This window comes from Xenopus tropicalis, chromosome 8 (genome assembly GCF_000004195.4).
Source record: "Xenopus tropicalis strain Nigerian chromosome 8, UCB_Xtro_10.0, whole genome shotgun sequence".
Lineage (NCBI taxonomy): Eukaryota > Metazoa > Chordata > Amphibia > Anura > Pipidae > Xenopus > Xenopus tropicalis.
In genome coordinates, this window is record NC_030684.2 from 117,964,152 (window position 1) to 118,094,091 (window position 129,940).

General features: G+C 41.3%; 1 protein-coding gene, 7 non-coding genes and 5 pseudogenes across 8 annotated transcripts; 1 reads left to right on the forward strand and 12 right to left on the reverse strand.

Annotated features, from left to right (window-relative positions):
- Positions 1-20,618: 20,618 nt before the first annotated feature.
- Positions 20,619-20,810, reverse strand: LOC116407349. Its single transcript, XR_004220289.1, has one exon. It is a non-coding gene; the product is annotated as a U2 spliceosomal RNA (small nuclear RNA).
- An 8,058-nt stretch (positions 20,811-28,868) lies between these two features.
- Positions 28,869-29,064, reverse strand: LOC116407347. The gene has a single exon (XR_004220288.1). It is a non-coding gene; the product is annotated as a U2 spliceosomal RNA (small nuclear RNA).
- Positions 29,065-37,870: 8,806 nt separating this feature from the next.
- Positions 37,871-38,059, reverse strand: LOC116407337. Its single transcript, XR_004220284.1, has one exon. It is a non-coding gene; the product is annotated as a U2 spliceosomal RNA (small nuclear RNA).
- Positions 38,060-46,597: 8,538 nt separating this feature from the next.
- Positions 46,598-46,789, reverse strand: LOC116407333. Its single transcript, XR_004220283.1, has one exon. It is a non-coding gene; the product is annotated as a U2 spliceosomal RNA (small nuclear RNA).
- A 2,536-nt stretch (positions 46,790-49,325) lies between these two features.
- On the forward strand, positions 49,326-63,656 carry LOC101731765. The gene is made up of 10 exons (XM_031891605.1): positions 49,326-49,361; positions 58,052-58,238; positions 58,734-58,845; positions 59,199-59,377; positions 59,702-59,809; positions 59,940-60,080; positions 60,178-60,395; positions 61,403-61,562; positions 63,006-63,145; positions 63,473-63,656. Exons 2-10 carry the CDS (start codon positions 58,052-58,054, stop codon positions 63,488-63,490), a joined length of 1,263 nt encoding a protein of 420 aa, XP_031747465.1. The 5' UTR covers positions 49,326-49,361; the 3' UTR covers positions 63,491-63,656.
- Positions 63,657-70,179: 6,523 nt separating this feature from the next.
- LOC116407331 lies at positions 70,180-70,369 on the reverse strand. Its single transcript, XR_004220282.1, has one exon. It is a non-coding gene; the product is annotated as a U2 spliceosomal RNA (small nuclear RNA).
- Positions 70,370-79,825: 9,456 nt separating this feature from the next.
- Positions 79,826-80,008, reverse strand: LOC116407341. Its single transcript, XR_004220285.1, has one exon. It is a non-coding gene; the product is annotated as a U2 spliceosomal RNA (small nuclear RNA).
- An 11,210-nt stretch (positions 80,009-91,218) lies between these two features.
- Positions 91,219-91,405, reverse strand: LOC116407329. Its single transcript, XR_004220281.1, has one exon. It is a non-coding gene; the product is annotated as a U2 spliceosomal RNA (small nuclear RNA).
- Positions 91,406-102,321: 10,916 nt separating this feature from the next.
- On the reverse strand, positions 102,322-102,501 carry LOC116407346 (annotated as a pseudogene).
- Positions 102,502-103,687: 1,186 nt separating this feature from the next.
- LOC116407386 lies at positions 103,688-103,864 on the reverse strand (annotated as a pseudogene).
- A 476-nt stretch (positions 103,865-104,340) lies between these two features.
- Positions 104,341-104,489, reverse strand: LOC116407384 (annotated as a pseudogene).
- Positions 104,490-111,367: 6,878 nt separating this feature from the next.
- LOC116407335 lies at positions 111,368-111,580 on the reverse strand (annotated as a pseudogene).
- A 9,601-nt stretch (positions 111,581-121,181) lies between these two features.
- LOC116407326 lies at positions 121,182-121,361 on the reverse strand (annotated as a pseudogene).
- Positions 121,362-129,940: the final 8,579 nt, after the last annotated feature.

A 129,940-nucleotide genomic window follows, 5' to 3' on the forward strand; every position in this document is an offset into this window, starting at 1 on the left:
TCTTTGAACCTGAACCTGAAAACTATAGGCCTGTTAGTGTGACATCAGTAGTAGGAAAACTTTTGGAAGGGGTAATAAGGGATAGGGTACTTGAATACATTGCAGTTCACAATACTATTAGTTTGTGCCAGCATGGTTTTATGCGTAACAGATCTTGCCAGACTAATTTAGTCGCCTTTTATGAGGAGGTGAGTAGGAACCTCGATGCTGGAATGGCAGTTGATGTCATCTGCTTGCACTTTGTTTAATGATCAAATTAAGGAATATTGGCCTAGAACATAATATTTGTAATTGGATAGAGAACTGGCTGAAGGATAGATTGCAAAGAGTGGTGGTAAATGGAACATTTTCTAATTGGACCAGTGTGGTTAGTGGAGTACCGCAGGGGTCAGTCCTTGGGCCTTTGCTTTTTAACTTGTTTATTAATGACCTGGAGGTGGGCATAGACAGTACTGTTTCTATTTTTGCTGATGACACAAAATTGTGCAAAACTATAAGTTCCATGCAGGATGCTGCCGCTTTGCAGAGCGATTTGACAAAATTAGAAAACTGGGCAGCAAACTGGAAAATGAGGTTCAATGTTGATAAGTGCAAAGTTATGCATTTTGGTAGAAATAATATAAACGCGAACTATCTACTGAATGGTAGTGTGTTTGGGGTATCCTTAATGGAGAAGGATCTAGGGTTTTTTGTTGATAACAAGTTGTTTATAAACTATAAATACAACCACTAATACTAACTGTAGATATTAGTATCACAATAGCCTTGGATATTCTGATTGTTCAAGAACTCATCCAGGCCCCTCTTAAAGGCATTAACAGAATCTGCCATTACAGCATCACTACGAAGGGCATTCCCCAACCTCACTGCCCTCACCGTGAAAAACCACCTACGCTGCTTCAAATGGAAGCTCTGTTCCTCTAATCTAAAGGGGTGACCTCTGGTGCGTTGATTGTTTTTATGGGAAAAAAGAACATCCCCCATCTGCATATAACCCCCTCTAATGTACTTGTACAGAGTAATCATGTCCCCTCGCAAGCGCCTCTTTTCCAGAGAAAACAACCTCAACCTCGACAGTCTCACCTCATCGTTTAAATCTTCCATCCCTTTAACCAGTTTAGTTGCAGTCTCTGCACTCTCTCCAGCTCATTAATATCCTTCTTAAGGACTGGAGCCCAAAACTGCACCGCATACTCAAGGTGAGGCCTTACCAGGGACCTATAAAGGGGCAAAATTATTATCGTGGCACACACACACAATATAGATGTTAGAGAAAAAGCACTTTGATGTTATAAGTGCTTCCCAGATGGTATTGGGGAGGGCACCACGAGATATTATTCTGGTGCCCCTCAGTGAGGAAAATTCGGCTTTGGTTGAGGAAGATTGAGAACAATGGGACTACTTGTTTGGTGCTTAGTCCTGTCAGCTCATGTAGCGGATCGTGTAGGACTCTTCGAGTCCTGAAGAGATGCATAAAAAAGTTCATGGCCAGAGTGCAATTTGGTGTAGAGGTCTGGCTCCAAAAGGCTGCAAGGCGAAAGTAAGGACTCAGATCGGAGACCTACTTGCGCTTTTTGCTAGGCCCACAGGCAGGGTCAGACCCTCTTCTGCGGCCTCTCCCACGCCCCCTTGCCCTAGGCTCAGGACTTGGAGGTGGTGGTTGAGGTGCAAAAGAGGGCCCAGGCAGTGACCCTTCAGCAGACCCGGCAGAGGCAGGCGCATGCAGTACATGCCCCAGAACTGCCAGCAGAGCATTCCGGGACAGCTCTTCACTACTTAGCCGCTCCTCGTGATGTGCTGCCTGCTTTTGGCGGAGGGTCTGTAGCTCAACCCTCACCGCAGCCACTTCTCGCCTCAAGGCGGCATGCGAGCCAACAGCCACCTTTGGGAAAGTAAGTGGCTGCGTTGGTTGCCAAGAGCAGGCCCGAGGGCGGCTACCATGACCCGGGACGACCGTCGATTCCTCACTGAACCTTCCACAGATCGACGTTGCAGTCCTTGTCCTCATTCCTGGCCACTCCCCCCGGCAGCAGCAACATTTGCAGCAGCATCTAGGATAAGAGTATAAATAAATAAGTAAATCATGTATTTGAATTTAAAAAAACTGTTTATTCAGAGAAGAGCATTTTCAATAACATAGTGCAGATTGATAAAAATGTGAGTTTAGAACTTAATACAGAAAAAAACATCCATATTCTGTTAATTCTAAACATATTTTTAAAAAAAGTTAGCCTGTCTGTAAAAGGGGTGGCTCACCTTTAAGTGAAATTTTAGCATGTTGCAGAATGGACAATTATCACCAATATTTCAATTGGTCATATTTATTTGTTAGACTTTATTTTCCTGCTTTTACAAACTCTTTGCAGTTTTTAAATGGGGGTCACTGACCCCACCAGTAAAAAATTACCCCCCCCCCCCGGTGCAGGTTAATAGAGCCACACTCCAGGTAGAGGAAAAGAAAGCACTAAGCCAGTTTAGTTTTGCGGCACAACTGGCTGCTCATTATGCGCGTGTGTGTGCCACAATTGGCTGCTCATTATGAGCATGTGTGCGAGATTTTGGAGGCTGATTTACATTCACCGCACTAACGTCAGCTGCATAGTAAGTGAGTAAGGAGTTACCTTACTATGCACATGTGTGGCCAGCAGCAAGGCCACCCACACCAGGATGGTAGGACAGTGTTGGCGGTTGGATTTTTAGGTTCAAATTCTTTTTGGGACACAACCACACTGTGGGCTCTATTAGCTCTATTGACCCACACCTTCAGTGGGGGAAACAATATAGGGGTGGTAAACACCTTTAATATAGAAGAATCACAAACTGGAGGCAACACAAGGCAGGGCCCTGGCCTTGTCAAAACCATAACACCCCATTACCACCTCTGCTAATGCAACTCTTCACTTAATCAGCTATGTCTATGAAGCCCTCACAGCTGGCACTGCTAGCCCTGGCACTAAGCACTCAGCTTTTCGTAATATTTTGCCTACACCAGAGGGTGCAAGTGCAAGAGAGGTTACTTACGCCTGGGGGGTGACACAGGTGGCGGGGACAAGGACTGGCGGGAAGGTCCAGCTTGGTGTTCTGAAAAATATAAATAGTGCATAGACATAAGAATACATTGCAGAAAATGCTAAATTGCCAGTTTTGTAAAACTACTAGGCAAATAATATTTACCCGGCGTCCCAGGGTCCCGTTCATCTGCTCCACTGACATCCTGGGGCTGGTCAACAAAAATTGGTATGGTAGGATGGAGCACGCCAGGACTACTGTGATAATAAAAATATTTATCCTTTATTTGTCGCTTCCATTAAAAACACATTACATGATTGAAGAACTGTTACTCCCCTGCTTGACGCGTTTCGTGGCTCACGGCCACTTCATCAGAAGCAATAAACGGAGTCCCCCACCCCCCTGTTTAAATACCCTTCAGTAGTGCACACCCAACACCTCTTTAACCCCGTGTATGCCACATACTCATCCTCAGGTTAGACACACCCAACACATCCTTAACCCTAAGAGTACCATGTAAACCCATTGCATCCACTTTTGTTAAATGTACCCCATGTGATAAGGATATCATTCAAACATATCCCTATGAATAACGAAATATAAGAAGTCGTGCTGAGATATTACCCCCACACAATAAGAGAATAAAAACATATAAATATATATGTATCTATAAATCGGTGCATGTAAACCCACAAAAACCCGTGAACTAAACACGTGGAAATTGTTGATAGTCTTTGTGATGATATTATTAATAGCAGACAAACATCATCCATGCTATCTATACCTGTGACACTCACGTAAATAACAAATCTCTAAAATGTTATAAAGGGTTAGCCCCACCATCCACACACCATGAAGCCCAAATATAAGAATTTAGGTGATTTCAATACAGTAACCATAAAAATCATTAAAAACATATAACATTAATCCATACGGATACAGAACGAAATCTCGTAACACTTCAAACCGGAAATTTCAGTCTACAGTAGATAGTAACCAGTAATATCATTATCATGCAATCATTATTTAAATACATGTTTCATAGATTTTTAGTTTAGAAAGCCATAATATATGTCACATAGGGAGACATAAAATATATAACATTGATGAACTAACAATAGCAGGAAACCTCCCATTCCCTATTCAAGCCACCGTAACATTCTATCGTTTTCAGATGATAAATCCAATACACCTCTCTTTCTAAAAGTTTCTTATCCAATTCTCCTTTTCTAATGTTCCATTTAGGCTTATCTATAATTTGAAAGGTGATGTTGCACTGCTTGCCATGTACCTCTACGGCATGTTTGGCTATAGCTGACCCTAGGTCATTTCTCCCAATGGCTGATATGTGTTCAAGGAACCTAGTACCCGCACCACGTATAGTTTTGCCCACATATTGGGCTCCGCAAACACATGTGGCCAAATAAATCACACCTTTCGACAAACAGTTAAAGTACTGGGGAATATTGTAGGAGCATCCTGTGTTGGTACTAACAAATGCTTTAGACACCTTCATTAAGCTGCAAGCTTTACATCTACTTCTGCCACATTTATAGGTGCCTTATAACGTAGCCAAGTCGCATTCTGTTTATTGGCTTCAGTAGAATAAAGACTTTTAGAAACCCAGGAGGCAATGTTTCTAGCCTTTCTGTAGACAAATTGTGGTTTTTTATCCAGGACCTTCGATAAGTCTGGGTCCTGTAATAAAACGTCCCAGTGTCGATAGACACTCCTTTGGATAGCAGGGACTCCTTTACCATATGTCATACAAAACCTTGGAGTGGAAATGGATTTATGTTTCGGGCCCTCTTTGTGGTCTCGCTGCCGCTGCTGTGTACCATGTAATAAATCAGACCTGTTAGTGGCTACTGCTCTCTCATAAGCCATCTTAATAGTTTGGGTATCATAGCCCCTCTGTACAAACCGATCCCACAATAACATGGCCTGATTATGGAAGGAATCCCAGGAGGAACATATGCGTCTCAACCGTAAAAATTGTCCCACTGGGATGCCTCTCTTACAGCTCACAGGGTGTCCACTATCCGAATGTAAGAGTGTATTTTGCATAATTGGTTTACGGTATAGATCTGTCATTATTCGCTCATCCTGTGTATAGAAAACTACGTCTAGGAAAGGGATCCTACTCTCACTGGTTTCATAGGTGAATTCAATGCCTTCCAAGGTTGTATTACAATAGTCGACAAACAGTTGTAAAGAGGACTCATCTCCTTCCCACACCCCAATGCAATCATCTATGTAACGGTAAAAACAAACAATATGGTTGCGAAAAGGGTTCTTATCCCCAAAGATGTGGAGCCTCTCCCACCAACCCATAAAGAGGTTGGCGTATGTGGGAGCAAAGGAAGCACCCATGGCGGCTCCACGTCTTTGGAGATAATACCGACCATTAAACAAAAAATAATTGGTATGTAATAACCAATAAATGGCCTGTACAATAAACTCTTTTTGGTCGGTGTGGAAAAAATCCCCCTGTTGAAGCCAAAACAGAACTGATTGTAATCCTACCTTATGATCTATAGAAGAATATAACGCTTTAACATCCATTGTGAACCAACGGTATGTCGGTTTCCATTCTAAACTAAAAATTTTTTCCTGGGGCTGGTCCTCTGCCTCTGGCGGCGTCTGCTGCCGGGTCTCTTGCCTCTCCTGCTCTGTGGGCCTTTGGCGCTGCGCTTGACCTACAAGTTCACAGAAAGCGGAAAAAAAAATGCTCAACAAGTTTGGAACCTAAACTACAAAGCCACACAAAAAACTACAGATAAATCACTTATCATTAAAATGAGGCCTAACAGCTGCAATTCATGGAATCTATTTGAGGGGCATGTGGGGGAACTGGGGTACTATTAAGACTTTCATGTGGAACCCACGCTGCAAATGAACAAATATTTGGTAAACAGGAAATAAAGGGCTTCTTGAAAAAAATCCTCACTCAGGTTATACTGGGGTCCGGTTTGGTATTTTTTTTTGCCAAAACCAGGCAGTTCTAAAACCAGCCAAAAACTAGGCTAAAGCCACTTTGAAAGTAGCACAAAAATAGGCCAATATGCACAATGAAAAAAAAACATATAGATAGATCTATAGATAGATAGATAGATATATCGATATATGGGAAAGCATGTCTTTTTAAAGCGTATAATCAGTAGCAATGTCCTGCGCCGCCCCTCTCCAAGTAACTGGGATGGCTGATAATTACCTGCCCTCTGTGCCCAGTCCAGCTAGGAAGTCACTACACAAATAGATTCACAATGTTGCATTAACCCCAGACATGATATATATATGGGTGTGTTGAACTACAACTCTCAACAGCCCCAATATATCCTGAGTTATAGCCTAAAGATCAACTGAAGAACTACCCCCACATCCCAGTAGAAAGTAACAGTACAATCACATACCCTATAGAGCAGGGTGTAGAACAGACAAGTTGAGGCTGAAAGATACAAACTACATTACCCAGCATGCAGCGTGACAGGCACACTAGGCAAAGCTCTAAAAACTAGACCAAAACTGTACCTTAGCAGCTTTGTACTTTGGAAAACCCCAAGGGCTTTAAATTAGTAGCCCAGTTTGGAGGACAAACTGCCAACCCTGAACATAATATTACAGCTCTGTATTACAGACTCTAGCAATGTTAAAGGGTCAGTGACCCCCATTTAAAAGCTGCATAGTTAGAAGGCGGCAATTTTTTTTTGTAGTTTGTGAATTACAACTGTGGTTTACCTTTAAGTTAATTTTTATTATGTTATAGAATGGCTAATTCTAAGCAACTTTTCAATTGGTCGTCATTATTTATTGTAGTTTTTGAATGACGGCCAATTGAAAAGTTGCTTAGAATTAGCCATTCTATAACATAATAAAAGTTAGCTTCAAGGTGAACCACCCCTTTAAATAGGGGCCTTCAGCGTGAAATAAGTGCTTTAAAATAAAATTTTTTTTAAAAAAACACTTACGTCTCCTATCTGAGTCCATGTATTCGCCACGCAGCCCTCTGAAGACCTCTACACCAGCTATATCCAGAAGGCGGCGTTCGTAGGGCTTGAACTGGATGTTGCTAGCAGCCCCTAAACCCGCCTTCTGGGCCCGTGCTCTCTCGGCCACAAACCTCTTCTTTATGCACCTCTTCAGGTCGCTGAAACATTTATACACCATATTGTGATCACGGTTTATTCCGCTTACAGCGCTCACGTGATCCGCTACGTGCTGCCACAGGTCTCTTCTTCTGGCAGCAGTGAGCTGACAGGATTGCGCACCAAAAATACTGTCCCATTGTCTCACGACTTCCTCCACCATAGCCGAATTTTCCTCACTGGAGAATCTGGGGGCTTTAGAGCTGGGCCCCGCCTCCTCCTGCTGCTGCTCCTCCTCCTCCACCACAACCACTGGCTGGCTCCTCCTCCTTTCCACAGGGGGTTGCTGCTGTCCCCCCTCCTCCATAGCCACCTCCCTGCCCTGGCCAGCCCTAACTAAACCTCTACCTGCCCCCCCAGCCCCCCTCTACCTGCCCCCCCAGCCCCCCTCTACCTGCCCCCCCTCTCTGCCCAGGCCTCTTGGGCCTCCTCCCCCTCCCAAGGGTCTTGTGCCCTTTCCCTTACCCCCCATCTACTTTCCTCCCCATGGGGCTCAGGACTTGCCTGAGTTTCAGCCACCTCCTCCACCTCCTCTTGGCCCAACTCAGGCAAGTCCTGGGCTCCCCCACCCCAATACTCCTCCTCCCAAGTCTCCCCCTCACCTCCCCCACCAACTGTCTCCCCACCAGGACCCATCCAGTCCCCCAAGTCCCACTCCTCCTCCCTACCCCTGCTGTGGTCATGGCAGCAGCAGCAGCAAAAGATTATCAGCAACAAATCTGCAGAATAAGCAGCAATATGCCTCCTCTCCCTTTGCTTTCCAATAATGCAGTGAAGGAAAAAAAGGGCGCCAATGCCTTTAAAATGGCCACTGGAGCACTTCCTGTTAACCCAAAAGAGAAATTGGTGCCAAATGCTTGTATAATGGTAGCTGGAGAATTTCCTGTTTCATTTTAAACAAAACCGCCATTGATAGAAATGGCTAGCCATTTAAATTTGCCAGCAATTTGCAGCAATTTGTAAAATATCGTGACTTTCAGACAGCTGTTTCCGCTGTGCTTGATTGTCCGATACGAATATTTCGTGATTTTCGGACTGTCAATACGAAATTAGCGTGACTTTCGGAGGCTGTTTCCGCCGTGTACGATCGTCCGAATATTTCGTGATTTTCGGATCGTCTATACAATATTATCGTGACCAATACGATTTTTTCGTATTCATTTTCGTGATATTTGCGATCTTCCAAAATTTTCGTTTCCAATACGAGTTTTTCCCATTCGTGATTCGGATTCGTGGATTAGTAAATTTGCCCCTAAGGGTTGATTCCTCACATTCTGGTACAATATAGCATCTCTTATTAAGTGTTCCCATATTTCCCTACCGGGGACACCAAAAATCTGCTCAGGATGTATTACCTTGGAAATCACATTTTTCATTTGATTAGCAATTATTTTGGCCATGATTTTATAGTCAACGTCAAGAAGAGTGATAGGACGCCAGTTTTCCAGATTTGACCTATCACCCTTTTTAAAAAGTAAAGTTTTGATACCCTGACGTCATGACAAAGGTAAATAATAACCTCATCAAGCTCAAACTCGGTAAGGGCTTTTTTTTAAAAAATACTTGATCTTCATTGCTTAAAAAGGAATCTAAAACATCAAGACATTCAGTCAGGGAGGACTGTTCAATTTGTTTTTAACTAAAAAGATCACTATAAAAGGAAAACACTTTATCTAAAATCCCACTCTGTCCGCCCATTTCAAGAATTAAACCTTTTTCCTTTCTGCTATTTTTTTTTTTGTATATTCTTTATATATGGACATAGACAATTTTTCAGTTTTATATCACATAATAAAAGGGGGGGTAGAGAAAGAAAACATGTGTGACATAATGCATCCATTCAGGCCCCAGATAGTCCTCTCTAGATGCCTGTTATGTTATTGGTAGCACGACCATAGACTGTAAGTCCCTGTTAGAAGCTGTCTCCTTCCCATCGCTGTGAAAAGTAGTTCTGATGACTGCATGGGGAAACCAATTTAGTCATGTAGAGTCAGCTTTGTTGGGATTTTCAATATAGTATGCTACCTTTCTGGAACAGTTACTATTGGTCTTCTGTTATGTCCTCACATGTAGTTGGGGTGAGGAGACAATAACATTCAATAGGAAAATTAAGTCATATTAATAATTAAAGAAGTGAAAGAAAGAAGAACATAAACCTGGTCTCACAGCCGTTCCGCTCCCATTGATTTATTCTAACTTAATTTTAATTGTTACATATGTTTTTGCCCCTAGTTCACTGTATAGCTTTTCCCTTAGTAGGATTCCAGGAATACAACCCACGCTGCCCACGTTTGTACAAATACTTCTTGCTTCCCTTGCGCGCTAGTCAGGAGTTCCTCCATGCGCATAATATACCCCATTTCTACCATCCACTCATTTATGTTAGGTACATCAGTTGTTTTCCAATGTCTGGGAATGACCGCTCTGGCTGCCCCAAGACAAAAACCTGTTAGTGATCTCTTATATTTGGGGGCTGATCCAGGGAGCATGGATAATAACCCTATCTTCGGGTCTAGTGGGAGGTTTATTCCCGCAAGTTTGTTGATGGCCTTAAAAATTTCCTGCCAAAAAGGACTAAAGTCTGCATGACCACCATATATGTAGGAGAGAGCCCACTTCTGAGTTGCATCTCCAGCATATATTGGAGGCAGTTGGATAGATTTTATGCAAAATTTCTGGGCATCTGTACCATCTAGAGATTATCTTGTAGTTGGTCTCTTGGGTTTTACACGCAGTGGAAAACTTGTGTCAAATAGAAGCATGTTTGCCATTGTTCCTCCGAGAATTTAGTTTGGAGGGATTCCTCCCATTTACCTGCGTATTTGGGTGGGGTAAATTTCCCTTTGGGGTCAGATAGTTTGTACAGTCTGGAGATCAAATGCCTAATGGATGTAGTTTGCATACATAATTCCTCAAATGTTGTGGGTGGGGTTTCCCATATTAGCTTATTAGTTGGTTCTGAGATCCAGTGTTTTAGTTGTGCGTATTTTAATTGGTTCAGAAAAGAGTTTGGCTCTTCAGGCAATCTGCTATTTTTTTGAAGAAGAATCTCAAAAACTTTTCTCCCTCTTCAAGGTTTCTAACACGGGCATTAAATATAACCTCTTTTCCTTTATAATCCAATACCTTTTTTATCTCAGTTTTTAACTCAGAGATGCCTTCTTCCATATTACCAACACCTGCTTTCTGTAATTTAATAAGAGTTTGTAATTTTATATTTAAATTTTTAAAAATTTCCCTTCTGTTTTTAGCATTACTTTTACCAACTTTTATAAAAAAAAATGTAATCTTTACCTTCACATTTTGCCACCAAGATAACAGATTGCTTTGGGTTTTTTAGAAGTTTTAAATTATTATAAAAACGAATAAAATCATTTTTAACTTGAGCATCTTCTAATAAATTAACATTTAGTTTCCATATACCTTTATCCATCTTGGTTTCACCTAAACATTCCAAATTAGTAAAAACCATTTTGTGATCTGAGAAAATATTATCAAGCAGGCCCACAGATTTTAATTTAAAACTACAAGAAGGAAAAATAAAATCTATACGTGAAGCTATCAACCCACTTGACCAAGTGAAACCAGGGTTAACAGGGTTACACTTTCTCCATGCATCAATCAAATTAAAATCAGATAAACTGTGAAGAGGTTTTATCAATACGGGACACAAGACTTCCCCCTTATCTTTTTTCACCTTCCATAATACAATTAAATCTCCCATAACAAGAGGATCTGGTCCAGGAATAAAAAGATGTACATCATTAAAAAGGGCGGAACGTTCATGTTTTTCCGGTGATGCATAAATTATTTAAAAAACGCATAGTAATACCTTTACAATTTATATTAATAGAAAGTGCCCTACCAGGAACAATTTCTGTAACTTAATAAACATTTACAAATTTTCCTTTAAATAAAATTCCCACTCATGCAGATTTATTTTCATTTGACCCTGACCAAACCGAGGGTCCTGCAGTCCAGTCCTTCTTCAAGTGGTTATAAGATAAACCATGTTCAATTCCCCATTCTTGCAAGAAAAACACATCAGAGTTCAGAGTTAGTAACCAAGTAACTAAAGCAGCCCTTCTGACCGAGCTCTTTAAACCCCTCACATATAGAGAGGCAATTTTAATATCAGTACCTGCTATTATTTACGCATAGAATGAACCATACTTTCACTAACATCTGATTCATTACCGGTTCCAGTTCCGACATCAAATATAGACAAATTTTCTTCCAAAGAAACATCAAATTCAGACTCATCAGGTTGCAATGGTGAAAAGATATTTACATCCCCAAAAATAGAGGAAATTGTCTCCACTCTAGCAGTGGACAACAACACCATCTTCTCTGTCACGCTTTGTGCTCAGACTTACATCCATAGATTCCACTCGACACCCACCGGACCCTTTAGTGGATTTCACTCCCTTAGGATCACCTAAGGTGTCAGAAGAACCAAACAAAGATTCCGAAGCAAGCCTCTGGATCACACAGGAGCTTGAAGACTCCTCAGCTCACCCATTGGACTTCTTTCTCTGCTTCTTGAAGGACAATTCAGTCTTTGACAGCGCTTGGACCACCAACCTCTGTTTATCAGCCGCAGTAGTAATGGGAGACACAGATGTCGGAATAGAAGTGAGAGAAAGTATAGAATAGAGAGGAAAGATAACAGGAATACAGATGATAAAGAAGGAAGATGTAAAAGAGGTCACACAAACCAACAAATGTTAGAGGACAGATAGGAAGTTTAGTAAGTACAAAGAAGGAGATAATACTGAGTAAATCCATACTAACCTTAAGTATGTATAAAAGGAGAGAGAAAATAGAAAGAACTAGAGAGAGAGAAACAAGGAAGACAAGAATCAAAGAGTAGTACATCCTGGCTTGTTTGTAGCAATGCTGCTACTGGTGTGCCGACTCACACATCCACTAGGGGTTCAGGGTGAAGACCAAATGTATCCCAAGGTTCGACAATAACGATCCAAGCAGGGCTTGCTCACGATAGTTTATTCTGTGATGTATACAGGGCAACAGCAAGGTGAATAATTGTAAAACTGTTGGGCTAGCCAGCACTATTATACACAAGGATCGTATTCATCACTAATTCAATTTCCCCCTCCTGTTTGGTTAATTCACTGCATCTTTGATGTGTATGTTTACCTATTAATCAATTTCCCTCTATCCTGTGTGGTGCCCCTTTGATGTGTAAGTTTTGTTGTATTTCCCCATGTATTGTGAATCAATTTCCCTCTATACAGTATGTTGTTGGACATTATAGATATTTGTACTTCAAAAATTGGAACAATGCATTTTAGATTCTCCATGCTTTGTTGATAGTCCTGATCAACATCATCAGTCTCTTTGGTTGCATGTCCATGGATACATAAAAGAAGAATAAATGCAATCTTCCAGGTTCTGTGTATTGCCCATTTCATGATTATATCATAAAAATGAGTTCAGGATTTTGGTGAAATGTTCTAAATCAAAAAAAAAATATTTGCAAGCTTCTCTCTAAAAGAAAACAAAAAAAACAAATGCAGCATCAGTCCTTATAGTTTAATGTTTGTTCCTTAATATTACTAAACTTTGCTATCTTTGTTATCATACAGTATATGACAAAAAGACAACTAAAATCAATTTCCTTAAATGCTACCCTAACCCCCCATATTATCTTTAACTTCCTGTTAAAAACAACAGACAAATAAAAACAAAATTCAATTTCCTTAATGCATGTTTCCTAAATGATATCCCCTACTTTGCCTTTATAAGCTTTCAACTGCATTGCATGCTTATGCTCATTATTTCCATCTGATTTTTGAATTAGGTATACAGATGGTCCAAGCTTGTCTGTTACTAAATATGGGCCATCCCAACTGTTCTTAGGAAATTTCTTTTGATGACCTTTGCCTTGTTTTAACACTAACACATATTCCCCTACTTGATACTGTCTCAGATCAGCTTTGCTATCAAAATCTTGTTTGCTCTTAGCCCCTGTCATTGCCTCTGTTCTTGCCACCTGTCCTTGAACTGTAGCTAACCAGTTTTGTAACTCCTGAATCCATTCCTCAGATGCCAGTGTTAAACATGTGTTCAAAGGGAGTAATAGATTTTCCCAAGATGGCACGATTCTTCCAAACAGTACTTTATAAGGGGTTAAACCAGTGTGTCTGTTCACCCTTGATCGCAATCTACATAGAACAAAAGGTAGTAAATCATCCCAATTTGTACCATTAGCATTGCAAATCTTGCTCAATTCCTTTTTAATCTGGCCATTCATCCTTTCAACCAAGCCTCCAGCCTGAGGGTGATATGGAATATGTAAATTCCATGGAATATCTAACCAATCTGATATTTCCTTTATAATATCATTTACAAATTCTCCCCCATTGTCTGAATCAATCCTAGAAGGTAACCAAAATCTGCTGAATACTTCTTTTACCAAGACTTTTGCAGTTCTGCTTGCAGATTTGTCAGGAGTCGGAAATGCCTCAATCCATCTAGAAAATACATCCACCACTACTAACAAGAATTTATTTTTATGTTTAGTTGTAGGAAGTATTCCAACGTAATCAATTTGCAACCTGTCCCATGGACCTGTTGGAGCATCTCTCATCAAAGCCCCTCTTGTGATCTGCCTAGCTGAGTCCTGTTTAGCACAAACTAAACATCTCTGGATGTGATTTTCCACATACTTCCTAATGGTTAACCACCGCCAAGCTTGCTAATTCTGTCTAGAGACTCTTGTAATTTTGGATGCCCCCCTACTTCCGACCCATGAATCCAACTGAGTAGTAATTTTCTCAAGTATTTTGGGACTACCCATACTATATTGTCAGCATCTCCATGCACCAATATTCTTTCAACTACTCTGAGGTTTTCCTTTCCTAAACATGGATTTGTCTGATTTAATAATTTCTGTAATTCATCATCATACATCTGATGCTCTCTTAAATTATCCATGTTTTTGGAACCTTTTATCTGGGCTCTTATCATATTCAGAGGTATTAACATATCTTCCTCCTTCCATGGGGGACCTGTTTCAGCTGCTTTTTTGGCTTCTATATCTGCCATATTACCATATGCCAAAACCCCTCTTTGCATGTGAGCCTTTGCCTTAATGATTTTTATTTCTTCCTGATGACCATTTACAATATAGTCAATCCTTTCCCACAATTTCTTGTGCAAAATGGGGGTACCATCAGTTGACCTCCACTGATTTCTTTACCAAAACTGTAAAAATACTATCGCTGCATGAATCATTCCTAGTGCAATGTTGTGTCTGCTGAGAAGCAGCAAAGGATTATGATGTGATCTCAAAATTATCTATTGTCCAGCCAACAAATATTTCATCCGTTGTATCGTCCAATAGGATGCAAGTGCAACCTTTTCACACATTCCAAATTTTAATTCAGGTTTCTCTAACTTCCTGCTCACGTATGCTATTGGTTGTAATTTGCCCCCTATTTCTTGTGCTATGAAAGATGCAATGGCTGTATCTGTTACACAAGGATAAACTATAAAGGGTTTTTCTTCACTTGGTGTTCCTAATACTGGTGCACTAGCCAGTGCTTCTTTTAACTTTTGAAATGCCTGGGTTTGTGTGTCTGTCCATTCAAACTGTCTTAACTTTAATAGATCATACCATACAGGGGTTCTGTTAAGTGTGCATAATTAGGAATACATTCACGACAAAACCCTGTTAGTCCCAAAAACTTTTGCAGTGATTTCACATCTACAGGCCTGGGAACAGTAAGTATGTGCCTTACTCTGTCCTCCGTGATTGACTTTCCTTCTGGGCCTAGGCTTAAGCCCAAATACTCCACTCTTTGTTGGACCAACTGACACTTGTCAGGATTCAGTTTTAGTCCTTGTGTTTTTAAAACATCAAGCACCTGTTTTAGTATTGTGATGTTTTCCTCTCTGATTGAAGTTGCAATTAATGTGTCAGCTACATAAAAAATTACCTTATGTTGTAACCCCTCATTTTTAAAAATGTCTGCCATCATTTTATTAAATATTGCAGGACTGTCACAATAGCCTTGTGGTAAAATAGTCCAACAATATTGATGACCCCCAAATGAAAATGCAATTCTGTATTGACATTTTGGATCAAGCTGAATACTCCAATAACCATTTGCAGCATCTAAAACAGAATACCATTTCATCTCAGGGGTTAATTTTGCCATCAGTTCTGGGAATGATACCACTAATGGGGCTGTCCTAAAAGCAGATTCATTTAACGTCTGATAATCTATTGATAACCAAAATGTCCCATCTTTTTTGAGCACTGGCCATACTGGTGCAGAACCTGCAGTTTGACATTCTCCAATCAATCCCTGGTCATTTAATTTCTGAATTACATTTAAATCCCTTTCTGCCTCCTTTGGTATGGGGTATTGTTTAACATAAGGATAATCAGCCCCATCTATTGTTACAATTAAGTTTGTTTTTCCTGTGTCTAAACTGTCTTTTGCCCAAATTGGCTTTGTTTGTTCCCACCAATCCTCTGTCCCTGGAGGGGCAAAAGGCATGTTTTTATTTTTGATACCCTTAATTGTACCTCTATCTGTGGTATCCTTTATCACTTCTGCACATTGTCACTTTATGTACTTCTGCACATTGTGTAGTTGACCATAACATTTTGTTAATGAGGTCCACTGTGTACCCTAATCTCATTATGTCAGGCGCACCCAATAGAGCTATGGCATCAGGTTTTAAATGTACTTTTGTGCAAATTTCTCTGTTCCCTACTCTAATATTCCTTTGTTCTACCACTACATCTGTTGGTGAACCTGTCACACCCACAGTCTTAAAGTGTTAATTTTCTCTCCATCTACCCATACACTACATGTAGGTCTCCCCCATTGATCCAACTGCAGGGGTACATTTGAATCAACAGTGGCAAAAGAGAAAACACACCCCCTAATCAACATTTTTCTAAAGCATTTTATCATCCTTTCTTTCAGAAACTTCAGCACATGGAGTTAATTTTGCCTCTTCCACACATCCACTGCCTCTTTTAACCTGGTTTTATCCTGCATTATTTGTCTAAAAGGAATCCATTCACCATACCTACCCACACCTCTTCCTCTGCTATGCATTCTGTTTTGCTGAAAATTATTACCTTCTACCCACCATGTGTTACTTCTGCTACTTCTCTGCCTATCTCCATTCCATATTCTATGTTCATTGTCACGCATTTCATACACTGGTGCCACTTTCCTTACTTTATCATATTCCAACTGCATCCATTTATCATATTCCATATTATCATTTGCCACTACACCCATATATTGTGCAACTTGCACTGGAACCAATGACAAAATCAATTCCCTGCATTCTTTGGACTCCTCCAAATTCAAAATTGCCTTATCCCTCTTGTCTGCATCCACTGCATGTTTCTCAGATGCTGCTAAAAAATTTAAAATTCTCCTTGCCCCACTTGTAATGGACTCATGCATCATTAACGACATTACCCTTTGGGCCTGTACATTACTTTGAATGTTAAATATCTTTTCCTTGCATCTTTGTATAAAAATTGGAAAAGTTTGTGTAAAACCTTCTACATCTATTCTCCTATCACCCAAACCTTTTAGAGCAACATTCATCAATTCCTGATCACTAATATTTGTGGTTTTTCCCCACTGTAGGATGCTGTCAATCCAACCCATGAATTTTATTTTAATCAGACATAGGTGCTGGCCCTATATCAGATAACATCATTTTAGTATCAGTGATCCTTAATGATGAAGTATTTTTATTCTGCTTTAATTGATCATAATCTCTCTGCCAAGAATCCTTCTCTTTAACTGTCTGGGAATATTCCTTTTTAGCATGTCTCACCCACCTCTCCATTCCATCTAAATATTCCTATATCTGTACCCATACTCTCTAACTGCAGTGGTTTTGAGGGAGGGTCTTGTAATGGACACAAAGGAGTTACATTATAGGGAGGTTGATTATAAGGTGGAGGTACATATGGGTATAAGCTGTACTGACCTTAAGGACGAGCCCCCAAAATGTCGGAATAGAAGTGAGAGTGTCTGAAGCTGGTCTGGGTAATAGATGAGTCCAGGGGAGCTGCCGAGAGAGAGACTCTGGGGGAGGTGTTTGAACCGGTCCAGAAGCCGTTGGAGTTCATGATCTGGACGGGGTCCTTGATGACACTGCAGAACCTGCTCAGGAAGCACTGGGGTGTGTGGGGGTTTTGCATTGCAACCGTCACGCGCCTTTCCTCCCTTTGAATAGGGCTGTTTTCCACAAAGCGAGTGAAAGGGGATTCGGGCCCCACAGCTTTAACCCTTTCCCAGTACCTCCTGTAGATGGCCATGGAGGCGATGTAAAACAGGCCTCCGATGAAGCTCTGGATACTCACCGTTTTCGCCTTGGAGCAGGGTTTCTCCATCACCAACTTTTTCCCAAACACATCTGTCATGTCCGGGACCTTTCCCTCCACCTCTCTCAGCTTCAGCACAACTGTTTGTCTCATTCATGGCTCCAAATTTGGTGACTGGTTAGCCTTGGGAGGCAGAGCAGAGGCCTGGGTTGGGGGGGAAGTTTTGGTTCTTGTTTTGGGTGGTGCGGTCCTGGAACTTGTGGAGATCTTCACCTTGTTCTTCCTGGAGTTCTTTCCTCTGCTGGCAGCTGTTGTAGGGGCCATCTTTTCCTGTTCCAAGGATCTGGAAAGGAAAAAGAAGAGGAGAGAAAGGGGTAGAAAAAGGGGGAGAAAGTCTGAAAAAAGAGGGAGAGGGAGAGTGGGCAGGGTTTATGCAAATGCCTGTCTGCCTGCCTATCTCATCTATGTGCTTCCTATATGGCTCCGTTATGAAAATGACCCAAGGGTCGTCCTTTAGAGCAGTGCAATGGCCCCAAAGAGAAAAAAAGAGAGAGAGAGAGGGCAAGAGATGGGAGGAGAGAGTGAGTAGGAGAGAGAGGGATGAAACCCCCTAAGTGTTATAGCTCTGAGCGGAGTTAGAACTCCGTGTTGTTTCTTTGCCGCTCAGTCGGGGACTTCTTTCCTGAAGGTCAGAATCCCAGTTGATCGCTTCAAGATGATGTTGCTTCTGTCGCAACCTGAAGTCGAAGTTGGTCTCTGAAGCTGGTCCTTCCGAAGTTTTCTCCGTCGGTCGATCCGATCCGATGTTTCTCTTTCTCAGCTTCAGATCTTCAGACTTCAGCCTGCTTCAGTGAACTTATAAGAACAGATTTTTTTTTTGTGCTTGATATTGTTTGTTTATTGACAGATCAGTAAAGTATTGGCTGCAATGACTCTGAGCAACACCACATCCCCCCCCGAGTCCAATGCCCCATTTCCATATATTAGGGGCCAGACACTGTTAAATTAATTATTTATTTATAAACACACAGGACACACATCTCTGGTGATTTAGGGCTTAGCTCACACGATGTGGATATAAGGGATAACATCGCACAGAGTATTGCAGTATAATTACCACGGCACAACTTTCTTTTCACTCACAAACTCCCTGTGGGGAGAATCTGCATTGTTGGGCAGGAGAGCTAAATACACAGGCATCACTGCACCTTCATCTGGGGATTTGGGGGCTTTGGGCCCAGTCATGTCTGTCCTCACCCACCCCGGGCAGCAGGCGTTGAGCAGAATCCCATCATCTTTCTTCTTCTCATTCAGCTCCCTGGCTTGGATTCAGGACAGTACAGTCACCCTGATTTTTGGACACTCCATAAGCCGTGTTTGGCCACCCTTTCTTCTGATGGGCTCCCTACTTGGCATCTTCTTCAAACAAGAATCAAACTGCTCATACCAATTTTCTTTTTTTCAAAATAAAATTAACAAATTTTATTCAAAACATAACAAACACAATAATTCACCTTAAGGATCTCATGAATTCCAATACTTATCTCTTATTTCTTCAGGTTTTAGTTTCTTTTTCCCAAAACCAAGATACTCATTCAAAGCCTCAAATTCTCCTTCATCCGACCATTCCGAAATGAATTCTTGTATTTCTTTATCCAATCTGTCCTTCCAGGCTCTGTACATTTGTTCCCCCCTGGTAAGTGGTACTAAAATATCCAAACCACTGAGTGAACTCACCTCACTCTCAATATCTTCAGCAGACAAGTTTTTCTCTTTCTTTTTCTCCTTCTCTTGTTTCCTCCATTTCACAGTAGGTTTTTCCTGCAAAACGATACTTGATACAGGGTCAGCAAAAGCCTCTAAGTTAGGGGAACCACTGAGGTTATCAAGAGAGGCTCCAGAACCTCTCGTTGACTCTCAGCTATCCTCCTCTGCAGGCAACCTGAATACAAATGTCCTGTCCAGAAACACAAATTACATCTCTTTGGATGCGCACAATTTTTTGTCTCATGAGAAGTCTCGCCACAATTGGCGCATATAAATTTCAACTCTTTGCCAAATGACCATATGATCGACATTTTTTTACAAAATACTGGCATGTCAGGAAAAAAACAGTCTAAATTTACACTTCCCAACCAAAACCGAGCAGACGGGTACATACCTTTCTTGAACTTCACCTTCATTCATTCATCACCTTCGTTCATAGAGAATTTTCCCAACAAATTCCACCTTCTCAGAGAACCTATTAAGGACAGCTTCCATTTATTTCTGGATTACAAAAGGTGAATAAGATTTCACCACCAAAAGAATCTCCTCTTGGGAAAAATGTGGAATGATCTTGTATCCCTGAAGACGAACATCCTCTCGATTCTCGAAAAAGATTTTCCAAAAACTGGAAAAAACACCATCTCCATCAAAAGTCACATCATAGAACTCAACGTTTAGGGTAATCCTGAATGGCCAAGATTTCGCCTTTCCTCACATGACCGTATTCCCCCAAGATGGTGTTCACCACATAAAGCAGCTTGCTCTCCTCTGATGCAGCATCCTCTGCGATGACACGAACCAAATTCACGGCTCAAGAACACTCACAGTTTCCCCCTCAGATTAGGGATCACGCCGAAGTGAAGGGTGATCGCCGCTTGTTGCCTGGAAAAGGTGAACCCCCTATAGCCGCATTGGGCTTAAGACCGTAAACTGCCGATGCCCAAAGGCTGAGGGCCACGTTTCCAGGCACCTAGTGATACTCACACGCTGAAAGGGGATCTGACCAAACAATGGTGACAGCTACCTGTCTCATGCTACTGCTGCTGCACAACAAACACCACTGACTTGCTCCTGCTTCCCTGTCTGTCCTGCTTTCTTCTCCTTATCTGTCTCTCTCCTTCTTTCCTTCCTTGCATCCAGCCCGCTTGTGTTGCTGTCACACAGTACAGCTCGGCTTGCCCCTGCCTTGCCTTTTCTTGCCTCGTTTCACTTCACACTGCTCCTCTGTGCTCGCCCGACAAACTTTGCAAAGTGCTGCAAAGTTCTTTTTTTGCATTGCTTGGGCTGTTGCTGCTGTTTCTTTGAAAAATCAGAACAAGCGCAAATCCGCAGCAGCAGCACAACAAGTGCAAACTGAATAAGAGAGGTGCACCGGTCCTGGAGGTACTGCAATACCCGGTCGATGCGTGGAGTGGCCAGAGCAAGCTCTTCTTCCATCTCCCTGTTCCAAAAATCCATTTAATATATGGTCCCCAGATAGGGGACGTATCAGATGTTAAACTGATAAGAATAGATTTTTTTTTTTTTTAGAACTACTCAGGTAAAATAAATATTCTCAAACCATTCTGGAAAGACTCCAAATCTGAGTAATATTTAGTTACTAGTTTAGTTTACATATTCGCCATCATTGTAGTTTCAAATTTCAAAACTTATTCCAACATTCTGGTTTCCACACCATACATGCCATATCACTATCATTTTTCTTATCAACTAAAAAATATACATAAAGAATACCCAAAAATAAAGAAAAGCATTCTTCAACAGAAAAACTAACATGCTTGAAAACTAAAAGATTCTGACATTTCCACAACGCTTCTTTAACTGAATTAATAATTTGCCAACATTTAATAAACAATCCTTCTTTACATTCCATTTTATACCCGAAAAAAATAACCTCATACTCTACACGCTATGGCCGAGTAAGATACTTTAGCATCGGTCTGACCCTCCGCCATACTTTGTTTGAGAATTCGCAATTCCAGAATAAATGCATTACAGATTCACTCCCACCACATCTGAAATTCTTTAACAGGAATAGCTTTATGTACTATCAACCAAGATAAATCCTTCTGACTATTGGATAGGTTTTTGTTCATTACCAAATTCCACACATTCCTACTGATATTCATTGTATAAAACTCCACCCTCTCCATTATTTCTCCCTTTTTTAATTTTCCCAGCAATGTTTGAAAATTTGTAAAATCAACCACATTATACTTAATAATAATTATATATATTATATTATATAATTTTTTCCAAACTGACCTAAAACTTAGATGAATTAAAAGCATATGGTTTATTTTTATCTAATTCCACCCAGTTATACTTCTTAAAAATCCACACACAGCCAAATCTGACCTAAAAAGAAGCATAACTATCTGCAAAAAACATTTTAAAATTATAGGTAAAATATTTGATAGATAAAAAAAGTTTTAAAATTAGGCACATTCCTCCCACCATTTATCTTTTCTTTAAACATAACTTCTCTCTTTACTTTCTCCATTCTAGAGCCCCATAGAAAAGTAAAAACTTCTTTTGATAATTTCCGCATATATAAATCACTGGGCAAAAAAACTAAGGAAACATATAAAACAATGGGTAAAATCACAGGTTTTACGATTAACATTTTTCCCCTCCATTGTTAGTTTCCTTAATCTCCAAAAAGCCATTTTTTCCCTAACCTTATTTAACATATTAATCCAATTTATTTCGAATAAATAAATCAAAATTCCACTTACCAAAGTCACAACATTCAGTTTTATTTAAATTTAAAAACAACCCCGAAGCTTGTCCATAAAGGTCTGCTAACAAGATCACTCTTAATTGAAGGCGAATCTGCGCATAAAACCACCACATTGTCCATATAAGCTAAAGTCTTAATATTTTTTCCACCGCTCCCAAGGATAGTTATACCTCTTACCACTTTATCACACTTAATCATTTGCAAAAACGGTTCCAGAACACAAATGAAAAGCAATGGAGACATGGGACATCCCTGCCGCACTCCCGATCTTATCTTAATTTTCTCCGTTAAAAACCCATTAACCTGTATCTATCTGCGAAGTCACATCTCAATAAAGAACTCTCACCATATTTACAAAATTTAAAGGCATATTCATTGATTTAAGAACGAGGAACATAAAATTATGGTTAATACTATCAAACGCCTTCATAAAGTCAAGAGATAAAAGAGCCGCTTTTTGTTCTCTATCTAAAATATCCCATAAAAGATCTCTAACTAAAACAAGATTTTCCCAAATGGATCTCTTAGGAACACCACACACTTGACCCCCTTCTATTACTTTATCAATTACTTTTTTCAGCCTATTAATTAAAACTTTAACCATTATTTTATAGTCCATATTTAATAGTGTAATTGGCCTATAATTTTTAATATCACTTCTACAATCCTTCTTAAAAACAAGAGTAACTACACCTTATTTTTGCAATTCATTCATTTCTCTATAAAAACATTCAATTATCATCCTACAGAAGACAGGTTTTATCAATTCCCAATATTCCAAATAAAACTCCGCTGTAAGACCATCCAACCCCGGCAATTTATTTTTAACAAAACTCTTAATAACCTCATCCAATTCAGACAATTCTACATCACCACTTAAATAAACCCCTTTTTTATTCATAAAATCTCAAGAATCCATATCACAATCCACATTATTAAATAAATTACTATAAAATTCATATACCACTTTAAGCATATCTTTTCCTTTTAAACCATTAAGTTCTTTAATAATTTCTTTTCTCCTCACATTTTTAAAAAAAATATCTAGAGCACTTTCACCCTCTTCAAAATCCAAAATCCTTGAGTTAAAAATTATTTCCTTCCCTCTTTTCTTTTTATTTTTCAAAGTGTTTTCATGGGGGAAGGGATACAGAAAGAAAAAGGTGGGTAAAGGGGAGGGGAACATTACAGTTACAAAGGTTCTCCAGATAACATAATATTGTTTATTAGAAAAAAAACAACAAAAAAACATTTAGCAAGTCATATCTAGTATTCATCTCGCCATAAAGTAACCTTGTGAAACATGTTTACCTATAGAGAGGTGAGCCTGAATGGCAGGATTTGAATATGGGATTATAACTTTTTTATATAGTTGAGCCAAGGTGTCCAAATATTCCAATAGCATGCATTTTTATTATGGATCATATACGTAATTTCCTCTAGTTGTCTAATTTCGTTTGTGTTTAACCATTCCATAAAAGTGGGGATATCTGTGGTTTTCCATTTTCTAGGAATGAGGGATTTAGCTGATTGTAATAGATGAAGTGTAAGGGGATCTGAGATAATAGTATTTTTTCCCGGGTATATATTCAACAGGATTGGGACAGGTTCATCAATAGAAAACTTATAGTCTGTGATTTGGTAAATAGCTTGTAGGACTTCCGTCCAGTATTGTTGGAGTCCTGGGCATTTTAACCAGATGTGGGTATGGGTGCCCTTGTGACAGTTACACCTCCAGCAAAGGTCAGAAGTGTTAGGGAACATTTTTTGCAATTTAACTGGGGTGTAATGCCACCTTGTAACCAATTTGAATGTGGCTTTGTTTGTCCTAGAAGCTCTGGAGGTTTTGTGAATTGTGCTATGGATTCTGTTCCAGGCTTCGTCAGGTAAGTTAATATTGAGCTCTTTTTCTCATGCCTGACAGTATGGTCTAGGCGGTAAAGGGGTTGCATTGATCAGAGCTCTATATAATTTAGATAAAGGTTTTTCCGGGGGTCTTGGCTCTGTTAATATCAGTTCCCATGGGGTTAGGGGTCTGTTCCAATTTCTAGATTTATTAGCTTGGATATAGTGGTGCAACTGATTGTAATTCCAGGTATCTCTGGGATGGGAGCCCCATCTTTTCTGTATATCTGCCAAAGTTATCATTCTACTTCCCTTGATAAAATCACTGATTCTGGTCTGCCTATTATTACAGGTTGACAAAAAATAATTGAACCTCCCTTTTAAACCACTCCTACCACATCCCAATAGAAGAGAATTTATCTAGCAAGCTCTGCCAATATCTGAACTTAACTTCAAATGAACCTCTAACATCCTCCTCCTCCTCCTCCAGCAATAGGCTATTTAATTTCCATAGACCTCTACCAATTTGCAAATCATTCTCAAATTATCAAATTGTTTTGGCTTGGGCTGGAGGTGTTGGTTTTGCCTGAGCCACAGACGCATATTGTAAGGCCTGGCCTCTGGCAAGAGGCCAGCAGGTAGGAGCCTATATGTAATAACCCCCAGAACTCCCTTTAAGGGCCAGACAGCCAAGTATGATAATCAAGGAAGTGTAATAAAGACCAAACAGAACAAAAGTAAAGTACAAGCCTGAGATGAAGCAAATACAGAGTCCGGCAATAGGCAAATCCGTAGGCAGGCAGTCAGTCCAGGCAGAGTTCAAGCACATCCGTTATCAGGCACAGGTCAGTCCAGGCAGGGTTCCAGCAAGTCAGGAAGAAGTCAAACCAGGGAAGTCTACAAAAGGGACCAGGCAGGGCACAAGCAGGGAACACGGAATCAGAAGGTACCAGGAATCAGAGGTGGCAAGACCAGGCTAAGCGGGAGCGATGATCAAGCACTGGGTGTAGTCTGGAGAGGGTTTATATAGTCCGGTAATTACTAAAGCAGCCACACATGTGATGACCAATAACGATAGGGAAACTGGTAAAAAGGCAGAAGGGACACAAGGGCAACCGATCCCATATAGCTCCAAAGAGCCCCCTGTGGCTCAGCAAGCATGTGCACCTAGAGTTCCGCATGCAGTCCAGGGTTCGAATCCCTATAGTTCCTGACACATATGTTCTTGCTCCCTGTGGGCAGTCTTTGTAGATGTGTGTAGCCAATCCACATAAGTTGCAGGCTTTGGAGCGGGGGCAGTTCTTGGCCTCATGGCCCAGCACCTTGCAGATCCTGCAGGTTTTTGCCTGGTGTCCCAGCTGTCCACATTTTCTGCATGTCTGCAGCTGGTCTGGGTAGTAGATGAGTCCGGGGGAGCTGCCGAGAGAGAAACTCTGGGGGAGGTGTTTGAGCCCATCAGCTGAACTCTTTTCTCGCTGGAGCTTGACCATGACCGAATACTTACCAGTCCAGAAGCTGTTGGAGTCCGTGATCTGGATGGGGTCTTTGATGACACTGCAGAACCTGCTCAGGAAGGTTATGATGTCCTTCACTTGGGTGTGGGGGTTTTGCATTGCAACCACTACCCGCCTTTCCTGTTGCCCACAAAGTGAGTGAAAGGGGATTCAGGCCCCGCCGCTTTAACCCTTTCCCAGTACCTCCTGCAGATTGCCATGGAGGCAAAGGTGATGTAAAACATGCCTCCTATGAAGGTCTGGATACTCACCATCTCCGCCTTGGAAAATCCTTGCTCCATCACCATTTTTTCCCCGAACACATTTGTAGTCATGTCCGGGACTTTCCCATCCACCTCTCTCAGCTTGAGCACAACTGTCTGTCTCATCCATGGCTCCAGATTAGGGGACTGGTTAGGCTTGGGAGGCAGAGCAGAGGCCTGGGTTTGGTTTTGGTTCCAGTTTTGGGTGGTGCGTCCCTTGAACCTGTGGAGACCTTTTCCTTATTCTTCCCAGAGCTCTTTTCTCTGCTGGCAGCTGTTGCAGGGGCCATCTTTTCCTGTTTCAAAGGGCCTGGAAAGGAAAAGAGAGGAGAGAAAGGGGTAGAAAAAGGGGAGAGAGTTTGAAAGAAAAGAGGAGAGTAGGTGGGGTTATGCAAATTACCCCAAGGGTCGTCCTTCAGAGTAATGGCCCCAAGGAGGAAGAGAGAGAGAGCAAGAGAGGGGTTAAACCCCAAAGTGTTTACAGCTCGAAGCGGAGTAAGAACTCCGAGTTTCTTCTTTGCCGGTCGCAGTCGGGGACTTCTTTCCTGAAGGTCAGAATCCCTGTAGATCGCTTCAAGATGAAGTGCTTCTGTCGCAGTCTGAAGTTGAAGTCTCTCTAAAGCTGGTTCTTCCGAAGTTTCTCCGTTGGTCCTTCGATCAGATGTTTCTCTTCCTCAGCTTCAGCCTGCTTCAGTAGATCTGAACTGATAAGAACAGATTTTTTTTTTCTCTTAAAAACTTTATTTGCACAAAAAACAATATGATTTTCAAGGCATAAGACAATTCCAAGACTTAAAACCTCACAATTTCTGCTTTCACTTTCCCACAATACTTTACATCTCTTAAAAAATACAAATACATTTTTGCCACACATAGCTCAATACATTTTTCTGGAGTTATACAATAAAATGTTACGAACTTTCCATAATGCTTCTTTAACACAATTTGCAATAAGCCAACACCGCAACTTTTTCCCTTTATCAGTACACACAAAAGATCCATAAAAAACATCTTGCATATTAATCAAATAAACATCAAAAACTTTACTTAAGAAGACAGACATTTTCCTCCACACACATTTTGCATAATAACATACCCAAAATACATGCCGAGTTGTTTCCTCATTAATACAATTGTTTCTAGGACAAACTTTATTAGCCACTAATCCCCTGGAATGTTGAAAGGATCTTGTTAGTACACAATTGTGTACAATTGACCGTGCTAAATCCTTCTGATGATTGTCCATCTTTGGCTCAGACACATTCATCCAGATCTTTTTGCTTTGGACTTCAGAGGCATTACCCACAATAATAATCTCCTCCTTAGATTGGATCCACTTAGATAACTTTCTGTGATCTGTTAAAAAGTCCATAGGTGCATCTTGCAATAAATACATATTAAAAAATGTTTCCAATAAAAGGTACTGACTAGAAACATTCAGAAGTACAGGAATTGTTAAAGGGAAATGATACAAATTATGCTTCCGAAAAAAGCTCCAACACAATAAGAAATAAAACATGATAAAAATCCAAATTTTTTAAGATTACAATAAATAAAGCAGAAAAATTTAACATATAAAAACCTCTCAATATCTGGAAAATTCTTTCCACCCTTCTCCTTCAACCTCATAACCTTAACACGACTTCATTTTTCCATTTTAGAATTCCATAAAAAAAAACCATAATCTGATCAACCTTTTCATATTTAGCACAGAAGGAAGAAAGATAATAGCCACATATAACATCATTGGCAACAATATAGTTTTAATAATTAAGATTTTACCCTCCATAGATAACCATCTCAAGGTCTAATATTGTAGTTTTTGTTGGATCTTTTGAAGTAAAATCTCCCAATTTGGCTGCCTATCATTTTTGACGTCAAAAATAACTCCCAATATTTTTATACTTTGATTTTGGACTTGCACTTCACATTTGACAGCTTCCCAATTACCAACACCAAAACAATCACATTTTCCCAAATTTAACTTAAAACCAGAACCTTGACAATAAAATTTAGTAATTAAAAGAGCTCTTTGAATAGCGGCTGGAGTTTCACAGAAAATGGTCACATCATCCATATATGACAGGGTTTTTATTTGAGTTCCTCCACCACCTGGCACCCCCTTCACCATTTTATCCTTTCTGAGAGCACAAAGCAAAGGTTCCAGAGCACATATAAACAATATTGGGGACACCAATCATATACCCCGGCTTTTGGAAAGTCTTGGATACACAGAATTTCCTCCTTCTTAAGACCGCAAAGCCCAAAGAGGATTCTCTCTCCGATGAAACGTAAGCCTTTCTCTGCCCGGAACCACTCCTCCACGGTGAACTTAACGAAATCCTTCATCCGCACCTCAACTGAGGCCGGAGCTCCATGAACATCGGCATTACCTGCCATGGCGATTGCAAAATGGCTTTCAGTTCAGTTCCCCCCCTATAGCAGCATGTGGCTTTACTCCGTGAAGAGGATGCCACAAGGCAGAGGGTTAAACATCCCTTACTAACCAACCTCCTGACATAGACAATATATGATCTAAGCCAAAAGGCCGAGAAGCGATAACCCGAATTGCAAACGCACCGACGGGCCCAGATCCTCACTTGGTCTACCTCCATGGGGAGAGGGGCAATAACACCTCCTGCACCTTCACTACCCAGCCCCCACCTGACACACACGCCCCACATTACAGCATCTCTACAGCTGCCCTTCTACAGCCCTTCTCTGGCTCTGGCCTCTTTGGGCCTCTAGCATCACTTTTGCAGACTGCAGCGGACGACCACTCAGCACCGCAACAGCAACTTCAACATTCTCCCAGAAACCAACATTTGCATAGCCCCGCCTCTTTCTGGTGCACGCAATAAAGCACACAACGAGCTCCTGCAACGAGTCCCAGCTGAAAGGGGTCCGGACCAAGACAGCAACCTGTCTCCTGATACTGCTGCTGCTGCACAACAAACACCACTGACTACTTGCTCCTGCTTCCCTGTCCTGCTTTCTTCTCCTCCTTATCCATCTCTTTCACTCTCTCCTTCTCCCTTCCTTGCATACAACCCGCTTGTGCTGCTCTCTCACAGTACAGTACAGCTCGGTTTGCCCCTGCCTTGCCTCATTTCACTTCACACTGCTCCTCCGTGCTCACCGGACAAACTTTGCAAAGTGTTGCAAAGTTCTTTTTTTTCCTTCCTTGGGCTGCTGTTGCAGCTGTTTCTTTGCACTTGTTTGTGCTGCTGCGGATATGCACTTGTTCTGATTTTTCAAACTGAATAAGAGAGGTGCACCGGTCCTGGAGGTACTGCAATACCAGGTTGATGCGTGGAGTGGACAGAGCAAGCTCTTCTTCCATCTCCCTGTTCCAAAAATCCATTTAATATATGGTCCCCAGATAGGGGACGTATCAAATATTAAACTGATAAGAACAGATTTATTTATTTATTTTCACTCAGATCAGAAAATCTTAAAATATTTGATCTTAGAAAATCTTTCCATCATTGTGAAAATATTTTTTTATTCCATCCATCTGCTCTCCAAATTTTTCCAGCTTCTAAAAACCCTTTACAATTCACTTCTTTCCAGAAATAAATAACTTAAACCAAGCTTTATACGTTCAACCGAAGACACACTCTCTTTTAATTAACAAAATATTTCTCACTTTCCTCATTGCATATTTCATACAATTTATAAATAACCAACTATTTTTAAAATTTTCTAAGGGGATATTTATACCATATAAAACAACTTCATAATTTAAAGATTGTAGCCCACTAAACTATTTTAAAAAAAGGAGCCACTCTTCTCCAAATTAATTGGGCATATCTACAATTCCAAAAACATGTAGGGGAGTCTCGTCTACAATACAGTATTTCCTAGGACAAACCGCTCTTCTTACTTAACCCCCTTCTATGGTTAAATTGCCTAGTTGCCAAACAGTCATGCACAATACACCACGCCAAATCCCTATGTTCATTTAGCATACAATATGACACGTTTTTTCCAATTAGACACAACATCTCTCTAATTCCCTATTAAAACCACTTCTTCCTTGTACTTCAAAAATTTACAAATTTTCCTATGGTTCATTAAAATATCGGTGGGCAGCTTCTGTAAGTCATATTCAACTAAAATCTTCTCTAATATAATATATTATTGTTTTGGTAAAACTCCCGCATAAGGTCTAGAATGATCTAACATTATCCCAATTTTTTTAATAAAAAGGCTAATTGATAAATCATAAACACTTAAAATCGTATCTGATGATAAAACCATTTTAAGAGAAAAGGCTAAAATTTTAGTATATAAATATATTCTTTATATAACATCACTCTTTTTAATCGTTCCATTTTAGACCCCCACATAAATATAAAAAAAACTCTCTAATAAATCTTTTAAGCCAAATAAAAGGAGGGCTAAAAACCATTGAAACATATAAAATAATGGGTAAAATTACTTGTTTTAATACTAAAACTTTCCCCTCATAAGTTAATTCCCTTAAACGCCAAAAGTTTAGTTTCTTTTTAACCCTTTCCAGCAAAGACTCAGTTTTTTATATTTCCACCATTGTCCGAAAACCAAACCCCTAACATCTTAATCTCTCTAGAAAATTTTAAACTTACATCAAAATCAATAACCCATTCTCCAATCATTAGACTGCTTGATTTCAGAAGCCAGATACCCCACTAAACCACTCCACATATCTCAAAGTTCTTCTCAGACTAATTGTATCTTTTAAAATTACCGAGACATCATCCATACAGGCATAACTTTTACTTGAGCACCATTACTCCCTGGAATAAAAAAAACCCTAATCACTTTATCTTGGCATATGCTTCTTAATAATGGTTCGATTGCACAAATGAACAATATTGGCGATAGTGGACACCCTTGTTTCACTCAAACCATTGACAGATACTTTACTAAAACTAATATTGTATAAACTTTTAATCTGTTCAATAAAGTACTAGGGAACCCCAATCTAGTTAAAACTTTAAAAAGGAAACTATGGAATACTCTGTCACATGCTTTTTCAAAATCGAAAGATGTAATTAATAATTTCTGATTTCTCTCCCCTGTATCGTAAATTATATCCCTTATTAAAGACAACGCTTCAGTAATAGATCTTTGGGATTGCACAATATTGATTAATCTCAATAACATTACTAATAACTTCTTTTAGTCTAGATGCCAAAATGTTTGCAGCGTGATTGGTCTCCAATTTTTGATCAAATCTTTTTCACCCTTTTTAAAAATTAAAACCACCACACCTTCTAGCCAAGATTCAGGAAGCACATAATTTTTAAAAACTTCTGTAGGGAGGTAGTGCTGGGTCCCTGCACTTACCCCCCTCCTGCTGCTGTTCCCTGTAGGGGAGCAGGCACTGAGACTGTTTCTGTGTGTGGTGAGCTGCTGCCTAGCAACAAGCTGAACAGTAAGCTGAGGGCTGTAGGAAGTTGCAAAGCAGCCTGGGAGCCACCAAAAGGAAAAGGAAAAGCTGGAAAGCCTGGCAGAGGAAGTCAGGAGGAGGAGAGAGAAAGCTCCAGAAGCTGCACGTGGGCTCAGAGGAGCAGCACAAGAAGAAACTGTGCTATGCAGTGGGCTATTTCTCAAGAGTACTTACTCCAGTAGAGATGGGTTTTGATGACTCTGTTAGGAATTTGCTAGCAGTTCACTGGGCGATCCTAACTACATAACACGTTGTGGGGTTTTCAAAAATAATTCTGCAGACACCCCATACTCCCATTAAAATGCTCCTTGAGCGTACCGTTAGTGGAGTCTCATCCCAAAGGGTTGCAAGGTGGCTAGCTGATTTAACACACAGAAACATTACCATTTTACATAATGCCACCTACCTCTTACCCCAGTTATTACAGTATAAAGGTGACCAACATGACTGTGGTGAGACCCATAGAGCTAAATCACAGGAGATTTTCAGACTAAATGCAAAACAGGATGATTTAGAAATATGGGTAGATGGCTCAAGGTACTGGAAAATTGTCATTTCCATACAGGTTATGCCCTGTGGTGCCCACAGACAAATGAACAAATTTTAATAAAATGTCCGAGAAGCTTTTCTGCACAAAGGGCAGAACTAGAGGCGGTAAGAGAAGCTATCATACACTTCAGTTCTGGCCCCATTCCAATATTTTCTGATGTGCTTATGTGACCCGGTCCCTGACAGAATACATGCCATTGTGGCACACAAGGGGATTTACTGATGCATTAGGGAAAACCCTTGTACATAGTGCAGTCTTAAAAGACATGGGATAGAGCAGACACAGAGCCTCAAAGAATTGTAATATTAAAAGTAAAAGCACATCAAAAAGGTGATGACGAAATCACAATTGGAAACAAAGTTGATTTGTTGGCTAAAGAAGCAGCTGTCATAGGTGTCAAGTGGATGCCTTATGATGCTGAAGGGGAGCAGGCATGGGAAGAACATAGGTATGATGAGGAACAAGACCATGAGGATATAAATTTTATACAGGCCCAATGCCTTCCAATAATAAAAACAGCAGAACCTTGTTTAGCAGATGAACAAGCTAAGGATGATGCTTTGCGTGAAATAAAAAATGAAATAGAAAAGGGCAACACAGAGAAGGCAAATAACTATGTGTTACAAGATAAAATTTTATTAAGAAATACATCAGAAGGTCTTAGATTTGTTGTACCCAGTCAACATCAAAAAGATGTAACAAAGGAGAACCACAGATTGACAGGACAATATGGGCATAGAGGGTACTCTAAAATATATTCAATCCAAGTACTGGTGTGAAAAGTTGAAAGACACTGTTACCCAGACAGTACAGGAATGCCTTATATGTGCCCAAATTAACCCTAGGCCAAAAGGTCAAAGACCTGTCCAGAGTGCCTGTGGCTGATGGACCATGGGAAAACCTACCAATTGATTTTGTAGGACATCTACCTAGTACCCCAGGGGGTTATAGATACTTACTAGTCATTATAGATATATTTTTGAAATGGCTAGAGGCTTTACCTTTAAAGAATGATTCTGCTTCCGCAACAGCCAAAGCTTTGTGGAAGGAGGTTTTCTCAAGATGGGGGTTCCCAAAAATTATTGAATCAGACAGGGGAACACACTTCACAGGGAAAATCATGACTACTGTTTGTGACATGCTAGGTGTACAACAGAAATTCCATGTCCCTTATCATCCTCAGTCATCCGGCTCGGTTGAAAGAATGAACAGAACCATCAAAGAAAGACTTAAAAAGATGGTGTTACAGTCAGGACAAAATTGGCTAACGCATTTACCTGCGGTATTAATGGCCATAAGGGGATCACCAGCAAAAAGGACTTTACTCACTCCATATCAGCTAATGACTGGCAGAGTTATGAATCTAAGTCATCCAGCTGATCCCAAAATTAGCACCCCTGTTAGAAAAGCTGCAGAAAGGGACAATTTCCTCGAACAGGTACAGAAATATTTACATTTTGCAGCCTGTAATATGACACCGAAAGAAAAACAACAGGAGGGTAAACCGCCACTATCTCTAAGTGGCACATTTACTAACCCACGAATCCGAATTGGAAAAATTCAGATTGGAAAACGAACATTTTGCGACATTTTGCGACTTTATTTACAGGATCCATTATGGAGTGAGAACCAGCATACAATCAACCTTGGATCCTGCATAAGAAATTTCAATTCTTCTTTTTCTTGCTACACTGATAAGTAGGGCTCCAACCTACAGCTATCAATACTCAATACCAAACAATACCACATGTGTAAATAACAGAATCCCATGAATCTAAAAGCACTGAACTTAGGAATGGGGAAAAAAATTCATGACTGGTTGGTAAAATTTGACAGCGATGAATTCCTGTTAAAGGAACTGCAACAACATGAGGCTAAAGCCACAATTGTCATCCACCATGATCAAAGTGAATTAAAGAAAATTTCTACTCTCTTGGGAAAGGATTCAAAGGGTCATTGGTGGGAGACATTGTTTGGGCACTCAGCCGAAGCCAATACAGTTATAAATTTATCTCATACATCCCGTTATACTCTTGCTAATGTTATCCTCCTTGCTGACTCTGCTACAAGTTTATATGTGCTGTGTAACTCGGTTTCAGCATAAGAAAATCACTGTGCTCTCTATGAAAGTGGAGGCACAAAGTAGGGTGAAAACTGCTTCCTCTAAAGTAGAGACCTTACTACCAAGGAAAATCAACTACAAGTCACCTGAAACTTGCAGCAATTGTCAAAAGGATGGACATGTAAAGGAGTAATGTATCATTCACAAGCGAAACATCACTGCTTCTCAAATTTGAAATGAGTTTCATGTCAGTTTTCAAAATATTGTTTTATAATTTTGTATGTTTTAATTTTAGATATTGTTTAATCTACTTGTTGTTACTTTGTGTTAGAATTTAATTAGACAAGATTGTGTGTGTGTGTGTGTGTGTGTGTGTGTGTGTGTAGTGTAAATCACCTCTGGCACAAGGATGTTACACTGATATAGCCACAAGTCTGAAGAGGATTTCCTTTTATCTTTGGGGTGTGTCCTTCAGACACAAATGGGGGGAATGTAATATTCAATATCAGAGTTGCTCCTGGACTTATGAGCCATGTAAGGGATTAACAGTGATTCCGGGCTCAGGAAGGAGTGTAACAGCCACAGAGAGTGCTATCCTTTCATAAAATGCATCTTCTTTCAAGTCTATCTCCTGAATGGGGTATGAAAATCAGCCACACCTGTCATGGACAAAAGAGGAGACCCACAGGCCGGCACCAAAACAGCAATAAACAAAGGTGGTGTCCAGGAAGGAAAAGCATGGGAGAGAACAACAAATGGATGCCCAGCAGGAACAAAAGGCAAACTAAAGGCAATAAACAACCATTTGTTTATACCCCTGAGGTGGTAGAACAGGTTTCAGACCCTGGGAATGAGGGTCAGGCATGGAAATCACTACCTATACAACACTGCCACCTACAGGACACTTCTACTACAGACCAGTAGGAGGGACCATGGGTCCACTGACACATGAGGTGTTTGTATGACCTGGAGAAAGGAAAGGCACATTCTTGCAACATGTACACATTACAATTCTGGCTGTCAAGAAATGCAAAGATGGTCTGTCGTCTCATCAGGTCCTTAATACTCCTAACATTAATGGTGAATAAGTTAAAAGACCCCATTAGTTAAGAAATAAAAAGAAAACCTTTAGCGTTAGTCAGTTATACATTACCACTCCGGTCGGGCGGGGGGTGACTCTCCTCCGGAGATTCCAACATCTTCCAGCTTGACTGGGATCTGCCCTAGCTCTTCTAAGAGCAGTTCCATGTCCTCTGTGGCCTGAATATTTACCTGTCCAGAAGCCGTTGGAGTCTGTGATATGGATGGGGTCCTTGATGACGGTGCAGAATCTGGTCAGGAAGGTGATGATGTCCTTCACAGGTGTGTGGGGGTTTCGCATTGCGACCATCGCCCGCCTTTCCTCTCTTTGAATAGGGCTGTTGCCCACAAAGCGAGTAAAAGGGGATTCGGGCCTTTCCCAGTACCTCCTGCAGATTGCCATGGAGGCGAAGGTTATGTAGAACAGACCCCCGATGAAGGTCTGTATACTTACCGTCTCTACCTTGGAGAAGCCCTGTTCCACGACCATTTTCTTCCCGAACACATCTGTACTCATGTCCGGGACCTTTCCTTCCACTTCCCTCAGCTTCAGTACTACCGTCTGCCTCATCCATGGCTCCAGATTAGGTGACTGGGTAGCCTTGGGAGGCAGAGCGGAGGCCTGGGCTGGGGTTTCGGTTCTGGGTGGTGTGCTCCTGGAACCTGTGGAGACTTTTTCCTTATTCTTCCCTGAGCTCTTCCCTCTGCTGGCAGCTGTAGCCGGAGCCATCTCTTCCTGTTCCAAGGGTCTGGAAAGGAAAAGAGAGGGGGAAAAAAAGGGGGAAAAGTCTGAAAAAGAAGAGTGAGAGAGAGAGTGGGCGGGGTTATGCAAATGACCCAGAGGGTCGTCCTTCAGAGCAGTGCAATGGCCCCAGGGAGGGAAAAGAGAGTGAGTAAGGGAGGGAAGGGAGAGGAGTTTTTAGAAAAACTCCTAAGTGTGTACAGCTCTTTAGCAGAGTAAGAACTCCGAGTTTCTTCTTTATCCTCTTGTCGTTTCAGTCGGAGACTTCTTTCCCGAAGGTCTGAATCTCAGTCGATCGCTTCCAGATGAAGTGCTTCCTGAAGTGCAGCCTGAAGCTGAAGTCGGTCTCTGAAGCCGGTCCTTCCGATGATTCTCCGTCGGTCGGTCGATCAGGTGTTTCTCTTCCTCAGCTTCAGATCTTCAGACTTCAGCCTGCTTCAGTAGATCTGAACTGATAAGAACAGATAAGGTTTTACTCAGAAATAAAGTGACCAGCAGGAATAAACCCTACAGTATGACTTTACCTCATCATATTTAAAACCGCATAATAATTTTTATTTTTATTAAAACAGCGCTATTTCAAATTTCTGATATATGTCAGCACTTTATATCTCGCATTTTTTTCGGAGACACTTTCTTTAATACACATATTAACCTCTCTGATTTCATCCTCATCTGACCATGTTTGAAGAAATTCCTGTAACTCCTGATCTGACTTCCTTTTTCCAAAATTGATAGTTTTTCACCTCTAGTATCATATTCTTTTCCGTCACTTACATCGAAGAACTGTGATGTTTCAGGAACTTTTTTTATCTCCCTTTTTAACACCGGCATAACTTCACTTGCCTGACTAGACACATCTGAAAGACTGTCACTGAAAATGACAAAATTCGGAGAGGCACTCAAGTCCCCCAAATCTGGAGAAGCCGCAGAATACTCCACATTAACTACCATCTCTTTCTCTTGATTCTCTTGTTTTTCCCTCATCGGACAGCTCGCATGTAAATGGCCAAACTGAAAACAGAGAAACTTTTTAGCTTGCAGACAATCTTTCACCGCATAGGATAACTCACCACAGTTTGCGTATGAATTACAGTCCTCCATTGAGTGGCCATATGCACAACACTTTCGACAAAAAATAGGCATCCCGTTGAAGTGACAATCTAGGTTGACGTTTCCTAGACGAAACCTCGCCAGAGGGTAGACTCCCTTTTTGAACTTAGCCTTATACTTGTACTTAGATGTCCAAATGCCCAATTCGTTGAGAATTTTACCTGCAAAAGTCAATTTGTCACAATATTTACTTAGTTCTGCAAAGGGAAATTGATCTGGTCCTAAGGGAGAATAAGACTTAACCACTAGAATTATCTCTTCCAGGACATGTGGGAAAATCCTGTAGCCAGACAGTCTTGGGTCCTTCTTGTTGTCAGCCAAAATCTGCAAAAAAACTAGAAGAAATACCTTCTCCAGTGAAGATCACGTCAAACACCCCACGCTTGGGGTAATCTTGGATAGCGAGGATTTCCTCTTTTTGTACTCGTCCAAATTCACCCAGGATCACATTAACCAGGAACGACAACTTCTTATCGCCAGTCGAAATGTCCTCTGCGATGATTCGGACCGAGTTCTTAATGCGTGCAAACGCCGGAACGACATCCTCTCCAGTATCCATGTCGCACTCCTAGTTTACACCCTCAGTGTAGGGTTTCCACTAGAGTGGTTGATTGCCTCTCGTTGCTCTCAGAATGACCCTCCCCCTATAGCAGCAACCGGCTTAAGATGGTAGTACCACCGATGCCTGAAGGCCGAGGGAAGGTGTCCTCAAGCACCCAATGACTCAGACACTAGATCTTAGCCAAAAGGCCGAGAAGCGATAACCCGAATTGCGCACGCACCGACGGGCCCAGATCCTCACTTGCTCTACCTCCATGGGGAGAGAGAGGGGCCATAACGCTTCCTCCTGCACCTACACTATCCTCCCCCCAAAACCCCAACCCCCACCCCACCTCAGACACAAGCCCCCCACATTACAGCATCTCTAATATCTTCTACAGACCTTCTCTGGCTCTGGCCTCTTTGGGCCTCTAGCATTGCTTTTGCGGACACTCAGCACCGCAACAGCAACTTCACCACTCTCCCAGAAGCCAACATTTACATAGCCCTGCCTCTTTCTGGCGCACACAATCAAGCACACAACGAGCTCCTGCAACGAGTCCCAGCTAAAAGGGCATCACACCAAAAAACGGGTGGATGACGACATTAACAGCAAACTGTCTCCTGCAAAGTGTTGCAAAGTTCTTTTTTTTCCTTCCTTGGGCTGCTTGTTGCTGCTATTTCTTTGCACTTGTTGTGCTGCTGCTGCAGATTCGTTCTTTTTCTGATTTTTCAAACTGAATAAGAGAGGTGCACCGGTCCTGGAGGTACTGCAATACCAGGTCGATGCGTGGAGTGGACAGAGCAAGCTCTTCTTCCATCTCCCTGTTCCAAAAATCCATTTAATATATGGTCCCCAGATAGGGGACGTATCAGATATTAAACTGATAAGGACAGATTTTTTTTTTAAATTAGCTGTACCTAACAAAGAGGTACGCTATTTTTATTAATCATAGAAAAATATAACAGGGACATAGCCATAAAATACAAATTACAAAAGATTTACATAAAAAAAGACCAATCACATAAAAACCATTTTTTTGCTAGTAAAACATTTTGTTTTTTGTCAAGCAGGGGTAATACAAATACATTTCACTAAAAGCCAAACTTAAAATGTTTTTAACAGATAAAACATCATTTTTAAAAAGTAATATGTTTCTTGCCTTCCATAATACTTCTTTGCAACAATTAATTTTCCATGCAATAATTTTACAAACAGAAGAGAGACATTCCAATGGACCATATAAAATCATAAAATAATCCACATGCTTAAAATTTAAAATCTTCAGTAAAAGAGGAGTGATTTTAGTCCATAGATCTTTAGCAAAATTGCAAGTCCATAAAACTTTAAGACGGATTCCTCTTCGCTGCAGCAGTCACGTGGACATTTTGATGTATTGGCCATGCCTCTCCTGTATTGGAAGGCATTGATGAATACACATCCAAGAAAAATCTTTGTGAGAATTAAAACAATGTGTAAAATTCACCATATTCCAAATCATTTTACTTTTAGCTTTATTAAAATTACCCACCAAAGATATTACAGATTCCAGTTTTAAAGATTTTAACAATGTTTTAACATTCAATAAAACTTTCAGCTCTTTCCCATTAAAATTATATAAAATCACAATTTTTTCTAAAATATCATAATTCTTAGACAAAGTAAGAGTATGGAAACTTTGTTATTAAAACGAATAAAATAAGACCAATAGTGATTTTTAAAAAGAGCATTTAAACATAAAACAAAGAAAATCTAATAAGGATAAAAGCCTTTAAAATCTGGAAAATCTTTTCCCCCTTTTTCTTGGACTTCATAACAATTTCTCTCTTTAGTTTTTCAGCTTTTGAACTCCATAAAAATTTGAAGCAAGCTTTTGTGATTTTCTTTAAAAGATAATCAGGAGGAGAAAAGACCAAACTTATATACAATAAAATAGGTAAAATCACCATTTTGATCATTAAGATTTTCCCTTCCATTGTCAATTTCCTCAGACCCCACATGCAGATTTTCTGGTTTATTTTATTTGCAACCATGTCCCAACTTTCTGAACTGTTATTAAAATGATTAAAAATAACACCCAAAACCGTAATTTTATCTGATACTGGCACAGGGACGTCCCTTAAATCCTGATTTCCAAGGTTTAAAATTATACTCTTAAGTTAATTTTAAAACCGGAAGCACAACAATAAAACTGGATTTGCCTAAAATTTTTTTGCAATGAAAGACCACATTGTCCATATAATCAGAAACTTTAGCCTCGAGTCCACCACCACCTGGTAAAAAAACACCCCGGATTTGCTTATCTTTACGAATTGCACATAAGAGGTTCTAAAGCACATATAAAAAGTAAAGGGGAAAGCGGGCACCCCTGCTTTACCCCAGGTTTTAAAAAAACCTCCCTCGTCATAAAAACATTGACTAAAATCCTATTAGAACAATTTTGTATAAAAAGATTTTAAACACAATAAGAGAGTCTGGAACACCCATTGTACACTAAAAAGATAAGAGTGAGATACCCGATCAAAATTGACCGATAAAATTGCAAATCACACCACCTAACCTTAGCATCCTCAATGATGTCCTTTACCAAATTAAGATTTTCCCATACACTTCGACCTGGGACACCACATACTTGGTTTAGATGAATAAGTTTCTCAATAACCTGTTTCAGTATATTAGCACAAATTTTTGCTAAGATTTTATAATCACAATTCAACAAAGTTATTGGCCTCCAATTTTTTAAATCACACTTTTTACCTTTTTTATGTAGCAAAGTAACCACACCTTTTTTCCAAGAATTTGGTAAAACTTTAGAATTAAAAACCTCAGTAAAAAGAGCAAATAAATCATCTTTAAGAACATCATAAAAGATTACATAAAATTCAATTGGTATACCGTCGTCTCTTAACTCTTAACTGATTCTAAAACCTCTTGTTCATTTCAAGACCTGGCTAAAAAATTCTTGGACACCTCATCAAGTTTGTTTTCAACCTCATTCAGAGAATCTTTCACAAAGTTCTCATCAATAACTTTTTCATTAAAAAGCTCAGAATAAAAACCATGGACCTTGTTTAAAATACCTTGTAAATCAGATACCCCCTCAATTTTTTCACGATTTTCAACCTTTTTCTTAAAAAAATACCTAGAGCATTTCATTTTCTTCAATGAGTTTGACTCTTGAATTAAAAAATTACCTCTTTCCCTTTTTGCTCTAGGCATTTAGTAATTTCTTTTTTACACTCAATAATATAATTCGCAACCTCAATACCATAATTCCTCATTTTATATAAGGTTTGCAAACGACAGTTAAGAACCGCAAAGAAATCCCTTCTTTGCTCAGCTTTTCTTATTCCGACATCAATAAAAAAAAAATTTGATTTTTTTTTTCTTCATACTTTCCCACCAAACGCCAAAGGACATACTTGGGTTTTTCTTTTTCTTACAATCAGCATAAAAGTTTTTAAAATCTGTTAACCTCAGCATCATTTAAAAGGGAAACATTCATTTTACAGGCAGATTTCTTCACATAAAAGGATAAAATCTTATGGTCAGAAAAAACATTGGTTAAAAGATCACAACTGACAGGCTCAACATTATCGGAGGAAAAAACAAAATCAATTCTGGAGCTGCACAAAGCATTGCTCCAGGTTATGCCATCTTCAGGTATATCCTTATTACAACATTTAAAAACATCAATAAGCTTAAAATCAGTTAAAATATTTTTTAACATAGCAGATGTTTTGTCATAATTCCGACTGGTAGATTGCATAAAATGTTTTTCCCCTTTAAGAACACAATTAAAATCACCAGCTAAAACCAAAGGACAAGAGTTATCAATAAAAGGAGGTAAAATTTCTAACGTCTCAGCCCTTGCCACTTTGTCTGGAGAACCATAAAAATTTAAAAATTGCCATTTAATACCATTCATAAAACCTTTAACCAATAAAATTCTGCCTGGTAAAATCTCTTTAAAATCAACAGTAAAATTCCCCTTAAAAAGTATAGCGACACCCGCAGAGGAATATCCGTTGGACCCAGACCACACCGAAGGACCATAAACCCAATCATCCTCATATTTCTTATAATTCAGACTGTGTGGGATGCCACATTCTTGTAAAAATAAGAGATGCGGTTAAAACAGATAAACTAAAAAGAGCAGATCTCCGAACATCAGACAACAAACTTCTTACATTAAAAGAAATACCTTTTAAATGATGACATTTCCATTTATAAAGAAAAGAAGTTAAAAAGCAAATCAACATCAGAGGCTACATTAATCTTTACCAGTCAGACACTCCATGTCACCGGAACTAAACTCTTCTACCTCACCAGAATCAACAGTGCAGAGTGTAAAAACAGGGGAACTACAACCCTCATTGATATCAGAAAAACCCTCGAAAGAGGGGACTGGAGTATATTGCAGCAAATCGGACACATGAAGCTCTACAGCAGGCTCTTAACAGTATCCTCCATCGGACCCTCTAAAAAAGGGTCTTCTGTAATCAACTGAGGTGCTTGCATCACGGATGAGATGGCCAGTTGCTGACTCTTGGATGTCTCCGGGCCACAGAAGAAGAAAAAGGAACCGCACATGACTGCTTACCTCGGCATCATCCATATTCCCAGCAACCCCTTTACCAAGGGGGGGGTACTTTTGTCTGCCGCCTGCTGGCCTTCATTTGTCGCCTCAGATGTCTCCTTTGCTTTGCTGTCAACTGTCTTTGGAATTCCTCACTGTTCGGATCGAGTAACATTTCTGCATTCTCCGAAGGTATCTCTACAGCTGGAAGTTGAGACACAGGAACAGAGGACACCGAAACAAGAGCAGGCACAGAAACCGGTATGGGAATGGGAACAGGAGCAGGTTCAGTAGGGACAGTTTTGAGTACCCTAAGAGGGCACCCCCAAAAAGTATGTCCGACTTTCTGACAAAGTCTGCACTCCTTACCCTTAGGACACTCAATACCCGAATGTTCCTTACTGCCGCAATTTGTGCAGACGGCCTCGCATTCATCCTGAAGGTGCCCATGCTGCTTACATTTACGACAGAAAACCGGCATACCTGTATAAAAAAGATCTCCATTAACAGTTCCTAATTTAAATCTAGCAGGAGGGTGTTTCTTCTCCTTAAAACCATTTGGGTCTTTAATAAAGGTAATTTGATACCTCCACTTGGAGGTCCAAATACCATATTTATTGTTTACTTTACCCAAAAGTTTAATGTCTTTAAAGAAGTTAGCCAGAAAGGTACGGATCACATGTTCTGGCACAAAAGGGAATACATTTTGACTACAAGAATAACGCTTTCATCAGCAAAATGTTGTACAATGTTAATACCCTCTAATTTGGGATTCCCTTTCAAGGACTCTAATGCCCTCAGCAACAAAAGTAATGTCAAAGATTCCTCTTTTGGGGTAATCCTGGATTGACAAAATCTCAGATTTCTGAATGGAAAACAAATTAAAAAGGATGTCTTCCACAACATATTTGAAGCCACGAAGATCTGCTCCACCATCTTTGTAGGAAATCCTGATGGTATTCTTCAGTCTGGCATAGACAGGAACAGCGTTAGAATCAGCCTCCATGATGATACAAAAAAGAAAAATTCCAGTACTTCAAAAAAGAAACTGGAAAACAGGGCAGGGGAAAAAACGCTACTTGTTTAACAAGAGAATGCCCCTTCCCCAATAGCAGCATGCAGGTTAAGCCAGAGGCGATCCTGCAAGGCCGAGGAAGGGGGTCTCTTGAATACCGCAAAGGCCGAGAAGCGTAAGCGCAAAATACAATCCCAGCACTCGTAAGAGAACACTGGAACACAGTGGGGATCGCAACCCGTTGCTCTGAGATTTGCCCCTCCCCAATAGCAGCATGTGGGTTTAGCCTACCTAAGTAGGCGATCCCGCAAGGCCGAGAAGGGGGGGGTCTCAAGAAGCACCTCTCTTTTCTGGCTAAGATCTCATGCAGTACATAAGGTTTTGCTCAGAAATAAAGTAAACAGCAGGAATGAACCCCACAGCATGACTTTACTTCATCATTTAAAAACCTGCATAATTTATTTTTATTTAAAAAGACACATTATTTCAGGTTACGAATGAATGTCAGTACTTTATACCTCACATTTTTTTCCTCAGTACCTTTTTTTTTTTTTTTTTTTTTTTGTAACTCAAATTTTTATTTGGTGAGTTATCGTACAATACACATAATACATATGAAACATTGCTCATCAAGACATCTTGACAGTTAGTTAGTTGGGATTTTCCTTTGGTATAGAAATAAGATAAACATGGTATTAACAGATTTAAAACTGATAGAACAGTGAGTAATATGGTCCAGACATTGTTACCTTATATATTCTGTAGTTCTACAACCTCTATCTTTGTTAAAATATGGCTTTCAACTTCCATCATTTATGATATTTGTGTTTATGGGATTTTCTGAGCTCTCCTGGGGGTTCAATGCGTAATAGGCTTCCCATGGTGATCATACATTGGCATTTGATTGTACATTATTTGTTATAGAGGCAGTCTCTCAGTACCTTTTTTAATGCACCTATTAACACCTTCTGTGTCTTCCTCATCCGACCAAGTAGTCAGGAACTCTTGTATTTCCTTGTCCGATCTCTTTTTCCAAAACTGATATAATTTTTCTCCTCTAGTATCATACTCTTCATCACCAGTTGGAATTACCTTCAGATCTTTTTTCTTCTTTCTTTTTCCTTTTAACAAGAGGCCTAACTTTACTCGCTGGACTCGAAGGTTCAGATAAGCTCTGACCAAAAAACTGCAAAACCGGGGAAGCACTGAGATCAAAATCAGAAGAAATCACCAGTGCCTTTCTCATCTTACCGGACTCACTCTCCATATCCTCATCAGGTGAACTTTCTTCTTTATTTTTCTCCTTCTCCTGCAAAACAAAACTTTGAAACTGGGTCAGCAAAGTTCTCTAAATTAAATTACGGGAAGCGTAAACGTTTAAAAATTTCCATTCTTGACCTAAAACCTCAGCTGAAACTAAAAGTGCTCCTGTACTTGATTAATTTTAACAGGACCCTTAAATAAAATGGCTACCCCAGCAGATTTATTCTCGTTACATCCGGACCACACTGAGGGTCCATATGACCAGTCGCTCTGAAACTCAGAGTAGTCCAGTCTGTGCGGTATAGCGCATTCCTGTAAAAAAAGAACTGTAACATTAAAAGCGGCTAAAAAGTTAAAAACCGTAGTCCGCCTTAATTTACTTAAAATGCTCTGCACATTAAAAGAAAGTCCATTAAGAATAGCCATAAAAAGGAAGGGAAAAAATAAAAAATCACATCAATAAAAAACACTATTAGGCTCTTGTGACATTCCCATAATATCTAACAAACTGTGTACCCCTTCAGTTTCTAAAAAAGTATTAGATGGTGAAACAGGATTATCAGATGAAAAACTCTCTAAGTTTGGGGATAACACCTCCGGGCTTTCAAAAACTCTAGTCACCGCTCCAGCAGAATCCATCTTTTTTTGACATCCACTTCCCCCCCCTTACCATCTATGCAGACGGCAGAGGCAACCCCTTTAGGGACTCTCCTAGGGTTTTCGGATTTGGGTAAGGAATGCAAAGAGACCGAAACAGCAGTTTCAGCCGATGCATCTTCCTCCCGCACACTCCCACCACTCAAAAGATCCATTGCCTCTTCACCATCAGGGGGATCATTTACAAATGGAGTCTCAACAATCTGGGCACTCCCTATGGGAGCAACACTGGAGGCAGCAATTTCCACCGGCTTATTAGCTCCAGCTGCCTCATCAGACGACCCAGGGATCATTCTACCGGAGCGATTTGGCCCTTTTGCCCTTTTAGGACAAGACTCATATTTATGACCTGTTCCACCACACAAATTACAAATCACACCTTTGGGGCATTCTTTTGTGCTATGTGTTCAGTTAAGCGGCAATTTTTACAGTGACCCACTTTTTCACAATCATCAGCAATGTGACCATTCTGACCACAAATCCTACAATAAACTGGCATTCCTGCATAGAAAATATCACCATTATACTTTCCTATACTAAATCGTGCAGGAGGATGCACAGGATATTTAAATATTTAAATATTTTCTTTTGCATGTCCATATCCCATATTCATTTTTTATGTTATGCAAAAATTTTATTATCTCACAAAAACGGGATAAATGAAAAAGAATCTTGCGGGACAAAAGGTGTACTACAACTGTACCCTCATCCTCCATATGCTCAATAATTTTAACACCTTTCAAGCTCTTATCATTTTTCTTTTCCCGAATTTTACACAGCAAATTATTATAGGCAACTTTTCCCGCAAGTGTAACATCATAAATACCTCGTCTTGGGTATTCCTGTATAGCCAAAATATTTAGAGTGGTCATCCCAAATAGGTCAAAAAGCAGATCTTTCACAATAAATTCCAGGCCGCGTCCATTCCTCTACGCCTCCACGTACTTGAAACAAACTATCTCACGAAGCCGCACATTTGCCGGCAAAGAAGAAATAGCCTTAGAAGCCATAGCGCATATCTCCCTCTTCCTCAAGGCCTCCACGAAGAGCCGAACAGGTTGAAGGGACACACTTCAGGGGGATCGCCCGCAGCACCAGAGCAATGCCCCCTCCCCAATAGCAGCAGAGGACTTGAGCCCTAAAAGGGCATTGTCCTCAAGCGGAGGAGGAGGGTTCTCTTAGCACTTCCTTTCAAAGGAGACACCTATTGGCAAGATACGAGATCTTTGCCAAAAGGCAGAGAAGCGATAACCCGAATTGCGCACGCACCGATGGGCCCAGATCCTCACTTGCTCTACCTCCATGGGGAGAGGGGCAATAACGCCTCCTGCACCTTTGCTACCCTCCCCCCAACCCCCACCTGAGACACAAGCCCCACACTACTGCACCTCTACAGCTGCCCTTCTACAGCCCTTCTCTGGCTCTGGCCTCTTTGGGACTCTAGCTCTCTTTTGCGGCCTGCTACGGACAAGCACTCCGCACCGGAACAGCAACTTCAACACTCTCCCCGAAGCAAACATTTGCATAGCCCCACCTCTTTCTGGCGCACACAACGAGCTCCTGCAACGAGTCCTGGCCGAAAGGGCATCAGACCAAACAATGGGGGGATGACGACAATGACAGCAACCTGTCTCCTGCTGCTACTGCTGCACAACAAACACCACTGACTACTTGCTCCTGCTTCGCTTCTCTCACTCTCTCCTCCTTACTTGCATCCAGCCCGATTGTGCTGCTTTTGCTGTCACACAGTACAGTACAGTACAGTAGAGTACAGCTCGGCTTGCCCCTGCCTTGCCTCGTTTCACTTCACACTGCTCCTCCGTGCTCGCCCAACAAACTTTACAAAGTGTTGCAAAGTTATTTTTTTTCCCTTCCTTGGGCTGTTGCTGCTGTTTCTTTGCACTCGTTGTGCTGCTGCTGCGGATTTGCACTTGTTCTGATTTTTTAAACTGAATAAGAGAGGTGCACCGGTCCTGGAGGTACTGCAATACCAGGTTGATGCGTGGAGTGGACAGAGCAAGCTCTTCTTCCATCTCCCTGTTCCAAAAATCCATTTAATATATGGTCCCCAGATAGGGGACATATCAGATATTAAACTGATAAGAACAGATGATATTGTATCATCCTTGAGTACCTCACCCTGAGGGATTGGTGCTCTCGATGCCCATGTGCCCGAAGACAGCATGTGCGGGCGGACCCACCTTTGCTGAAGCTAGGGCGGGGACCACCAAGTCAGGGCCTAGGGTCAAGCCATGAGGACTATGACACATATCCCGGGTGCTCAAATCCAACACAAAAAGGGTACGGGTGCAATGCCATTAGTCGCCTTATTCAGGCCCCAGCTGGCAGCTGGTGCAGTTTCGAAAAAGAAAAATGTAGAGCATGATTAGGCATAATAAGCTTGTGCAAAGCCCCCGACAAAAAGGTCGGCAGCTCTTTCCAAAAGGGAGCACAGCTTCTCCGCTTTCATCATGCCCCCCGCTTCGTCACAAGTAGCAATTATCTGATCTGAAACTGATAAGAACAGATTTTTTTTTTTTTTTTTTATCTTCGTTAGTTTCTTTCTTTTTTCTTTCTTGATCTTTTGTCCATTCAGCATAATATTATTTCTTTAAACTTCCAGTTATTTTTCCATAAACTGTTTAAGAGCAATATATCACATCATAATGGCTCCACACCTTAAACCCAGGGCCGGAACTAGGGGTAGGCAGAAGAGGCAGCTGCCTAGGGTGCAACAACTAGGGGGCGCCAGGCAGAAGCCTCTCTTGCCTACCCCTAGTCTGTGTGCTTCATTTTCATTGCCCCCGCCGCTTGTTATTACTCGGCGGGGGCAATGAACTATCGCTTAGCAAACCCCCCCTCACGAACTGCGCATGCGCGCCCAAAAGCGGGGTGGGGGTGTTTGCGTTACCAAAGGTGCAGGGGCTCGGTGGCCGCCCGGGTTGCCTAGGGCGCCCGGACGGCTCGGCCAAATACCTCCACTTTTTCGGCTTCCATACCCCCTCAGCATCATCAAAACCCATCCTTTTCGCATCTTTCTAACATCCCATAAGGTCTCTTTGATGCAACACAAAATTAGCCATAACATCCTCGCTCTCACTTTATCTAACTTACAAAAACCAAACATAGCAATCATCCAATTTAAATTATTAATCCCAGTTATTTCTTTTATCACTACTTCCATCACCCCCAACACCTGTTTCACAAACATGCAACTCCGCACCACATGAACTGAACTCTCACTCCCCGCACACTCCCCCCTAGGACACCTCTCAAACCCGTAGCTTTTCTTTTTTTCTGAAAGACACTAGTTGGTAAAATATTATGGGCAATCATTCTGGCTAAATCTTTTTTCCTATTTAAACAGTCTTTATTGTTTACATTTCTCCATACAACAGCTGCTTGCATACAATTTTTAAACCAACTATATTACTTATCACTTCAGTTTCTCTTAGGATCTTACGTATTTTATTTTTATCCCTTAACACATCTTTACCGAATTTTAATAAATCATTCTGTTTCCAAAACCAAACCAAAATCTTATAAAATGAAGGAACTACAAAAGCTACCGGATACCTCAGGTCCCTATCCATCAACCCCAGCCTCCTAAACTCCCATCCCCCCATATACCTAACCATAACGGCCGTCTTATTATTTTCATCAATCACTTTCATAATCAAAACTGAATAATGTACCATCACTAAACCCACACAGCAGCTGACTCCGAGCCAGATCCGTTTTCAAACCGGCAAATCCGCGTTACAGTCACCTCCGTTTTCCACACAGCAACTGACTCCGAGCCAGATCCGTTTTCAAACCGGCAAATCCGCGTTACAGTCACCTCCGTTTTCCACACAGCAGCTGACTCCGAGCCAGATCCGTTTTCAAACCGGCAAATCCGCGTTACAGTCACCTCCGTTTTCCACACAGCAGCTGACTCCGAGCCAGATCCGTTTTCAAACTGGCAAATCCGCGTTACAGTCACCTCCGTTTTCCACACAGCAGCTGACTCCGAGCCAGATCCGTTTTCAAACCGGCAAATCCGCGTTACAGTCACCTCCGTTTTCCACACAGCAGCTGACTCCGAGCCAGATCCGTTTTCAAACCGGCAAATCCGCGTTACAGTCACCTCCGTTTCCCACACAGCAGCTGACTCCGAGCCAGATCCGTTTTCAAACCGGCAAATCCGCGTTACAGTCACCTCCGTTTCAGAGCTCAGGGCCGGGTGTCAGTGGGCGGGAACATTCGCTAAACGGATCTGTGCCGCATCTGTGAAAACGAGTGCGCTTCAGTGGTAGTACTACATCCTCAGAGCTACAAATTTCATAAAGGTAAGTCACAGTCTATTAACAGTTTTAGTGCCACAGGACGTAGAATCTACATCCTGGGTAACAAAGTACCTAAGTGCCACAGAACGTAGATTCTACGTCCTGCACTTCCGGATTTGGGAGCGGAGGAGCGGCTTTGGAAGCCGCTTCTTCACTCCCCGCTTGTTCCCCAGCCTCCAGACAATAGTCAGAGGGGGGGAAAGAGTGGCTCCTGGGGTGCGATAGCCCAGGGGCCCCATAAGAAAAGCCGTGCAATCCGTGCCTGGCTTTAACTATCTCCTTCTGCCTTTCTCTGCTTCCCCCTCTGCTCAGCCCCCTGCTTCCTGCCACTCCTACTCACTGCCAGACTGCTGCTGCTGCTGTCTCCCTGCAGATCCACGATCTACTACACAAGTAAGTGCCAAATAAACACAAAAACACACATACACTAATAATATACTATAATGTTGTCTGCATTTGTACAGTTTTTACTGGTAAATCTGCTATATCTGCCCTCCATTCCATCTACTCTGTGGCCTTGTTGTCTGCATTTGTACAGTTTTTACTGGTAAATCTGCTATATCTGCCCTCCATTCCATCTACTCTGTGGCCTTGTTGTCTGCATTTGTACAGTTTTTACTGGTAAATCTGCTATATCTGCCCTCCATTCCATCTACTCTGTGGCCTTGTTGTCTGCATTTGTACAGTTTTTACTGGTAAATCTGCTATATCTGCCCTCCATTCCATCTACTCTGTGGCCTTGTTGTCTGCATTTGTACAGTTTTTACTGGTAAATCTGCTATACCTGCCCTCCATTCCATCTACTCTGTGGCCTTGTTGTCTGCATTTGTACAGTTTTTACTGGTAAATCTGCTATACCTGCCCTCCATTCCATCTACTCTGTGGCCTTGTTGTCTGCATTTGTACAGTTTTTACTGGTAAATCTGCTATACCTGCCCTCCATTCCATCTACTCTGTGGCCTTGTCTGCATTTGTACAGTTTTTACTGGTAAATCTGCTATATCTGCACTCCATTCCATCTACTCTGTGGCCTTGTCTGCATTTGTTCAGTTTTTACTGGTAAATCTGCTATATCTGCCCTCCATTCCATCTACTCTGTGGCCTTGTTGTCTGCATTTGTACAGTTTTTACTGGTAAATCTGCTATACCTGCCCTCCATTCCATCTACTCTGTGGCCTTGTTGTCTGCATTTGTACAGTTTTTACTGGTAAATCTGCTATATCTGCACTCCATTCCATCTACTCTGTGGCCTTGTCTGCATTTGTACAGTTTTTACTGGTAAATCTGCTATACCTGCCCTCCATTCCATCTACTCTGTGGCCTTGTCTGCATTTGTACAGTTTTTACTGGTAAATCTGCTATATCTGCCCTCTATTCCATCTACTCTGTGGCCTTGTTGTCTGCATTTGTACAGTTTTTACTGGTAAATCTGCTATACCTGCCCTCCATTCCATCTACTCTGTGGCCTTGTTGTCTGCATTTGTACAGTTTTTACTGGTAAATCTGCTATACCTGCCCTCCATTCCATCTACTCTGTGGCCTTGTCTGCATTTGTACAGTTTTTACTGGTAAATCTGCTATACCTGCCCTCCATTCCATCTACTCTGTGGCCTTGTCTGCATTTGTACAGTTTTTACTGGTAAATCTGCTATATCTGCCCTCTATTCCATCTACTCTGTGGCCTTGTTGTCTGCATTTGTACAGTTTTTACTGGTAAATCTGCTATACCTGCCCTCCATTCCATCTACTCTGTGGCCTTGTCTGCATTTGTACAGTTTTTACTGGTAAATCTGCTATATCTGCCCTCTATTCCATCTACTCTGTGGCCTTGTTGTCTGCATTTGTACAGTTTTTACTGGTAAATCTGCTATACCTGCCCTCCATTCCATCTACTCTGTGGCCTTGTTGTCTGCATTTGTACAGTTTTTACTGGTAAATCTGCTATACCTGCCCTCCATTCCATCTACTCTGTGGCCTTGTTGTCTGCATTTGTACAGTTTTTACTGGTAAATCTGCTATATCTGCCCTCCATTCCATCTACTCTGTGGCCTTGTTGTCTGCATTTGTACAGTTTTTACTGGTAAATCTGCTATACCTGCCCTCCATTCCATCTACTCTGTGGCCTTGTCTGCATTTGTACAGTTTTTACTGGTAAATCTGCTATATCTGCACTCCATTCCATCTACTCTGTGGCCTTGTCTGCATTTGTACAGTTTTTACTGGTAAATCTGCTATATCTGCCCTCCATTCCATCTACTCTGTGGCCTTGTTGTCTGCATTTGTACAGTTTTTACTGGTAAATCTGCTATACCTGCCCTCCATTCCATCTACTCTGTGGCCTTGTCTGCATTTGTACAGTTTTTACTGGTAAATCTGCTATACCTGCCCTCCATTCCATCTACTCTGTGGCCTTGTTGTCTGCATTTGTACAGTTTTTACTGGTAAATCTGCTATACCTGCCCTCCATTCCATCTACTCTGTGGCCTTGTCTGCATTTGTACAGTTTTTACTGGTAAATCTGCTATACCTGCCCTCCATTCCATCTACTCTGTGGCCTTGTCTGCATTTGTACAGTTTTTACTGGTAAATCTGCTATATCTGCACTCCATTCCATCTACTCTGTGGCCTTGTCTGCATTTGTACAGTTTTTACTGGTAAATCTGCTATATCTGCCCTCCATTCCATCTACTCTGTGGCCTTGTCTGCATTTGTACAGTTTTTACTGGTAAATCTGCTATATCTGCCCTCCATTCCATCTACTCTGTGGCCTTGTTGTCTGCATTTGTACAGTTTTTACTGGTAAATCTGCTATATCTGCCCTCCATTCCATCTACTCTGTGGCCTTGTTGTCTGCATTTGTACAGTTTTTACTGGTAAATCTGCTATACCTGCCCTCCATTCCATCTACTCTGTGGCCTTGTCTGCATTTGTACAGTTTTTACTGGTAAATCTGCTATATCTGCACTCCATTCCATCTACTCTGTGGCCTTGTCTGCATTTGTACAGTTTTTACTGGTAAATCTGCTATACCTGCCCTCCATTCCATCTACTCTGTGGCCTTGTCTGCATTTGTACAGTTTTTACTGGTAAATCTGCTATACCTGCCCTCCATTCCATCTACTCTGTGGCCTTGTCTGCATTTGTACAGTTTTTACTGGTAAATCTGCTATACCTGCCCTCCATTCCATCTACTCTGTGGCCTTGTCTGCATTTGTACAGTTTTTACTGGTAAATCTGCTATATCTGCCCTCTATTCCATCTACTCTGTGGCCTTGTTGTCTGCATTTGTACAGTTTTTACTGGTAAATCTGCTATACCTGCCCTCCATTCCATCTACTCTGTGGCCTTGTCTGCATTTGTACAGTTTTTACTGGTAAATCTGCTATATCTGCCCTCTATTCCATCTACTCTGTGGCCTTGTTGTCTGCATTTGTACAGTTTTTACTGGTAAATCTGCTATACCTGCCCTCCATTCCATCTACTCTGTGGCCTTGTTGTCTGCATTTGTACAGTTTTTACTGGTAAATCTGCTATATCTGCCCTCCATTCCATCTACTCTGTGGCCTTGTCTGCATTTGTACAGTTTTTACTGGTAAATCTGCTATATCTGCCCTCCATTCCATCTACTCTGTGGCCTTGTTGTCTGCATTTGTACAGTTTTTACTGGTAAATCTGCTATACCTGCCCTCCATTCCATCTACTCTGTGGCCTTGTCTGCATTTGTACAGTTTTTACTGGTAAATCTGCTATATCTGCACTCCATTCCATCTACTCTGTGGCCTTGTCTGCATTTGTACAGTTTTTACTGGTAAATCTGCTATATCTGCCCTCCATTCCATCTACTCTGTGGCCTTGTTGTCTGCATTTGTACAGTTTTTACTGGTAAATCTGCTATACCTGCCCTCCATTCCATCTACTCTGTGGCCTTGTCTGCATTTGTACAGTTTTTACTGGTAAATCTGCTATACCTGCCCTCCATTCCATCTACTCTGTGGCCTTGTTGTCTGCATTTGTACAGTTTTTACTGGGTAATCTGCTATACCTGCCCTCCATTCCATCTACTCTGTGGCCTTGTCTGCATTTGTACAGTTTTTACTGGTAAATCTGCTATACCTGCCCTCCATTCCATCTACTCTGTGGCCTTGTCTGCATTTGTACAGTTTTTACTGGTAAATCTGCTATATCTGCACTCCATTCCATCTACTCTGTGGCCTTGTCTGCATTTGTACAGTTTTTACTGGTAAATCTGCTATATCTGCCCTCCATTCCATCTACTCTGTGGCCTTGTCTGCATTTGTACAGTTTTTACTGGTAAATCTGCTATATCTGCCCTCCATTCCATCTACTCTGTGGCCTTGTTGTCTGCATTTGTACAGTTTTTACTGGTAAATCTGCTATACCTGCTCTCCATTCCATCTACTCTGTGGCCTTGTCTGCATTTGTACAGTTTTTACTGGTAAATCTGCTATATCTGCCCTCCATTCCATCTACTCTGTGGCCTTGTCTGCATTTGTACAGTTTTTACTGGTAAATCTGCTATATCTGCCCTCCATTCCATCTACTCTGTGGCCTTGTTGTCTGCATTTGTACAGTTTTTACTGGTAAATCTGCTATATCTGCCCTCCATTCCATCTACTCTGTGGCCTTGTTGTCTGCATTTGTACAGTTTTTACTGGTAAATCTGCTATATCTGCCCTCCATTCCATCTACTCTGTGGCCTTGTTGTCTGCATTTGTACAGTTTTTACTGGTAAATCTGCTATACCTGCCCTCCATTCCATCTACTCTGTGGCCTTGTCTGCATTTGTACAGTTTTTACTGGTAAATCTGCTATATCTGCCCTCCATTCCATCTACTCTGTGGCCTTGTTGTCTGCATTTGTACAGTTTTTACTGGTAATTTTCATTTTTGGCACTAGCCAAAATCTATAGACTATTAGCTCTTTCTGTAGTTTTGTACATTTTATGACCCCCCATAAAACTCCTCTGTAAATAAACTCTGTAAGTCACTTTATATCAGGGTTCATCTTCACTCTTGCTATACTCCCCCCCTCTGACACAGCTGGGTGATTAGCCTGTTGCTTGATCAATTACAATCAGTTGTGATTCCCCAGCTTTGCCTCTCCCTATTAAGACTTTCTTAGGGGAGAGCATTTGCTAGGGGTTGAGCATTTGCAAGGGTGATTTGTTCCAAAGTGATTCGTTTACAAGTGATCTGAACGAGTTTAACAAGGAGTTAATCAGAGGAGACCTACAAGGAGAGCCACTACAGACTGCTGCTTGAAATTAAAGAACTGTCTCAAATGCAGACCAACTCATTAATGCACTGAGGAACCATTGCCATTCTCTGACGCTACAAGACTACACCTCACCTGATAATGGCAAAATGCACTTCATTTCTTCTAATTGTATGCATGGTGCTCCCTAAGGTAGTCACTTCCTTTAACCCCCCTGCTGTCTGTCCATACTCCATCCACATATCCTCCTCCCTGCTCCCATCTACATACTCCAGCTCCTTCACCCTTTATAACTACTTGCAATACCTCTGTCCCCCGGTTACTGTCCCTACGCGGAGGCGCAATCATTTTAACCATTTACCAGTAAATATGTTAATAATAGGCTAAAAATAAGAAATAAGAAACACTGAATTTTTTTTGTTCACACTTAATATTTATTTAGAGACTATGAAAAGGAGGGAACCACCTTTAACAAGTTCTGGAGTCAGACGGAGGGCTCGCATTGCACTTGAAAAACGCCTGCATGACATTGCAGACTTACAACCAGAACCAACTTTTACAACAGCTTACGAAGCTGATGCATATTCCACAACCAATGACAGTGACTCAAGACTCTCTCGGACAGACGAGCATTTAGATTCTATTTGCACAGATGATTTTGGAGGATTGACTGAAAGACAGTGTGTTTCAGAGCCTGACTCTGAATCCGAACCAGAGGTTGCAGATGAGCCAGTCAGCTTTGTTGAAACTTTAGCCAACTGGTCTGTACAGTTTGGTGTTTCTTTAGTTGCCCTATCAGCTCTCCTTAGTTTGTTGAGAGTGTACCACCCAGAACTTCCAAAGGATGCCCGAACCATCCTTAAAACAAAAACTGAATATAAAATTCAACAAAAATGTGGTGGGTTTTATCATTATAGAGGTATCCTGACAGCTCTCTGGAACACCCTAACCAAACTAATTGAAAAGTTTCCAAATGGCTTTACTTTTAAATTGCAAGTAAACATTGATGGCTTGCCATTGTTTAAGAGCACAAATTTACAGTTATGGCCCATTTTAGGACTCTTGTTAAATGCCCCAATGAAAGAACCTGTTGTTATCGGGCTCTTCTGTGGTACCAAAAAACCAAATGCCCCTGATGAATATTTGAAAGACTTTACCCACGAGTTAAAACAGCTGCAGGAAGGAGTCTATTTTAAAGAAAAAAAGGTTTTCTTTGAACTGGATTCTGTTGTATGTGATACCCCTGCTAGAGCTTTTGTAAAAAACGTAAAGGCACACAATGGTTATCATGGATGTGATAAGTGTTGCCAGCCAGGAGTTTATGTTAACCACAGAATGACATACCCCCAGAATGATTTTGTGTTACGGACTGATTCATCATTTTCAGACAAAGTTGACGAGGACCATCATCATGATGGACCACATGGATTTTTTGGTCTAGATGTGGGCATGGTGACTAGATTTCCTATAGATTACATGCACCTTGCATGTTTAGGTGTTACACGTAAATTGTTAAATGTTTGGCTGAGGGGCCCTTTGAAATTTCGCTTGTCCTCCGGTTGTGTTGATCGCATTTCTCAAACTCTGACTCAGATGCGTGCGTACATACCAGTTGAGTTTGTAAGGAAACCAAGATCTTTGAGAGAACTAGATCGTTGGAAAGCTACTGAACTTAGACAGTTTCTGTTGTATACTGGTTCTGTTGCTCTGGCACCGTATTTAGATCATAATTTATATAACAACTTTATGTTATTTTATACAGGTATTTGCATCCTTGTTAGCCCGCAGCTTTATTCTTTGTTTAACAATTATGCAAACACGCTTCTTACAGCATTTGTAAAACATGTTGGGGAGCTTTATGGAAAAGATGCCTTAGTGTATAATGTGCATGCCTTGGTCCACCTGTCAGCTGATGCCAAACTACATGGTTCTTTAGACACTATCTCAGCTTTTCCATATGAAAATTACCTCCGTACACTGAAGAAGTTTGTGAGAAAGCCAGAATTTCCTCTTGCGCAGATAATAAGAAGGTTATCAGAGGTTGAAAAAATCAGTAGTTCTGAGTTGCCCTGTAAAGCTTTAAGAATGCAACATTATGTTGGACCTGTTCCTGATGGCCTTCAAGCAACAGCACAGTACAGGGAGCTGAGGACTGAACACTGGTCAGTGAAAGCTTCAACAGGAGATAATGTTTTTGCTATAGGCAAAGACATTTGTGTTATTCTTAACATTGTTCAGTCTGTAAAGGAAATATACGTTGTGTTTAGAGTTTTTACACAAATTGCAAATTTTTTCAACTATCCAATGAGCTCGGATTTTCTTAGAGTATTTATTGTGTCAGAGCCAACAGGACCATTAAGGGTAGCCAAAGCATCACAGATCTCTCACAAGTGTGTACTCCTTCCTTACAATGATAAATTTGTTGTCATGCCTCTCTTGCATACCCGCTTATAGAACACAGCTCTAGTTCAGGTTAGGGATGGGGTTAGGAACAATATGACGAAAAAGACTGACAAAAACTGACAAAAGACTGCTTTACTTCACAAAGGTTTCTGGATACTGGATTTTGAAAATGTGAGTATTCCAAATAAACCACTTTAGATCAGTGGTTCTCAATTCTAGTCCTCACTAACACACCCGATTCAGATCAGATCGATAGAAGAGCGCTCCATGCATGATCGGATGATCCCTGACCATGATCCCAGAGCATGGTAGTTCTGATGAGGTTTACTTTGTAAATTTTCTTTTGCTTTTACTCTTCTCTGGTAAATTTCTAACTTGAACAATTTATTTTTTGAGAAATAACAAAATATATTATTAAGTGTAATACAGCAAAATTGAGTCAGTTATCTTATTTACATGTTAATAAAACTAAAAAGAAAAACAACTAACAAGAAAAAGGGGGGAGCAGGTAACTTGGGGTAAGTGGTAAATGACTGATGGCTTTATAATACATTTTATGAAGCATTGACAGTAACACTTCATTTCATGTACAGTATAAAAAAAGTACACCAGAAATTTTTGTAAATATTTTATTCTATCTTTTCATGTGACAACATTGAAGAAATGCCGCTGCTCCAGTGTACAGTAGAGAGTGTACAGCCTGTATAACAGTGTACATTTGCTGTCCTCTCAAAATAACCCAACACACAGCCATTAATGTCTAAACCGCTGGCAACACCCCAAATGGAAATGTCCAAATTGGGACCAACGTGTCAATATTTTGACACGTTGGTCCCACCATTCACCATTATTTTCTAGCACTTATATCCTTTTCCATCTTTATGTAGAGCAACAATTGTTTTTTTCAGATCCTCAGAGAGTTCTTTGCCATGAGGAGCCATGTTGAACTTCCAGTGACCAGTATGAGAGAGTGTGAGAGCAATAACACCAAATTTAGGGACTAGGGAGGGAAATGGCTAATTGGGACCAATTTTGGACATTTCCACTTAGGGGTGTACTCACTTTTGTTGCCAGCAGTTTAGACATTAATGTCTGTGTGTTGAGTTATTTTGAGGGGACAGTAAATGTGCACTGTTCTTACAGGCTGTACACTCACTATTGTACATTGGAGCAGAGTGGCATTTCTTAAGTGTTGTCACATGAAAAGGTATATTAAAGTATTTACAAAAATGTGAGAGGTGTACTCATTTTTGTGAGGTACTATATATGTTGTTACCTGTGCTTGTATGTTGTGTCAATTTTAATTGTTTGAGGGAAAAGGCAATCTATGCTGGTGATAACAGTATGATCAAAGAATGCTAGTACATGGATTGAAGGAAAATGTTAAAGGAATGTTGTATGTCTTTTAAAATATGTAATACTTTCTGCAAAAACTTCTTTTTCAGATGTTTTTGGTTGTGGAATTTATAGAAACAAACACTGTTAACATTATATCTGAATCATGGCTTGAAGATGGTGTCACTTGGTGGCCAAACTATAGAAGCGACGAACGCATAAACCGAGCTGTTCAAAAATGTGAAGAGCCAGGAGCAGACTGGAAAAAATATGATGTTCGAGTCCATTCAAGAACAGGTAAGAATCTGCTTTAGAAATAAAATGAAATTTATTTGTAATTTCTGTGAACTAAACTTAAAAATTTTTTAATTTCAATTATTAATGGTTTCAAATTTCTATATTGTACACATTAATTTACACAAATTTAACAGTCAGTACTTAATAGTGGGTCTAGAACAACAGCCAAACCACTTTAGATCAGTGGTTCTCAATTCTAGTCCTCACTAACACACATGATTCAGATCAGATTGTTAGAAGAGCGCTCCATGCATAAACTGCATTCCGATTGAGATGATCGGATGATCCCTGAGCATGGTAGTTCTGATGATTTTCACAGAAAATTTAAATGAACAGCTAATATTTGATGTACTATAACAGGTGGAGTAATATTTATGTGTCGGATGCGGGTCAGATGGGCGACAGGCACAGACGGATTGCAGATTCAATTTGAGATTGTAGAAGTGAGGGTATTTATTTAATTAATTTTATTTATTTTTTGTGAATTCTGATCAGGTGATTACCTTAAAGCAAGACAGAAACTGAGGGCCTTGCTGACCTGCAATACCTCTGAATTACAAACAGATGAGGAGGAAGAAGTGATTAGGAAGAGAAAAATTAAGCCAAGGTTTCATATTCTGAGACTATTACTCCACTACTACTATATACCATTTAAAATACGTTTAGAAATATTTAACTATAGAGCTTAAAGGCTAGGTAGTGTAAACTTCTCTTTTTTTGCTTTGAAGTAATTTGCTATAATTGCCAAAGGAAGCAATGGACTGTTTGGATATTTTGCAGTACTATAAAGGGTCAATTGATACAAGCCATACTATAGATTCCATAGTGTAGGTTAATTTAATATTTTGTGTGTCTTTTTATGTATTTTGAGTGTTTTTAGGTTTTAATCTTTAACAAATTGCTTTAAGTTTTTAACCCTGCCAAACATTATGATTAGTTGGTGTTTGTTTTGTTTGTTAGGCAAATCTTTGGCGATACAGACTCTGACAGTGAGCCAGAGATGGCTATAAAGAGGAGATGCCACAATGTCCTCCCTTGTCCAGTACCACCTATTCCTCCCCCTACTCCTGACAATGAAGCTTGCCAGACTACTGCTAGACCTCTCCTAGACCAGAGGCAGACGGAATCTTATTTTACTGGTATATTCTTGTATTTTTGTTGAATAGTTTTTTAATACTGTTATGTTAATGTTACAACTGAACATGTATATACAGTCAAGCCGTGGCAAATTTTATCTTAAGTCAAGGTACTTGTCTGGATCTGATGCAGTTAATGTAACTGTAAAGTTAATGTTTTTATGTGCTGAGTGAATCTGACAGATCTTGGCTGAACATTGTTCGTTGTAAGTGCACATAATTAATAGAAACTATAAACATAAAGGATTTATTATTATAATAGTAAATTTTTCATAATTTGTTGTTATTCACTTAAAAATATGTTATTGACATACCTATGTTTCACAGCAGCACCACCTGCCCCCTTAAGTACATCTTGCATGCCTTCCAGTCCTCTGCCCCACTCCTCTGTTGGCCATTTTGATACGATGCATTTTCAAGATGATTTTTGCTCAGGTATTTTTTTATAATAATTAATATATATATATATATATATATATATATAGTATATTTTTTAATAATTCTTTGCATGCCATCTTTGATCAACAGTCAGTGAGCTAAAAATAATGACTCTCCCCATGCTCAGGGCCTCAAGTTGCAACACGTGTCTCTCACACACCATCAAGCTCTATGGGCCAGATCTCTGCCACGCCTCTGCCAGATGAGCATTTCTTTAGGCCCACATTTAGACTGGGGAAGACAGGCACTGGACCAATTCCATGCTCTGGTAAAATCTTTTTTTTTTTTTTTTTTTTTTATTTCAAACATCCAGTTTTTCAAAATGATATATAATAAGAAAACTTTCAATCTTTCCTTTATTGTAGCTGCTCAGCTGCACATCCTAACTTTATTGGATTATGTGAAGGAACAGCAAACGGCGATTGCTGCTGCTGTGAACAATCTTGCTGCAAGACTGGGGACAGAGGCTCCTGTGGCTGAAATGCCTAAAGACATCAGTATCCCCCTGACCACTGTGCCTGAAGTTGAGGAGTTTGAGGAATGGCTTAAAGACTCAAGAAATTCACAAGCTAAACAAAACATGGTATGTTTTTTCCCATTATCTAAAGCTACTTTATGGTTGTTGTACCTACGTTATCTCAAGTGGTTCTGTGCCTGTTGTAGTGATACTGGCCTCAAATATTAATATTAATTCTTAGTTTTGGTTACATATTATTTAAGGTGAGAGTGTTAGATACAGGGCACCAATTAATATAAAGTTTGGTACTCATTCGGTTCATGGTAGAGAACAACGTGATCAAGACCATCCCTCCCTCCAGTGATCAGGTGCTCAGTCTGTCCATTAAGAAACATTAAGCAAACTCTATGCAGAGTTAACCCATGGAAATCTGCTGGACCAGACAACATTCCTGGCAGAGCGTTCACGGAATGTGCAGAACAGCTAGCATCTTTAACATTTTCCTGAGCAGCGCTGTTGTTCCTACATGCCTCAAGACAATGACCGTTGTCCCTGCGCTGAAGATGTCTACAGTTTCCTGCTTCAATTACTAACGTCCTTTTGCTCTCACACCCACTGTGAAGAAGTGTTTTGAGAGACTCATCAGGAAACAAATCAAAACACAGCTATCACGCTCATTGAACCCCTTGCAGTTTGAATATCATCCTAACTGCTCCATGGATGATGCCACAACCTTCCATCTGGCCCTTACACACCTGGACATACATGAATGCTGTTCATAGACTTCAGTTCAGCATCCAGTACAATCATTCCACAGCACCAGATTGAGTAATTGAGCCTGCCGGCCCTGAACACCTCCCTCTGTAATTGGATCCTGGACCTGAATTATGTTGTCTACAGTATGTAGCATCAGGGTCCTTTAGGAACGTTTCATTTCACTGTGTACTGCGTCAGCTATATGTGGTTGTAATGACAATAAAAGCGTCTTGACTTTACTAATGTCTCTCTCTACTTTTGTAGTCAGAGAGGGTCCTCACCGTAAAACGGCCCCTGGAATATGCTGTTCTCTACATTATATAAAAATTTTTCGTTTTGATTAGAGCAGACAATATAATATATTTTTGTCTTTTCAGATATCTGCTCTGGGTGCTGTTGGAGGTCAAAACACCAAAAGAGTGACATGGAACATACTTTCAAGGCTTTACTCAGATGCAGTAGCCAAACAAATAAACTGGAAAGGAGTCAATGGGAAGAAGTGCTTTAAGGAAATGCTCACAAGAAGTTTGTTGATCAGTAAGTATTGAGTAATACCAAGAAGTTGAGTATTAGATACATCTTTAAAACCTAAACAATAAAGTTACTATGCCATTATTATGGAGCTTATTATTCTGTGGAAGTTAAAGATTCTTTTTTGAAAGTTTTTCTTTATTAATTTTGGAACAAAAAGAGAATAGTAAAGGAGGAAGTGAAAGAAAATAGGAAAGAAAGAAGGTACTCATACATGGTAATACTCAGTGGTGGGCGTTTACATTTGAAGAAGTTTCATTTGTAACGGTGCCTAGCTACTTGTCTAGGGTTTGTTGAGGTATTAGTGGGTTATGCTATTCGTTCGTACTGTCAGCCAGCAGCTCCATATTTTGTCGAACTTGGCCGGGCATCCTCGGGCCAGGTAGGTAAGTTTCTGTCTTGGGAGTGTGTCATCCACCAGCTTTATCCAAAATCCCAGGGTTGGCGGTTCCGTATTTTTTCATGTCAGCAAAATAGCTTTCTTGGCATAATGTAGGAGTTGCTGCAGACATATCCTGTCCCCTGAGGGCAAAGTAAGACCTTCCGTATGGCCCAATAGGCAAAATTCAGGTGTCCTGATATTCGGGAGTCCCAGCAAGGAGCCCATATGGTGAGCCATAAGGTGAGTATGGTGGTCCTGTACTGCTGGATTAGGACACTCCCAGAATACATGGATGTAATTGCCCTGATCTACATTACATTTTACACACATCTGGGTATCCCTGGTATATGCGTGCCAGCCTGTGGGGGGTTAGGTACACTCTGTTAAGGAATTTGACCTGTATGTAGCGGTCCCTTGTTGCTGTATTATTTTCAGTTATTTGTTCTAGTATATCTTTCCAGACATCATTATCTAGCTGGGGAAAGTCCTGGGCCCATTTCAGCCTAATATGATTTACTGAGTCAAAGCTCCCCTGCAATAGTATGGCATTGAACCAGCTGAGGGGTTTGAGCAGATTAGGTCTGTGTAGGTATCGTTCAAGGGTACTTTCAGTAATATTGGGGGGCTCCCTGGGGAACTGTATCTGGAACGCATGTTTCAGCTGGAGGTACCTGAAGAGCATGTGGTTCTGCAGGTTAAATTCCTCCTTTAATTGAGCGTATTGCTTGATACCTCCTGCTTCCACCACATCATGTAGGTGCTTTACCCCTGCAGCAGCCCAAAGGTTAGCATCTGGGAAGGTCCTGAATTGCGTAAGGGTGTTATTGCCCCAGAGTGGTGTCCACTTGGACCAGCTATTTGCTTTTTTGTGTATTACTTTTACCGTTCTAGAAAAGACCTGGATTCATGGGATTTCATGGGTGGGGTTAAGGGGTGTATGGACGGTATCCCTCTATATATTTGGTTTGCCAATGCTTCAAATGAGGAGACCACTGCTGCTTCTAATACCGTGGCCTGGTTATTTGGATCTGGGTGAAGTTAAAGAGTCTTATTTTTCTTTTTACCAGGGGCTGTAAGAAAGAACCAGTCTTCGACCAATGCAGCAGACAGTGAGATAGATTCTTATGCCATCCGTTGGTTCAATCTTGCTCCTGACCGTGGCGGTGGCCGGAAAGAGCGTTCAAGAGTCAAAGAGGCGTTAACTGAGGTAAATTCAGATCCAAGAAGCATAGTGGCAGTTACATTTTTTCATTAGGATAACAAGTCAGTAATAGAGGTTGACTTCATGATAAAAATAAATTTCAACTTTTATTTAATGCAAAAAAACTCAAACATTATTAAACAGCCATTGATTTATAGATAAAAAATTAATAAATAAATGAAAATATTTTTTGTACTAGAATTTGTAAGATAACTTAATCAGTAAAATAAGTTATAAGTTAATTTGCAGTTTATCCATAGTCTGTCTCATAACACTGCTTTAGTGGAAAAATAACAGCTTTCTTATTGGTGTGTTTTTTTTGTTTTTTTTCAGATGGCCCATGGGAATTAAATTGTTTGACTGCTCTATCGGATTGTGTTTTTGTTCATTGGGATAAATCTGTTATTAGTATTCTCTGTTTTGTTCTGACCACATTGTTTGGACACAGGGGACCAACTCCTGTAGTTGCACAGTTAAAAAAAATAGTAAATAAATAAATAAATTTATTTGCATTGTTCTTGTACTGTTTTATTTGTTTTTTATTTACACTTTGCACAATAACTATTTTTGTCAACAGTGTTGTAAAGATCAGTGTTTGTTTTTCTTTTATTAGCATAAATATACTGTCAATTTACTTTACTTTGAAACAGAAACAGAAAAACAATACTTAAACAGTAGTCCAAGAACTGCTTGTGACCACTGACTTTATTGGATGTTATTCCTTATCCTGTCACTCCCCTACCGTCTTTGTTAGTAAAAGCATAACAAGGCTCAAAACATGGAGAAAATATTGGTAAATAATGTTTGTGACTAGCAACTTAAATTGAAATTAGATCTCAGTTGACTTAAATTTCAGGAAGTGTTGCATTACAACTATGTGGTAATAATTAGGTTTTTCTTATTGTGTAGCACTGATTTAAGCTTGGTGAATATTATGGAAGCACAGTAAGTAAAAAACTGTGTTAGGTAGAAAGTAAGGTCAAATCTGCTCTGTGTAATTGTTTATGTATGTTTATAGTAAAGTAGTGGCTGTTGTGTTAGAATTAACATTAGATGATCAGAAGGCATTTTAATACAGTATTTGTTTATATAAAAAAATAAGTAGCAAAAGACAAAAAAGATATTTTAGATAATAAATGCTTGAAATTCTAGACAACATAGTCTTGGGCCAGATCTGAGTCAGCTGAGCGAACTCCAGGCCAGATACTATGATGATTTGGCGCAAATGTGAACCACATCTGGCCCACATCTATTCCACACTTCTGGCCCACATCTGGGGCTGGTATGGGACCAAAACCAGAACAGAGCTGGACCAGATCTGGTCCACATTTGAGCCAGATCATCATAAAGGAATCCACATCTGGCCCACATCTATTCCACACTTCTGGCCCACATCTGGGGCTGGTATGGGACCAAAACCAGAACAGAGCTGGACCAGATCTGGTCCACATTTGAGCCAGATCATCATAAAGGAATCCACATCTGGCCCACATCTATTCCACACTTCTGGCCCACATCTGGGGCTGGTATGGGACCAAAACCAGAACAGAGCTGGACCAGATCTGGTCCACATTTGAGCCAGATCATCATAAAGGAATCCACATCTGGCCCGGAGCCGGCTCAGTGCTGGTCCGGATAAGTACAATCGGATCTATGCCAGTATTGGCCCGTTGTGCCAAAAGACATCGGCCCAAGTCAGTTGCGCGAATCTGGCCCAGAACTTACGATGGGTCTGGGCCAGATCTGGACCACATGATTTTTGCTATCTGGGAAAGTCTCCAAATTCGGAAAATCCCAACCCCCATTTTTTGTTTGTCTATAAACCACTTCCCGCTTTAAGTTTTCAACCTTCGACCCCCAAAAAAAAGAAAACAACTTATCAATTCTCTTAACCCATATTTTAGATAATGGAAAAATATTGCTTACATACAAAATCATCGGTATAATCACTGCCTTAATAGTTAAGACCTTTCCCGACATAGATAACATTCTCATACTCCAAAAAATCAGCTTCTTAGATACCTTATTAAATACCCTCTCCCAACTCACACTACCTTTTAACTCCTCATCAAATACAATGCCCAAAATTTCAATCTCCAACACTATTTCAAAATCAGACTCCTCCACCTCCATCTTATTCCCAAACATTTTCATTTTACTTTTACCCCAATTTACTTTAACAGCCGACGCACAACAAAACAAATTAATAAGTAATTTAGCCCTCCTCATTGGCATATACGATGAACAAACAACACAAATATCATCCATATATGCTAACACCTTCACCGAATCCCCACTACCACCCGGAATCTCAACCCCTCACATAACCTTATCTTGACAAAGCAAATGAACTAAAGGCTCTATACTACAAATAAACAACAACGGGGACATCAGGCAACCCTGCCTCACTCCGGATTTAACAAAAAACTTCTTACTCACAAAACCGTTAACCAAAATCCTACGGACAGCTTCACAATACATCCCTTTAACCTTTTTAGTGCCACAGGACGTAGAATCTACGTCCTGTGTATCAAAGTACCTAAGTGCCACAGAACGTAGATTCTACGTCCTGCTGCACTTCCGGATTTGGGAGCGGAGGAACCTCTTTTCAAGCCGTTCCTTCGCTCCCCAGCCTCCAGACAACAGTCAGAGGTGGGGAACGAGTGGCCCCTGGGTCGCGATCGCCCAGGGGCCCCATAGGAAGTACCTGCAATCATCGTGGCTTTCCCTGGCAGCTCCTTTCCCTTCTGCAGCTTCCCCCTCTGGCCCCCCATGCTTCCTGACCCGCCCCCTCACATGATCTACTGCTGCTGGTGTGCCAGATCATTTTTCTCCTGCAGATCCTCAACTAGACCTCAAGTAAGTTGCAAATACACACACAATCACACACTTATTACACTAATACACACTTATACTCACACTTACACACACTCACATGCATTTTTAGGAGGGGTTAGGGGTTTTCAAACATTCACAGCACTTGGATGGATATGCTAAATTCATTAAAGCATTGCCATTTGGTACTTAGGAGTTGGAAGACATAGTTACCCATTTCGGATTAGTCAGAATGTGTACTTTTCAAAAATGTATGGTTTCCTGGGGTAAACCTAATGTTCCAGGATTTTTGGCTTTGGAATGTAAAGTATGCCGTATTCTGCTGTAATGCTTTGAAAATTTAATAATTTACTGCTGGGAGTTTTTGATCTATAGAAGTCAGAAATCTAAATAAAATTATACATATCAGGTATTGGCACGTTCGGGCACGTTCGGCTTTCCAAATCAGTTGAATTTTTGTCCATAAAATAAAATGTTTCTGGTAGAAATCCTTATCATGAAAAATAGCATTTTTTCTTTTTTTTTTTTGTATTTCAAGCTCTAAATAAATACACAAAAACTCAGGTAGATTTGGAAAGCTCAGGTTCTCCTGAAAAAAACAATATATAGTTTGCCTACCTAAACTTAACCCTGCCTCCAGTAAAAACCCCTAAATTGAGAGAGCACAGAATGTTTACAAAACGTCTGGCACTGGGGGGAACTGAAATGACGAATTCGGCTGGCACTTAAAGGGTTAATAACTTTCAACAAACCTTCCGGGACCCCCATCACGCTCAAAGCATTAAATAAAAAATGGTGTGACACTCGGTCATATGCTTTCTCGAAATCAATCGATGAAATAAATACATTAGCATTCCTTTCTTTAACATATTTCAAAACATCCCTCAATAAAATTAAATTTCCTGAAATCCGCCTTCCCGGTACAACACAAATCTGTTCACTCCCAATAATCTGGTCAATAACTTTACTCAGTCTGCTTGCAATTATTTTTGCTACCAACTTATAATCAGAATTTAACAACGAAATAGGACGCCAATTTCTTACCCCCCTTCTATCCCCTTTCTTAAAAAACAGCGTAATTACACCACATTTCATTGATTCAGAAATGTCACCTTTACTTAAAACATATCTACATACAGTGGCTTGCAAAAGTATTCTGCCCCCTTGAACTTTTCCACATTTTGTCACATTACAGCCACAAATATGAATCAATTTTATTGGAATTCCACGTGAAAGACCAATATAAAGTGGTGTACATGTGAGAAGTGGAATGAAAATCATACATGATTCCAAACATTTTTTACAAATAAATAACTGCAAAGTGGGGTGTGCGTAATTATTCATCCCCCTGAGTCAATACTTTGTAGAACCACCTTTTGCTGCAATTACAGCTGCCAGTCTTTTAGGGTATGTCTCTACCAGCTTTGCACATCTACAGACTGAAATCCTTGCCCATTCTTCTTTGCAAAACAGCTCCAGCTCAGTCAGATTAGATGGACAGCGTTTGTGAACAGCAGTTTTCAGATCTTGCCACATATTCTCCATTGGATTTAGATCTGGACTTTGACTGGGCCATTCTAACACATGGATATGTTTTGTTTATTCCATTGTTGCCCTGGCTTTATGTTTAGGGTCGTTGTCCTGCTGGAAGGTGAACCTCCGCCCCAGTCTCAAGTCTTTTGCAGACTCCAAGAGGTTTTCTTCCAAGATTGCCCTGTATTTGGCTCCATCCATCTTCCCATCAACTCTGACCAGCTTCCCTGTCCCTGCTGAAGAGAAGCCCCCCCAGAGCATAATGCTGCCGCCACCATATGTGACAGTGGGGATGGTGTGTTCAGAGTGATGTGCAGTGTTAGTTTTACGCCACACATAGCGTTTTGCATTTTGGCCAAAAAGTTCCATTTTGGTCTCATCTGACCAGAGCACCTTCTTCCACATGTTTGCTGTGTCCCCCACATGGCTTGTGGCAAACTGCAAACGGGACGTCTTATGGTTTTCTGTTAACAATGGCTTTCTTCTTGCCACTCTTCCATAAAGGCCAACTTTGTGCAGTGCATGACTAATAGTTGTCCTATGGACAGATTCCCCCACCTGAGCTGTAGATCTCTGCAGCTCCCCCAGAGTCACCATGGGCCTCTTGGCTGCATTTCTGATCAGCGCTCTCCTTGTTCGGCCTGTGAGTTTAGGTGGACGGCCTTGTCTTAGTAGGTTTACAGTTGTGCCATACTCCTTCCATTTCTGAATGATTGCTTGAACAGTGCTCTGTGGGATGTTCAAGGCTTTGGAAATCTTTTTGTAGCCTAAGCCTGCTTTAAATTTCTCAATAACTTTATCCCTGACCTGTCTGGTGTGTTCTTTGGACTTCATGGTGTTGTTGCTCCAAATATTCTTTTAGACAACCTCTGAGGCTGTCACAGAGCAGCTGTATTTGTACTGTCCTCCGGCACAGGTTCAGGTTCTTCCCTCTGTTCACTCTCCAATGGAGTCTCTTCCGCCACCTCCTGCTCAGCTCTCTTCAGAGACCACCTTCCCACCACAATCTCTGCACTCCTCTGCACTGCTTCTGAATATGAACGGGCTTTCATTTTAGCAGCTCTTGGGCAAATCCTGCAAGAATGTCCCGGTTGCCCACACACATCACATTTCCTGGGCAAGTCACACGAACCTGCTTCATGGCCAGCTTTGCCACAATTACGGCAGCACTTCCCTTTATTGCAATCCTCCATCAAATAGCCAAAACAAAAACATGATCTGCAGTACTTCGGCTGCCCTGCATAATTCAGTAAACCACTGAATCCGCCGACTGTAAAAGTGGCTGGAGGATGCCGCGCACCACCAATCCCTTCAGCATCCGGTTTCAATCTCACAAAATATTTTACTTTCCCATTAAACAGGCCGTATCTATTCTTCAGTTTATCACCGCCTCTCACAGTTGAGCAATAACGTAAAAGAAATGCAATAATTAAATCCAAATCCGTAAAAGGATTAAATAAATGAACAGTCACCACCTTCTCCTCCATCAAAAACAAAGGAAAAATATCAATGTTTCAACACAGAATCACTATTCTTTGTCTTCACTTTCTCAAAAACATCAAAACATGTGTACTCACTGAGAAATGTGATATCATATCGGCCCATCTTAACAAAATCTTGCAAACAAAAAATTTGCTGAAAAGGGATATCCAAGGTCTTCTGCAGGACCTCCTCCACCACCGTCTGCAGCCCAAAATGATTAAAAAAATCTGGCTTCACCATAAAGCGCAAGGTATTCCGCATACCCTCCATCTCCGTCACAGAAAAGCTGAAAAAACTTTCCGAAGAAAAATCGATCACTGCCCGTTTCTCCAAAAGATATGCCTCCTCCCCTATAGCAGCAAGGAGCTTTAGGTGCAAGCACCGATGCTCCAAAGCCGAGGAGGGAGGTCTTCCGAGTTACCCTTGACCAGGACACAAGTTTTACACTTGGTGCGCGCGCAGTGCAAGTTATCGCTTCTCGGCCTTTTGGCTAGACCCACGGGCCCAGATCCTCACTTGGTCTACCTCCATGGGGAGAGGGGCAAGAATGCCTCCTGCACCTTCGCTACCCTCCCCCCAACCCCAACCCCCACCTGAGACACAAGCCCCACATTACTGCACCTCTACAGCTGCCCTTCTACAGCCCTTCTCTGGCTCTGGCCTCTTTGGGCCTCTAGCTCTCTTTTGCGGCCTGCACCGGACAAGCACTCCGCACTGGAACAGCAACTTCAACACTCTCCCAGAAGCAAACATTTGCATAGCCCCGCCTCTTTCTGGCGCACACAATCAAGAGCACAATGAGCTCCTGCAACGAGTCCCGGCTGAAAGGGCATCACACCAAACAACAGGGGGGATGACGACAATGACAGCAACCTGTCTCCTGCTGCTACTGCTGCACAACAAACACTACTGACTACTTGCTCCTGCTTCTCTTTAACTCTCTCCTCCTTCCTTGCATCCAGCCTGCTTGTGCTGCTGCTACTTTCACTCAGTACAGTAGAGTACAGCTCAGCTTGCCCCTGCCTTGCCTCGTTTCACTTTACACTGCTCCTCCGTGCTCGCCCGACAAACTTTACAAAGTGTTGCAAAGTTCTTTTTTTTCCCTTCCTTGGGCTGTTGCTGCTGTTTCTTTGCACTTGTTGTGCTGCTGCTGCAGATTCGTGCTTGTTCTGATTTTTCAAACTGAATAAGAGAGGTGCACCGGTCCTGGAGGTACTGCAATACCAGGTCGATGCGTGGAGTGGACAGAGCAAGCTCTTCTTCCATCTCCCTGTTCCAAAAATCCATTTAATATATGGTCCCCAGATAGGGGACGTATCAGATATTAAACTGATAACAACAGATTTTTTTTATTGAAGCCAAAATGTGCTCACATGGAAGTGCCACACAGTGCAAAAGGGTGCAATGACTTTGCCTCAAAAGAGGCTAAGTCCGTAAAAACTCTGGGCCACCAGCCAAAAGTCGCAGCATGGTTCCAGAATTCTTCAGGGAACCCCCTTGCCGAAGCTCAGGGGAACCCCTTTATCCCCGACCTCCCCGGCCAAAAGACCAGCGGGAGGCAAGGGTCTTCGGGTCTCCTTCGCCGCAAGGCTAGGGAGACCCCTTTATCCATTCCCCATCCAGCCGAGGCGAAGAAGGGGTCCGGGTACAAGTGGACCTCCGAAGAGGTCTCCCGCAGGGTACGCCCACTCCAGGGGCCGGGAAATCAGGCAATTAAAAACCCGGAGGTTTATTGCACCGAAATCCTAAGTGCTTAAAAAATAAGTGCTAAAAGGAATGAATGTATGAAAAAGTGGGACATACAAACATTAAAATACATAAATATACATAAAAAGTGACTTAAAAAGCCCCAGCCTTTCGGCCGGATTATAAAAATTCTCTTGCCCCTACCAAAAGGGTCTGGGGCTATAAGAGCATGTGCAAATTAGAATAAAGTGCCGTGTGCGCTAAAGTGCCAGGTGCATCACCAAGTGATTTTCTGGCACCCCAGGGGTGCAAATCCTGGGGCTCAATTTTCTGTTTGCAGGCCCTTTGGCCAGAGGATCAAGTGTTTCTCCGCCAAGCAGTGAGGAGGGGCTTACCGATATATCCCTTAGCTAGGATGCATCCCCCCCACGACAAGAACAGATGATATTGTATCATCCTTGAGTACCTCACCCTGAGGGATTGGTGCTCTCGATGCCCATGTGCCCGAAGACAGCATGTGCGGGCGGACCCACCTTCACCGAAGCTAGGGCAGGGACCACCAAGTCAGGGCCTAGGGTCAAGCCACGAGGACTATGACACCTATCCCAGATGCTCAAATCCAACACAAAAAGGGAAGTGTGCAGTTGCAATACCATTAGTCGCCTTATTCAAGCCCCAGCTGGCAGCTGGTGCAGTTTCAAAAAATAAAAATGTAGAGCATGATTAGGCATAAAAAGCATGTGCAAAGCCCCGACAAAAAGGTCGGCAGCTCTTCCCAAAAGGGAGCACAGCTTCTCCCCTTTCATCATGCCCCCCGCTTCATCACAAGTAGCAATTATCTGATCTGAAACTGATAAGAACAGATCAGATTTCAAACAAGCTTTATTAAAAATCCAAAATAGCCAAAAGAACAATTTTAGATCAACATATTAATTTTTAAAGGAGTTCCACATATTTGGGTACCATCATTTCTTAGCTTTACAAAGACCCATTATTTTACAATCTCTCAAAAAATATGTGTACATATTACTAAATACAAGGCCAGTACAATCATTTACAGGTATAAATTCACACTTAAAAATTAACAAATTCCTTACTTTCCACAAAGCGTCATTTGTACAATTCAACATTATCCATAAAACACGGGCTTGATCTTTATTTGGACAGTTGAAAGAGGCATAACAAATAACATAATGATCCATAAAAGATAAACCACATAGCCACTTGAATAAAAGACCCAATATTTGCCAGACCTCCTGTGCGTATGGGCAATTACAAAATATATGTAAGACAGTTTCATCAAGGGCACACTGACCCCTAGGACACTTTGCCGTAACTACAAGGCCTCTCCAGTGTTGAAATAATCTTGTAGGAAGACACTCATGAATTATTTGCCATGCTAAATCCTTATGATCATTTGCAAGATATTTGTCAGCAGCACATCTCCAAATAACCTTAGATTTTGTTTCTGAAAAAAACCAAACTCTCACAACATTCTTTATTTTTTATCATTTTTGATAATTTATGTTGATCACTTAGGACTTTCCAGAATTACATAATGCTTAGGAGAAGTAAGTAAAACTGGGGTATTAAGAGGAAGATGATAAAATGTATGCCTCCGAAAAATATGACCAGCCGCATACCTTAAAAACATTGAAAAAACACCATCTTTGTTAAAATTTTTATAACGCATACAAAAATACTTAATATATAAAAAGGACCTCAAATCCAGAATATTTTTACCACCAAAAATTTTCTGCTTACACAAGATTTTCCCGCTTCAATTTTTCCATTTTTGACCCCCAATATAAAGATCACCTTCATCAATTTTTTTTTAGATATAACTCATTTGGAGGAAACACTAAAGCAACAAATAACATGATTGGCAATAAAACAGACTTAATAATTAAAATTTTCCCTTCCATTGATAAGGATCTAAGGTATTTTCTTTTCAACCTTATCTGAGACTTGATCCCAGCATTTATTACCGTTATGTTTATCAAAGGTAATACCCAAAATTATATTATATTTCATTTTTCACAGAGGTTTTTGAGAAATGTTGAAAGTCCCAATTTCCAAAGGTCATGTATTCACATTTTGATAAATTAAGTTTAAAACCAGAAGATGCACAAAACCCATCAATGATTAAAAAAGACCTCCTAAAAGCAGCAGCAGTTGTACAATAAATAGAGATGTCATCCATATAACCTAAAACCTTAATTTGATTGCCCCCACCACCAGGAATAGGAACACCTTTATTCACTTTATCCTTTATCAACGGCAACAATGGTTCAATCGCCATTCACAGAAACATTACTAAAAGAATCCATATATAGCAACTTTAACCATTTGATAAAAATAACTGGAAAACCCATTTTTTCGAGGACCTTAAAAAGGTAAACGTGCGATACCCTGTCGAGACAAAATAGCAAGAGCTTGTTGCCTTTCTTGTTGATATCAAATCATATCCCGAATAACATTGAGGTGCTCCCATATTGAACAACCTGGAACACCACAAACTTGACTTGGAGAGATGACTTCAGAAATTACACCCTTCATCCTGTTGGCAAGGATTTTTGCAAACACCTTATAATCAGTATTTAACAGGGTAATAGGTCTCCAATTTCCAAGATCTGACCTATCACCTTTTTAAAAAGCAAAGAAAAAACACCTTGACGCCATGACATAGGTAAAACATTTGAGTTAAAAGCTTCTTTAAGAACACACAAAAGATTCTCCTTTAAAATAGACCAGAAAGATATATAAAATTCAATAGGAATACCATCTGATCAGGGAGATTTACCTTTTTTAAAACTCTTAATAACATCAAATAATTCCTTTTCTAAAAGGTCACCACATAAAAAATGCTGGTCATCCACATTTAATACATCATTCAAAACGTTAAGAGAATCCGCCAGAAAACAAGAATCAACACATTTCTCACTAAAAAGATCAATGATTAAATCTTTTGTTCCACCCAATTTCTTGAAAAAGAAACAGGAACACTTTTCATCCTCTTCATGATGCTTAGCCCGTGCATTAAATATTATTTCTTTACCCTTATGATCTAATACGTTCTTAATTTCCTTTTTAAAATCAGCAATCCACACCAGCATTTTGTAATTTTATAAAAGTTTGCAACCTTACATTTAAATTTTTAAAAACAGATCTACGTTCTTTTGCTTGTATTTTACCAACCTTAATAAAATATTTCCGAATTTTGGTTTTCATTTCTTCCCACCAACACAAGAAGGTCTGGCATGGGTCTTTTAACAATCTTAAATTTACGATAAAAAGCAATTAAATCATTCTTAATTTGCACGTCATCCAACAAACTTACATTTAACTTCCATGAACTTTTATGTATCTTAGATTCACCAAGACCACCAAGAGAAGCAAAAAGAAGATTATGATCAGAAAACAAATTTGACATTAAACCAGCCCCCTTAGGGATAATATTAGAGGAAGAAAAAATAAAACCAATACGAGATTGCATAAGCCCACTTGTCCAAGTAAAACCTGGATCTAAAGGATGACACTTTCTCCATACATCTAAAAGATTAAAATCAGATAATAAATTTTTGAGTTGATTTGAAGTCTTATCCACATTAGATATAACATTGCCACCTTGTCTCTTTTCATTTGACATAATACAAGTAAAATCCCCACCCACCCTACTAGGAACAATTTCAGTAATAGATTTAACATTCACATACTTATTTTTAAAAAGAATACCAACTCCAGAAGACCTATTATCGTTTGATCCTGACCAAAAGGATAGCCCAGCAGACCAGTCTTTTTTAATATCTTATAGTCCAGACTGTAATAAATTCCACATTCCTGTAAAAAGAAAATATCAAAGTTCAATGTAATAAGCCAGGCAAATAAAGCTGCCCTTCTCACTGGGCTCTTTAGACTCCTCATATTAAGTGAGGCCACCTTAAGTTCAGAATCAGCCATTATTTGCGTAATGACTGAATAACACCTTCACTGATGTCAGTCTCTGTGCCAGTTCCTGTTTCAATGTCAAGACGAGATGACGCTTCATCAGAAGAAGATGCATCTGAGATCATCCATTCCACATCCAAAGGATCACCAAAAATGGAAAGATTATCACCTACTCTTGCAACCTTTGAAGAAACAGGGACAGCTGAACATTCATCTCTATCCCGCTTTATTTGATGAGGGTCAAGTGGAAGATCAGAAACACCAGATATCTCTTCCGAAGAGGTTTCCAGAATAACACCAGAACGGATCACCACCTCAGATGAAACGTGAACCTCAGGAAACAAGGACTCCCCGGAACCATCAATGACTTTAGAGTCTGAAATAGAAAGGGGAGAAATACACGAACCACGGATCGTCAGAATCGTATGGGCCACCTCCTCTACAGTCTCAGGAACAACACCAGGTGACTGAAATGGAGCACTCAAGGTGACCAGGACCGCAGGATCAGTTCTTTTTGCAGCCATCTCCGCGTAAAACACATTTGGCTTTAGGGAGGAAGAAGAAGAATGAGCAGAACAAGGAGGACGAGGGGGAAGAGGATCTGATTTAACAGATGTAACAGATGTATCTGTCGCTTTAGTCACATCACCACCTATGTTCCTAACTCTTACTGGACAGTCTTTAAAGAGGTGATCAACTGCTCCACAAGTACTACATGTCTTGCTTTTTGGACAGGAAACAGTGGTATGACCCCATTCTCCACAGTTTTTACACTGAGGTCTAGGATCCTTACAATCTTGCTGGATGTGGTCATACCTACCGCAACGTCTGCAAAAACGCGGCATATCTGGATAAAATAGATATTCACGATCTTTCCCAATCAAAAAACTAGAAGGGGGATGCAACTGACAACCAATATCATTAGGATCCCTCTTCCATTGCACAAAAAAATTTCTTTTCCCATTCCATAAATTGCAGGCGTTAAGAACATTAAGGGAAAATTTGACGTCTGAGCAATATCTAGACTAAAAAAGAGAGATTATCCACAGACACAAAGGGATTAAAAACATGGACAACAAGAGGAATCTCTGTCTCATAAAGCAAAGTAAACTTAATCCCTTTCAAAATTGGATTATCTCTATTTGTCTTAAGGCAGTCATAAAAGCCTACTTTCTTGTCTCTTAAAAAATAAATATACATTTCACTAAAAGCAATTTTTATACAATTTTTCACATCAATATAATCTCTATTTTGTATTGTTTCACAGTTGGACATATAAAAGGACCATATAAAACCATTTCATGATTAAAATTCTTAAGACCCCCTACAGACTTAAAAAGAGGCCTGACTGATTTCCAGACCTCTTGAGCATAGGGACAATTCCAGAACAAATGTAAAATGGTCTCGTCTATGCAGCATGTATTTCTCGGGCATACCCCTCTGGCCACCAGCCCTCTCCTATGTTGGAACTCTCTAGTAGGGAGGCACTGGTGGACAATGGCCCAGGAAAGGTCTTTGTGGACATTTGCCAAGAATTTTCCAAACACATTGCGCCATACCTTTTTAGACCTTTCCCCGGAAATGTTTGAGACGGGTAAAACCAATTCATCCCGTTTTAAAACCTTTTGTTGATGCTGAAATGTTGGGGGACCAGAAGAAGGTGACTGTTTTCAGATTAAAAGTTCTCACAGCTTTTTCTAAAACCACATAGTGCTTGGGAGGACATAAAAGAACAGGAGAATTTAGGGGTACACGAAACCAGTGTTTAAAAACCATGCCCGCTAAAAAACAACTAAACAACTAAAAATGCCATTCGTATTAAAAAGTTTAAAACAGAAACAAATATTTGATATAAAAGAAAACAAAGATTATGAACATTTTCCCACCATCTTATCTCTGTACATGTAATCCCTTTTGAGCTTTTCCATTTTTGAGTTCCATAAAAACTTAAAACAAACCCTGGTAAGCTTTTTAATGTACAGGTTAGAGGGGGGAAAAAACATAACCACATGAAGCATAATAGGCAATAAAATCATTTTGATAATTAAAACTTTCCCCTCCATGGTGAGTTCTCTTAAATTCCACATTAAAACTTTTCTTTCTAATTTTAATAAAACCGAATCCGAATTTTTCAAAATCAAGAGATAAAATGGCTAAGTTAAGACTTCTTTCTTTACAATACCATACCACATCACGTATAATATTGAGGGATTTGGCCATGCTCCTCCCAGGAACCCCACAAACCTGGTTAGCATGTATCAAATTTTCAATGAAAGGTTTAAAACTTAAGGCAATCATTTTGGCTAAGACTTTGTAATCAACATTAAGGAGAGTAATGGTCCTATAATTTTCCAAACTCTCCTTATCACCTTTTTTTAATGGATAAAACTTCCTGGTCTAAAACACTTAAATTACACTCTAAAACATTAAGACAATCTTTTAAAATAGAGGAATCAAAACATTTCTCATTAAAAATCAATTGATAAAATTAAAAGTCTCATTTAAAATAACATTCATATTAGTCTTGCCATTTAAAGATGAGATTAATTCTTTCTTAGACATTATTTTTTTACAAAAGAATCTTGAACATTTCTCACCTTCTTCTAGATGTTGGATATGAGAAATAAAAATCACTTCTTTTCCTTTCTGTTCCATTAGCTTCTTAATTTCTGCTTTCAAGGATAAAATCTCATTCTCAACATCAACATCTTCAAGTTTAAAAAGAGCTTGTAAACGCAAATTTGACAAATAAAACCATTGCTAAAATTTTGCTAGCATTCCTACAATACAGCTTTGCAATTTGCGCAACTAAAAACTCTGGATCACCCATCTTCCTCAATACCTGCAATAATTATGTGTGTGACACCCTATCATATGCCTTCTCAAAGTCTAAATTTAAGACCGCAATATTCTGCCCTCTGTCCCTAGTATACCAAATTGCGTCTCTGAGTGTGAGCAAGTTTTCATGTATTTGCCTCTTTGGCACCCCACAAACTTGTTCCTCCTTTATAACCTTATGTATTACTTTCTTTAACCTTACTGCAATTATTTTGGCTAATATTTTGTAATAGGAATTCAGAAGCGTTAGTTAGTCTCCAGTTTTTAAGTTTATCCTTTTCCCCTGTTTTTTTGTAAATTAAAGACACCACCCAATTCATCCATGAATTCGGTAAACATTCAATTCTAAAACTTTCTCTAAAAATAGACAAAAAATCCTCTCCTAACTCTTCACAAAATATTCTGTAAAACTCTATAGGGATCCCATCCTCCCCTGGCGTTTTTCCCAACTTAAAGCTTTTGACAATAAAATTTAACTCTTTGATAATTCACAACACAAATCAGCAGCTTCCTCTGCATCCAATTAACCACTTACCAAATCTAAAAAGGACTCCCCCCATCTTTAGGTGTAAAACTTATATACCTCATTTAACATATCCTTAATATCCGATTTCCCTTCAATCTGCTCAAAAAAATCCCTCCTTTTATCAATAACTTTTTTGAAAAAAAACCTGGCACATTTTTCCCCAGCCTCTAATTCCTTCACCCTGGCCCCAAAAATAATTTTTTTCCCAATATCTTCTAGCCCCTTTCTGACCTCCTTTGTGAAATCTCCACTTCCGAAGCTAAACCAATTTCCTGCAACTTATATGCCGTCTGCAGTCTTAATTTAGTTAAATCAAATAGCTCTTTTTGTTTAACGGCCTTTTCTTTCCCTATTCTAATAAAGAAAGACTTAATTTTTGTTTTTATCACCTCCCACCATTCCAGCATATTCCCAAAAGAGACTTTCTTCCTACACCAAACCTCATATTCTACTTTAAATCTGTTCCTCACCTCTTCCTCTTGCAATAAGCTGGTATTCATTTTCCATATTTTGGGTTTTACTCTATTTAACCCCCCATAGTCACATGAGCATACTAATATCCTATGGTCTGAAAACCCAGATACAATAACCTCAAACTTAGAAACTTGAAAAAAATCCGACAAAAAGATAAAATCAATCCTTGAAGACACTCGGTTATTCTGCACTGCTCTCTCTGGTGCCACTCTTTGCCACAGTTCTTACACGGGTCTTTTTTGGTATACGCTTCCCTCGCATGCCTAAACTCCATACATTTAGGCAATACAGCGGCTGGTCAGGATAGTATAAATACCCCCTATTCCTCCCGATGGAGAAGTTCGAGGGTGGATGCTCCCATCCTCCTATCCCAGTGTCACTTTTCTTAAAGATTACCATGAACCTCCATTTACCATTCCACACGTTCAAATCATTAGTAACGTTAAAGGTAAACCTTGCTGAACTGCAATATTTCTTCAGAAACAGCTCGATATCTGCATTTAAAACATAGGGATTATACATCAGGACAGTTACCGGTGTCTCAATGTCCTCTGAGATACAAGTCACCGTAATCCCTTAAAACACAGGGTCATTCCTATTCTCCGTAAATCCCTTGTAGAACTGATGGCATGTTTTCTCCTCAATAAAAGTAAGATCATAAGTACCTCTATTGGGATTGTCTTGTAAACAAAGCAGTTCTTTCCGGGTCTACCTCTATGGGGAGAGGGACAATAATGCCTCCTGCACCTTCGCTACCCTCCCCCCAACCCCCACCTGAGACACAAGCCACACACTACAGCATCTCTACAGCTGCCCTTCTACAGCCCTTCTCTGGCCTCTTTGGGCCTCTAGCTCTCTTTTGTGGCCTGCACCGGACAAGCACTCCGCACCGGAACAGCAACTTCAACACTCTCCCAGAAGCAAACATTTGCATAGCCCCGCCTCTTTCTGGCGCACACAATCAAGCACACAACGAGCTCCTGCATCGACTCCCGGCTGAAAGGGCATCAGACCAAACTACGGGGGGACGACGAGGACAGCAACCTGTCTCCTGCTACTGCTGCTGCACAACAAACACCACTGACTACTTGCTCCTGCTTCCCTTTAACTCTCTCCTCCTTCCTTGCATCGAGCCCGCTTGTGCTGCTGCTGTCACACGGTAGAGTGCAGTACAGTACAGTACAGCTCGGCTTGCCCCTGCCTTGCCTTGTTTCACTTCACACTGCTCCTCCGTGCTTGCCCGACAAACTTTGCAAAATGTTGCAAAGTTCTTTTCTTTCCTTCCTTGGGCTGTTGCTGCTGTTTCGTTGCACTTGTGCTGCTGCTGTGGATTTCCACTTGTTCTGATTTTTCAAACTGAATAAGAGAGGTGCACCGGTCCTGGAGGTACTGCAATACCAGGTCGATGCGTGGAGTGGACAGAGTAAGCTCTTCTTCCATCTCCCTGTTCCAAAAATCCATTTAATATATGGTCCCCAGATAGGGGACGTATCAGATATTAAACTGATAAGAACAGATTTTTTTTTTTTTTTTTTATTGAAAAATATACTTTATTATATATATATATAATATAGATATACAAAAAACAAACATTTACTTTTTCGTTCATTCATCACTTTGCAATATACTTGCACATTCAAATAAAGCAATGGAGGTGGGGGGGAGTGGATGGGGGGTGGGAGATGGGGGAAAGGGATGTGGAATTTGAAACGCCCAAAGCTTTATTTTCCACTTAATCTTAGACAACAAGGGAGGGATGGGGAGAAGGAGAGGGTTAGTTAGTCCTCTTCTTCCTCAAGGCTGTCCCGGATGTTGTAGTCCCGGAGCAGACTGTGAATCAGTCTGCGGCAGTCTTGGATTGTCATCCTCTCTCTCCTCAGAATGAGGCAGTTTCTGGAATACCACAAAACGTCCTTAAGAGTTCATAAGGCGCCAGGCTTCCTGAATTGCCCCTTCCGTGTGGGTACCCTAGAAAAGCCCATAAAGCACCGCATGGTGCGTAAGCAAGTTCCTGGGCACACAGTCTTTGAGTTCATGTTCCAGGGCATCAAGCAGGACCTGAGCAAACTGGCAATCCCAAAAGGTGTGCAAAGATGTTTCCTCATAAATGATGCACCGTGGGCAATGCCGGTACCTGCACAGGTTACGGGCATGCATGAATGTTCTGAGGGGCAACCCCCCCTGTATGGCCATCCATGACATGTCCTTGTGCTTGTTGGACAGGCTGTCTGAAGAAACATTCCCCCAAACAACCTTGACTGTGTCCGCAGGGAGCCCTGGAATAGACTCCATCTTGTCTTTGGCTCTGATCAACTTGTGGATTGTCTTTGGTTTCCACAAATCGGGCTTGACTCCCTCCAGTTGGTGTTCCCTCACAAACTTTGTAACATCCAGGTAAAACCAAGGGGTGTTCGAGTTGTAAGGGTAGGAGCTGTCCCACTTGTCCCACCCCAGCGAACGCCAAAGTGGAAGAAGAAAAAAGCGGGACATGGAGCTGCCAACAGTCCTTTTCTTTGCCGGTGATCGTCTGGCGGATGCAGTTACACATGAAGAAACTCCTCAGCAGGGTGGGGATGTCAGAGACTCCTTTTCCACCTTTGCAGGGGGCCTTGTACATAACTGACCGCTTTACTCTGTCCATCTTGGAGCCCCAGATGAAGTGGAAGACTGCCCTTGTGATGGCCCTGCGGACCGTAGCCAGCGGAGGCCATGCTTGGGCCATGTACTGCAGGACAGGAAGAATCTCATTCCGCAGCACCAGTGTCTTCCCTTCGATGGTGAGGTCTCTGAGACTCCAGAGGCCAATCTTTTGTCTGACCTTTGCCATTCTCTCCTCCCAGCACTTCAGGGCAGCGCCCTCACCGCCAAACCAGACTCCGAGGATCTTAATGAAGTCGGCTTTGATGGAAAAGGGGACGTTGTCAGAAGCCAGGTTCCAGTCTCCGAAGAGGAGGGTCTCTGACTTCCCGCAGTTGACTTTGGCTCCTGAAGCTTTGCTGAAGTCCTCGCAGGTCTGGACGAGCGATCTCACCGACTGCTGATCGGCACAGAAGACGGTCACGTCGTCCATGTACAGCGAGCACTTGATCTGGGATCTGGCAGGTCCTGGTGCGGTGATCCCTCTGATCTCTGGATTCCGTCGGATGCACTCGGCGAAGAGCTCTATGCAACAGACAAAAAGAAGAGGTGAAAGAGGGCAGCCTTGTCTGACCCCAGAGAGGACAGGGAAGGGGTCAGTTTTCCAGCCGTTCACCAACACCAAGCTGAAAATATCACGGTACATTAGACTGACATAAGAACAAAACATTTCACCCAGCCCAAACCTATGCAGGACCTTGTTCATAAAGACGTGGGACACACAATCAAAGGCGTGTACACGGCGGTCCTTGATGTAGTGAACCGTGTCCCTAATGAGAGCAAGGCTGTCTGCAATCCTGCGCCCGGGAATACCGCAGGTTTGATCCGGATGGACGATCTGTCCGATGACAGTCTTTAGCCGGTTGGCTAGTACCTTGGCGAGGATCTTGTAGTCCACATTCAGGAGAGAGATGGGACGCCAATTTTTAAGGTCACATCTCTCCCCCTTCTGCTTATACAAGATCGTGATCATTCCTTCCCTCAGCGACTGAGGCATCCTGCCCTCCACGGCCATCTCCTCGTACAGCTCGAGCAGGTCCGGGCCAATGAGGTCCCACAGCGCTACATAGAGCTCCGCTGGGAGACCGTCACTGCCCGGGGTCCTGTCTCGCCTAAAGGATTTGGCAGCAGAGTGCAACTCCTCCAAGGCCAAAGGGGCATTGGTGGCTGAAAGACCTGCGGGATCAATAAGGTTAGTGATACCTGACAGGAACCTCTCAGCCGATGTTTCATCTGTGTCTTTTTCCGTGTAGAGGGAGCTGTAGTAGTCGGTGACCACTTCCATCACTCCCTCCTTACCTGACTTCAGGGTGCCGGTCTCGTCGCGGAGCTCTGTCAGGGGTGTGTGGAGTGGAGCTTTCGGAAGAAGAAAGAGTTGCACTTTTCCCCCTTCTCGAGATGCTCCACTTTGGAGCGGAAGATGATGCGCCTGGATTCCTCCGCAAAGTGCCCTTTCAGGCCCTCTTTGGTCTCCTCCAGATCCTTTCTCACATCCCAGCCACACCGCTGGAGGTCTTGAAGGGACTGTAGATTTCGCTGCAGCCTCTTGAAGTTCCTCCTGCGTTCACAGGCTTGACGCCTGCCCTTCACCTGAAAGAAACTACGCAATTGAACCTTGACAAATTCCCACCAGTCACTGACATTATCAAAACAACATTTCTCATTCCTCCACCAAATGTATGCATCCCTCAGTTCTTGCATAACCTCCTCCCTTCCCAACAGTTCACAGTTCAGCTTCCAGGAGCCCGGGCCCGGAGGAAAACCACAGCCCAGAGATCCCTGAAAGTGAATGGCCCTTTGGTCAGAGAAGAAGCAGGGGACCATAGCATACCTTGTCTGCTTGATGGTACGGGAGGTAAACACAAAGTCAATCCTAGAACGCACTGAGCCATCGGGGCGGCACCAACTGTAATTCACAGTGCCGTTCCCAATGGACCCAACGGCGTCCTTTAAGGATGCTTCGGTTACCATCTCCTTAAGCAGTTTGGAGGTGACATCCAGTTTGGCACCGTTGCTGGTGCTGCGCCCGTCCTCCTCAATGGGGCAATTGAAGTCCCCGCCCAACACTACCGCCCAGGTGGTTGCTAACTGGGCCCGCAGGGTCTGGAATAGTTCCAAACGCTCACCCTTCTCAGGGGAGGCGTACACGTTGATAACAGGCTCCCCTGCCCAGGAACCGTCCACGACCAGTAAGCGGCCGCAGACTAGCTCAAGTACAGAATCAACAGTGAAGAGGCTCCCCCTGATCAGAATGGCGACCCCTGCAGACTTACAGCTATTACCCCCAGAACAGTAGGAGGGACCATGGGTCCACTGACGCATGAGGTGTTTGTAAGACCTGGAGAAAGGAAACGCACATTCCTGCAACATGTACACATTACAATTCTGACTGTCAAGAAATGCAAAGATGTTTTGTCGTCTCGTCCGGTCCTTAATACTCCTAACATTAATGGTGAATAAGTTAAAAGACCCCATTAGTTAAGAAATAAAAGGAAAAACCGTTAACGTTAGTCATTTATACGTTACCACTCCGGTCGGGCGGGTCTCCTCCTGCGTTGTTGGGCGGGGGGTGACTCTCTTCCGGAGATTCCAGCTGCTGTAGCAGGGCCTCTTCCAGTTGCAGGACCCTGTTGACATCTGCAGGCTCGACTGGGATCTGCTCGAGCTCTTCCAGGAGCAGTTCCATGTCCTCTGCTTCTACCTCTGTGGTGTGCACTGCCTCCACCTCCTCCCCCTCCTCTGACGATGTTGTGCCGTCCAGGCTTTGGCTGGGGCTGGAGTCTTCCCTTTGTTGTGCGTTTTGGCTGGGGCCGCAGGTGTTGCTCTGTTGTTGGCTGGAGCTGAAGGTGTCTGTTTCGCTTGAGCCACAGACGCATAGGTTCTTGATCTCTGCGGGCAGTCTCTGTAGACGTGTGAAGCCAATCCACACAGGTTGCAGGCTTTGGAGCGGGGGCAGTTTTTGGCTTCGTGGCCCAGCACCTTGCATATCCTGCATGCATTTGCTGTGCAGGTTTTTGCTTGGTGTCCCAGCTGTCCACATTTCCTGCAGGTTTGGGGCTGATCGGGGTAGTAAATGAGCCCTGGGGAGATGCCGAGAGAGAAACTCTGGGGGAGGTGTTTTAGCCCATCTGCTGAGCTCTCTTCCCTCTGGAGCTTGACCAGGACCGAATATTTACCTGTCCAGAAGCCGTTGGAGTCCGTGATCTGGATGGGGTCCTGATGACGGTGCAGAATCTGGTCAGGAAGGTGATGATGTCCTTGGCTGGTGTGTGGGGGTTTCGCATTGCGACCGTCACCCGCCTTTCCTCTCTTTGAATAGGGCTGTTGCCCACAAAGCGAGTGAAAGGGATTCGGGCCCCGCTGCTTTAACCCTTTCCCAGTACCTCCTGCAGATTGCCATGGAGGCAAAGGTTATGTAGAACAGACCCCCGATGAAGGTCTGTATACTTACAGTCTCTGCCTTGGAGAAGCCCTGTTCCATGACCATTTTCTTCCCGAACACGTCTGTACTCATGTCCGGGACCTTTCCTTCCACTTCCCTCAGCTTCAGTACTACCGTCTGCCTCATCCATGGTTCCAGATTAGGTGACTGGGTAGCCTTGGGAGGCAGAGCGGAGGCCTGGGCTGGGGTTTCGGTTCCGGGTGGTGCGCTCCTGGAACCTGTGGAGACTTTTTCCTTATTCTTCCCTGAGCTCTTCCCTCTGCTGGCAGCTGTAGTAGGAGCCATCTCTTCCTGTTCCAAGGGTCTGGAGAGGAAAAGAGAGGGGAAAAAAGGGTAGAAAAAGGGGGGAAAGTCTGAAAAAAGAAGAGAGAGAGTGGGCGGGGTTATGCAAATGACCCCAAGGGTCGTCCTTCAGAGCAGTGCAATGGCCCCAGGGAGGGAAGAGAGAGAGAGGGGGGAAGGGAGTAAGGGAGAGAGAGAGAGAGGAGTTTTTAAAAAAAACTCCTAAGTGTGTACAGCTCAGTGGAGTAAGAACTCCGGGTTTCTTCTTTATCTTCTTGTCGGTAGTCTTTCAGTCAGAGACTTCTTTCCCGAAGGTCTGAATCTCAGTCGATCACTTCCAGATGAAGTGCTTCCTGAAGTGCAGCCTGAAGCCGAAGTCGGTCTCTGAAGCCGGTCCTTCCGATGATTCTCCTCTGGTTCAGATCTTCAGACTTCAGCCGATCTGGACTGATAAGAACAGATTTTTTTTTAAATTAGCTGTACCTAACAAAGAGGTACGCCACTTTTATTGGTCAAGAAAATATAACAGAAACATAGCCATAAAAATTTACAAAAATACTGAAAATTACATAAAAGAGGGCCAATCACTTAAAAACCATTTTTTTGCTGACAAAACATTTTGTTTTTTGTCAAGCAGGTAATACAAATACATTTCACTAAAAGCCAAACTTAAAACATTTTTAACAGATAAAACATCATTTTTAAAAAGTAAAATGTTTCTCGCCTTCCATAATGCTTCTTTACAACAGTTGATAATTTTCCATGCAATAATTTTTTGATCAGAAGAACATTCCAACAGACCATATAAAATCATAAAATAATCCACATGTTTAAAATTTAAAATCTTCACTAAGAGAGGAGTGATTTTAGTCCATAAATCCTTAGCAAAATTGCAAGTCCATAAAATGTGTAAGACGGTTTCCTCTTCGCTGCAGCAATCACGTGGACACTTTGACGTATTGGCCATGCGTCTTCTGTATTGAAAGGCTCTACATGGAAGGCATTGATGAATGCACATCCAAGATAAATCTTTATGAGAATTAAAACAATGCGTAAAATTCACCATTTTCCATATCACTTTACTTTTGGCTTCATTAAAATTACCCACCAAAGTTGTAAATTTTAAAAATTTTAACAATGTTTTAACATCCAATAAAACTTTCAGCTCTTTTCCGTTAAAATTATATAAAATCACTATTTTTTCTAAGATGTTGTAGTTTTTGGACAGAGTAAAAGAGTACGGTTGACTCAGATCTGTTTTAAACCAACCACATTTCCTCATAAAAAGACCAGTATTAAAACGCATAAAATAAGACCAGTAGTGATTTTTAAAAAGAGCATTAAGACATAAAACAAAAAATCTAATAAAGATAAAAGCCTTAAAATCTGGGAAATCTTTTCCCCCTTTTTCTTTCGGCTTCATAACAATTTCCCTCTTTAGTTTTTCAGCTTTTGAACTCCAAAAAAATGTAAAACATACTTTTGTAATTTTCTTTAAAAGGTAATCAGGAGGAGGAAAGACCAGGCTCAAATACAATAAAATAGGTAAAATCACCATTTTGATAATTAAGATTTTCCCTTCCATGGTCAACTTCCTCAGACCCCACATGCAGATTTTCTGATTTATCTTATTTGCAACCATGTCCCAACTTTCTAAACCATTATTAAAATGATTAAAAATGACCCCTAAAACCGTAATTTTTTCTGACACCGGCACAGGGACGTCCCTTAGATCCAAATTTCCAAGATTTAAAATTACACTCTTATTTAAGTTAATTTTAAAACCGGAAGCACAACAAAAAAACTGGATCTGCCTTAAATTTCTTTGCATTGAAAGAGCATCTTTACAAAAGAAAACAACATCATCCATGTAAGCAGACACTTTAGCTTCAAGTCCGCCACCACCAGGTAAAAAAACACCCCGGATTTGTTTGTCTTTTCGAATTGCACATAAAAGAGGTTCTAAAGCGCATATAAAAAGTAAAGGGGAAAGCGGGCACCCCTGCTTCACCCCCGATTTTAAAAGAACCTCTCGTGTCATAAAACCATTAACTAAAATTCTGTTAGAACAATTCGAATAAAAAGATTTTAAACATAATAAAAAAGAGTCAGGAACACCCATTGTTCGTAAAACACTAAAAAGATAGGAATGAGATACCCGGTCAAAAGCTTTCTCAAAATCGACCGATAAAATTGCCAAGTCACACCTCCTAACCTTAGCATCTTCAATGACGTCTTTTATCAGATTAAGGTTTTCCCATACACTCCGTCCCGGGACACCACATACTTGATTTAAATGAATAATTTTCTCAATAACCTGTTTTAGTCTATTAGCACAAATTTTTGCAAAAATCTTAGTCGCAATTCAACAAGGTTATTGGCCTCCAATTTTTTAAGTCACACTTATCACCTTTTTTATACAAAAGAGTAACCACCCCTTTCTTCCAACAATTCGGTAAAACCTTAGAATTAAAAACCTCAGTAAAAAGAGTAAAAAAATCATCTTTAAGAACATCATAAAAGATTACATAAAATTCAATAGGTATACCATCGTCCCCGGGGACTTTACCATTTTTAAAACTCTTAACCGATTCTAAAACCTCCTGTTCGTTTAAAGACCTGGATAAAAAATTCTTAGACACCTCATCAAGTTTGATTTCAATCTTACTCAGAGAATCTTTTACAAAATTCTCATCAATCACTTTTTCGTTAAACAGTTCAGAATAAAAACCATGAACCTTATTTAAAATGCCTTGTGAATCAGATACCCCCTCAATTTTTTCAATAAAACCACGATTTTCGACTTTTTTCTTAAAAAAATACCTAGAGCAAGTTTCATTTTCTTCAATATGTTTGACTCTTGAATTAAAAATCATCTCTTTCCCTTATTGTTCTAGGCATTTAGAAACTTCTTTTTTACATTCAATAATAACATTTGTCACCTCAATACCATAATTCCTCATTTTACACAAGGTTTGCAGACGACAATTAAGAACAGCAAAAAAATCCCTTCTTTGCTCAGCTTTCCGTACTCCTACATCAATAAAAAACTTTTTGATTTTTTTCTTCATACCTTCCCACCAAACACCAAAGGAAATATTTGGGTTTTTCCTTTCCTTACAAACAGTATAAAACTTTTTAAAATCTGTTAAAACCTCAGCATCATTTAAAAGGGAAACATTCATTTTCCAAGCAGATTTTTTCTTAATCCTTTTAGAACCCGTTTTCACATAAAAGGATAAAAACTTATGATCAGAAAAAACATTGGTTAAAATATCACAACTTACAGGTTCAACATTTTCAGAGGAAAAAACAATCAATTCTGGAGCTGCACAAAGCATTGCTCCAGGTTACGCCATCTTCTTCAGGTACATCCTTATTACAACATTTAAAAACATCAATAAGCTTAAAATCAGTTAAAATATTTTTTAACATAGCAGATGTTTTGTCATAATTACGACTAGTAGATTGCGTAAAACGTTTTTCCCCTTTAAGAACACAATTAAAATCCCCAGCTAAAATCAAAGGACAAGAGTTATCAATAAAAAGAGGTAAAATTTCTAACATCTCGGCCCTTGCCACCTTATCTGGAGAACCATAGAAATTTAAAAATTGCCATTTAGTACCATTCATAAAACCTTTAACCAATAAAATTCTGCCTGGTAAAATCTCTTGCTTAAAATCAACAGTAAAATTTCCCTTAAAAAGTATTGCAACACCCGCAGAGGAAGATCCATTGGACCCAGACCACACCGAAGGACCGTAAACCCAATCATCCTCATATTTCTTATAATCCAAACTGTGCGGGATGCCACATTCTTGTAAAAAGAAGACAGATGCGGTTAAAACAGATAAAAAACTAAAAAGAGCAGATCTCCGAACATCAGACAGCAAACTTCTTACATTGAGAGAAATACCATTAAAAGATGACACTTCCATGGAAAAAAAGAAGTTAAAAAGCAAAACAACGTCAGAAGCTACATTAATTCTTTACCGGCCGGACTCTCCATGTCGCCGGAACTAAATTCTTCCACCTCGCCAGAATCAACAGTGCAGAGTGTAGAAACAGGGGAACTACAATCCTCACTGATATCGGAAAGACCCTCAACAAAAGGGACTGGAGTATATTGCGGTAAAATGGACACATGAAGCTCTTCAGCAGGCTCTTCTCCCTCACGAAACAAAATAAATGATTTTCCACCAACAGTATCCTCCATTGGACCCCCAAAAAAAGGGTCTTCCGGATTCAACTGAGGTGCTTGCATCATGGATGGGATGGCTGGTTGCTGACTCTCAGATGTTTCAGGAATCACAGAAACAACAGGACCCCTATCCTCTGCAGAAGAAGGAGGAATCGCACGTGTCTGCTTACCCGAAGTGGCTTCAGCATCATCATCAGAGGAGGACTTTTCTCTCCCCACACGCCGCCTTTTTGTAGCAGAAACTGGTTTGTTTTCAGGTGGAGAAATTAAGGCTGGTTCGGCATCATCCAAATTCCCAGCAACCCCTTGACTAAGGGGGGGTACTTTTGTCTGCCGCCCGCTGGCCTCCATTTGTCGCCTCAGACGTCTCCTTTGCTTTGCTGTCAGTGGTATATGGAAATCCTCACTGCTCGGCTTGGGTAACATCTCTGCCTTCTCCGAAGGTATCTCTACAGCTGGAAGTTGAGACACAGGAACAGAGGACACCGAAACAAGAGCAGGCAAAGAAGCCGGTATGGAAATGGGAACAGGAGCAGGTTCAGTAAGGACAGTTTTGAGTACCCTAAGAGGGCACCCCCAAAAAGTATGTCCAACCTTCTGACAAAGTCTGCACTCCTTACCCTTAGGACACTCAATACTCGAATGTTCCTTACTGCCGCAATTTGTGCAGAGGGCCTCGCACTCATCCAGAAGGTGCCCGTGCTGCTTGCATTTGCGACAGAAAACCGGCATACCTGTATAAAAAAGATCTCCATTAACCGTTCCCAACTTAAATCTAGCAGGAGGGTGCTTCTTCCCCTTAAAACCATTTGGGTCTTTAATAAAGGTAACTTGATACCTCCACTTGGAGGTCCAGATACCATATTCATTATTAACTTTGCCCAACAGTTTAATATCTTTAAAGAAATTAGCCAGAAAGGTACGTATCACATGTTCTGGCACGAAAGGGGAGTACATTTTAACAACAAGGATAGCACTTTCATCAGCAAAATGTTGTACTATATTAACACCCTCTAGTTTGGGATTCCCTTTTGAGGTTTCTAATTTACAAACAAAATCTTTGAAAATGCCCTCAGCAACAAAAGTGATATCAAAGATTCCTCTTTTAGGGTAATCTTGAATAGACAAGATCTCGGATTTCTGGATGGAGAATAGCTTGAAAAGGACTTCTTCCACGACATATTTAAAGCCACGATGATCTGCTCCACCATCTCTGTAGGAAATCCGGACGGTATTCTTCAATCTGGCGTACACAGGAACGGTGCTGGGATCAGCCTCCATGATGACGTCCGAAAAAGAAAAATTCCAGTACTTCAAATAAAGAGACTGGAAACAGAGGAGAGGAAAACGCTACCCGTTTATCAAGAGAATGCCCCTTCCCCAATAGCAGCATGCAGGTTAAGCCAAAGGCGATCCTGCAAGGCCGAGGAAGGGGGTCTCACGAATACCGAAAGGCCGAGAGGCGCAAGCGCAAAATACAATTCCAGTACAAAAAAAGCACTGGAACACAGGGGGGGATCGCAACCCGTTGCTCTGAGATTGGCCCCCTCCCCAATAGCAGCATGCGGGTTTAGCCTACCTAAGTAGGCGATCCCGCAAGGCCGAGAAGGGGGGTCCTCAAGAAGCATCTCTTTTCTAAGGTCTCATGCAGTGGATACCACACTTGACCTTAGCCAAAAGGCCGAGAAGCGATAACCCGAATTGCGCACGCACCGACGGGCCCAGATCCTCACTTGCTCTACCTCCATGGGGAGAGAGAGGGGCCATAACGCTTCCTCCTGCACCTACACTATCCTCCCCCCAAAACCCCAACCCCCACCTCACACACAAGCCCCCACATTACAGCATCTCTGATATCTTCTACAGCCCTTCTCTGGCCTCTAGCATCGCTTTGGCGGACTCTCAGCACCGCAACAGCAACTTCACCACTCTCCCAGAAGCCAACATTTACATAGCCCCGCCTCTTTCTGGCGCACACAATCAAGCACACAACGAGCTCCTGCAACGAGTCCCGGCTGAAAGGGCATCACACCAAACAACGGGCGGATGACGACATTAACAGCAAACTGTCTCCTGCAAAGTCTTGCAAAGTTCTTTTTTTCCCTTCCTTGGGCTGCTTGTTGCTGCTGTTTCTTTGCACTTGTTGTGCTGCTGCTGCAGATTCGAGCTTGTTCTGATTTTTCAAACTGGATAAGAGAGGTGCACCGGTCCTGGAGGGTACTGCAATACCAGGTCGATGCGTGGAGTGGACAGAGCAAGCTCTTCTTCCATCTCCCTGTTCCAAAAATCCATTTAATATATGGTCCCCAGATAGGGGACGTATCAGATATTAAACTGATAAGAACAGATAAGGTTTCAACACAATTTTATTGAAACAAGATAAAAAAACCATCATCATAAAATCACAGTAAAATCATAAGATATTTACAGGATTTGTCATTTAAAATACATTGTGACAACATATTTATAAGATTTTATTCCAACAATTTATTTTCCGCATAGACATGGCTTCATCATTTCCGAGATTTTTCTTATCTCTTAAAAAATAAATTTCGCTAAAAGCCATTCTAATACAGTCATTTACAGAAATAAAATCACGATTAAAAAGCAGGATAATACGAACTTTCCAGATGGAATTCTTAAAAGAGTTAATCATCATCCAACCAACAGAGTATTGCTTAAAAGAAGAGCAGGTAAAAAGACCATAAAAAACATATTCATATTTAAAATCTTTAAGACCACAAATTTCTTTAAAAAGAGTTCCCGCTGTTTTCCAAATCTCTTGCGCAAATGGACAGTTCCAAGAGGTGCAGAACTGTCTCGTCAATACAGCAGGACGCTCTAGGGCATTTTGCTCTGGCCACCAACCCTCTTCTATGTTGAAACGCACAGGTGGGGAGGCATTGGTGAACCACTGCCCAGGCAACATCAACATGAACATTTGTTAAAAATTTTCCGAAAACATTTCTCCACACCATTTTTGATCTTACCTCAGAGAAATTTGAAACGGGTAAAACCACTTGCTCCTGTTTTAAAACAATAGTCACCTTCTTTTGAGCTCCCAGTATGCTGGGATCCACATCTTTCAGTTTAAAAAGTCTTACGGCCTTCTCCAGTATGACGTATTGTTTGGGGGGACATAAAAGAACAGGAGCAGTTAGGGAAATTCGGAACCATGATCTAAAAACAATGCCTGCTGCAAATCTTAAAAAGCAACTAAAAATGCCATCGGAATTAAAAAGTTTAAAACAAAAGAATAAAAGCAAGTTAGGGACATTTCTTCCACCACATCTTTTATCCTTATACATATCATCTCTCTTTAGCTTTTCAATTTTGGATCCCCATAAAAACTTAAAGCAAACTCTGGTCAACCTTTTAATATACAGTACTGAAGGAGGAAAAACCATGGCCACATGTAACATAATGGGGAGAAGTACCATCTTAATAATTAAAAGTTTTCCCTCCATAGACAGATTTCTCAAGTTCCACATTAAAACCTTTTTTTCAATTTTAGATAAAAAAAGAGTCCCAATTACAATTACCTGAATTTTCTTTATTAAAAACAATTCCTAAAACTTTAATAAAATCCTGTTGAATAAAAATGTCAGGTGTCAGATTAGGTTCCCAGTTTCCAATCCCCAGGCAGTCGCATTTGTTAAGATTGAGTTTGAAACCGGAACCTCCACAAAAAAACATTGCGTGATTCAAGGCCCTTTTTAAGGAATAGGAGGTGGAACAAAGGATTGTTACGTCATACATGTAAGACAGGACCTTCACTTGTCATTCCACATCCTCCCGGCACTTGTATTCCTCTGATTACTTTGTCTTTCCTTAAAAACATTAAAAGAGGTTCCATAGCGCATATAAAAAGAAAGGGGGATAAGGGACACCCCTGCTTGACACCGGATTTTAAAAAGACATTTTTTGTTCAAAAACCATTAATAGAAACTTGACTAAAACAGGATGAGTATAAAAGCTTGATATGACTTAAAAGAAATTCAGGTAGAGCCATCTTCTTTAAAACCTTAAAAAGAAAATCATGTGAGACTCGGTCAAAGGCTTTCTCGAAGTCTAGGGATAAAATAGCCAGATTAATATTACGCTCCTTACAGTACCAGTTAGTATCGCGTATTATATTGAGGGACTCTGTCATAATCCTACCAGGTATCCCACAAACCTGGTCAGGGTGTATGAGATTACTTAAAAAAGGCTTTACACATTTGGCAATGAGCTTGGCCATGACTTTATAGTCAGCGTTCAGCAGAGTAATGGGCCTGTAGTTCTCCAATTTCTCTTTATCACCTTTATTAAAAATGAGGGAGACAATACCTCTCCTCCATGAGACTGGCAATTCGTTAGTGGTAAAAGCTTCTTTAAAAATCATAAATAGATCATCTTTTAAAATATCCCAGAATTGTAGGTAAAATTCAATAGGTAGCCCATCTTCGCCTGGCGCTTTCCCAGATAAAAAGCTTTTAAAAACATCATACAATTCATCAAGCGTAATGTCATGGGATAAAATCTCTTGATCTAAAACATTAAATTTACCATCTAAAACATCAATACATTCAATTAAAAGAGAGTCATCGGTTTGTTTTTCACTAAAAAGAAGTTGATAAAAATTAAAAGCTGCTGTTAAAATATCGGACATAGAAGATTTCCCCTCCAAAGATAAAATCAGTTCTTTTTTATCTAAAATCTTCTTAAAAAAGAATCTGGAGCATTGGAGAATTGCAGCCTCATATTTAAAACATAAAACCATTGTCTCTTTTTCTTACCACTTTTTTGCCAACTGTAATAAAAAATTCTTAATCCTAAGTTTAGTGCCCTCCCACCAGTGCAGCATTGTCATATTAGGGTCACGCTCACCTTGCCAACACCGGTAGGTCTGCACAAACTTTTTGCAGATGGCTTCATCCTCTAGAATGTGGTGTTCAATCTCCATAAACCCTTTTGCACCATCTCCTCATAAGTAAAATTCAAATCAACAGATAAAAGCTTCTGATCGGGAAAAAAGGTTATCTAAACGCCTGTAATTAAAAGGGTTAAAATCATCAGATAAAAATATAAAATCAATTCTAGAGGATATATTTCTGTTTCACCATGTATAACTAGAGTTTGCACATTCTTTCCCCGCATCTTTAAACTTAAAATCAGTAATAAAATTGGTTAAAAAGCATGAAGATTTATCTTTTCAATTAGGGTCACCCCCCTGTCGGCTTTCTCCTAAACGTATGCAATTGAAATCACCGCCAACCAACAGGGGAGTTGAACCCACACAGAACAGAGGTAAAATTTCAAATAGATCGCATCTCTCTTGCTTCTCAGTAGGGGCATACACATTTAAAATACAAAGATTAAAACCTTTAAAAGACAAATGAATCATCATGGCTCTGCCGGGCAAGATCTCAGTCAATGTCCTTATAGAAAAGTAGGAGCCACGGCAGAGCAGACCCACCCCAGTAGACTTAATGTCATTTGAACCGGACCAAACCGAGGGTCCTAATGTCCAGTCATTTTTGAGATGGTCATAACTTACACCAGTGTCGATTCCGCATTCTTGCAATAGGCAAATGTCAAAGTCCAGAGTTTCCAAATACGAAAATAACGCCGTTCGGCGAGTAAGACCCTTCAGGGAGCTTACGTTAAGGGAGGCAACCTTTAAAACAGTCATGGTTTAGCGTGTACGGTGTCCATATCAGAATCTGATCCCTCTCCGCTCGATATCCTCGACGATTCCGAATCCTCCTTATCAGGGGACACGAACTCCTCGATGTTGACCGGGTCCGACGCAGACATGTACCTCATCTCTACGCTGACCCGGGCTTCTCCGTCGCTGGAGCTGGCTACCACCTTCATCATCAGCAGATAAGGATGCCTTCCTTCCTGTCTCTAACCCTATAGCCTTTGGACCACCAGAAGCTCCCATAACAGGTGCCCCTGAGACCCTAGGCCATTTTAGAATGCAGGTTCTTGTTAGAGTTTTTCTTTTTTTGGTACTCCCATTCAGGAAGATTCTCGCCCTCACTCTGGACTTCTAGGACCTTCATAGCAGGCTCATCTGCAGGCTGTGCAGATTGAATCCGCTCAGATCCACTGACAGATGCCCTACGACCAACATGCAGGCCAGCCCTAACAGGCTCCACTGCCGCAGGGACAGCAAAACCTTGCCCGGACTTAGCCCCGACCCTTGACTTCTGGGTCTTCATCACACTGTGCTCTGACCCAGCTGCAGAACCGGAAGGAGACACTGGTGCTAGGATCAGAGGCCCTTGTTCTGACATAGAGGTTGACTTACGACAGCTCCCAAAAACCATCTCAGAAGACTTGGCCACAAATGCTGCAGCCAAAGCCTTCTCAGGCCCTGAGGATCGTCTGCCAGAAACTACTGCGCCCGCTGCCTCTGAACCAGAGTCCATAACCATCTCGTCCTTCAAACTCGGAGCCTTCCTCACTGCGCCAGCCACCGCGGCTGGTCCAGGCTCAGACTCTGAGATGACCAGACCATTCCTCACCGCATCAGCATAGGATTTTTGGTCTTTTGTCTTACTGGGGCAGTCTTTATAGATATGGCCTTCTTTCCCGCACATATTGCACGTCTTCTGGAACTGACAGAATGCCGCAACATGACCCGGTCGCCCGCATCCGTTGCAACGAACCAGTTTTCCCTCAGGACATGCGTCCTGCGTATGCCCAAATCGCAAGCAATTCCGACAAAAGAGGGGCATACTCGAATAAAATAGGTAGCCTGTTTTTTCCAATCAAAAAATTGGAAGGAGGATGGGAATAGCTGCCTATTCCCTCTGGATCATTGCGGAACTTAACAAAGAACTTCCGCTTACCATTCCAGAAGCCGAGTTCGTTTTTCACTAAATGCGAAAAACGGACCTCCTGTTTTAATGTACGGGTTGTACACATGGACTACCAGGGGAATATCCTCAGACCCGTACAGCAAAAAGAATTTGACGCCTACGAGCCTCTCATCGTGGAAATCTTTCCGCGACAACACTCTGTAGATGTTACAGCAGCTGACGGCGGACACAAAGGTGACAGTATATGCCCCCCGTCTGACTTGATCCTGGATGCACAGGATCTCTTCATTGACGAGATGCAAGACTCCCAGCAGGACCTCCTGAACGACGTATCGCAGGTTCTTCCTCTGGCGATGTTTCTCTTCCACCTCGATCCGGATGGTGTTTTTAATCCGGGCTTCTCCCGCAGGAAATTCGAAAAAAACAGGCATTTCTCCGAAAGTTTCAGCACACTAAAAAGATCTTTACCGATCCCAGACTCACTAAACCTCTATCCACTACAAGAACGTCCCTTGTTACCCTAGGAATGGCCACCTGCCCAATAGCAACACGAGGCTTTAGTATTTAGAAAAACGATACCTCGAGGCCGAGCAGGTGAGGTACCCGGATACCAAGAAAAAAGCTTGTGCTTTAATCAAGGCCAAGAAACGCACAGATTCCAGAGGTTCAGGTTGTACAAGAATGGCTCCAATCCTCTTAGGCCGTCCGCTAACGTACACCTAGCGATTGCAACTCGTTACCCTTAAGCTTGGTCCTCTTCCCCAATAGCAGCAAGTGGGTTTATTCCGAAGACGATCCCACAAGGCCGAGGAAGAGGGGCTCTGAGTACCTTTCAGCTAAAACCACCTGTATTTTTTTTTTTTTTTTTTACCACTCAGACAAATCCATATAATAAAATTTTTCTTTCTTATTTTCTATAGGACTTGTGACATCATCATGGCAAGATGTGAAATCATTAGAAAACAAAAGGGTAATTATAACATTGCATCATATTTTAAATCTCTACCAATCTTTTACTTTCCATTCATCCTGTGCTATCTCCCCATATCTCTTTCTATCATATAAATAATATAAATAAATACTGTTAAAGGCTATATTCATACAATCTTTTAATACCAAATTTTCTCTCTTAAACACTAAAAGATTCCTACATTTCCAAATAGCTTCTTTTACTGCATTTATTATTTGCCATATTTTAATCAACAAATCCCCTTTATATTTAATTTTAAACCCATAGAACACATTCTCATAACTTAAAAAATCCAATCCCGTCACATATTTTAAAAAAGGTCCAAAACTTTCCCATGTTAATCTAGCAAATTCACAGTTCCAAAAAACATGCAGTACTGTCTCATCACTACCACATTTATCTCTAGGACATTGTGCGCTCCTTAACAAACCCCTTAAATATTGAAAATTCCTCACCGGAAGACAATTATGCACAACCGCCCATGCCAAATCCCTCTGACTGTTTGTTAGATTTTTATTTACTACCATATTCCAAATTTCCTTAGAAATCTCATTAAACCTTTCTAGAGAACATCTTATTTCTCTTTCCTTCACTTTTTTAACTAAAAACCTCGAATTAATTATTTCTTCCCATTCTATATCCTTTAATTTATATTGCCTAACAATCCTCTCTAAAATCACATGAAACCTATTTGGCCTAAAAGCATAAGGAACTTTATTATTTATTGTATCCCACTTATACTTAACAAAAATCCATCCCCCACTATAACGAATCAAATTTGCCACGCATGAATCTTTTTTACTTAATTTTAGAATAAAAGAAATAGGCTTAAAGCTTAAAAATTGTCTCTCATCTCTCTTACCATTCTCATTTTTCTTGTACATGATCTCTTTTAACTCTCTCCATTTTTGATCTCCATAAAAACATAAATATCTCTCTAATAAATTTCCTCATATATAAATCTGACGGCAAAAATACAATAGATATATATATATAAAAGTAGTGGTAATAAAACAGCTTTGATAATTAAAATTTTCCCGACCATCGTTAATTTTCTCAACTTCCAAAAACCAATTTTCTTTTTCATCTTATTTAATAAATTTTCCCAATCATCTTCTCCTGATAAAATCTGATTAAAAGTAACCCCAAGAATTTTCACACTCTCTCTACATACTTCCACCTTACAAAAATCATCATGCACCCAATTCCCATATGCACAACATACAAACTTATTTATGTTTAAACCTAACCCAGCAATACATTTAAAACAATCTGCAATCAACACCACTCTTTTCAAAGAGACAGAATCCACACAGGTCACAACCACATCATCCATATACGCTAAACATTTAACCTCTTTCATACTCCCACCAGGAATTTTAAACCCTCTCACCATCTTATCTCTCCTAATATATTGCAAAAAAGGCTCCATTACACAAATAGGCAAGGTTGTCCGATGTCGCCAATCTTATTTAACTCCCGAATTAATCAAGATCTTATCAGTTAAAAAGACGTTCACTAACACTCTACAATCCACATTTGTATATAAAACTTTTACTTTGTCAATAAAACCACTACCTAAATTGAACTTTTCCAATACCGCAAACATAAAATCATGAGAGACGCTATCGAACGCTTTTTCAAAATCTTAAGAAAATAAACTTATTTTTTGACCTCCTATCTCTAATTAAAATTAAATTTTCCCAAACATTCCTACCCAGCACAGCACAACATTGGCCTTCCTCAATCACTTTGTTTATAATACTCTTAAACCTATTAGCTAACACTTTTGCAATTATTTTATAATCTACATTTAGCAAAGTAATTGGTCTGTAATTTTTAATATCGCTTTTATCCCCCTTTTTAAAAATTAATGTTACTAGACCTTCCTTTTGTGATGCTGCTAATTCACCTTCTTTAAAGACTTCACCTTCCATAAAATCAATTTTAATCACCTCCCAAAATTTTAAATAAAAGCTTTGGGAAAAATAAATCGCCAGGTTTAGATGGTTTAGTTATTGAGTTCTAACAGCTTCCTCTAACTCAAACATATTGATATCCTTATTTAAATGTAATTGTTTGTTATCATTAAGAGAACTATTTAACTTACCTAAAAACATATCATTAAAGTTTTTATCATGATTTTTTGTCTTTCCAAAGAAATTATTATAAAATACATAAACATCTTTTAGAAATCATTAATATTTTTACTCCCATTTATCATCGAGATCTGATTATTCTGACTTTTATTTATACATTTAAAGAAATAACTCGAACATTTTTCCCCTTCCTCTAAATCCCGAACTCTTGAGTTAAAAATAATTTCAATTCCCTTTATTTTTAATCCAACTTTTTATCTCTTTTCTTATATTAACTAATTCCTCTTCTACATTATAACCCATGTTTTTAAAGTCCACCATTTCTTGCAATCTATGATTTAACACATTATATTTCCTCCAATATTGTTTCCTTCTCTTAATACTATTACGAATAAAAAACATTTGAAACTCTTTTTTAACCCAATCCCACCAATTCCTTTTAGACCGAAACGTTCTTTTTAAATTACTCCAATATTCATATTTTAATAGAAAGGTCTTGTAAATATGATCTTCTAGTATTAAAATATTCAATTTCCACGGTATTTTAACTGAAGTTATAATATTTTCAGAAGATAAAGAAACGCACACAAACGCACAACATTTTCTACTAACTCAGCATCATTAACCCCAAAATCCTTAGAACAAAAACAATAATCTATCCTTGATTGACATAACTTATTAAATCATGTAAATCCCTCTCTATCCCCAAATTTATTTCGCCAAACATCCATTAAATCAAAATCAGACAACATTCTATTTAACAAGCCACCTGACTTATCCACCTTCACATTTTTACTTCTATCCCTCCGTTCCAAACCACAATTAAAGTCCCCCAAAATTATTAATGGATCTAAACCCGGTAAAAATAAACATATTTTCTCAAATAACTTAAATCTATCGTTCTTCTCCGGATTACCATAAACACATAGAATTCTGATCCTCACGCCTTTAAACAACCCTTTAACTAAAAATGCCCTCCCAGGCTCTATCTCAATAAATTCATTCAAACAAAAATTATCCCCCTTAAACAATAAACCCCACCCAGAATTCTTCACGCAGTTTTCCCCCGAAAAAAAAGATAATCCCAATTTCCAATCCCCAGAAAACATTTTGTAATCTCTACAAAACGGAATACCACACTCCTGAATACACAATCAAAATTACTGTAAGCGTGGCTAAAAAATCAAACAAAACTGTTCGCCTCTTTTTGCACTTAATGCTTCTGACATTAAAAGAGGCACATCTCAATGACATTTCAAAAGATATTTATCCCATGCCCACACCCTTATTTTTTTATTTTTTATTATTTATATATATATAAAAAACCTAGGAACAAAAAAACAAAAACTGCTGATCTCTTCTCAGCATATAGCATACATCAAGAGCATCTCAGAACCAATATTAGGTAATTTTTGAGATTACAAAAAAAAAAAAACACCTTTCAAAAAATACTCAGGCAGACCATACTTCACTATATCTAACCCGGTTCACTCTCCACCTCAAAAGTTTGACTTTCCATTGAAAAAAAAACAATTGGCAGAACTGGAGTTTCACTCAGTCTTTCTCCTCGTATCACTCTAGACCCAAGTTCCGGGGAACGAGGACTTACACCAGGATCATCTTCACCGACACATTCCGAATCTATCAGCAGATTACCTGAGTCCATAGATCCGGTCGCTTCATCTCCGGTAAGTTTCTCCACTTCTATCTCCTCTTCGGATACTTCCACATTAGCTTCCATCTCACCAGCGACTATAGGTTTGCATTTCGCCACTCCCACCGCAGGATTTTCCAGGGCTCTTTTTTTTATGGACTTTCCCGTTTTTCCTCTCTCTCCTCGGAAATCTTGGGCCCCTCAAGACTTGCATTCCGCCACTCTCCGAAGCAACCTTCCCCTCAACTTGAGGTTGGCCCGACTGCACCATGGATGCTTCTCTTACCTTCTCCTTTGGCGCCTTAATCACACCCGCTTTAACTCTGTCAGCGTATGTCTCCAAATGGCAGTCCATGAACCGGTGACCTTCCTTTCCACAACACGAACACATTTTAGGCCTTTTGCAGTTTTCATCATCATGACCTAACTCCTCACAAACTCTGCAGATTTTCCCAACATTACAGTCATTTGACACTTCCAACAAAATATGGGCATACCACTATACTTCAGGAAGCCTCTATTACCTGCAATATTGATTAACTGCGAGGGATGGTCATATCCTTCTAACATTGTGCTGTCATCCTTCAATCTCACCCGAAACAGCATTTTCCCTGACCAAATGCCATATTCATTAGGGATTATTTTCACCATCTCCACTTCATCAAAGATGTTATCTAGGTACATAAGAATTTCAGAATCAGTCACATAAGAATTATACATAAGCACTGTTACCATTCTCACGTTGTCTCTGTGCTTAAAATCCATCTTGCATCCAGCAATTCTGCTATCGTCCTTCTGGAGATAATTCCTCTTAAAGGCTTTGTACAATGAGGTATCCTTGAAGACCAACTCATAAACCCCTCTGATGTAGTACTCGGGAATACAAAACATATCTGAAGGATGAATTCCACAATGACTCAGAAGCTCTTCCACCACAAATTTCAGGCCACTTTCTCCTCTCAGGGATTCCGGTATCTCCACTTGAGCCGTGTTCTTAAAGCAGGTATCCGGTAACGAAGACGTATAATCCTCCATCTCACCAAAGGAAGAAGCCACCTTCCACCACCTCACGGCGGCTTCCGGGTCCTCAATTTGATCCCTCCTCGAAGCGCTCTAAGTACTTCCCCCTATAGCAGCAATTGACTTTAGGGCTAAAAGGCCGATGTCAACAGGCTTGAGGGCTTGTAGGTATTGCATCACCAATTAACTAGACACTTGGTCTAAGCCAAAAGGCTGAGAAGCGATAACCTGAATTGCGCACACACCGACGGGCCCACATCCTCACTTGCTCTACCTCCATGGGGAGAGGGGCCATAATGCTTCCTCCTGCACCTACACTATCCTCCCCCCAAAACCCCAACCCCCACCTCAGACACAAGCCCCCACATTACAGCATCTCTAATATCTTCTACAGCCCTTCTCTGGCCTCTTTGGGCCTCTAGCATCACTTTTGCGGACTGCAGCGGACGACCACTCAGCATGGCAACAGCAACTTCACCACTCTCCCAGAAGCCAACATTTACATAGCCCCGCCTCTTTCTGGCGCACACAATCAAGCACACAACGAGCTCCTGCAACGAGTCCCGGCTGAAAGGGCATCACACCAAACAATGGGCGGATGACAACATTAACAGCAAACTGTCTCCTGCAAAGTGTTGCTAAGTTCTTTTTTTTCCTTCCTTAGGCTGTTGCTGCTGTTTCTTTGCACTTGTTGTGCTGCTGCTGCAGATTCGTGCTTGTTCTGATTTTTCAAACTGAGTAAGAGAGGTGCACCGGTCCTGGAGGTACTGCAATACCAGGTTGATGCGTGGAGTGGACAGAGCAAGCTCTTCTTCCATCTCCCTGTTCCAAAAATCCGTTTAATATATGGTCCCCAGATAGGGGATGTATCAGATATTAAACTGATAAGAACAGATAAGGTTTCTCTCAGTAATAAAGTAAACCAGGCAGGAAACCTACCAATTACTTTACATAATCATTTAGAAACCATTTTTTCTTTAATAATATTTTTTTTTGTTTTTTAACTTTACGTTAATCCTCTCATGTAACTTAACACAGCATTCCTAATATCTTTTTGAGGTGTACTCTGGATACGCACATTCATTTCGGCAAGTTCTTCATCATCCGACCAATCCGATAAAGCCTCCTGGATTTCCGCGTTAGTCTTTCCTTTGTAGAACTGTTAAAGTTCTTCTCCTCTAGAAAGAGACTCAACAACAGTGTCAACAGATTCAGCAGGAGCTTTCTTTCTCTTCTTCTCCTTTGGCTTTACACGTTTCACTGTAGGGCCTTCTTGTGAAGCTTGACCAATAATTTCCTCACCCGAAGACATAGGGACTGGCTCTACCGGCAAAGATAACTTACCAGCAACCTTCGCAACCTTTTCAGACTTGACCTTCCTCTTAGGACAAGTTGCATATAAATGCCCCTCCTGAAGGCAAAAGTTAAATTTTTTCGGAAGAGTACAGTTCAAAATCACATGACCTTCCTTATAACAGTTTTGGCACGAATTACAACCTTCCGTCGCATGTCCGTACTGTCGGCATCTTTTGCAAAATTCTGGCATCCCGTTAAAAAAACAGTCGATATTAACCGTGCCCAAACGAAATCTTGCAGGTGGATACATACAGTACCTTTCTGAAAGACTGCCTTAAAACGATACTTTGACGTCCAGATGTCCAGCTCATTTAGGATTTTACCTACAAAAGACAACTTTTTGCAGTACCTACCAATCACCACTTCGATTTCTTTAAGCGGCACAAAAGGTGAATATGACTTCACCACTAGGAAAACCTCCTCCTCTGAGAAGTGTGGGAAAATCCTAAACCCTTTCAGCCTAGGGTCCTCCGGATTCCCCTCCACGATACTCAGGAAGCTTTTGAAGACTCCCTCGCCATCGAAAGTGACGGCCTACACTCCACGCTTAGGGTAGTCCTGTATCGCTAGAATCACCCTCCTGGAAACTCTGCCAAATTCCTCCAGAATCCTCTGTACGATACACGCCAGATTCTGCTCCAAATTCGAAGGCTCATCCGCGACGATCCTGACCGAATTCCTGACCCTGATGAAGACAGGAACCGAATCATCTCTTGCTGCCATCTTGGAATGCTCCAAATTCCCCCTCAGAATAGGGTTACCGCTGTAGCAAGGGGTGACCGCTCCTCGTTGCCCAGAATAGAAAGCCCCCTAATAGCAGCATGTGGCTTAAGGTACAAGTACCGATGCCACAAGGCCAAGGGGCGATGTCTCCAGGCACCTCCGGCTAAGATCTACACTTGATCTTAGCCAAAAGGCCGAGAAGCGATAACTTGCACTGCGCACGCACCGACGGGCCCAGATCCTCACTTGGTCTACCTCCATGGGGAGAGGGGCAATAACGCTTCCTCCTGCACCTACACTAGCCTCCCCCCAAAACCCCAACCCCCACCTCACACACAAGCCCCCACATTACAGCATCTCTAATATCTTCTACAGCCCTTCTCTGGCTCTGGCCTCTTTGGGCCTCTAGCATCACCTTTGCGGACTGCACCGGATGACCACACCACTCTCCCAGAAGCCAACATTTACATAGCCCCGCCTCTTTCTGGCGCACACAATCAAGCACACAACGAGCTCCTGAAACGAGTCCTGGCTGAAAGGGCATCACACCAAACAATGGGGGGATGACGACAATAACAGCAAACTGTCTCCTGCAAAGTGTTGCAAAGTTCTTTTTTTTCCTTCCTTGGGCTGCTGCTGCTGCTGCAGATTCGTGCTTGTTCTGATTTTTCAAACTGAATAAGAGAGGTGCACCGGTCCTGGAGGACAGAGCAAGCTCTTCTTCCATCTCCCTGTTCCAAAAATCCATTTAATATATGGTCCCCAGATAGGGGACATATCAGATAGTAAATTGATAAGTACAGATTTTTTTTTATATCTACTCAGTGATATTTCTGTATATTCAGGTAAACATATAGAAGTCACAAATACCTCTTTTGTTTCCGTTTCACATCATTGTAGATATTTTATTTCCATAATTGGATCTTCCAATCTGTTTGGGCTCTTTGCCCTTTAATTTTTTTATCTCTCAAAAAATATAAGTACATTAATGAGAATTAATTTTTTACACTGTTTTACATCCAACATAACATTTTTAAACAATAATAGATTACGACTCTTCCATAACACTTCCTTAACTACATTTATTATTTGCCATGCTATCTGCACTTTCCCTTCATCACATTTTATTCCTAACCCAAAAAACACAACTTCATAATTTATATGTTTTATGCCAGTTACCCCTTTTAATACACTGCCTATTTCCTTCCATAATGCTTGAGCAAAATTGCAGTTCCAAAAGGCATGTAGACACGATTCATTTACATTACACCTCTCCCTTGAACAAGTTGGACTTCTCAGCAAACCTCTGTAATATTGGAATTCCTTCACTGGCAAACACCTATGAATTATAGCCCACGCTAAATCTTTTTGGCTGTTTGTAAGGTTACAATTCACCACCATATTCCAAATTTCTTTCGACACTTTTTTATTAAAATTTTCCACCATACATACCACCTCTTGTTTCTTTCTTTCCTTACTTATTTTTTTCATATTTAGTAATTCTATCATTGAAAAACTTGCCAAATCCCACTCTTTAATGATTTTTCCTAACACATTATAAAACTTAGTTCCATTAAAGGCAATTGGTTTATTTCAGTCAATTTTATACCACCCGTATCTTCTTAGAATCCACCCTGCTCCATACCTTATAAAGGCACTTACCCATTTATCTTGATTTAAAAATTTTAAGATCAATTGTACATATTTTAGCTGTAGAAATTCTTTTATATTTGGCACACCTTTTCCACCATTTTTAGGGTCCTTACACATAAACTCTCTTTTTAACTTCTCCATTTTAGAATTCCATACAAACATTTCTCTAACAAATCTTTTCATCCATAACAAATTGGGTAAAAACACTAATCCCACATATAATAAGATTGGCAGAATGACAGCTTTTATAATTAATACCTTTCCAGTTATAGTAAGATCTTAGTTTCCATAAGCTTAGTTTTTTCTAAGTTATTTTTTCTAGAGCTTCATTCCAACTTACGTCTCCTGATAGATTTTGTGTAAAGACAACACCTAATATCCTACTATTCTCCCTTTTAATCTCTACTTTGCAGTCACTAAAATATACCCATTTTCCAAAAGCATTGCATTCACATTTCTCTACATTTGAAACCTGCTGCTTCGTTAAAACAGCCTGCCCATAAAATTGTTCTATTTATTGATTGCTTATTTGCACACATTATTACCATATCATCCATATAGCCTAATGCTTTTATATTCTCGCTTTTACCTGGTACCGTAAAGCCTTTAATTATTTTATCTTTTTTTATTGCTAATAATAACGGCTCTATAGCGCATATAAACAAAATTGGCGACAACGGGCAGCCCTGTCTTACGCCCGATTTAACCATAATAGGACGTGTTTTAAAGCCGTTCACTAACACCTCACTAGTTACATTTTTATATCATATTTTACCCAAATTAATAAAGTACTCAGAAAACCCAAACTTTTTTAAGACTAAGAACATTAAATCATGGCTCACTCTGTCGTATGCCTTCTCAAAGTCGAGCGATAACACTGCCATTCCTTGACCTCTATCTGTTACATCCATTAGAATATCTCTTACAATAAATACATTTTCCCAAGTACATCGTCCCGGAATCGCACATACCTGTCCTGGGTTTATTAGAATATCCATTACTCTCTTCATTCTATTTGCGATTATTTTAGCTAGAATTTTATAGTCTACATTCAGTAGCGATATTGGCCTATAGTTCTTGATTTTATCCCTTTCGCCTTTTTTATAAATAATTTTAACTAACGCTCTTTTTTGTGAATCGGAAAGTTCTCCTTTTTTAACCACCGCATTATCATTTCTAGCAAATCACTCTTAATTAACTCCCAAAAAACCATGTAAAACTCTATAGACAGACCATCTACTCCGGGTGTTTTCCCCTTCGCAAAGGACCACACCACCGTTTTAATTTCCTCCGCATTAATTTCTCTGTCTAACCATGATTTATCATCCTCAGTTAGTTCATTTTCTATTAAATTAATAAAATCCTTAGACATAATAAGATCAATTCTTTTTTCCGTAAATAAATTATTATAAAAATCATGCACTTTCTCCAAGATATCCTCTATTTTCTTTATCAATAAAACTTTTGTTATTTATACATTTTTATATAATTTCTTTCCCTCTTTTCTCTCTCCACCTACTAATTTCTGACTTAATTTCTTCTTCTACTTTAAACCCATTCTTTTGCAAAGTTTTCATAGTTTTTAACCTTACGCTCAAAGAACTATATTCCCTTAATTTCTTTCTTTTAATCTCACTTCCCCTTTTAGCAAAGAAATCTCCTTTTTTACCCATGACAAGGGGACTCCTCAATTGACCCTTTGCCTTGAGGCACCCCACTGAACCCCCTTGTTACATATCTTAATGAAACACAAGGAGACAGAGATGGAGAAAATGGCCACAGCATTTATTCACATTTTATCAAATAAATAGGACCTTGCCAGCCTAACCCAAGGCAATAATCTAAAGCCATAATTCCATAAGAGGTCGCTACTATGCTCTGCCGTTCCTCGCTGAAGACTTGAATGAGTATTAGACTGCCTCTACCTACAGAGAGGATGGCCCCAAACTCTGCTACCAGCAGGAGCTGCATTACCAACCATGAGAGAAGTTCAGCAGCCCTGCTGCTGGTCCTGGATCTGCAGTGTCTCGATGATAGGAAATCCAAGCAGGCTGTCACCTAGCACAAGCAGTAGTAGCGTCTGTATCTATCAATCCACCGTGCAGTCACAGGAGAGAACCTCCTTTCTCCCTCTGCTAAAATGACCTGTGCAGTACTCTGGCAAGGCCCTACCGCCACAGCGAGCTCAACTGAAAACTTTCAGTTGGGCTCGTCCCCACCATACCTTTATAATTATTGCTTATTAGTTAATAAAACATGGAAAATGTATAATATAAATAGTCATAAAATACACAAAAACATGTTCTATGTAACAAACATACTGTACCCCAGGATGGAATAAAACTGGGCATTAGCCTGATAAAATGTTTTTAACATTATATGTATGCAGGCATTAGCCTAGTAAAATATTCTTAACATTATATGTGTGCAAAAAACATAAATATATTCCTTTATTGAAATACTGTTAGTACACATGTACTTCATGTGTACTAACAGCAAATCCAGCCACCTTCCTGTGGCTGTATATTGGGTGGGCAAGTTAAAGCAAGGCAGACTTACCACTAGGTTACCTGCCATGCCAAACCAAACAGTTCAGTGCTAGAGGACTGGATGAGTACCAAAAAAACAAAACAACAAGAATATTTAATAAAAACCAAAGCAACATATTACATTGGCCAGAATTTTTTTATTTTTTTTTTGCTAGTGAATGGTAGCATTATCTTGCAACAAATTACCATTATTTACTCTGCCTATGTGGTAAATTAGGATGCTTACACAGACTTTTTGATTCCAATTTGATTCCATCCTGGATACTAAACTTACCATTCTTTTACTGATAATGGAGTGCAAGTCAACCTGCCCATCTGCTCTGAAGGGCCTCAGCTGAAAATGCCCAGCTCGGAGGGTAGAGTCAATCAACCACCTTGTTATGTTGCTTCCTTAGCAGCCCATCCACTCTGTAGAGACTTCCCTCTATGCTGTGCCATCTGAGCTAGGCACATGCGGCTAGAGGGTAAGCGCAACCATTTTGCCATGCTGCCTCCTTAGCAGCCCATCCACTCTGTAGAGACTTCCCTCCAGCCGCAGGTGCCTAGCTCAGATGGCACAGCATAGAGGAAAAGGTCAACCAACCACTTTGCATGCTGCTTGCTTAGCAGCCCATTCACTTTGTAGATACCTCCTTCAAGATGCACATGCTCCCCAGCTCAGAGGGTAAGCTTACCTGACCTTTCTGACGTGCTGCTATCACCATAGCCGTTAAGGAAATGTTGTGGCCACCCACCTTGGGGGTTAGACCATCACACTGCGACAACCCACCTTGGGGTTAGGCCACCACACTGCGGCCACCCACCTTGGGGTTAGACCACCACACTGCGGCCACCCACCTTGGGGTTAGACCACCACACTGCGGCCACCCACCTTGGGGTTAGACCACCACACTGCGGCCACCCACCTTGGGGTTAGACCACCACACTGCGGCCACCCACCTTGGGGTTAGACCACCACACTGCGGCCACCCACCTTGGGGTTAGACCACCACACTGCGGCCACCCACTTCGGGGTCAGAACAACATACAACACTTTTCCTGAGATTAAACATGCTCCTGCTAAAATCATTAGTGTTGGACTTTGATATTATGGCCACTGTAATGACAAGTAGCCACAAAGAATTATTGTAACCGATAGCCTTGCCATGACTGGGATGGGGGCTATTAGTTTCTCGATTGCTTGCACCTATAGTCCTTGTTCGCCCCCCCCCCCCCCCCATGTAATCCAAGCTTTCTAAGTAAACTAAGAACTAAAAATCTATCTAGGCATTCAATACCCAGACAAGCACTAACCTTAAGTCTAAAAGCATTCATGCGAATTTTGTGATAACTTTAACAAGTTATAAGCTATGCATTAGCTTTACTTTCGATGCAGTCTCAGTATGGCGGCTAACACATCCAATGTTACCTTATTCTATTAAGGGTAACATTGCCAATATTGCCAAACAGTACTTAGCAAAAAATTGACTGCATACATCTTAACTGCGTTAAACAATTTCAAGCTTCATAATTAAATTAGCAGTACAACAGACTTACATTATAGCACTGAGAAGGTACGAAAGGTGTAATCCAATGGGGGCTGCTACACATTTACAAAATGTTATAAACTGCTTTTTTGCCTATACAACCATAAATGGAGCTCTATAGAAGTGAAGGCTAACATTGCACAGGTACTATATGATAAAGTCCAGGGAGTGCTAAATAATAACCTAAATGTATATAAATATAGTAAACCTACCTCTACCCCCCGGCACACAAAGGAAAGCTGTAGTGAGCAGGTCTTGTATTATATAATCTCTGGGGCTGCCAAAATTCATTATATATGCACAAATATGGTGAAATTGCATTTTATCCCAAGTCGTTGTGAAACTGAAAGCAACATTTTGCAGGGGCTTAATGATATTTTTACTGGTGCTGCTGATTGCAACCCAAGTATATATACATACTGTAGAACTGTATCTGCCCCAGGGGCACCAAGGAAGTAAAGCATAGTGAACCGGCCTTATATGATTAAATCAGGGGGTTGATAAATTACATTCATATCTGCAAATATGGCAAAACTCTATCTGCCCTGAATATATATAAATTAGGCTCTGTGGGACCTACCGGGTGCTGTTGCTATGTGGTATATTTTCACACACACACACGTGTGTATATATATGTATATGTGTATATATATATATATATATATATATATATATATATATATATATATATATTCATACATAAATACCATAAACTACGTTACATCTGTTCCAAGCTACAATAAGCAGGCTCTGTATTGCATCATTTCCTATTGGTACATCAAAACCTACTAGGCATACTAACAGAGGATTTTACTGTATGTAGGTTCCATCCACAGTGGCAACACTGCCCCCTGAACACCTGGAAAAATCAAGGAAAAGCTACATTTTCCCCAAATAGCATAAGAGCCAAGTAAACTGCTGTTAAAGTTGAAGCTACTGTGTGCAGGTTCCCCATGATACACTCACAGGGGCAACTGTACTGTAGTCCCTCTATATACCTACTGTGTATATAAACATAGTAAAAGTACTTCTGCCTAAGGCACACCAAACAAATGAAAAGGAGTTTATAGCCGCTATAGGATATAACAGGGGCAGCAGGAATGATGCCCCAATACATATATAGCTAGCGTAGAAGCTCTGCATGGACAAATCATCTATACAGAGATTAATTTAGGGACTTAATAAACCCAGTAAAATTTGAGGTCATTAGCGGGCTGCTTGATCAGCTACATCTATGGATATACTATATAATAGGTAGGCATAATAAAGCAAAGGCCAGGCCAGTTACTGTATTTAGGATTTGCACCTATTCCTGACTGAGTCTCACAGCTCTCTCTGTATACTCCAACTATAACTCTCTCTGTATACTCCAACTATAACTCTCTCTGTATACTTTAGTTACAGCTCTCTATATACTGCAGTGAGTTGCAGTAGCAGCAGCTTAGTTTCACAGCCTGGATTTCTATACAATACAGAGGATACTTTTTGGGCCCAGGCTGATTACCATGCTGCCTGAGTGGCTACAGTGGGATTAAATGCTGTAAAACAGTTAATATACAGCAAAAGACTACAAGCAGCCTGCCCAAATAGTTCTACCACTAAAGCCAGCAGTAGAGTGAGGGGTTAGTGTGTATATACTGCAGCTAATAACAATATATTACAGAGAGAGCTCTGCCTCATGTTTCTACCAGCTCAGAAGATAAGGAAGTGAGTGCTTTTCTGACATTACATCCCTCTTTTTCTCCGCCCCTCCCCAGGCCAGCCTTCTCCTGCCTTAACTCTTTCCTTCTCACCTAATCACAGCTGCATCTGATTCTGCCAATCTCTAAACATAAACCAGTGTAATCTGGCTGCTGGTTATTCGGATCCCTTGTCATGCAGCCCCTGCACTTATTTCTCCAGGGCTTTCCTTTCCCACCATAGGATCACAGTGGTGAGCTGCTGCAGATTCGTGCTTGTTCTGATTTTTCAAACTGAGTAAGAGAGGTGCACCGGTCCTGGAGGTACTGCAATACCAGGTCGATGCGTGGAGTGGACAGAGCAAGCTCTTCTTCCATCTCCCTGTTCCAAAAATCCATTTAATATATGGTCCCCAGATAGGGGACGTATCAGATATTAAACTGATAAGAACAGATTTTTTTTTTTTTTTTATTGAAGCCCGCATGCTTCAGTTCACCCAGTGCACAAAAAGTGCTCACGTGAAAGTGCCACACAAAGTGCAAAGGGTGCAATTGACTTAGCCTCCAAAGAGGCTGAAGTCCGTAAAAAACTCCGGGTCCACCGGCCAAAAGGCGCAGCGTGGTCCTAGGGTTTCTTCGGGAACCCCTTCGCCGAAGCTCAGGGGAACCCCTTCCGGCCGGAATATAAAAATTTTCTCTCTTGCCCCTACCAAAAGGTCTGGGGCTAGAAGAGCAAAGTGCTTAAGATAAAGTGTCCGGTGCGCTTAAAGTGCCAGAGTGCTCCACCACGGTGGTTCTCGGGCACCCCAGGGGTGCAAATCCTGGGGTGCATAGCGGGCCCAATAATCTGTAACTCGGCCCCCCGGCCAGAAGATCAAGTGCCTCTCCATCCCTTCTCAGAGGTGGTTTGGCGGCATAGTCTCCGATGGTCGGGAGACTCCACCTCTGATAAGAACAGATAAGGTTTCAACAATAATTTATTGATACAAGATAAAAGAACACCATAAAATCAGATCAAAAGAATAATCAGGCCATCCATCAGTATCAAATTAAGACAGTATACTGTTCCATAATGATGGCTTCCATAACATTACAGCTTCATCATTTCCATGACATTTTTTATCACGTAAAAAATATACATACATCTCACTAAAAGCAATTTTTATACATTCGTTAACACCAATAAAATCACGATTGAACAATAAAATATTTCGGGTTTTCCATAAGGCATTTTTAAAACAGTTGATTATCATCCAACACACATAAAACTGTTTAAAATTAGGGCAGATAAAAAGACCATAAAACACCATTTCATGATTAAAACTTTGCAGATTGCCTATATACTTAAAAAGAGGACCAACTGTATTCCATAGTTGTTGTGCATATGGACAATTCCAGAATAAGTGCAAAACAGTTTCATCATTGCAACAATTTTGCCTGGGACACTTTGCTCTTGCCACCAGCCCTCTTCTATGCTGAAATTCTCTGGTCGGGAGGCACTGGTGGACAATTGCCCAGGCAAGGTCTTTGTGTACATTGGCTAAATATTTCCCGAAAACATTCCTCCATACTTTTTTAGATTTCTGTTCAGAAAAGTTAGAAACAGTTAAAATCACTTCCTCCTGCCTTAAAATCAAAGTTGTTTTCTTTTGATTTCCCAACACACCAACATCAACATTTTTCAAGGAGAAGAGTCGGATTGCTCTCTCAATTATCACATAGTGTTTGGGGGGGATAAAAGCATAGGAGAATTTAAAGGAGGTCGAAACCAATGTTTAAAAAGCATACCTGCCGCATATCTTAAAAAACAACTAAAAATGCCATTGGAATTAAAAATATTAAAACAGAAGCAAAAGTATTTTACATAAAAGAATAAAAGAAGATTAGGTACATCTTTGCCTCCGCACATTTTGTACATAAAATCACGCTTCAATTTTTCCATTTTAGAACCCCATAAAAATTTAAAACACACTCTTGTTAATTTTTTGATGTACAAGGAAGAAGGGGGGAAAACCATACCCACGTGATACATTAAAGGCAATAAAACCATTTTGATGATTAAAATTTTCCCCTCCATAGTAAGATTGCGGAGGTTCCATATTAAAATCTTCTTTTCCATTTTGGCTAAAACAGAATCCCAATTTACCACCCCCGTAATATCAGTATTAAAAACAAGTCCTAAAATCTTTATTTGCTCTTGCTGTATTGTAATTTCCGGGGTCAGGGAAGAATCCCATGACCCAAAACCCAAACAGTTGCATTTTTGAACATTCAGCTTAAAACCAGAAGCACCGCAAAAAAAGGAAGTTTGTGTTAGAGCACGCTTTAAAGAATATGAGGTTGAGCAAAATATGGAGACATCATCCATGTAGCCTGAAACTTTAACCTGACGACCTCCACCGCCAGGAACATGGATACCTCTAATAACCTTATCATTTCTAAATAGATTAAAAGCGGCTCAATTGCGCATATAAAAAGCATAGGGGACAAGGGGCAGCATTGTTTGACCCCCGACTTTAAAAACACTTTCTGGGTTACAAAGCCATTGACTGAAATTTGACTAAAACAGGACCTGTATAAAACCTTAATACCTTTGAGAATAAAATCGGGTAAAGCCATTTTGGTTAAAACTTTAAAAAGAAAATCATGAGACACGCGATCAAAAGCTTTTTCAAAATCTAAGGATAAAACAGCCAGGTTAAGATTTCTCTCATTGCAAAACCAAATGACATCTCTTATTACATTTAGGGATTCTGTTATGCTTCTTCCAGGCACCCCACACACCTGATCAGGATGGATTAAAATAGATAAAAAAGGTTTTAAATGTAAGGAGATCAGTTTAGCCATTACTTTATAATCTACATTCAACAATGTAATAGGTCTGTAATTTTCTAACTTCTCCTTATCTCCTTTTTTAAAAATCAAAGAGACTATCCCCCTTCTCCAGGAAGGAGGAAGAGTATCACATAAAAAAGCCTCTTTAAACAATAAAAACAAATCATCCTTTAAAATTTCCCAGAAACGTAGGTAAAATTCAATTGGTAAACCGTCTTCGCCTGGGGCTTTAGCAAAGGAAAAACTTTTAAAAGTAATAAAAAGCTCTTCCAGCGAAATGTCTTTAGATAAAACCTCTTGATCTAAAAAACTTAACTTAGCATTTAAAACATTAATACAATCCTTTAAAAGAGATGCATCGACCTGTTTCTCGTTAAAAAGAAGATAACAATTATAAGCAGTGTTTAAAATATCGCTCATAGAGGTCATACCTTCTAAGGACAAGATGAGTTCTTTCTTGTCCATGACCTTCTTAAAAAAAAACCGAGAGCATTTCTCTCCTTCTTCCAGATGTTGCACATGGGAATTAAAAATTATTTCTTTGCCTTTCTGTTCAAGGGTTTTAGCAATCTCGGCTTTCAAAAGTAAAATATCATCATCAACATTAACATCAGCATCTCTTAATTTAAAAAGGGTTTGTAAACGAAGATTTAAAAGATAAAAAAAACGTTTCTTTCCTCTAGCAACCTCTTTAAAAAAAAACCTCTAATCTTAGGTTTCGTACCCTCCCACCAGTGCAGCATCGACTCATGGGGTTTACGCTTGGTTTGCCAGCACTGGTAGGTCCGCACAAACTTATCAGAGATTTGGGGGTTGTCCAGGAGTTGGGTATTCAACCTCCAGAGACCTTTGTTGACCCTTTTCTCCTTTGACATAGTGACCTGTGAAATTAAAACTTTGTGATCAGAAATAACATTGTCTAAAATTTTACATTTAAAAGGGTTAAGAGTCAGATAAAAAGATAAAATCAATCCTGGATTGAATATTTCTGTTAGACCATGTAAAACCTGGATCATTAGAACATAATTTCCATGCATCTTTAAGCTTAAAATCATCAATAAAATTTCTCAGCAGGTAAGAGGTTTTGTCTTTCTGATTAGGGTCACCCCCCTGTCGGCTTTCTCCTGCGTACACAAAATTGAAATCTCCTCCGACCAACAGGGGAGACGAACCCACACAAAACAAAGGAAGCAATTCAAATAAATCTGCTCTCTCCTGCTTATCAGGCGAGGCATAAATATTTACAATTCGGGACCTTTAAAAAACAAGTGGACACACAAGGCTCTGCCAGGCACAATCTCAGTCACAGTTTGTATAGAAAAGTAGGGGCCACGGCAGAGTATTCCCACCCCAGTAGGTTTGGCCTCATTTGAACCGGACCAAAAAGAGGGTCCTAACTTCCAGTCCTTTTTTAAATGAGCGTAGTCCATACTGCTGTCAATAGCACATTCCTGCAGAAGGCATATATCAAAGTTCAAAGTCTCTAAGAAAGCAAACAAAGCAGCCCTACGGCAAGGGCTCTTTAGAGATCTCACTTCCGACTCATCAGAGATCACCTGGGACCCAGCTTCTCCCTGAACAGGAGACACGGGATCCTCGATGTTTACCGGATCCGAAGCCGACAGATATCTCGGATCGACCTGAACCCGGCCTTCTCCTTCACTAGAGCTGGAATACGAGAACAAAGCACGTCTTAGGACACCGCAACCTTTACCTCTCATCTGTTTCTCGACCGGCCGCCGACCTTCATCATCCTCACTCAGTGAAACCTCTCTCTCTCTCCGAACCTCTGGACCTTGGCATCTCCCGGGACAGACTCCTCCATCTCGAGTTCGCCTGGAACGTCAGCTCGGTGCTTCCTCAGATACTTCTTCCTTCTTTTGTCATTAGGATATTCCCAATGGCCTTCACAGGGGGCATCTGGAACCATCTTGACCGGGCTCTCGGATGGCAACGGCCTCGGCTCCGGTTCCGCAAATGATGCCCGGCGGCTGGTGTTACCCCCTGTCTTCACAGGCCCTATAGCTGTTGGCACAGGAAAGGTCTGATCCGACTCTCTCACCTTCTCTGAACCGACAACACCCAGGGTCTTCCTCGCACGCTGCTCCAACCCCACCGCCAATGTGCGCGGTGCCATACCTGAACTTGAACCAGGCAAACTCGAAGGTGACGCAACTACCTGGTCAAGATCAGAAACCGACCTACGGCGAACGTCCAAGACCGTCCTAGAGGACTATGCCACCAACGGGGCAACAAGAGACCTCTCCGATTCTGAACGCCCGCTACTACTCGCAACTGGCACCGCTTGAGGTTTACGCTCAGACGCAGTACTGGACTTACCAAAAGTCGTCTTTGCAGAGTCGACAACCGCTGTCGATTTCTGCTCCGACCTTGGGGGGACTGGGCCAGAAGCCACTCTTTCGGCATAAGTTTTTTCCTTCTTTGCCTTACTGGGGCAGCTTACATATTACATATTACACGTTTTCTGAAGCGGACACGTAGCAGCTAAGTGGCCAGGTTCACCGCATTTGTTACACCTGACCACTCTTGCCCCAGTACAGGCCTCCTTTGTGTGCCCAAATCGCAGACAGTTTCGACAGTAGAGAGGCATCCCTGAGTAAAACAGGTAGCCTCTGTTCCTGCCTATAAGGAAATTAGATGGAGGATGCATGAATCCTCCAATCCCTTCTGGGTCTCTCCGGAACTTTACAAAAAATTTGCGTTTCTCGTTCCAGAACCCGAGTTCGTTCTTCACCATGTGTGAGAATCGGACCTCGGAACAATACCGCTGAAGAAAGGTGACCACATCAGCGGTATCTACGTGAGGGTTATACAAGTGGACGACCATCGGGACGTCCTCTAACCCATATAAAAGAAAAAATTTGAGGCCATCAAGCCTATCCTCTTTCAGCTCTTTATTAGATAACACTGCGTAGGTGTTTTCGCAGGCTGCCAGGGAGTTGAAGGTGATGGTGTAAACTCCCTTCCTCTCTTGATCTTGAAGGCACAGGATATCGCTGTTCTTAAGACCGAAGACTCCGAATAGGATCTCCTGGACGATGAATCGCAGGCCTTTCACGGAACGAAGCTCCTCCTCTACTTCGATCTGAATGGTGTTCTTGATCTTGGTTTCCCCCGCAGGGAATTCGAAAAAAAAATGGCATTCTTAACTCTGCACTCCGTACACCAGAAGAAAAAAGAAAAAATCCCTAGTCCACCAAGAGTCGCTTTCAGTCAAAGGATCACCCCACAAGACACAAGGAATGGCCCCTTGCCCAATAGCAGTATGGGACTTATACTTATATAAAACTTTAACACAATTGAGAATAAAATCAGGCACTGCCATTTTCTCTAAAACTTTAAAAAGATAAAAGTGAGAAACACGGTCAAAAGCTTTTTCAAAATAAAGGGATAAAATTGCCAAGTTAAGACTTCTTTCTTTACAGTACCATATCACATCACGTAAAATATTGAGGGATTCGGTCATGCTCCTCCCAGGAACCCCACAAACCTGGTTAGCATGTATAATATTTTCAATAAAAGGTTTAAAACGTAAGGCAATCATTTTGGCTAAAACTTTGTAGTCAACATTAAGGAGAGTTATAGGTCTGTAATTTTCCAAACTCTCCTTATCACCTTTTTTAAAAATTAATGAGACAATTCCCCTCCTCCAGGACGGGGGTAAAATATCAACCGTAAAAACCTCTTTGTACAATAAAAAAATCATCTTTAAAAACATCCCAAAAGTGTAAATAAAATTCAACAGGCAGTCCATCCTCACCGGGTGCCTTACCAAACGAAAAGCTTTTAAAAACACATAGCAATTCGTCTTCAGTGAGTTCTCTGGAACGTCCTGTTCTAAAATACTTAAATTACACTCTAAAACATTAAGACAATCTTTTAAAATAGAGGAATCAAAACATTTTTCATTAAAAAGCAGTTGATAAAAATTAAAAGCCTCATTTAAAATATCATTCATATTAGTTTTACCATTTAGAGATGAGATTAATTCTTTCTTAGCCATTACTTTTTTGAAAAAGAATCTCGAGCACTTCTCACCTTCTTCTAAATGTTGGACATGAGAATTAAAAATGATTTCTTTCCCTTTTTGTTCAATTTGCTTCTTAATTTCCGCTTTCAAAGATAAAGATGTTGATATTGATGTTGACAATGAGATTTTAAGTTTAAAAAGAGCTTGTAAACGTACATTTGATAAATAAAACCATTGTTTTCTCTTTCTAGCAGCAATTTTCCCAGTCTTAATAAAAAAATCTTTGATCTTAGGTTTTACGCCCTCCCACCAAAGTAGCATTGAATCGCTGGGGTTTCTTTCGTTCTGCCAACTTTGGTAGGTCCGCCTAAACCTATCACCTGTTAGGGGGTCATCCAATAATTGAACATTTAGCCTCCAAAGACCTGTATTAACCCTTTTCTCACCTGAAATCTCAAAGTGAGCCCATAAAACCTGATGATCAGAAAAAATATTAGTTAAAAGATCACACTTAATAGGGTTAAAAGCTTCGGATAAAAAAATAAAATCAATTCTGGACTGAACCCTCCCACTAGACCAGGTAAAACCAAGGTTAGACAACAGTTTAAAAGCATCTTTCAAATTTAAATCTTCAATAAAATTTTTCAACATACAAGAAGTACGATCTTTTCTGTTAGGATCGCCTCCATGTCGGTGTTCTCCTGTAAAAACACAATTAAAGTCTCCACCGACCAGCAGTGGAGATGTCCCGACACAAAACAAGGGTAAGAGCTCTAGCAGTTCAGCTCTCTCCTGTTTGTCGGGGGAAGCATATACATTTAAAATACGAATAAATAGACCCTTATAAAACATATGTAATAAAACCACTCGACCAGGCATAATTTCTGTAACATGCTGTACTGTAACATGTGGGCCACGAAAAAGGAAGCCCACCCCATCAGACTTAACCTCATTAGAGCCTGACCAGACTGACAAGCCCAGATTCCAGTCCTTTTTAAGGTGATTGTAGTCCATACTGTTCTCAATAGCACATTCCTGCAAAAGACAGACATCAAAATCCAGTGTCTCTAGAAAGGAGAATAAAGCAGCCCTACGGCTAGGGCTCTTTAAGGACCTCACATTAAGTGAGGCAATTTTAAGAGAGGTCATCAAAAGTTTATAACGCGTCCATAACAGAGTCCAAACTACCGTCGCTGGAGATCTCTGGAGACCCCGACTCCTCATCAGAATAGACCGGATCATCGATATTTACCGGATCAGATGCAGACGTGTATTTCAGATCAGCTCTCACCTGGACATCACCCTCAGCGACGCACATCGATTTCCTCTGAACAACACTCTCCTCTGACCTCAAACGCTTCTCCGCAGGCCTCTGAATATTCTCCTCAGCATGAGACACCACAGCCGCACCATCCTTGGACTTCCGACCGCCAGGATCCCCCAGGACGGACTCCTCCATCTCAGCAGCCCTCGCAGCCTTGGCCCGAGCACGACGCAGCTTCTTGGCCTTCCTTTTGCTTCTGGCCTCAGTCCAGTCTTTTCCTTCGCAGGGGGTATCAGGAGTCGTCCTAGCAGGACTTTCAGCAGGCAATGCCAAAAGCTCTCGCTCAGACTCCTTTAAGGATACCCGACGGCTGGTGTTATCGCCCATCTTTGCAGAACCTACTGTAACTGGTACAGCAAAGATCTGCTCGAAACTTACAACACCTGGGACCTTCATCACACTGTGCTCGGATCCCACCGTCAATGTGCTAGACACCCTTTTGGGAACAGTAGGCACCGACCGCCACAAACTTCTCTTGTGTGACCAAAACGCAAGCAGTTTCGGCAGTACAGGGGCATCCCGGAGTAAAAGAGGTACCCCCTGTCCCTACCGATGAGGAAGTTTGAAGGAGGGTGCATAAAGCCCCCAACTCCCTCAGGGTCTCGCCTAAATTTAACAAAAAATTTACACTTGCCATTCCAGTATCCAAGCTGATTTTTAATGCAGTGAGAAAACCGCACTTCTGAGCAATACCGCTGCAAAAAGGTGGTGATGTCAGCGGTACTGATATGTGGGTTGAACATATGGACGACCAGCTGGACGTCCTCCAACCCGTACAAAAGGAAAAACTTCAGGCCGTCAAGACGGTCCTCCCTCAGGTCTTTCCTGGATAAAACTGCATAAATATTCTTGCAGCAGGCAAGGGAGGTAAATGTAATAGTATACACTTCCTTTTGTTCTTGATCCTGTAGACAAAGGATCTCGTCAATCTTGAGGCCCAATACTCCGAACAGAACCTCCCTCACGACAAAGCGACCTCAATCCTGATGGTATTCTTTAGCCGAGTTTCCCCGGCTGGGAATTCAAAAGCAACTGGCATCATAGACCCGCCCCGAACACCAGAAGAGAAAAAAAGAAAAATTCTGATCCACAAAAGGAATCACCTTCCACCAAAGAGCAACCCCAAGGACCCAAGGATTAGCCCCTTGCCCAATAGCAGTATGAGGCTTAAGTTTCTTAAAGAAACGATGCCTCAAAGCCGAGCAAGGGGGGTACCTGGACCCGAGAAGCAACCCAGAGGCTTCCAGTGACTACTCCGCAAACCAAAAAACTCCCTTGATCCTCCTCAGGCCGTAAGACCCTTAAGCTTGGTCCCCTTCCCCAATAGCAGCAAGTGGGTCTAGTCCGAAGACGATCCCACAAGGCCGAGGAAGGGGGGCTCTGAGTACCTTTCAGCCAAGACTTCCTGTATTACTACACTTGGTCTTAGCCAAAAGGCCGAGAAGCGATAACCCGAATTGCGCACGCACCGACGGGCCCAGATCCTCACTTGCTCTACCTCCATGGGGAGAGAGAGGGGCCATAACGCTTCCTCCTGCACCTACACTATCCCCCCCCACAAAACCCCACCTCACACACAAGCCCCCACATTACAGCATCTCTGATATCTTCTACAGCCCTTCTCTGGCTCTGGCCTCTTTAGGCCTCTAGCATCGCTTTTGCGGACACTCGGCACCGCAACAGCAACTTCACCACTCTCCCAGAAGCCAACATTTACATAACCCCACCTCTTTCTGGCGCACACAATCAAGCACACAACGAGCTCCTGCAACGAGTCCCGCCTGAAAGGGCATCACACCAAACAACGGGCGGATGACAACATTAACAGCAAACTGTCTCCTGCAAAGTGTTGCAAAGTTCTTTTTTTTCCTTCCTTGAGCTTTTTGTTACTGCTGTTTCTTTGCACTTGTTGTGCTGCTGCTGCTGCTGCAGATTCGTGCTTGTTCTGATTTTTCAAACTGGATAAGAGAGGTGCACCGGTCCTGGAGGTACTGCAATACCAGGTCGATGCGTGGAGTGGACAGAGCAAGCTCTTCTTCCATCTCCCTGTTCCAAAAATCCATTTAATATATGGTCCCCAGATAGGGGACGTATCAGATATTAAACTGATAAGAACAGATAAGGTTTCAACAAAGTTTAATTGAATTACAGAATAAAAGAATCATAAAATACTTTGCTGAACATAAAATATATACAATGCTTAAGAGAGGATTTATACAATTTTTTTAAAAAGAGAAAGCAGTAAAATCACATTAAAACGTCATTCCAGTGTTTAAAACCCCAGACAGACATAGCTTTCTCAGTCCCCAAATGTTTTTTATCTCTTAAAAAATATATATACATGTCACTAAAAGCAATTTTAATACAATTTTTAACATCAATAAAATCATGTTTAAAAAGTAAAATATTTCGTGTTTTCCAGATGGCATTTTTAAAACAGTTAATAATCATCCAACATACATTGTATTGATTTTTATTAGGACATACAAAAAGACCATATAAAACCATAAGATGATTAAAATTGCTAAGACCCCCGACATGTTTAAAAAGAGGACCTGCCACTTTCCATACCTCTTGTGCATAAGGGCAGTTCCAAAACAAATGCAATACTGTTTCATCAATGCAGCAGGTTTCCCGAGGACATTTAGCCCTTGCCACCAGTCCCCTTTTGTGCTGAAACTCTCGCGTGGGAAGACACTGGTGTACAATGGCCCAGGAAAGGTCTTTGTGGGCATTAGCAAGGAATTTCCCAAACACATTCCGCCACACTTTTTTTGACCTGTCCTCAGAGAAGTTTGACACCGGTAAAACAACTTCTTTTTGCTTTAAAACCTTGGAGACCTTTCTTTGGTCTCCCAACATCTCAGATTCCACGTCTTTAAGGTTAAAAAGTCTTATTGTTTTTTCTAAAACCACATAATGTTTGGGGGGACATAAAAGCACCGGTGAATTTAAAGGAACACGAACCCATTTCTTAAAAACCATCCCTGCTGCATACCTTAAAAAACAACTAAAAATGCCATCAGAGTTAAAAAGCTTAAAACAGAAACAGAAATATTTTACATAAAAGAATAAAAGAAGGTTAGGGACATCCATTCCACCTTTTAATTTATCTCTGTACATGAATTCCCTTTTCAGTTTTTCCATTTTAGAGCCCCACAAGAATTTAAAACAAACCCTGGTTAGTTTTTTGATATAAATATTGGAAGGAGGAAAAACCATACCCACATGCAACATTATGGGCAATAAAACCATCTTAATGAATAAAACCTTTCCTTCCATCGTGAGGTCTCTCATATTCCACATTAAAACCTTCTTTTCTAACTTCATTAAAACAGAATCCCAATTAAAAGTGCCTGCAATGTCGGAGTTAAAAACGATACCTAAAATCTTTATCTGATCCTGTTGGAATAAAATGTCAGGAGTTGGGGGTTCATTCCATACTCCTAAACCCAGACCATTACACTTGTGCATATTGAGTTTAAAACCAGACGCCCCGCAAAAAAAGGAAGTGTGAAATAGTGCTCTTTTTAGTGAATAGGAGGAGGAACAAAACATCGTAACGTCGTCCATATAGCTAAGGACCTTTACTTGATGGCCTCCTCCTCCGGGGACTGGGACCCCTCTAATCACTTTGTCTGTTCTTAAAAGAATTAAAAGAGGCTCAATAGCACAGATAAAAAGAAAGGGGGACAGGGGGCATCCCTGTTTCACCCCAGACTTTAAAAACACAGGTCGGGTTAAAAATCCATTCACAGATACCTGGCTAAAACAACATTTGTATAAAACTTTGATACCGTTTAAAATAAAAGCAGGCATATTCATTTTTTCTAAAATGCTAAAAAGAAAAACGTGACAAACTCTATCAAAGGCTTTTTCAAAGTCGAGAGATAAAATTGCAAGATTTTGCTTTCTGTCATTGCAATACCATATTACATCCCTGATAATATTAAGAGATTCAGCCATACTTCTCCCAGGGACTCCGCACACCTGGTTGGGATGAATAAGTTTGTTAGAAAATGGTTTTAAACGCAGAGCAATCAATTTGGCCATAACCTTATAATCAGCATTAAGGAGGGTTATTGGCCTATAGTTTTCTAAATTCTCTTTACTGCCTTTTTTAAAAAGTAAAGAAACAATCCCTCTTCTCCAGGAAGAGGGTAAAACATTGACATAAAAAGCCTCTTTATACAGTAAAAACAGATCATCTTTTAAAATTTCCCAAAAATGTAGATAAAATTCGACAGGTAAGCAATCCTCACCAGGGGCTTTGTTAAAAGAAGAAAAACTTTTAAAAACAAGTAAAAGCTCATCCACCGTGATGTCCTTAGACAATACCTCCTGGTCTAAAAAAGCTTACCTTCTAAAATCTTAAGACAATCGTTTAAAACAGAGGCATCAAAACATTTTTCGTTAAAAAGAAGCTGATAAAAATTAAAAGTAACGCTTAAAAGGTCCTTCATGGCAGTTTTATCATTTAAGGAGGAAATGCATTCTTTTTTTATCCATCACTTTTTTAAAGAAAAATCTAGAACATTTTTCTCCTTCCTCCAGATACTGAACATGAGAATTAAAAATGATTTGTTTACCTTTTTGGTCGATCAGCTTCTTAATCTCACTTTTTAAGGATAAAATGTCATTGTCAACGTTAAAACCAATGCTCTGCAATTTTAAAAGCGCTTGTAAACGTAAATTTAAAACATTGCTTTTTCCCTTTTGCAACTATTTTACCAGCCTTGATAAAAAAAACTTTTAATTTTAGGTTTAATGCCCTCCCACCAAAGCAGCATTGAAATCTGGGGGTCACGTGATTTTTGCCAACATCGGTAGGTCCGCTCAAACCTTTTACTTATCTTAGGATCCTCCAGCAATAAAACATTTAATCTCCATAATCCACGATTAACCCTTTTCTCACCATTAAAATCAATAAGAGCACTTAAAACTTGATGGTCAGAAAAAATATTAGTTAAAAGTTCACACTTAAGAGGGTTAAAATCCTTGGATAAAAAGATAAAATCAATTCTGGAGTGGATCCTGCCGTTTGACCAAGTAAAACCAGGGTTTATAAAACACATTTTAAAAGCATCTTTCAACTTAAAATCATCAGTAAAATTTTTTAAAAGACAAGAAGTACAATCTTTTTTTCCAGGGTCACCTCCGAGTCGTTGTTCTCCTGCAAAGACACAGTTAAAGTCTCCGCAGACTATCAGCGGAGATGACCCCACACAGAACAGAGGTAAAATCTCAAGCAAATCAGCCCTCTCCTGCTTGTCAGGGGAGGCATAAATATTTAGAATACGGATAAAATGACCCTTAAAAAACACATGAATTAAAAGCGCACGGCCTGGCACAATTTCAATCACATTTTGTAGTGAAGTATGGGAACCTCAAAGAATTCCCACCCCAGCAGACTTGCCATCATTAGAACCGGACCAAACTGATAGCCCGTGAATCCAGTCCTTTTTGATGTGAGTATAGTCCACACTGCTTTCTATTACACACTCCTGTAATAGGCAAATTTCGAAGTCCAAAGTCTCTAGGAAAGAGAATAAAGCGGCTCTACGAACCGAGCCCTTTAGAGACCTCACATTGAGTGAGGAGATTTTAAGAGAAGTCATAATGAAATCCACTTATGAGGCAACAGCGTCCATATCTGAGTCCAGACTGCTTCTAAACGAGATGTTTAAAGACCCTCCCTCTCCTTTGATCAAGAGAGGTTGGATCCTCGATCGCTGGAGCTGGACGACGATCTTTCTCTCCTTTTACTGAAAGCCTCACTTCTCGGACGCTTCCGGCAGGATGGCGTCCCTTCAATGTCCTCACTCCGAACCGCAGCCGCACTACCATCAGGCTTCCGACCACCGGGACCCTCTCCGACAGACTTCTCCATCTCGGACGCTCTCCGCAGCTTGGCCTGACGATGACGTTCTTTCTTTGCCTTCTTGCGGATATTTGCTTCGACCCACTCGCCTTCACAGGGCACATCCGGAGTCGTCTTGGCAGGGTCTCTCGCAGGCAAAGCTTGAGGCCCTTGCTCAGACTCCACAACGGATGTACGGCGGCTGGTGTTATCTCCCTTCCTGACAGACTCTGACGCTGATGGCACAGCAAAAGTCTGCTCCGGACCTACAACACCAGGGATCTTCTTCGCACTATGCTCCAATCCCACCGCCAGTGTGCACGATGCCATGGGGACAGGGACCACCAAAGTGGCTGTAATTCCTTGTCCCGCAACCGAAAGTGACCTTCTTGGGGTACTCAGTGCCGTCATAGAAGGATCTGCCCCCGACGTAGTGGCAGGAACCCTCTCAGGCCCTAAGGAACCCCTTCTTGCAATTGGCACCGTTTTCACCGGTGTCCTACGTACCGATAGTTTGGACGACTCACCTCCATCATCCAAGGCCTTCTTTGCAAGTCCAGCAACCGCTGCTGGCCTTTGCTCAGACCCAGGACCAGGTTTTACCAGCTTGGCCTCGGCTCCCTCCTTAGCCTTGCTGGGGCAATCTTTGTAAATGTGTCCCTCCTTCCCACACATGTTACAGGTTTTTAGGAAGGTACAGAGGGCAGCGACATGGCCCGGTCGACCACACTTATTACACCGGACCTGTCTTGCCTCACTGCAATTCTCGCTTGTGTGCCCGAACCGAAGACAATTGCGGCAGTACAGGGGCATACCGGAATAAAAAAGGTAGCCCCGGTTCCTACCGATGAGAAAATTTGAGGGTGGATGCATGAACCCACCTATTCCTTCAGGGTCACGCCTAAACTTTACAAAAAACTTTCTCTTGCCGTTCCAGTATCCCAGTTCATTTTTTAAGCAATGGGAAAATCGTACCTCCGTACAATACCGCAGTAAAAAGGTGGAAATATCTGCGGTATCAATGTACGGGTTGAACATGTGGACGACCAGGGAGACATCCTCCAAACTGTACAGGAGAAAAAACTTGAGACCATCAAGACGATCCTCTATCAAATCTTTATTACTCAGCACTGTGTAGATGTTTTCACAGCAGGCTAGGGAGGTGAAGGTGATGGTGTACACTCCCTTCCGCTCCTGGTCCTGAAGACACAGGATCTCGTCGCTCTTGAGGCCGAATACTCCGAAAAGGACTTCCCTCACGACGAATCGCAGGTCCTTCAGTCGGCGGTGTTTCTCCTCGACCTCAATCCGGATGGTGTTCTTCAATCGGGTTTCCCCAACTGGAAAATCAAAAGTAAATGGCATCGTAGAGCTGCTCCGAACACCAGAAGAGAAAAGAAAAAGAAATCACTGATCCACAAAGAAACCACTTTCCACCAAAAGAACACCCCACAAGACCCAAGGATTGGCCCCTTGCCCAATAGCAGTATGGGGCTTTAGCTTCTTAAAAGAAGCGATGCCCCAAAGCCGAGCAAGGGGGGTACCCGAGACTTAGGAGTGAACCAAAGGCTTCCAGTAGCTCCCTGCAACCAATAACTCCCTCGATCCTCCTCAGGCCGTAAGGCAAAGCCCTTCACCTGGCGATCGCAACTCGTTACCCTTAAGCTTGGTCCCCTTCCCCAATAGCAGCAAGTGGGTTTAGTCCGAAGACGATCCCACAAGGCCGAGGAAGGGGGGCTCTGAGTACCTTTCAGCTAAGACTTCCTGTATTTTTTTTTTATTGAAAAATATACTTTATTATATATATATAATATAAATATACGAAAAACAAACATTTTCTCTTTCAATCATTCAATACTTTTGCATTGTACTTTCAAAATAAAGCAATGGAGGTAGGGGGGGGGAGGATGGGGGGTGGGAGATGGGGAAAGGGATGTGGAATTTGAAACGCCCAAAGCTTTATTTTCCACTTAAACTTAGACAACAAGGGAGGGATGGGGAGAAGTTAGTCCTCTTCTTCCTCAAGGCTGTCCCGGATGTTGTAGTCCCGGAGCAGACTGTGAATCGGTCTGCGGCAGTCTTGGATTGTCATCCTCTCTCTCCTCAGAATGAGGCAGTTCCTGGAATACCACAAAACGTCCTTAACACAGTTCATAAGGCGCCAGGCTTCCTGAATTGCCCCTTCCGTGTGAGTGCCCTGGAAAAGCCCGTAAAGCACCGCGTGGTGCGTAAGGAGATTTCTGGGCACACAGTCTTTGAGTTCATGTTCCAGGGCATCAAGCAGGACCTGAGCAAATTGGCAATCCCAAAAAGTGTGCAAAGATGTTTCCTCATAAATGATGCACCGTGGGCAATGCCGGTACCTGCACAGGTTGCGGGCATGCATGAAGGTTCTGAGGGGAAGCCCCCCCCCGGATAGCCATCCAGGACATGTCCTTGTGCTTGTTGGACAGGCTGTCTGAAGAAACATTCCCCCAAACAACCTTTGCTGTGTCCTCTGGGAGCCCTGGAATAGACTCCATCTTGTCTTTGGCTCTGATCAACTTGTGGATTGTCTTTGGTTTCCACAAATCGGGCTTGACTCCCTCCAGTTGGTGTTCCCTCACAAACTTTGTAACATCCAGGTAAAACCAAGGGGTGTTCCAGTTGTAAGGGTAGGAGCTGTCCCACTTGTCCCACCCCAGCGAACGCCAAAGTGGCAGCAGAAAAAAGTGGGACATGGAGCTGCCAACAGAGTCCTTTTGTTTACCGGTGATCGTCTGGCGGATGCAGTTACACACGAAGAAACTCCTCAGCAGGGTGGGGATGTCAGGGACTCCTTTTCCACCTTTGCAGGGGGCCTTGTACATAACTGACCGCTTTACTCTGTCCATCTTGGAGCCCCAGATGAAGTGGAAGACTGCCCTTGTGATGGCCCTGCAGACCGTAGCCAGCGGAGGCCATGCTTGGGCCATGTACTGCAGGACAGGAAGAATCTCATTCCGCAGCACCAGTGTCTTCCCTTCGATGGTGAGGTCTCTGAGGCTCCAGAGGCCAATCATTTGTCTGACCTTTGCCATTCTCTCCTCCCAGCACTTCAGGGCAGCGCCCTCACCGCCAAACCAGACTCCGAGGATCTTAATGAAGTCGGCTTTGATGGAAAAGGGGACATTGTCAGAAGCCAGGTTCCAGTCTCCGAAGAGGAGGGTCTCTGACTTCCCGCAGTTGACTTTGGCTCCTGAAGCTTTGCTGAAGTCCTCGCAGGTCTGGACGAGTGCTCTCTACTAATGGCTGGTCAGCGCAGAATACGGTCACGTCGTCCATGTACAGCGAACACTTGATCTGGGATCTGGCAGGTCCTGGTGCGGTGATCCCTCTGATCTCTGGATTCCGTCGGATGCACTCGGCGAAGAGCTCTATGCAACAGACAAAAAGAAGAGGTGAAAGAGGGCAGCCTTGTCTGACCCCAGAGAGAACAGGGAAGGCGTCAGTTTTCCAGCCGTTCACCAACACCAAGCTGAAAATATCACGGTACATTAGACTGACATAAGAACAAAACATTTCACCCAGCCCAAACCTACGCAGGACCTTGTTCATAAAGACGTGGGACACACGATCAAAGGCTTTTTCCTGATCAAGACTGACCAGGGCCGCGTGTACACGGCGGTCCTTGATGTAGTGAACCGTGTCCCTAATGAGAGCAAGGCTGTCGGCAATCCTGCGCCCGGGAATACCGCAGGTTTGATCCGGATGGACGATCTGTCCGATGACAGTCTTTAGCCGGTTGGCTAGTACCTTGGCGAGGATCTTGTAGTCCACATTCAGGAGAGAGATGGGACGCCAATTTTTAAGGTCGCATCTCTCCCCCTTCTGTTTATACAAAATCGTGATCATTCCTTCCCTCAGCGACTGAGGCATCCTGCCCTCCACGGCCATCTCCTCGTACAGCTCGAGCAGGTCCGGGCCAATGAGGTCCCACAGCGCTACATAGAGCTCCGCTGGGAGACCGTCACTGCCCGGGGTCCTGTCTCGCCTAAAGGATTTGGCAGCAGAGTGCAACTCCTCCAAGGCCAAGGGGGCATTGGTGGCTGAAAGACCTGCGGGATCAATAAGGTTAGTGATACCTGACAGGAACCTCTCAGCCGATGTCTCATCAGTGTCTTTTTCCGTGTAGAGGGAGCTGTAGTAGTCGGTGACCACTTCCATCACTCCCTCCTTACCTGACTTCAGGGTGCCGGTCTCGTCGCGGAGCTCTGTCAGGGGTGTGTGGCCGGAGTAAAGCTTTCGGAAGAAGAAAGAGTTGCACTTTTCCCCCTTCTCGAGATGCTCCACCTTGGAGCGGAAGATGATGCGCCTGGATTCCTCCGCAAAGTGCCCTTTCAGGCCCTCTTTGGTCTCCTCCAGATCCTTTCTCACATCCCAGCCACACCGCTGGAGGTCTTGAAGGGACTGTAGATTTCTCTGCAGCCTCTTGAAGTTCTTCCTGAGTTCGCAGGCTTGACGCCTGCCCTTAACCTGAAAGAAACTGCGCAATTGGACCTTGACAAATTCCCACCAGTCACTGACATTATCAAAACAACATTTCTCATTCCTCCACCAAATGTATGCATCCCCTCAGTTCTTGCATAACCTCCTCCCTTCCCAACAGTTCGCAGTTCAGCTTCCAGGCGCCTGGACCTGGAGGAAAACCACAGCCCAAAGATCCCTGAAAGTGAATGGCCCTGTGGTCAGAGAAGAAGCAGGGGACCATAGCACACCTTGTCTGCTTGATGGTACGGGAGGTAAACACAAAGTCAATCCTAGAACGCACTGAGCCATCGGGGCGGCACCAGCTGTAATTCACAGTGCCGTTCCCGATGGACCCAACGGCGTCCTTTAAGGATGCT

What these genes read in the sequence shown, in the direction of transcription:
- LOC101731765 (XM_031891605.1), top strand. Translation starts at nt 58,052, where the DNA reads ATGTTTTTGGTTGTGGAATTTATAGAAACAAACACTGTTAACATTATA. An exon ending in AAGAGAAAAATTAAGCCAAG is followed by an intron (nt 58,846 to 59,198) that starts GTTTCATATTCT and finishes TTTGTTTGTTAG; the next exon opens with GCAAATCTTTGGCGATACAG. An exon ending in TCAAGATGATTTTTGCTCAG is followed by an intron (nt 59,810 to 59,939) that starts GTATTTTTTTAT and finishes CCCCATGCTCAG; the next exon opens with GGCCTCAAGTTGCAACACGT.